The sequence below is a fragment of the Bombus impatiens genome, unplaced genomic scaffold, assembly GCF_000188095.3.
Source record: "Bombus impatiens unplaced genomic scaffold, BIMP_2.2 scf_2222, whole genome shotgun sequence".
NCBI classification, from domain to species: Eukaryota; Metazoa; Arthropoda; class Insecta; order Hymenoptera; family Apidae; genus Bombus; species Bombus impatiens.
In genome coordinates, this window is record NT_178641.1 from 1,737,831 (window position 1) to 1,880,945 (window position 143,115).

The window sequence follows — 143,115 nt, forward strand, 5'->3', positions numbered from 1 at the left end:
GATTCAAGGTATCGAGGCCTACGTGCGCAAATAATCTCTCTTTTCGTATTCGATGAGCATCGGATTAGATATCGAATTCTATGAAATGAACATTTTGTAATTGCACCTTATCGACTCAAGCACTTGTATGTATACATAATAGCATATAGATATATACAGCGAAACGTTTGAAGATCATTTTTCAGAACGTCGTTCAAACAATTCACGTTATTCTAAATAAACTTCGATATTGAAAGTTCTACTATATTTCAAAAGAAATAGCAATTAAGAAACGAGGTCAATAAATGCACACTGGTGGTATCGATTGTTTAGATATTCCACGCGACAATGGTTACAATGATTTTGCCACGTCGTCGCGTACGGTCAGTAGCACTCGCATAAACTCGAATCAATAGAAGCTATCTGTCTGTGGAATGGCTCGATAAATATCGTCAGGACCAAAAGTAATTGTGAAATATTCAAAACGTGATACGCAGCGGATCGTGTCTCGTGACAATTCCGTCGAGTCTAGCCAAATTGATTTATATTCGCGCATTTGTTGACGCGTTACCATCGATTATCGATCGAATGTTGCGTTCGCAGAGGAAATAAATTCTGACCAATTAAAAGTTAAAATTGACTCTGTCAAGCTGATCGACCGAATCGAAAAGAATCGAGTCGAAAAGATTTAGAAGCTTTAGAAGCGTTAATTAAATTTCTCTTTTACGATGTGAGTACAGAAATATCCTACTATGTGCTATCAAGCTGCTGCAAAGTTGCGTAACTTATTGCGTTATAACTTGATGCTAAGGAGCATTTTTTCTACTTGATTAGCGAGTTATACACGCGTACGGTGTGTATAGGATCGTACAAGTTTTGGTCGGCGCGAAGATTGATCGATGAGATTTATGGCACGCATATCGCTATTATCGAGGTAAGCAGAAGGTGAAAGTAAGGAAATGGAAAATACACGCTGTTCATCGAATTACTACCATGTACCATCCGAGTATCGATAACCAGATGGTAGAAAAGATGAAATCTGTCTGTCGAAAATGGCAATCGTTCGTGACAGATGTGATTATTTTCGAAGATTCGTTCGGAAACCAAACAACAAATGTCTGTAAAATGTGTTTCGTATTTTTTATACAATTGCGAAGGAAATTATCGAACGACTTGATAGATCGACCAAAGATTCGTCCGAGTGCGGAATGTAGCGGTGTTCGAGCTGTACTTACGATAGACCAGTGATCTGTGGCTTGCCAGGGAAGAAAAGTCGAGATCGACAACCACTGGATCTTGGAACGATGCACACGTGTGGTCAGTTTAATAAGAGACTGCATATCGCATTACGTAGCCGTATAGCGACGTGTCCTGGATACGCTTGATTGTCGTATTCTCTTCCAACCGAGTTCATGCAAAATTCAATGCGATATCCGAAACAGCGTAAAAATGGATTGCATTTCGTGCAGCGGGCGATCGAATCGAATGGACCACGAACAATCGTACGTTGCCACGGCTCTCCTTCCTGCTGGTCTATTAAACTTTGCGCAACCCACGTTTCGTGGTGTTTATCGAGGCCGAATCCAGCAGCGTTCCAAGCGTGGGCCTTAACCTGCCACAATTCGATCGTAATTTTACGAGAAAGCGGCCAAACAATTCGATAGAATTCGACAAAAGGACAGACTCCGAGAAGATCGACGTTTCGTCCTACGAATGCAGCGGTTGCTATTTGCAAAATTAATTCGAACGATTCTTTGCGTCTACTTTACACGCTTTCTTGATTAGAGTGCTCTTTCGTAGCTGGTACGAAACGTTTGCTATTTGTTTCCAAGTTAACGTCGTTGTATTATAGATTTTTCGTAATACCGCGATGAATATTCAAAGGGCGCATAGTGTTTCATGGAAAAATGTATTCGAAATGGTTGAACGAAAAATAATTGATATTCTATTTATATTCTATACCTACTTATACCTATTTATATTCTCGCCACTGTAGATCGCGACGATTCTACCTACCAAGTTGTCTACCTACTCCACTGATCGACCTACGACTGCGATAGATATTTACGTGTGACTGTTCCGCCTTAAGCCTGTCTGAATTTAACTAGAGTATTCAGGTTGCGCAAACATTTTTCCACTAATGACGGAGAGTAATGCGTTACCGGCAAATCTCTAAGCTCTCTAGAAATATAATAATATCAGGTCAGCCTGGAAATTCCGCTGCTTCTGAATAAAATTAAAGGATACGAACGTGCAGTTTGAAAGAAGTCATGCTCCATTAAAATAGATAGCTTGAAACTGTGGAATCTCGAAGAATGATCCAATACGTTCAAATTCCCATTTCTTATCGAGATCGTTATCGTTATGCTTTATTTGCTTATTGTTAGCTGTATTTTCGAATAAGACGCGAAGTCGTGTACGTTCTACGCAAGCACATACGTAGGTTCGAGCGCGGAAAACAGAATAAGAGTAAGAGTAATGTTTATCGTAGAACGTAGGGAAAAGAGAGGGGAAGAACGAGCAAAAGTACTGTTACTCGGACAAAGGCTACCCACGTTTATGGTCAGCTTGCTATAAAAGCGGCTGCTTCGCGCACACCCAGTTCTTCCTGCAGTTTATTGCTATTGGAAACGGTTCAAGAAATCTCGTTGCCGTGTAATGCGTTTACAGAATGACGCTTCATTTTTCCTTATCTCCTTACGTTCTCGCGCAACGCGACGTTTCTCGCGGAAACCGTTACCAAGATTCACGCAATGTACACATATCCTGACATTTTCTCATTCTGTCTATATACTTTCGATTTTAAGATTCCGCTGAATTTTATTGGCAAAACCCAGTAACACACTCCAACACCGTGTTTCGTTTATCTCGAATCGTTTAATCCTTTGATAGCACCGTAGGATAACACGAAGAGTTTAGAACGAACGATTTAAAAGCTAGTCGTTTCTTTATCATCACGATTTTATGTATCTTTGATATCAAATACAGAAGATATAATAATTTCTGCTTCCTATAGGAAATAAATATGTATCGGTAATTACGCTACGTGTGGCGAGATTTAACGCTTGAACAATCTGTTCGGATGGAAGACGAACGAAGCATCCTGTATAGAAGAAACTTTTTAACGATTTACTCCGTTCGTTGAAGAATAGTTGAGAGATTCGAGTTAGTCATGGTTCAGAGAATTCTAGCGGAACTTGTAGTATAATAGATTAACACGCTACAACGTGTGGACAATGCACGCGTGATCATGCTCTTCCGATTGCATTGTGGCAATCCCGTGGAATTATCGGAGATGCAAAGAGGCGAATCTGTAATTTATGAATTCGCCGATGAGGTCTGGGTCAATTGAAAATTGCGCTATTACTTCTACCTCCCTTTATCCTTGATCTCGTGTACCAATCGCGATCCATAAACGATACCTTTATTTTTGGCCACCATAGGTTCGAACAAGCAGAGATTCTCAGACTTGCACGAGATCGACCATAAAACTTTTTTCCCCGAGGTTCGTGTTCTCGCGTTGCTATACATAGGATAGGCCTGAAACTTTTTTCTCAAACCATCCCACCTTTGCTCGTCGTCCTCCTACTCCTTCATCTTCTCTACCTTGCCAAACTACATGGCGGCAGGCGAACAAAGAGAATCTTGAAAGAAGAATCTCGTGTTCGAGAAGGTAGAAGAGTCGGTCGATATCTTTTTCGCACGGGTGGTACCGTACCTTTCAACAGGCCGGGATAATCTCGTAAAACGATAATTCACTAAATAACGATACCGTCGGTTTATTAAAAATTGCCAATCTTTGAGATATCAGCAAAAACTAATTCTAAAAGTAAACTAGCCGTTACGTATTATGGGATGGGAGTGCCACGGTCGTATAATAAAATTAACGACAAGAATCTTGCAATCTACAAGAGTATAGCTGCATGCATACACAGTTTCTGATGCGAGCTAATTGAATTCGATCGAAGTAACGAAGCTACAGACGGACAAAACTCGACGCTAAAAACGTTAACCCAGATCGATGATCACGCGTCAATGCACTAGGCTGTACCTTACCTTGCTAACAGAAACACGACGAGGTCTTCGATGAACGACATACATACGTGTCCTTTCGACTACAAGCCGTGTCAAATAAAATGTTACACCCGCATATGGGACACGGATCTCGCGTTACATGTCGGCCACACCGCAAGGTCATCGATAGATAGGATCTAACGCAGAAATGTGGCTAATGACGAGGCAGTCCGACCACTCTAAAACTCTTTTCTTTTTTTTTCTTACGAGAGGAAGACAGTTATGATAATTTTAAATCATTTTTGTTGATTTTTTGCTACTATATTCGATTAAGGGGGATAAAGCGTTGTCGATGTTTCTGGCCACAAATCGCTAGATCCGGTATTTAATACGAATGTCTCGCATTCCTTTGCGCGTATCCAGCGAATCTTCTTCTACCCACCATAGACAGAATCAAAGGGACGAAACCGCGATACAACGGCAGCAACAACGGGCGGCCAATAAGTAACGATAGAGCATTAACTTGCCTCGACAGTGGCGGTGCACCATAATACACGTCGGGTGTATACAGCGCTTGAGCAACACCTACAAATAGAAGTCGTAGAACAAGCCAGGGCCCTGTTGCACGCTACTTTATGACTACCAGGACACAGAGTTCGCGGGCATTACTTTCGAACCATTAGCTTGCGCACACTAAGCTTTGCCCCGTCTATACTCGATACCAATTTGTATTCGTAGCTCGAGAAGGGAAATTATTTTCTCGTTTGCAAGAATATTCGGATAGCGTTCGATACTACGAGAGATCGTCGACTAACTGCCCGAAATTACAGGGAAATCGATCGATTCTGACAGAGGGTAAGTCGAATATCTTTGTTCAAGGTGGTGAAAAAATGTTTTTATTTATCGGGTATTTGCAACTAATTATATCGTTAGAGCAAGCTAACATATTTCATTCGCAAGCCTTCCGCTCGAAATTCCTCTGTTCACTGACGCATAACGCGCGCAGTGATTTGCATATTTGAAAGTGAACGAGTGATTTTCGCCCCAAGGGAACGTGACACAAAGATACAGACAACTTCGAAGCTGCATTACGTCAGTTCCTTCGAGGTATCCGAGACTTCTCGCAAAATGACGTGAACTTGTTCGTTTTAAAAACCTCGCCAGATTTCCTATCGTACGTTGAACATAAACCTGCATGCATAATACATCCGCTGAGAAGCATTAGAACACATGGTTTCATAGAACACGCGATAATTGATTCAAGGAAACCATTAATCGATCGATTTTACAGCGAAGACGTACAAGATAAGGATCCGAGAATTTGCAAAAATTATTTGCAAGGGTAATAAAAGACACACGGCTTCGGGATCCAACGAATCATTGGTTAAAGATGATCAGACCGATACTCTATTACGGCATCACCCTGGTGTTACACGGTATGAACTCGAGCCACGTGTCTACAGAATCTTACGTTACATCCCTAAATCCTGATACGAAGTATTTGCCGACTGGTCGCCGTTGTAATTTTACTCGGGACATCGCGTTTCATGTTTGTATAATGCAACGATCAAACGAGTAATCAATGGTAATGCGACGTTAGCTTCTAATACGCTGTGTACAAGTGGCGCGATAAACAAATAAGCGAATCTACGTTCTACCACGTGCCATCGATCCACAAAGTAAGCCATTGATAAATCAGCAGCTTCGATTAGCATAGCAATTATTTCGACGTTCCCGCGTGGCTAAAAAAATTGTTAGGAGAGAAGACAGGCAGCGCAGCATCGATCGAAGAGCGATTTATCGGGAAACACGATCCGTGGTAACGCGTTACCAGGGCGTATAGAAGCGCATCCTCGATTTTCAATTTTGCCAGCAGGCAAAGACTTAAGATACCACCAAATAAACCAGTCAACGTCTCGACAGCAGCGTATACCACCGACAACAGTGCATACCACCGCGTGGCGGGTACCTAACAAGCGCGAGTCTTCGAGCCAAGGTAACACGAGAGGGCCACCAGCGTCGCGAGAGTCTCCGGTTTCGAATTTGTCTAAAGTAATTAAAACCCTACACGAGGCTTTGCCGCACGTTATACCTGCAAATCGACGTTCTTCACGAGGGTGGTTGTTCTTTTCGCCAACACCACCCCGAGAGATTTTAAAACGACCATCGCGCGCTGCTCACCTTCTCCTAACCTGAGTTATAGAAAGGGCAACGTTATACACGTATCGTCCGTTTCGTAACGTTAGAACTTGGAAAAAGGAAGGATTAGGAAATTTATCGCTTTTCTGCGGAGGGAAGGAAAACGGCTGCCTTTTTCTCGTGTTCGTGGCGCGAGTACATCGATGCAGGGTAAACAGAAGAAATGAGAGAAGAAAATAAATGGCCACCTGTTTAGCAAGCTACCTTGGTCACCCAGCTGGGGATACGTGATGTCACGCGTTGCGTCTCACCGTTACCCCGAGAATTGTATGCAGAGGAGGAATTCGATTGTCTCCAAATTGAGGAGCACTTATCTCGGCACGTGACTCCGCGTCGACGAGAGACAAACGCTTCGTCTTTTTCTCCAGAGTGTTGTCCCTTCTTTGAACAATCGGCGGTATAATAAAACGTTTTTCAGGCTATCGATGTTGCCGCGAAGAATAGAGATGTTGCAGGTAGGACAGAGATACACGCGAGCACGGAATTTATACGTGTTGCGAGGAGATCGCGATACGATACAGTCCCTGGTCATCGGAACGTTCAATATCTTTTGCCCTTTTGATAAAGCTGCGGGTGTGATCGAGCGCTAATAGTACAGTATACGTACATACGCGTGCTATTTCATCGACTAATGCAAATTCCTAATTCATCGGCTCACGAATCGGATATCCTTTCTGAGAGAAGAGGCTATCAAGGTTCGTCAAACCCATAGTCGCGTCTCCACGTGGATGGCACGCCCTGAACCATGTCTGGCATAACACGAACCGGCGTTCTTGGAAGAAAAGACGAGGGACAAAAGCAAGCCGCGCCATAAATAATGCTACGAATCCACTGTTACGAGAGAGACGTTCGTTCGTTTGTTTTTGCGATCACGTACGCGTTTAATTGAATTTTGAACCGGATAGAGAACATTCTGTGCATTATGTAGCCATAATTTCCTACGGGGAAATAACTCGTACCCATGAAAAAGTGAAAAAAGTTAATGTCCGATGATAATGTTCTCAGTCATGGTCGTTTTAATTGAATAGCACGCGTATACCGATGAAAAGACAGAGTGGGATACGTTCGCGTGGGCGTGGATACCGCGATTATCGAAGACACCCTTGGTGGATGAAGACGTCAGGACTTGACGGGCTTACAATGGAGTATAAATTACCGATGTTAGGAAACGATGATGACGGTGGTAGCGCAAACTCTTATCGTAGACTGTAGACTGTACGCTCGTATGCGTTTAAAGGTATATGCACCGACGATAAACGTCACTGGAACCTAGGCTTTTATCAAGCATAGGTGAGGAGCGATTTAAGTACCGGAGGGATGTGCAACACGCTCATACACGGCTTCGAGGATCATCGCGACTTCCTGGAACGCCTACGAACCGTTCGACCTCCGAAGACGAGCCACGATCAAAGAGGTCATCGCGGTATCGAGTCTCGACCTTCGTGCCCGACCTTTCGATCCTTCGAGGACAATGAATTCACGGTTGTATCGTAAATCCTTGTCGATCCTCCAAAGTCTTGAAATAATCTCACCAACGAGGGGAAAATTTGACGTTTCATCGAGCCACGTACCCATCATCGAAAGTAATATATTTTTCGATAACCGAAAGACACGAATGTTCGAAGCGTACAATCTCGCGCGTGGTTTTGCAATAAATCGTAAACGACTCACCGTTTCACACGACATTGCTTAAAGCGTAGGCAGCTCTGGTGTGGCAATATGGCGCCGTGCCCGGCCGTCCTTCCGTCCCACCTGAACATATAAAATAGGCAATGCGGTTAATTAACGAGCATTACGTTAGGTGCCAATCTGCATAATTAGCGGCCTGCGCGCTCCACCGAGTGCATTTGTCATTTATATCGTATATTATCGTATCATAATGTTTACGTCGTGTTTTAAAGGAATGCCGTGCGTTGAATCCGTAAAGAATTATATTCCACCACTTGCACGCATTTATCCTATTTAAATCGGGCATTTCTAACGCGTAAATTTATAGTTTCGTGCTTTCGATCTTGTATACAAAGGCTATACCATTTCTCAAGATATATTTCTACGGCATGTTATCTTTTCGATCTGAAATGCTACCCGAGCGGAAGGAACGCATTGCTGTAATTGTTGTAGAAAGTGAATCACACGAATCACTCGAATCACGAGATTCTATGTAGAAAGAGAGCAAAGAAAAGACAGGAAAAGACACCGACCCCCTTAAGCGAGATTCCTACTGGTTACTACCTTACGTCTACCTGTTATTGCGGCTACAGAGCTGCATTCCAGCTGAATCTAAATGCCTCTGTCACGGCTCGCAATAACCGTAATGGCAGGAACACGATGTTCCTGCTTCTGGGTGAGCGTGTTCCGCGGCTGCGTCACTTTGGACACGCAAATGAGTACCTTTCCTCGTATCCCGCGTCCCAAAACTTTACCCTCCACGAATCACGTCTACCATCGTCTGAAATCGTGCAGGGTGGAATGCGGAACGGATGATTATTTTGCGCGTGAACTTTTCGCGTCTGGCCATTAACTTCTTCCGCGATAACGAGAAATATGTCTTAGAATTATCTACCGAAAAGAAACGACTTCCCGACATTGGCAAGCCGTGTCGTTGATATCGAGACGATCATAATGATAAATCAAGGCTCGACCGTTTCGAGATATCGATGATAAAAGTCGGAACCGAGCACGAACGCGACTCACGTTTATGCTTCGGCAAACCCGTAACGTAGTTTCGTTCGCTGATAATAAGAACGTTCCTCGAGTTAATCAGCCTCGTATAAGGTCCAGGTTATCCCGCATGGTGTGCACAATGCCTCGGACGAGTTCGCGCATCCGTCGTAAGTGGATCTCTACCCGATGGGTCTTACGTGACAACAACGTTTAGATGGTTGCCGCGCGATAAGCCGGAGAAAACTAGATCTTCGACTATAATAAAGGTGGTTTGAAATCGCAGGCCCATCAAGACGAATCTCGCCAGCAAACAAGAGTCGCAATAAAGAATCATCAATGAGAAAGCTGACGAACCACGTAAAATCTGATCGCCATATTGCGAAAATCTTTTTGCACTGTATCGAATAGAAATTAAATATTCTTTTACGAGAGTCTATAAGAAAAGAAAGAAAGAAAAAATATTCTTTGTCACGGAAGCCATTAGTCTTTGATACGTTCGATATGCCCTTTTGCTCGATCATCGAATGAATAGTGAATCGAAATTGAAATATTGCCGCGCCTAACGTGCATATCATCTAGAAGGTGGTAGGAATTAAGTTAAATTCGTAGAAACGCGATTAGCCAGAAATGCTAATCGGCTCGGTCTTGAGAGGAAGAACCGCGTGTTGCGCCATGCGAAAATTAGAAAGGCACATGCACTACCAATTACGATCGTGCCTCTGTTCTCGGTCGTGAGTTTTCTACATACATAACGCGACGTCTTGCTGTTTACTTCGTTGTGTAAGTTGTTCGCGTCCAACGATTCCTTAATTACGGCAATTATATTATCGAATCGAATAGAAAATCGGAGGTAGAACGATCACAAACGAGCTATATACGAATACAAAAGATAGGACACGTGTTATCAAGTTTTAATGGCAAAAGGAAGCTTCGAATCGTCCTTTATCCGGCGAATAATGCGGTTTCGGTATCGCGCGACACTATACGTTTCTCCTTTTTCTCTGTACGGACGAAGCAGACTGCATGTACTTTCTTCGGCCTCGATCCCCTTGCGGGAACCTCGCTTACGTATCGCTTTCGCAATCGTTATTAGACGTTGTTGCGCAAGCAAGAGCGCTCTGTCCTATATGAAATATCGCCCGCATTCAATCTCAGCCGCGGATACGTTGTAATTAGCGTGCAAGACACTGCGTGGAAGCAGAGCCTCTAACGTACCGTGAATACGCGATATCGCGGCTCGCAGGACACGAGTGTCTGCAAAAATCCAGATGCCATTTCAGATAGGTGCTAGGAGATTCGCCACGGCGTTACACCGCTGCAACTTTACGGCAAGCTCACGACATACCAATCTTCGCCTTGGTCTGCCTCCAGTTATTCATCCGTGGCTGGCTTTTACATCGTATTAACGCTCCTCCTATAATAAGTCATGCGGCTGCTTATCGGCGCAACGATAGAAACCAAAACAGTGTTAACGATTTTCCTATTCGAAGATTCACGGATCGACGCGTCGATAAATCTTTCGATACAAATGCGTAATACATTGCGAAAAGGTAATTGCAGCATGAAAAGGTATCGAGAAATGATCTAATCGTTCGCTAACAGCAGATGTGCTGACAGATGGTCGGACTAAGGCCGTTCTGAAACACGCGCGCTACTACTCGCCTCGGGTCGGTATAATCAAGAGACTATAAACTAACTCGGTTAAATCTCTCCCCTTTATTTTTCACGTCACGGTAAACTTATTACTCTACAAGGATGTCCCGTAATCTATACATCCTGTTCTTCGTTTAATACTAATACCTCCCAGTCGCACTTATACTCGTGTACGGTAGAACAGTATCGACTTCTTACCGATCGCTGTCAATGTTCGACCACGTCCAACTTCCGTTGTTTTCAAAGACCTATGTTTATCGAGTTGCAGGTCACGTCTCGTTACGTCAGTCCTTTAACTCGACGACGAAACGTAGCATTGCCGGATTCCATGGAAAAACCTAACCCAACTGTTGCTACGCCAAACGCGCGTGTGTTATCTTTAATCTTCCATGACCGAGCGACGTGTGCTTCATCGAGAGTCAACGCGTACGCGTTCAGTGCCAACTCAATTAACGCGATTGCGACAACGATAAATCGTTTAACTTCTTTCCTACCTCTCCCTCTTTCTGCCTTCCACAGGCGTGTGGTTCGAATTAAGAAAATTGCCGGTATAATAGGAGACACGAACAAAGGAACTCGAAAATCCCTTTACAACGTCGGTTCATTGGCTAGAATCCATTAGAAAGCAACTAAAGAGTTTCTCCTATTATGAAATCTATTCACATTCGTTTCATGAATTACACCGTGTCCGTAGCGTTCGGAACAATCCGATTAAGTAAGTACGACAATCTTACGAACAAAGAGACGCGAGCTTAAATATAGCTATTTAGCAGCCGGGCTAAGTTTATCTTTATTGAGGTTTACGCTGGTCCCCGTCGACCTCGTTACTCCACGAAGTAAATTACTCGTGTCTCTAACAAACATCATCGTTTATCGCCATTTTTTATAATCGCAGTCCTCGGACCGCTTTTATCGTTAACAATTACCTTGTTTATGAGCGGGAATAAAAAGACCATAATTATTAACGATTAGTTTGGTTTTATACCAAATCCTGCATAAGTGTGCTTCTTGTATTTAAATATATCTTTGTAATCTGCTTTCACTGAACGGGTCACGCTGTATCTGTGTTTGTAAGTAAGTTGCATGCGATTACGCGAAGAAATACATAAGATGATACGTACACGGCGGCAAATGACGATTACTCCAACAGGATCGCGTGCTCCAGTAAGCTAACACGTTGCATTAGAGCTACTGCCTGCTCGGCTATCAACGTGTTACATACTTTGCACAAATACGCGATCGAATCATTTAGCGTTATTTACCGACTGATCGCGCGTATTATACAAACCTGCGAACGGATAGCCACAAGTTAATTGAATTAAAAATGGCAGACGTCTTCGTAAGTAGACGTAGAACTCGATCGTGAAAGAACAAGATTTTACATCGCAAAGAGATTAAGCGGATCTTGGTCGGACCAGTGGATTCTTCAACCAGTGATATTCGTTTTTACGCCTTGTACTTTAATCACCAGATAGATACCTGTTTGGCAAACGTTGCTTCGTCTACTACCTATAATTATCGCAATCTACGTACTTGGTCATTTTTAAATTTCTTATAATTAAATTCGAATATAAGAATTACTTTTTACTTGCAGAAATGTTCGACGATAGGATCGAATATGTATAGTCCCTGTGTATAGTCTATTCTAAAAAGGATCGGAGAACATTACGAAAACTGATCTGGTGAATGACATCGGTATTTCGGAACATGAGATAAGAAATGCCATAAGATAGCGAATCTATTCCGTAGCCCGGTTGGGATTCAAAATCGTGATGGTGTTGACAAGACGTGTCCATCGAGATAAATCATTGGCTCGACTCGGTTGGTCACGAGCGGTGACATGTTTCGTACCCCCCTATCAGGACGAGTCTATTAAATCTGCAACAGGACGGAATGTCTGCCACGGTCATTACCATTCCGCCAAGTCGTAAGTTATCTTCGCTGACAGTGGGCGCGCATAGAAATGTCTTCGGCCGTGATACCTCCTGACTTCTTCTTCTTCTTCTTCTTCTTCTGGCTGTTCTCCTTGTTTTTCTTTTCCTTCCTTCCACTTCTCATTCTGTTCGAGGCCGTCTTTGGTCACACTGTCAGCCGCCGACATCCGTATCAGTCTTTACACTCCAGATAGCGCAATCTTTTTGCTGTATTATCTATCTTCTTGTAAAACTTCCAATAAGACCCGAAGAATTTTTTTCCTATGAAAACTGTTGCTTTTATACCGAAGATCGCCACTTGCCATTCAACGATCTTAACCGAGCCTATCAAAGGTTTAGATTCGTAGAGGTATTGGACGGTCCGCGCTGTAACTGATTCGTATAAAATTTGCATCACATTCCAGGCAACCCTTGCCAGTGCCAGTAATAGTGGTCGTGCATCGTAGGTAGATCTTTGAGGAGATCTCACCTCGGCACCTCCGCAAAACTTACGGACACGAACGTAAAGAAACGAAAAGAAAAGGAAGGGAAAGAACAGCGGAGGAGAGGAAGACATGGAAGAAGAAGAAGAAGAAGAAGAAGAAGAAGACGACGACTAACCAGAGCATGGAGAAGAAAAGAGAAAGAGAAGAAGAAGGAGGTAGAACAAGAGCCGCGGACCTTTTCGAGTCCTTCCAATTCTCTCGTGACCATAAAGGTTTTGTTGCAGCCGGATCGCCGTCGAGTCGAACGGTAAATCAAGATGGTTGCTTTACGTAATGGAGTTGCACCGGCCACATCTTAATTAGGAAAAATCTGGAAGCACATCCGTTTCCAGCTCGCCGATGTTAGGTGGAGTTAAGGCGCCCATTGCATTCTCATTAACCGTCTGCTTTTGAATACATTCTATACACCGCACAGCGAATCGCTCGTTACACTATTTATCTTGAGCCTCTGTTTCGTAGAAAACAGACTCGTGGTCGTAATAACACGACCACATGCGTGATACCTGTTGTGGAATCTATCAGCTACCTTTTCAACGCTATGAAAAATATGCTATTAAACGTTGTTCGTTCAACACTCTCCCTTGAAATATCATTATCGGGCTACGAATTTTTATGTAACTTCATATTTTTTTTACGAATACGTCTATAGAAATGGAATTTAAATACTGTCCTACTGATTTATTTCGTTTATTATTCCACTTTGCGTTTTATTTTATATAGTTTTACATGTTACGAATCGTAGATACTCTTTTTATACATTTGACTCTTTCGTAGATCCGTTCTCGAAAAATCTGTGCAAATGGGAGCCACGTAGAAAAGGATATCAAGTGTATATCTCACGACAAGTTTATCACGGTGAGATAAAACAGTAACTTCGTTCCGAGGTAAGGAAAAATTAATAAGTTCGCTAGCATCGATTCATGTACATTCGTACTTATATTCATACCTATAACCACGATGGAGATCGCGATCGTTCATTGTCGAAAATTTTCCGAATTCTTTGCAGGTTAGTCCGATAATCGTGGTCGCTGGTTTTCACCCTACGGGGATGCCAAGATGAACGTTGATCCAAATTTACGTGAGATATTCAATTACGACTATTAGCCAACTATTTGCGAAACATCGTGATGACTTCCGAGATAGGTGGCGAGGCCTCGTGTCTCCAGCGTCTTCATCAAGAAGTACGAAATACAACAATCCCTTTCTACTTAACCCTTATACCATTTACTGTATTTCCGTGTAGGCTTTTAATTGTTTAGAAACATTTCCAAACAAGATCATCGAATTGAATAACTTCGTCAACGAGTACATGCCGGAATCTGTTAGAAATAATAAATTCAACGAACCTGCGATCGATCGGGAAGTCAAGTGCCAATCTACGCTTTCCACCGCGAAAAATTGCGACCTAAGTAGCATCTCAGACTTCGGCGGTAATTATTAACTCTTAAAGGCTGTCACGGGTGAAAATTCATTTCGATCGAGAAATTAACCAGGTTTAACCAAATGGAATCGAATCTTTTATCGTTGTTCGCGATACTACGCGAAGAGTAAACAACATCGTCGTTTTCGGTGGTATTATTACACGATTGATAGTACTAAAACGAAATTCGCACGGGGTGAAATTTTACTCGTGATAGCCTTTAAGGGTTGATGAAAATACAAGTCACGTGTACGCGCGTAATGGACTTTTGCGCCGATTCCCGCAGTTTCCAGTTACTACTCTCTCTCGATGTGCGATCGCAATCGATCGCGACATGGAATCTGTAAAAGAAAATACTATCGATCGCGAGGTATAACAGGTTGTAACGTACGTCGAAGACCTGGACCGCTTGGACAACTTTTAGCATTTATAGTCAGCAGCTTGACGACATGTACAAAGAAAATCGTCGTTACTCCGTCACAGTACATCATGGACAACATAATTCCAACATTCTTTCAAAAGTAGGTACAAACGAGAAGTACTAGAAATTAAGCGGAAAGAGCAAACTAAAGGATACTTTTTTTTTTATAAAGGCGAGAGTTGAAAAACGCACAATGTGGACCGCCGAATTGGAATAGCTCTCTTTCGACTTACGTGACTACGGTAAAAAAAGACACCACGATTATTGGGAAACTTATCGATATCATGAGACCTGCTGTAGTAAAACTCATTAACGACACTACGACCGTAAGGATTCTCATAAATTCCTTGCACTTGCAATTACGCGTTTCCTTTTCTCTCTCTTTCTCTCTCTCTCTGTCTCTTCGATGAAACAAAATGTGTACAAATCTACTTCAGTTGAAACGCTGGCTACAAGCAATTGCTTTGACCGCTACATCGCCTCCGATCGAACTAACGAATGCAACTCGTAACACTGAAACCATCGACTGTTGGGCTTACGAGCTGTTCTTTCATCTCAAGTACCTTCAAGTGAATCGCGGACGACGGACCACCGACAAAGTAATCCTTACAGTTAATTGTAACTCTTGCCTACCTCTGCCGCGATATAGCGAAGAACGCGTTAATTTCGCTTTCGAATCAACGCGATCGTAACAACGATTTTCAATTGCACTTTCAACCTTGTTAATGAAACTCTCGCTGTTCCGTTAGGTAATGGCCGAGGCGGAGTCGAAACCTAACGATGTGATTCACGCTAACTTATGGCACCGATTAGTTCAGCTCCGCGATAATTACATTATTCTGTACGAGACTTTAAAGAACTACGATAAAATTCGCGATCTCGATTCGGAGAAACGGCAAGAATAACAACGTAATGGCCAGTTACAGCGAATGTCGAGCGGAAGAAACACAGATTCGGTTTAATGCATCCACTAATTCCCTTCGGATAAGCGATTTAGACATTTCGCTCTGTATAGTTTTCCAAAGAACATTAATGCAAACTGTACAGCAGGTTTAACTCGAATAGAAGGTCCGTCGGTCGAACCTCTCGCCCGTTTGTTTCGACACGATTCAGCTGACATGGCACGCTATTGTAGCTAACATTTAAACTTCGTGCCAAGGAAGGGAACGCAGGCGCAGGCTACGGAATTTTTACTTCGCCGAGATTGCACCACCCGACCTGCAGTCACCATTCGCTCCATCGACTTTTTTCCACCGAGTAATAGCGTAACCTACTTCACCAGATAAAACGTCAAACACTTTTTACGACCAAGTAATACTATCGAACGTTAATATCTAGGATCTAGCCCGGCTTATAGCGAGACCGATATCGGTGCAATTTCGATCGTACAAATTTTAATAGCGATGGATTTCGCAATAGAAACGTTTTTTTTTTTTTTTTTAGTCGTCGAACAAAGATTGTTTGCGAAACGTATAGGGATACAGAGGATCAGCGTTACGGTGTTTCCAGTGAAACGAGTTTACGAGGAACCAGCCATCGGACGCGATAGAATTATTAATCATTTACCGACAAACGCATGCTGCACGCGTCCATTTATGTTTTGGCGTTCTTCGATCGTTTCGTATTCAACTAACGTGAGCAACACTTGTCATACCATATAGGTTAATATCGTATTTAAAAATCCCTTTCTCGAATTACCATCTTATACATTTTTACGATGATAAATCGTCATATTATAACGGATGAAACGTAAATGGGGAAATAAAACGTGGCTAGTTGAGGGATATGCAGAATTCAAACACCGAGTCCATTCTTCTATTCCCACGATAAATGCAGCGGCAAATCTTTCTCTGGATAGAGGGAGTGTCAGTGCACATCATGGTAACTGGTATAGTCGTATACAGCTATAGAACGGTATCGCAAAAGAGATTGTGTTGCTTCTAGATATTGTTGAGACGGTATAAAATTCACAAGAAAAGGAATTATATCATAGTCTAACTGGAGCCGATAAAAGATGTTTTAAAACGTTTAAAAAACTACGTTTACCGTACGATATCTCGTAGAGAAACGTTCGGTGCGGATACTTTTGTTCGTCACTGTACTTTTCATCTTCGTGATCGGCTGGTGCTCCTATAATCTAACTACGAATCATTAGACGTGGTGTCATAAAGCAACGCTCATGGACGTTATTACGCCATTAATGTCGAAATGCTGACAGTACCTCACGGTATTAAATTCTTACGACCGTTAAGCAGTTATAAATCGAAATTATTTGTTATTCGTTAAGAAGAGGATGGAATCGGTAATTTGTAAGAACATTTCCTTTCGTTCTCTTTGCTTGCAAATAGAAAATGTCAGGAAGGGAATACATCTAAGAACGGTTTTCCCATTTAAGCCGATGTGTTAGATATCCGTCAGTACATCTAGGCAAAGGTAAGAGCGTTAAACGAGTACCGACCCCAACTAACCTATGATCTTGGTTGATAGTTGATCGGGAGTTAAGCTTCGCTCCATCCATAACAGCTTCGAACGAAATCCCTCGTGTGGCTCCATCGTGCGAACGAACGGTAGTCACGACTCTGATTACGTAGCGTGTAAAACACCAAGGAGCCGTACGAGAGGAAAAATAAGCGGACAGAAAGAGAAGGATCATCGAAGGAACGAGAAAACTAGATAAGAGATAAAACAAAATTTATATCCTACGAGATAAGCTATAATTAAATTCATTTCGATTTGGATTTTTACTTTATTATATTATCTATTAAATATACCTTATATCGGGTTTTTCTTGCAAACCTATAATTATTATATTCCTCGACGTTATAATTTTGTCTAGAAAAAGTTTCGAGGCGTTTGATATTAAAATGAGAACGTACATCGCGAATAGAATCGAAGCGCAAATTTGAAAGATCGGTCGAAGAGGAAGAGAAGCGTCGTTGAATCTAAGGAAAAGCACAAAGATCGTGGTCATGAGATCATAGAGAGACGGGACTACCGAGATCCAGAGGGACCGTTAGAGTTAACGATGAGTTCGCTTCCCTTCTCTCCCTCTTTGCGATCTTTCCGCTTCGCAATTCTACGAGTGGATATATCCGCGATACCGCGGTAGCTCGTGGAGGCGGTTAACAAGACGAACAATCTCTCTAGGAAGACGACAATCGCAACGGGAAAAGACGATTGCATAATTTACTCCGAATTTCGCCATGTTCGATAAAATCCAGTTCCGTACTTTAGGATGAAAAAAGTTTTTTCTATTTCCAACCTGTATACACTGGATTGCTATCGTTCGCAGAAGATCTCCGTGGAAAGGATTCCAACGATCGTTTCTCTCGTTACAACGCGAACTTCGAAGACCGATGCATTCCTTTTTAAGATTTACGGTACGAGATAGAAACAAGTACAAGATAAATCGGTTAAAAAAATTGTTCGTTTCTCGGTTGGACTTGAAACGAGCAAATTGTAAAGTCGAAGGTAAATCATATTCCCGCCGCGAATACGCGGAAGTACTGAGACGTCTCTCGCGTAGTTTGACTAATGTTATTATAGAAAAATGTTATTAATAAATTTTTTTCATTAACGTTTCTTTAAAAATATAGTCTGGTATTGAATTATCTAATATCAGTGATATAATACTTAAGAACACGATTGCACTTTATCGTTACGATATCAAATCGAACCGTTTATCAGACCTATATATATATATATATCAATTAAAACGCACGTATCGCTAAATACACTCAAGTCGTTGTATGCAACATATAATTTTGAACTGTACTATCGTTCTCAGAATGACAAGAATTGAGTGTCTCTGAATGCTGGAACGCTGCTTTAAATCAAGATTTGTGGCACGGTAGAAAGGAAAATGATTTTATAATAATCATCAAAGCTGTACGCTTTATCTGTTGTATCCGTTTTTTACCATCTGGTAAAACAGAATCGTGGGTGTGTTCCATGAGCATGCTACTCGGAAACAATGTGACATTATGGTAAATGACTGAGACCATTGTTGTCAAGGAACGTTTACTACGTATACGTATATTGTTCTATTCCATCCAATATAATCGAGTGTTTCCGAGAGTGGACCAAGTTTTACATTCGGGGCAATGGTAATCACGAACGAAAAAGACGAATCTCGACCAATGCCTATATTTTCTAAATTGATGATGAAAATCTGTCGACTTTTCTCCGAAGAACGGAATAATTTATAATCCAGGAAAACACGCGTGGATCTAGAATTTCAGTCGAGTATCTAACCACATTCGCGTGTCTTCGTTTACCGCGTTATACGCAAGAGCGGTCACCGAGAGATACGTATAGATTGTCCTCAACGCGCGCCAAACACCCTAACATCGATCCATGAAAATATAAATCAGAGCAGTGCATTCGTCGCTGAGGCTACGACGAGTTTTCTACTCTTACGTAATTCGTGTTTATTGCGTGATCGATTTTACGATCATAAACGATATTATCCGAGTTGATAGAATTTGTGAAATAAAACAAGTATAATTAGAGTAAATATAGATGAGATGACGCATTTCGGACATCGGTATTTCAAACGTAAAAGGGAAAAGCAACGGCTCCATTGCCTTTACACGAGGACCGTATATAAGATAAACGTGATAAATCCATCTTGTTGCAAGAACGAAGGAGAAGACAGCCTGTTACATTTAAAGACAACGAAAGTTCTTACCCTGGTTAAAAAACGAAAGTTCTGTATATTTCTTTGCTGCTCGCGATACCTGAGTTTATGGATATATCAGGTTCTTAACCTTTTTCCCAGCACCCGAGCGTAAAAAACATCTATAAAGTTAATGGTCGTTTAATGCTCGTTGTTAAATATACACGGATCACGGTACAGGAATTACGCTTAGTTACGAACGATTAGAAAGTTCATTGCAGAAAAATATTGCTCGTGTTACGATTAGATACTACCATTATTATTATTGTTGTTGATGATATTATTATTGTCATCATTATCATCATCATCATCATCGGTATTATTATAGCGGATCTCAGCAGCTATCAAAAAGTTGATGAAGGTATCCATGCGGTAAGCCGCAGAGTACCGTGAGCTCCGACTACTCATTAACAACGTATATCAGTATGTAGTCGTAATGTGACGTGATGCAACCTGAACTTATCGAAACGATGTGTCGTAATCCTAGTCTCATAAAATTTCTTCTGAAAGCCCCGGTTTTTTAAAAATCTCGATCGAAAATTGCTTGCTAGAAAGTAATTTTATCGCGCGGTAAATACTACAACATGACGATTTCGTTCATATTATTTCGATATTCGTTATGTTTTTCTATAGTTCGTTATCTAACGAATGATACGGTTGATGGTAATTATTGTTCTCCGTAAAGCAGCACCAGTATCAAGGCAAGAAACGCATCCCGTTACAAAGATCTCATTAACGTAGTTGGTCTATAGCCGCAGAAGTATTACGATTGAAAACTGGTCATGAAACGCGACACTTTCCACGTTACCAAAGATATTGTGTAACCATGGCTGTATATTTCGCTAAATGTTCATGGAGAATCGAATATCTCGTGATCACGCGGCGGCTTTAGTCCCTGGGCGAGATATGGTTCCTCGTAAGAAATTATAATTCGCGAATCAGCCGCGAATATTGATAAACCGATGTGTTTGACGGTTTCCACCCCGAGTAAATCCCGAAAACCCCGAAGCCAACGTCGCCTATCTACTGTTTATGGTCTGCCCTCGTCGCAATCTTTTGTCTACACGCTGTCAATGGCTTCAGTGCTTGAGAAAACTAAAAAGACCAGATGTAGAGTTTTCTTAGAAGTGGTGACCACTTCAACACTATATAACTAGTTTCTAAGTCCACGATTATCTAATAATTTCTCGTGATAAACTCGCTTAAATATGACGTCTCCAAACGAGAATATCAGCTCGCGTTAAGTGCAAGTTTACGAGATACAAAACGCCTCTTCTTACCGTGAAACTACCGGATTTCCAACTTAGCATACTCGCAGCATTGTTCATATTTACATTTAAATCTGCACAATTACGGTTGTCCATGCATCTTGGCCATTATACAAAGATATTGCCTAGACATTCTAAAATAAGCACGCGTGAATCCCTGCCGCGATATAGCGAAGAGCCGAGTGGAATATGCGATTATGCAAAATTGGTATTCGCGGTGGGGTTCCTTGTGTTGATCTTAAATTACGCGAGTTCTTGACGGAGGGACACCCATGACTATCATAATTTATAATTATTCTTGAATGTTTTTACCGTGCACGAAAAGATGAAAGATTTCAGGACAGAACGTTATAAACGACGAATCCTCGACGTCACAATACGCTTATTATTTCATTTTTAACATTCAGCTTGTTTACAACGTCGCATCGCTATTACAAATGCAACAGGCGTCTCGCAGCGGAATATTTTATACCTTGTTTGCTACCAACTCCGATAGTCGTGCAGAATTTTGAAGAAGAAAACGATGATTTAATCATTTTCCATTAAATTGTCCAATAAGTTCGCGTCGTTTATTCCTCTGCTAATTAAAAGTTTAATTTTCTCAACACTTAAGAAAAACGAACTAACGAAGAAACGGAGCATCTGACACTTGCGACTTTATCCTAAAATTTGAACCGAAGCGAAATATGTGAAAATAGAAGTATGCACGTATAACTGGATACAAGTGCCTCGAGTGGCAACGCGTAGTTCTCTTCTCAGCCCTCACGTATCGTCAAGTTCAAGGATGCCTCCGAGGTCTAGGTTCACTAAAGACAGCCGCGCTCTGCTGCATGAAAGAAAGAGATTCTTCTCTTTCAGTTCCACTCTCGTATCTAAGGATTCGAGCAGCGATGCCTCGAGCAGATACGCACATTGTTTTAAAAGTGCATGGTACATTGCCTCGCTATGTACGTATTAAACGATGAAACGTGTTTCGGTAAAGGCAAGGCCGCGGTAAGAATTCTTTTCCAAGATGTTTGCTAGAATTTTTCTAAAAGTCACGATTCCAAGTATTACGGTTAAAAACGGTGTAGAAATTTATTCGAAATGCCTCTGCATAGAATCAAATGTAAATTCGTTTGAAACCGAAGTTCAATATCGAAGAAAAAACAGACTTTTTAATTTCTAAAAGTTCGCAAAACAAGGAATTAAGTTCAAACGTTTGGTGTATCGAAAAATAATTGAGACATCTCGATACATTGCATTTAACTTTAAATTCCACGACTATGATTTCTATAGTGGTGGAAACATCGAAAGCATGCGTGTCAATCTAGGAGAAAAAGCCAATCTGGTTGCCACGGCATCGTAAACAAGCCACGCTTGGTGCGATTCCAACGCATGAACTATGCCTTTGCCCTTAAAAGCTCCTGGCAACAATGCTCTCGCCTTGGCCCAAGAAGCAGGATCTCTGCGGAGGATCGTAGAGGCGCCAATGGCGGTGATGTAGGTGGATCTGAATGCACCATAGAAAGAGGGAGGTAAATAGTGAAAGGAGAAAAGAGAGAAAACTAGTGGACGATCTGCGAGGTTAGGCGCAGTCGCGGTGCAAAGTCACTGCACTCCTATGCCCCGTTGCGCACCGCTGAGAGAGCTCCACGCGAGCAGCCGTATTGCCGCGAGAGTACAGCCGGTTTGCTGGCTCGAGGTATTTTTCATTGACAATGAGAGAAAATAGGATATACATACCCCGTCCGCTAATACCGACGGGGTAAAAAGTTCGCTCGAACTATTATTAGAACCGTACTTAAATAAGATTATGTGGATTGTAGGGACAGGTATGCACGCTGACGGCACACTATCTTCTGCCGCGCTATGCAACTCGGCAGATAACTCTGCGAGTAACGCCGTAACGAATCGACTTAATATCGCCTCGAAGCACACCAATAACTGCCCCGCGATCTATCGATTTCTCTTCGATACACAGTTTGACTTCGGTTTCGCTTTATCGAGAGACAGAACGGAGCGGAGCGGAGCGAGCGAACGAGCGAGCGATCGAGCGAATATACGAACGAAATGCATGATCCGGGATCGTATTCTCAAGCATCGAGCAGCATCCGTGCGCGTTAGCGCAAAGATTTCGTAGAATTTTCCCGATGTCGAGCAATGGTACGTTGGTCTGTGCCCTATCCTACATCGAAAAACCGTAAGCTCCTCACGATATTCCGCGCATCTAGCCTCAAGTGCTTCTTCGAACGCGGAAGCTTCTTGCGGGGGAGTGCACATGCAGAACCACGTCGTACAGCCGGTCGGCCGCTCAGCCGGCCTCCTCGGAAGGTCGTGCCATTCAGCGGCCGTTCACCCATCATCCCTTTCTTTTTCTGCTCTTCCCCTTCTTCTTTTTCCTCTACCTATCTCGGGCATAGCCAATACCCACTATTGTTACTATACATATCACCGGCGAAGCATATAGTCTATCAGGGTGGAAAACTGACCCTATACTTTCGACCAACCGGCACAAAAATTCTACCAGAACGTAACCTATCGATACCATGATTTTTCGTTGTAACCGCAACGAATGATACCGAGATTCGCAAGTACGTTAAAACCGATTGAAAATCGAAGAGATAGAAACGAAGGTAAGGTATGTAGGGTGACTGTCAGTTGATACGATTAGCGTCTTAACTCGCTGATACTTGGCATATCAGCAAATGGTCTCAGCTCGGACATTCACCTCCCGCCCATTTGTTCTGCTGTATCCTCTTATCTTCCTAATACATCCTCATAACCGGTCCTTAGAATACGTTGATCGTTCAAGCGAACGCCTTAGGTGACGAATTAGCGGCTATGAAAAATTACGATCGCGCTAATGAATTTGTATCACCTGCGTTAAACCGAAAATATTACCGCTTACTAACTGGTAATACGGTACTCCGCATTTACCAGCTTCTTTAACACATTGTTCGTAATGGAAAGGAAACCAGGAGGAAAACGCATATGAAGCGATTAACGAGAGAAAATGTATTGTATGGTGACACGGTCGGAGGGATTCAAAGGATTTTCTCACGCAACGTGACATTAAGACGGATTCTTTCTCGACTATTACACTTGGAGCGATTTCTCTTCTTAATCGCGATGTATGTCCTCCAATCTACGTCCTTGAGCAGAAGAACGGCCGATCGATACTACGCAATCCTCGATAACCTCTTTGATTAGAAGAATTCAACAAGAAAGAGCCAGACGGCGCCAGCCTTGCCGGAGAAAAAGCGATCGTGTGAGGCGTTCTAATGCTCGAATACCAACAAGCTTATGTATTTCTAGATGGTAGAATCGTTGAGTTCGTTCGATCGATGTTGACAGTTATACGAATACCTACGATCGCGTGGATCGTTGGATCGATTAAAACATTTTGTCGACGCAACTTGCATCGTAAAAATATCGAATCCCGATCGAAGAAATACACTAATACGCTGATACTGCTCCCATTTATTTCCCGGCGTCTAACTTTTATTCGCGGTTCCGCAATTAAATCGCGTATTATCGAGAATAAGCAAACGTGTGTGTGCGAATACTTTTGAACGATAGTATACGTCGAAAATGCAGTACGAAGCAGCGGTATGTGAATGGAATTTCTAAACGAACCCCGGATTTTAGTTGACCAACGGCCGTCGTTAAATATACCAGTTAGCGTAAGTTCGCTCTCATTAGGCGAGAAAAACTTTGTACGTGTATTTTTAAGATTTCAGAAGCCGTTAACATCGTTGTAATTAAAGCAATTATCGATAGACACCAAGTTTTTAGCGCATGATGGACACAAATTGCGGAGACGAGAATACTAGCAGATGGGTATTGCAACTATTATGTCGTGAGAAACTATGCGATTAATTTCCTGCTGCGCAAGTTGCTGGCGTTACCGACATACCTAAGTTACAGTAGCAAGAACCACGTAAAAGCGTACACATCCTCGATGATGTTCCGTCAGAGACGAATCAGAGAAACATCCGATTTTCAAACTTCCGCCAGTGGATAATCCATCTGATTAAAAAATGACAAATCGTAGTATTTACATTGCTGAAAATTACTATGTAATCTACTACGAGATTTTTATCGACGAGAAAGACAATCGTGCCTATCTTTAATTGTTTTCTTCTCCACTTGGTTTACCGCTTTATATGCGTCGATAGCACGTTGAAACTCATCGTTCCCATCAGAACGATTCTCATCGCTTACACCATCAAGGTCGACTGGTGGTGTTTATAGCAGAAAGATGGATAGTTACTCGAAGCTATTTAAGCAGTGCATTAGCTGCAATCGAGGTTTCATTAAAAGCATCGGATTATGCCTCGAATCAATGGATCGGCGTAATGGAATCGAAAAAAACGAATAGTGGAATAAGAGACGTACGATGAAAAAGGAGGACCATGTGTTAATAACGATATAAGAGGAACGAGTTTGCGTGGCAGTACGATTCGATGAAGATGGTGCGTAGGTATGGTAGCACACACAGGACCAAACAACGGCTCTTTAAATAGGTACGTTTAACCTCGAAACCATTGGAAAAATAATGCAATTTTCAAGCTTGAAAGTTATATATTATCGTTTGAATTAAATTCACTGGATAATAGCCGCATGCAATCTATAAGCTAATAAATCATTATGCTTTTTAGATCATCGAGCAACCAAACCTCCTGGATCACTGTGCTATGCTTGTGTTTTCTACCTTGTATTTATTATATTTTTGTTATGCTGTTCGCCGTAGTTATGGTTGAATCGCGCTGGAATGTAGGGAGTTTAAGACTTGCTTAGCGAAGATTTGCAATAGGTAACACCCGCGCGTTCTCCCTCTCTTGGTAACTTCGCAATAATCCCTTCTGCCAAAGAGTTGCCAGCTGCAGTCGTCCGTATCTTGTCTGCAGTCGCCGCGCACACTTGGGAACACCATGGCGTGTCGGGAATGCGGAAAGGACGAGTTTCTTCTACTTTTGTTGCACGTATCTACCTGGTAACCTGAGACACGGTGATGCGGTGGCTCTTCGAAAACCGCGTTCGCTTCTAGAATCTTTGAGACCAGGATTGTATTTGTCCTTATCAGATCCAAAGACTTCCTTGTTTAGGCAACGCTAGTTAAGTCGCTTATACACAACTACAACAAACGAGTAAATTCGAGACTCGCGAAACGAAACCAACGGACTTGTTATAATTAGAGCATCACCGTTATATCTATGCGCATATGCGATAATAACGTCGATAGAGTATAAGACGGAACAAGCATGTTCATATAGTAAACGTTCAAATTAGGTTGGTGCAAATGAAATGTCCTTTTATTAAATGAAACTTTAACCGTACTTTCTTAAACATTATACATATATTTCGAAAACTTTATACATATATTTGATCGAAGCCATTTTTACGATGATTCAATGCACTTTCTCGATGATTGTTTTTTTTTTTTTTGATAAAAACAAAGTAGTGTACGAAAGATAATATTTGATACTTTCGATCATCGCTTGTTAAGAAGACGTACGAGGCGAATTTATTTGATCACACGAATCGGTATGTTGCGGGCATACTTCGGAAGAAATATTTTCGTGTCCAAGAGCAAGAGTCTGCGAAGAGTTAAGGATGTCATTTTGTTTTCTCAATAATTTTTTAGTATCTTATTACCTCTCCAAGTTTAATAGCTTCCTTTAAACAAGGTATAGCTGCTTTAAGAAGCTCGCATTCGTAATCGCTCAAAGGTGGAATACCCAAATATCTCTGAATTCCATTAGGACCTAATTCCAAGGGAGCAGCGAAATATGTCAGTTGTGGTATCATGCATGATCTGACATATGCATATTCCACCACGTTTCTTTCGTGTCGTAAGGCTAAATAATTCAATAACGAAATGTGAATTTTTGATCCAATTATGAAAAATATTGCGTATTTGATGTACACTTCCGTCCGTAAAACAGGAAACACTTGCCAATTTTCATCATGAGATGAAAAATAACCATAACCGTGTGATAATGAATGGCTTTGAAAAACTTGGTAAATAAAAGCTTGTTTCCGATAATAATGAATAATTAATAATGGCAATAGTAATTACAACGCTCATTTATATCTATTGTTAGATAAACTAAGAATTCTGTAATTTACGGACGGTAGTGTAACAATACCTTTACAAAGAGACATGCAAAATCTTGCAGCCGCAAAAGACAGAGTTAAGAATGTTTTCTCTTTAACTTTGCTCGATGTCAGTAACTCTTCGTTGGGTATTCTTACAGCCTGTGTCAATCTGCTAGCCTCTATCTAATTAATTAATGGACTAATCGATTACTCGGTGATAATCAGAAAGGCACTGTAAAACGTTCAGTGAAATTTTTACAACCTGAGATAATTCGGTGGAAGGTTTTGCTTGAGAGAAAAGTGGAATACACGTTTTCGGGCAACCTCCGCCAATTACAGGTACTATCATACATTCTGGTTCAATACCCATAAATTTTGCGGCGAAGGTATTCGCTCTAAGACAATTATAATTAATTACACCGAAAAGACGATTGTACTCGTAAATTCCAGCCTTTTTGTACATTTCCATTGCCAGAGGTATTAAACTATTTATCGGATTCATTACGACTGCGACCATAGCCTAAAGTAAAAAAGGCCAAAGATATTCGCCATAGAAGTCGACATTGAAATTGATGCCTTGCAGGTCGGACCTTAAAAAGGTTTACAAAGCTAAATTTGGTCGGAAATAAAATAGACAAGGCACGAAAAGGAACACATCATCGACATCGCTATAAAGGAAATGGTATGTAGATGACCAAAGACAAATATCCTTGTCCTTGTCTGAAATCGTCACGAAGAATGTCGAAAACAACCTGCTTGTAATCGATGAAGCTGTGAGGGCGTTAAAAGCCGAGGTCAGCTACTACATATAAAAAAGACAGCGGCCAACCATCTAGAAAACATGGTGTTGTGCCATTATACGAATCCATAACGCATCTTTATTGTCTCAGTTATAAGCCTAAATACCCTATAAAACATCCATTTATTACCGAAATAAAATGCTACAAAATTTTACTGCAAAGTAAATGTGTTCTATACCAAAACAATTAATAACTTTTTCATTACTCTTTTATACCTGTATTAAGAAACATTTATTATACGTCGTTATGTGCTTCGTTTAAAAAAGAAAAGAAAAAGGTCTGTTTTGAAAGGTGTACGAAAATTTGTATGTGTGACTATATTTTTCGACGAGTAAAATATCTAAGAGATATTTATCTCTTTCATAATAAAAAGAACATAATCATTAATCGGCCTAGTTCGTTACCTGAGGTGAAAATTTAATAACGTTCGGCAGTAGATCTGATAGCCTATCTGCATTAGATTTCAAGACTTCGTGTTGGTTCTCTTTGATCCTGTCATCTGCTACGATCATTACTATTTTCGCTCCTTCGAGCGTGTGCTCGAGACTCGTTTCAGGACAATTACACGTACTAACCTTGCACCTCGTGTCGATATAATTCAAATCCAGCGCAAGACCATAAACGCATTTATTATCGAAAATTGCCAGTTCATCGATCAGAGGTGACTGTTTCAGAAACAGTGAAAGACTATTCCCTGTAGCGTGACAACGTAATCAGTATGTAAAATATACAGTAGAAAAAGGAAGGGAATGTAACCTAAATTACCAGTCTTGCTAGCAGCACCCAAAATAGCTACTTTCATAGATTTCGAAGAGAAGGCATCAATTTGTGTACTAGTAATTTGAAAAGCATTCTTTTTAGTCAGAGGATAAAAATATCTGCCGTGAGAAATACGCGATGTCAAATTTCGAAAAGTACGAATCGTTATAGGTGAAAACATTGTCGTTGAATTTTATAAAGGCCTACCGAACGAGATAAAGTTCTCATTTCCTTAAATGAAAGTTAGCTGACTTATGTTGACTAAAGTGGTCGTGGTGCCATCTTTTGTATTTGCTTTAACTATTATACGATGATACCGTAGGAAACTTTTCTTCCAATAATAATTCATGTTCATTTTACTTTCATATACATATGTATAGACCCTAGAATTTTTCCCACCATTTCTGCCTATTCATCTGTATTATTATTAGATCTTTCATTATAATAACACATGAGACATGGAATATAATAATCTTCAGGGAGACCGCAAGCGACAAAACGATCTCGTTCATCTGGAATACCATTTTCTGTCAAAGTTAAATCGATATTCAAATCCTTCCCTTCAAACTTCCACGTATAAGATTTTCCATTTTCGTTATAAATAAGAGCACGTTCTTGAATACGCCTAATGGAATCTTCCTCACAGACCTTTACGAAATTCTTTCATTAACACGTCGATTGTAAACACGTTTTATTACAATAAAATAAAGATCCGTTTCTTTGAACGATAAACATCTAGTATTCTACCATTATAATGACTTGTACTCCGACGAGGACATTTAAAATTCTACATGGACGTGCATTTTTGGTTAAGTATCCTTTTTTATATTTTTCATCGAGCCACCAAGGACATTTATCTAAGGGTCGCCAAGTACTGCAAGGTACTACGGAAGGTGTTACATCCGGAATCGGACCATGAGGACAATATGGTACCAATACTCCCGTAACAGGATGTATGTAATGTTTAATGTCATTTTTTTCGTGATCAAACCAATGACTTATATCTTTACCAGCATAAGCTAATATTGGTTTGATCTCCCTTTTATTCGCCCAAATTTTACAAAGATCAGTCAAATCATACACTACGTCATGATACGAAATCCAGCAATCAATTTCTGTATTATGAACAGCAATTTCTGTCGGTAGAAAATACTTGACTGCCTTGGATACGTCATCTGTAAAATCTTTACTAGTTCTGCAAATATCTTTTTCCTCCAACAAACAAGATTGGCTTACAAATGACATTTTACAAAATCTGCCATATCCTTTATTACGTTTCCTCCCTTTTACTGAAATTTGTCGTGGGTGATTTTCATTTGAATGTACTATATAATATAAATAAATAAATATGTATACATACATACATGTGCTTTAAAGCAACGTTAAGCAACTATGTCGAAACATTTTAAATCAAGAAAACATTCGCGCGATAAGATAATTTTTTTATTTTAACACGTCAAATATGACTGCTGCAGTTTTGAGATAGTCAAGAGTATTGAATTAACATTCAGTCATAAACATCATAGAGACAGATCACAATTAACCTTGTGATATATTTACAAGTATGCTTTATTATATAAATATATAAAAAACAATAAACACATATAATCCTTAAACATGCCCAAAAAATGCTGCTCAATAAATGTCAGAATTTACTATCTTTATGTTCATCCTATTCCACGAAAAAACTAGACGGATTATAGGCAAGCTTGATAATTAGAGAAACAGTTGTCGAAGAAAAAATATTAAATGGTAGAGTGTCAGCAGGTACGCAAAGTAGCAATCATCGTTCACCATATAAGATGATATTTTTTCAAAAATTGATCGACTAATGTAATAAGTATTGAATTTTGCTAGGAACTTTTAGATTATACTGTTGGTTTCCTACGTTACTTTCAAGCTGAAGGCAGTCACTGCATTGTGACTATTGCAGGCGATTGAATGGCTGCCTCGTCCAAAGAGTGCACATTCTGTTTTGCTGTAATTAATTTTACGTTAGTTGGTGATTTGGGCGTGAAATATTCTGTGCCTCGTATAATTTGGTAAGTCTTTTGATGCATTTTACTGGTCTCTAAAAAGATGATACATGTAGTAGATATGCTATTATAGTACTCTCGTTTCTAAGAAACGTGCTCATAAAATTTACGGCCGGTTATTTATTTTTTGTTGAACGTCATATTTAATGGTTCTTTTCAAAACATCATTTAGGCCATTCGTTAAATAATATAAAATATGCACGTATATATTTTCAAATAAATTTCCCATATGAATCAAATATCTATAATGTACAGTAGTTGTCAGAGCTTATACTGGGTTGTGACATACTATAATAGCATTTACATGCAGCGATATCTTTAGATATTATTTGTAACAGGGTTGTTTGTATATCTTTTCCATCTGTTAAAATGAGAAGCTTATAACATCAGTCTCATATAATAAAAAAACTTTACATTTGTAATTGTAGTGTGTAATCCAATTTTGCTCATCTGTTTTCAATAACATGAAAATGATACAGTAATTAATAAACAATGAACTTGAGGTAGTATGCACCTTAGAATTATTTCCTAATAAACTGCTGATCTAACTTCAAATGATAATATAAAAGATCATCTTTTTAAATTATTTGCTTTATTATTGACTACAATCATATAATTTTCCTCTGCCACAATATTTTTTTAATTTTAACAAATGGAAAAATTTTTCTTTATCCTGTTCTTTGTTACATTATAGCAGCTAAGTTTGAGTATACTTTCAGGAAAGCTAAAAATAGATTTATGTGTTATTTTATTATTTGTTTACTTATATTTGATTTTTCATTGAATTTGTCATATCCTTATAGGATTATTCAAATCACCGCAATAGCAATAGCAATAGCAATACAAGAAATTTTGAAATGGAAAAAAGCGCGGACGGATTATTGTTTCGCGCAGAGAGAAATAATGGAGCTAACGAAGCAACATTGGGCATGGCATGTGTCGATGAAAAAGTGGCCATTCTGGATGCAGGGGCACAATATGGTAAAGTGATAGATCGAAAAATTCGTGAATTAAATGTGCACAGTGAAATTCTGCCCCTGGATACATCTGCATTCACTCTCCAAGAAAAGGGTTATAAGTAAGATCACAAATCATCTGTTTTTATATTAGAAACCGGGTATTTATATATATACATATGTATATATGAACATACAAACACTAATTATATTTTGAATATAAATTTTTAGAGCTATCATAATTTCTGGAGGGCCAAGTTCAGTATATGCAGAAGATGCACCTAAATATGATGCAGACATCTTCAGAATAGGAATTCCAGTACTAGGTATTTGTTATGGAATGCAAATGATGAATAAAGAATTTGGCGGTACAGTAATAAGTAAAGAAGGCAGAGAAGATGGTCAGTTTCCCATTGAAATAGACTCCAAGTGCCTATTATTTAAGTAAGTGAGTCGAAACAAATGATTCATTCCGTGCTTTTACCTTTAAATGTAAGATATTTAAAAAATGAATAATTTGTCAGGGGCTTGGAGAAAGAGCAAATGGTACTGTTAACACATGGAGACAGTATAGATAGGGTGGCTGATAGCTTTCATATCACTGGGAGATCATCAAACTTTATAGCAGGAATAGCAAGTGATAAAATGAATTTGTATGGAGTACAATTTCATCCAGAAGTAGATCTTACACCTAATGGAAAAACAATGTTACACAATTTTTTGTTTGGTATTGCTGGCCTCACTGGTAATTATACGCTGCGCGGTCGGGAGGCACAGTGTATTCAGTATATCAAAGATACAGTTGGCAACAAAAAAGTTTTGGTAAGATACAGGTTTATATAATCAGCATTTAGGTAATTTTATTAGAAATTTACTAGAATTCGTATTCCTTGAAAAGATTCGTAAAATTGTTGAAAATATTTGAGAAACGTAGTATAATGTATGATAAAATGTGATTGTCAATTAAAATAGAAAAAAACAATCATAGTTATTAGTGAGTGGCGGTGTGGATTCTACGGTATGTGCAGCACTATTACATAAAGCTTTAAATAAGGAACAAGTCATAGCTTTGCATATCAATAATGGCTTTATGCGGAAAGGAGAGACACAATTTGTGGAACAAAGTTTAGCACAATTGGGAATTCGATTAAGAGTCGTCAATGCCGGTCGCTGCTTCATGCAAGGGACTACATCAGTACCCTTGGATAACGTTACTCCAGTAACCAATGCAAATACTATAAACAACAAAGGAATATGTGGAACAGCAACTAGCCCAAGAACTAGATTAACTAAAATGTTGTGTGCGACAACCAACCCAGAAGAGAAACGAAAAATCATAGGAGATGTTTTTGTGAGAGTAGCCAATGAAGCAATGGCAGAGATGGGTTTGAAGCCAGAAGAAGTGTTTCTTGGACAAGGCACTCTCAGGCCTGACCTTATAGAAAGTGCGAGTGCATTAGCTAGTGGTAAATTAATAGTCGTAAATGCTTTGTTCTTTCATATCTGTTAGAAGCAACAAATTTACATAAAATATAAACACTTCTATCAGGTAAAGCAGATGCGATAAAAACGCATCACAATGACAGTGAACTCGTTAGAGCACTAAGAGCACAAGGTCATATAGTAGAACCTTTAAAAGATTTTCATAAGGACGAAGTAAGACAATTAGGATGTGATCTTGGATTACCAGCATCATTAGTTGCTCGTCATCCGTATCCCGGTCCCGGACTTGCTGTACGCATTCTATGTGCAGATGAACCTTATATGGATAAGGATTTTTCAGAAACACAGGTATTTTCGTTTACAGTATCGATAAAATGAATAATAAATAACAGCTTCTCCATAAAAAACCCATAAAATAACAAATTAATAATTTGATCCAAGGTGATAGTTAAAATAATGGCCGAATACGAACAAATGCTGCAAAAGAAACACGGATTACTAAATCGTGTAGAAGGTGCGACTAGTGAATCTGAACGCCAATATTTACGACAGCTTTCAAGTTACCGACATATTTCTGCAACACTCTTGCCTATACGCAGTGTAGGAGTACAGGTATAATGTTCATCACTTACGAATAATCTGATTAATAAATCCACCTGACTGATTACAAGGATTAAAACATCTACTGTACAATGTAGGGAGATCGAAGAAGTTACAGCTATGTAGTAGGGTTATCTAGCGAAGAAAATTTGTCCGAGGGTATAGATTGGAAGGATCTATTGTTCCTCGCAAAACTAATTCCGCGAGTATGTCATAATGTAAATCGTGTGTGCTTCATTTTTGGTCCTCACCTACATCATTCTGTAACGGATATCACACCAACTCATCTTACATCGAATGTGATAGCTACGCTTCGACAAGCAGATCACGTAGCAAACTTAGTATTAGCTACTAATGGTTGTATGGGAGCAATCAGTCAAATGCCAGTAGTTTTAATTCCCATACATTTCGATCGCGACGCTGCTTCTCGAATACCCTCATGCCAACGTTCAGTTGTTCTTAGGCCATTCGTTACTAATGATTTTATGACTGGCACACCAGCTATTCCTGGGAAGGAATTGCCATTACATGTAAGTTTGATACATATGTGTGTATACATATTCGATATAATAGATATAAGCATAAGAAATCAATACTTCTTTTTTTCCATAGGTGGTGAAGAAATTGGTGACCGAAATATCTTCAATACCCGGTATCTCGCGTGTTTTATACGACTTAACATCTAAACCGCCAGGAACTACCGAATGGGAGTAGTAAACGCTCATCTCTAACTCACCCCTTTCTATTTTTTCACCTTCCCAGCGCGTAACAACTACAAAGTAAAAAATATATTTAAAAATATATATATATATATATTACAAAAATACGTACGAATTCGAAGTTTATGACTTCTTACCGATTTATATGAAACCTTTGAGCATAGTTCTTTCAGAAAAAAATATGTTCTCGATTGTAAATTAATATGTTACCTAAAGAATACTGATACTGTGTTCAATGAAATTGAAGGTAAGTATCATGTTTGCTTGTAAATAGGTTTCTTATTAACCTCATTGTAAAAATATTAATTTATTAAATTTCGAAAAATTTACATTACATCACTGTTACATTGCAAAAGGTTGCATTTGATTGGTGGTACCATGAGGTTACTGTTATATTCAATTTGCATATAATGTTGAACGTATTTTACTGTTTTCCTATATGTCCCATGCCAAATGCAATTTCCAGTTTTTGTCATACATCTAAAAATACGAACATAAATAAGTTAATGTATTATCTTTAATATCATTTTTATTTATCATAACTGAGTAAAATAATATCTATTCCCTGAATCCTCTGTGTTATATTACTCAATATCCACCTATTACAAGGGTGTGCGTATGAAATTTGCATAATAGATTACCTATGCATGGTTTTCAATAATACATGTAAATCTTCGATGCGCCTTTTCTCCGGGAGCATGCTAAGAAATGTCGCAAGCGATAAAAAGTCTACTTCATTCACGATTTTAGAATTAGTGATCCACGTTTGTATTTGTATTTTTACCTGCAACCGTGTATTTTATACTTGCATTAATTCTACAAGATTTATGTTTAAACGGGTAACATGATGACTAGCCGGATTATCAAGCATGCATACCGAGCACTCGGTCCTTCATAAGTGACTTGCTTTAAATACCATCTGATCGCTTTAACATTTTTTAATCTATCCGACAAAATGTATCAAAGAAAGAAAATAATCTATAATGATAAATAACAGCTACCTGTTTCAGAGGTAGATTAAGTAAACGATTTACGAGATCAATTAAAATATCTTGATGTTGGTCCGCGCTGTCATTATCTTCTGAGATAGTACGATTATGAGAAAGAATAGCCTCCGTATCATCCGTAGTAATTCGATCATTCACAGATGTTGTTTTTTCCACGGGAGGCATTATGAATTTTGCAATACCAGTGTTAGTTTTACTCTTCGATATCTGTTCAAGTTCATTTACGTCTTTCAATGCTTTGTTTAATGTTTGTCCGTTCTTTTTTTTATTTTTAGAATGTGTCGCTTTGCCATTTTTATTGCTATTTTTATTTTTGGAATTAGGTTCCCCTTTTTTAATCTGTTTCGTATTTTCGTTATTTTTTACCGATCCATTACTATTCATCCCATCCTTTCTTTTTTTCGAATTGTATTCTGCATTTTTAACAGTGCAATACATTCGAACATCGCGTCTTAGATCTTCCGATAATGCAGCTAAAAACTCTGGATCCACTTGTGAATAAGATATATTTTGCTCATCGCATTTAATTTCTGTAGAAGTTGCTGCTTTACCGGTTGAAGATTTACTATTTTTATTGGTATTCGCATTCGTTTGATTTTGATTTTTGTTAGCACTGTATTCATTAAGAATTTCATTTCGTATATCTTCAGGTAGTTCTATTAAAACAGACATGTCGATCTCTTGAATAGGTGGCATTTCCACCTTTGGCCTGGAAATGCCAGGTTTTGTTTCTTTAAAAAAATTCTCATGATGCATTTGCACACTTTTCTGTGGCTGTGTTTTGTTCGTATTTTGTACGCTAACAGTACCTACATCTTTATTATCATCTGATAATCCTTTACTTTTCGGAAGTTCGGAAAAGACTGATTCGTTGATACCGGATGGAACGTGCAATTTTTGCTCATTATTAACGTCGTTAGAATCTACTGCGACAACATCCGAATGTGTTAAGGGTTGAACTTCGTTGCCTTTATTTGTTTCAATAGTTCGTTGAACTGTGCTACTTGGTTTATTTTTAATGAAATTTAATAAAGTCGTACCACGGGATTTATTTTTTAATATTTCTAGTTTAGATATTTGTATACCGATGCCCCTTGCATCTTCAGGCACTTTTTGCATTTGATTCCAAAGTATAATAACTTCCCTAAAGTAAACACGAATAAATTATTCTATCGCTTTACGCAGAAATATTAAAACGATTTTTGACTTACTTTGTTATAATATCGACATCGCTAATGGGAGAGATAAGATTTTTTGATCTCGTTACGTAATCGCATAAACCATGTCCCATAAATTTTTCAGTTTCTTTAGGTGCTTCTTTTGCTCTAATTAAAAGTTTTAAGGTGATGCATCTACCTTTTGCGTTAATTTTATTTAATCGATTACATACTTCGCGACATAACTTTTTTAAAAAGTCTATTGCATCATCGTTGTTTTCAAACCTTATTCCATAATTTACCTCTGCCGAAACAGATTTTCTAACATGTTCTAGATTAAGCTTTGAATGATCTACACCGCGACACATATTATATAATATATCACCCGTTTTTTTGCCAAATTCTTTCTGTAACGTCGCCAATGAGATTGCTTGCAACTCTGCACATGTTCGTACATTAAGATTGTTTAATTTATGTGTTGTTGTCCACCCAACCCCTAATTGAAATAATTAAGATTATTAAACAAATTTAGAATATACATAACATTATCAATTAACTGAATTAACCCCCAAAATATCCTACCTGGCAAGTCTTGCACATTGAAAGTGCTAACACAATCACTAATATGTTCCTGTTGTATATAAAACTGACCATCTGGCTTTGCTTTTCTTGTTGCTAATCTTGCCAATAATTTATTACTTCCAAACCCTGTTGATACAGGACAGCCAGTTTTTTCTTTTATTTCCTGTCGAATTATAGTTGCAAATTCCATTGGTGTTAAAGAAGATTCTTCCAATATTTTTGTACAGTCTGCATACATTTCATCACAACTAACTGCTTCAATATCTAATGTGTATGATGCTACAATATCGTACAACATGTAGGAAACTTCTGTATAGCCTTCAAAATTATATGGTACTGGTTTTAAATTAGGACATATTTTTAATGCCTCTCCTAAGAACATGCCATTTTTTACACCAGCTTTCCTTGCTTCATAAGAGCAAGATGCTATTTCCGATAATGAACCGTGTTCTCCATCCTTATTGCCTTTTGCATGTGTTACTGCAATTGGTAAGCCTCTCAACTCTGGCCTATCTCTAAGACCAACTGAGACAAAGAAGCAATCCATATCTATGTGCATTATAATACAATCTTGACTATCTATCATCTTGTTTTCCTCTTGTAAATCATTTGGGACAATATTAAATTCTAATTGAGAACCAAATAACGATCTATTCAATCTAATATTTTTTAATCTAATAAGACCTGGAAATTCTCCATTATTTTTATCTCTCAGTTCATTAACATACTCTTTAAATGTTGCTCCCATTGTTGCAATGTGATGTAATCGTGAATTATTATAAAATTCTGATATGAATTCTGAATTTTTTGTTGAATGAGTATCTCTTGAACTCATTGGTAATACAGGATTGAAGGTATTTTCTTGTATAGAAGTATGTTTTATTGTTTCAGTTCTACTATTACCAATTTTTAAACTATTTACTTCGTTATTTCTTTGTACATTATGTGTTTGAAAAGTATCATTTGTTTTATTTCCTGTATTTTGTATTGCACACTTTAATTGTAGTTGTACATCTGTACAATGAGAATAAAGCAAATACTTTTGAAAATTTAAAATTCTACCAGCCTTTATACTATCCATAATCCATTCAGATTTACATATAGGAATTGGGTTTTGACTTTTCCTATATAACATTATTTTTGAATATGGCAAATTAGATGCAATAATATGAGTTGTTGCTTTTGGCCTCATATAGTGGTGATATGTGCCCCCATGTTGCATCATTAAATGACGAAGTTCGTCTGCAGTTGGATTAGTGTAACCATTTACAAAAATTGCTATTCCTTCAAATATATTAGATGTTTTAATTTCATTGTCTGCTTCATTGTGAAATTGTTCTTCTAATTTCGCTTGCTTTGCAGCCATGTATCCACCCTAAAATTATCCCATTATTCTATTCCTCATTTAATTTGTTTACTTTTATTAAAAAGCTCTAAGTGTCTTTTACATACCCAATCTTCAAATCCATCTTCCCCCCAAGCTTTGCTTTTCCTTTTTCTTGACATTATAACAAATTTTATATCATATAACACGAGTATGAAATTCTTTAAAATGAAACTATCATATAATTATCGTATTCCATATGTATATACATCGACTTTTTATATTTGATAAAAATATTCATTCCCATATAACCTTATGCAAATAAAATACCTTGTGGAACATTCTGAACATAATTTAAATACACGAACCAACCATTTAAATAGCATTGACAATATAATGTTATATAAAACAGAAATTATTCATATTAATTAGTTTTCGATTTTATACGTAACATTGCAAGCTTTGCGATAAATATAATACGTAACGATAAATCACTTCACGCTGTCTACATATTAACCACTTGTATTAAACGCTCGATTCAAACGATTCTTCTGGGAAGAGTTATTAGATAATTTATTTATCTTTCATTGAAGACCACATTAATATACACAAAAATAACTTTTCTCGTTTATTAAACAATTATATATACAATTTAAGTAGTATATATATACATGAAAAACTGATAGTAACTATATATTCGTTACTTAATATTTATACATCCCAATGTCTCATTCATAGTTTCAAATTTTATGAAATTGTTATATTTACTGTAAACAATTTATGATTTAGTAATATTAAGTTTTTATACATATGTGTAAATATAAAGTCATAAAATATACAGTTTTTTAATAAAAACAAATAAAAAAATAAAAATGATATAAAACGATACTTTATATGCGAAGAATGTTAGTAGAATGTATTGTTTTCATAAAGTAATAAGAAGATTTGTTTATCGATGTAAACACGTGTATGATTTGTTACGTATGTATGTACTATAACCTAATCTTTGACGAACTATAAGGTGAGGTTCGCATAAGTTATGAAGGTATCCAACATTTAAAATATAAAATTAATAATTATTGTGCGTGCATTACGTACGAGATACATGTATAATGTCTATCAAATATTAATACACAAACAAAAGCTATATTGAAAGAGTGAACATTCAGTCTAAGCATATAACTTGGAAAAGGTTAGATATAAAACGAAACATAGGCAAAAATGCTGCTTAGACATTTTGAAAATTCACTGCATGCTTGTGTATTAAAGTGTGTCAGATGTTCTGTAAAAATCACGCATTTGTTCTACAAAAACAAATGTCAAGACAGTATGTGGACCTAGACGGGCGTAATAAGGAAAGAAACCTTTCCACAATGAAAATATTCCTTCATTTCGGCACACCTGAATTATAACATCAACTGCACCTTTAAATTCTGGTCTACCATCCACAATTTTCATATTTTGAATCCTGCAAGTCATTAATAATGCAAAGTGTGAAAGCGTTTTCATTAACTGTTCCACTAATTTACATTTTTTGAAACTTTACCTTGTTTTAGCAATATCAACTGGCATAGAGGCAGCGGTAGTTACTAAACCTGATATCATAGAACTTACAAAATGTAATGTAATATTGTTTTCAAAATATCCTATCCAAATATATAAAAAAACATTATCCCAGTGTTAATCATTTGATTCTTACTTATTTACATGTTTACAAACCAGTGTTAAGTAACATTTCTTTAGATTGAGAATATGATGCCAATTGAGCTGCATTTACAACCATAGCCCTTCCCATTGTTGGAATAGTACCTCTCCACAATGCTAAAAAGCCTTCCTCTTTGACTATTCGAACTAATGCATTAAATGCATTTTTATAATTGCGTCTCTCAGCTAAAAATACATCATTGCTAAGAATTGGAAAACCTCTGTTCAATATTCAACTAACAATGAGCGTACCAATAGGTAGTCTACCATCGGCAGTCATTCTAATTAAGGCAACTTCAGCTGGAGTACCGACAAATGCTCCTACACAACCAGCAGTACAACCTATCAATACTTTCATTATAAAATTTGGTTGGCTGTCTTTTCTAAACAAATATCACAAGAAATATTAAATGACTGTATTTGGTACATGATACCTTCTTTTACATTGGCTATGTTCTCAATATACATGTACTCACGAAATTAATTGTGACAGCCATTCATATGTACCAAGTCTTGTAGTTGTATACGAAGCTTGACGCAATAAACCAGCAGATAAGCCTGCATATAAAGCTAAAGCACCCTCATTTTTTAAGATAGAAGATATTACATTTATCGTTGACGTCTTAGTACCACTTAGTTGCATTCGATTTTTTATTAAATCTAATGGTTGAACAACACATGTTGCAGCCATTCTAGAATAAAGTAATCAATTAAATTTAGCTTTCTAATCATTGATAGTAAAATGGCCATGAATCTATTCTTATATAGGAAGATATGAAAGCTAATACAGACTCTTATGTAAGTTGTAATATCTATTTTAAAATATCATCAGATACGAATATTTTGTGAAAATATATACAAATATGTTAAATTTTTTTTTGGTAGCTAAAATTAATACTTGAATCAAAGCAAGTGTTCAGACAATTGTCTTTTGCTTGAATTTCCTAGAATGTCTATGTACAATGTATATTGTGTTCTTAATCAAATGAATGAATTAAGATGATAAAAATAACAAACCCTGCTGTTCCCCCAAAAAGGAAGTTTATTGAAGTTGGCACTGTCTTTTGATTACTCATTTTAACAATATTGTATGACACTTATATTGACAATTAAAAGGTAATTTTTAAATTAGATGTTGCTTAAAATGTTGTAGACGCAAACGTGATATTTACAAAATTTTAAAAGCAGAAAAATAAGCACCAGCTCAATATAGACTTGTTGTGAGCACTTAAATGATCTAAATGGAAGATTATCAAATATCCCAGAAATTCCATCCTTCGCTTACCCTTTCCCATACCAACCCATACTGAGTTATCAATTTTTTGCATTTTAGCGACATCTTGTAGCACAAAGTTACTTGTGATATGTACCACACTTGATAAAGAATTTTGATAAACTCAACTATCACTGAATTAGAGCGATAATAACGACTGTGATAACGATGATGATAACATAACACCGATAATGCAGAATTATTTTACGTAAAAATTGTTAATTATTAGTTTAATAATGATAGTTTAATTTTATAAAATTTTATTGTTGAAATTGCACATTGAAAAAATTTTTGAATGTCGACTATCGATAATAACGCTCATCCATACATATATATGTACATACTTATATATGTATTAAGAGAGTGAGAGAGGGGAGACGGTTACTTCAGATGTAAAGAGATAATAAAATCATGAAAAGAAGATAATCTTAAAATTTATTAAGACGTGTATAAAAATGAATAATATAATTTAGATATTACGTAATTTTTAATTTGTTACATTTTATTATAAACGAACAAGAATATTCCATTGGTTCAAATTTAAATGAATTTAAATTAAATTTTTAGTATTTCTAATTTTGTCTCATTAATTATTATGAAGTGGTCTTTCTATATTTAAATTTATCATCAAACGAATCTATATATATACCCATACAGAATTTCTAGAAACACGATAGTTAATTCGTAATACTGTCTCACTCTCTTTATTTTGATGTAAAAGAAAGTAACAGAAAATAACAGTAATAGAAAATAACTCACCATTCGTGGAGAGCTTCTTATTGCAGGAAGTGACCATAAGAGACGTAAATCCTAAATAGAAGAAAAGATATTTGTCATAGAAGAAAAGATATAGTTTAATAAATTATTAATATTATATGTGAGAACTTGTCATTTGAAAGACGAGTGAAGAACGGAGAATGGAAATTGTATTTAAAAATAGAAGAGACAAAATTATGAAGCAGAAAAATTTGTTGGCATAGGCACGTCAAATTTCGAGAATTTTCGCATAATAGCAATGAAATTATATTTAAATATTTTTCAACATTACATTGAATATTTGAAAAAACTTACCACAATCATCTCGTTTCGATGTACTGCGTGTTTTCTTCACATTTTCGAACACTATGTACACTTTCAAATTCACAAAATTTTTAAACAATTTGTTAAGAAATTTACGGAGACGCAAAAGTCACGTACCGAGTTAGTAACTGAAAATGTGAGGTCATGTGAACACTACGTGTGACATTCAAAAAGTCGTGCAAAAATATGAAAATGTAGGGAACACTTCGATGGAAAAGATTATTCAAAATGAATTAGATATTTATAAATGTAAAAAATTAAATTAAAAATGTAAACTGTATTTTTCTCATTAGTTTTATGTTTATTCAATTTTATATAATTTTCATTTTAATAATTTATGAACTTTGTTGACTTAGATAGTAACCCGTCCTAAACTAACGTAAGTGTGCAGCTTCCTGCCGACGCGACGCGAACTTTATTAGAAAGATTTGTGAGTGTGATTGGAAAAAAGGGATGACAAGCTGCTGCAACAGGATCGACAAAAAGCACTTGAGAAAAGCTTCTTTTCGTGGACAAGTAAGTTGAATACAATCACGTAACATACATAATATGGTTATAAAACGGTGTAAAGTAGAAAATATTGATATATATATATATATCGATCAAAGAGTAGAATATACCATGATCCTTGTTGCAAGTGCGACGCCAATGATTCCTACTTTGTTTTGTAATATGTGGCTTTCTTGTTCAAACAACGAGTAATTTGATATTTGATATTTATACAAAATATACAGAGCTATACGTAATATTAATGTTTCTTTTTGAAATGTGATATTACAGCATAGTACTGAAGTTGAAAATTTTTAACATATGCATACTTCGGAGAATGTGTACATACATATATATTATGTATGTGTATGATTTACGATCGAAATCTTTATATGTACATGAATATCGATTATGTTTTTAAGAATCTTGTTCTATATGTAGCCATTTGATCTTTTTCGATACTTGATTCGTTATTTCAATGCACCCGGGAATCCTTTTGTATCGAAACATGTCTCGGTAACAATAAGTACATATAGTCGAGATTCGAGATCGTTCATTCATTCGATATGTAAATATGGCGTAAAATGGCTGCACTCATAAAAACGAATGGAAGCCATATTGAAAAATATTCCGTTACTCTAAATAACAAGATAATGTATCTTCTAGAAATATTAGAGTTTAGAATAGATTAACAGAGTATTTCGATATTTTAAATCCATATGTAAAAAATATAAAATAAGATTCAAAAGTAACATGTGATTACACGAAAGAAAATTTAGACCAAACACTTCTGTAATTATTTTTATTTCTTCTTTTTTTATAATGAGACGAGTGAACAAAGAACCAATTGTACGATACACACTGTACAGTAAGCAGATAACAATATTTACATACGTCTGAAAGATTTTAGCAGGTTGACTCTTCTTTTGTTAATTGTGTTTGCTGCTCAGTTTTTTGTTATACCGAAAAGAATAATATGCACATTAAATTAATAGTATTTTTCCTCTCGAAATAATTGATGAAGAGTTCGTACGTGTACGATAGAGACGTATTTTAGCCAAGTTATTTAAAAGAGACATTTTGAAGATTATTTATTAACATTAGTATTTTCAAGATCCCATCAATCGTAATGTAATTATAAATATATTCTATCATTTTCCAATTATATGCCTCTCTTTCTGTACAATATTTATATTTTGCGATTGATATAACATAACTCGATATTTAACGCCCCTGGAAAATTGCACTCGACAATTAGGTATAAAAACGATGTAAAATGTTTTGTTCGGACAGTATGTGTGTATATGTATTTTTTCACGATTCAATCTGAATGTGGCTTTCAAAGGTGTTTTGTAATTTGATATACCAAGTGTATACGGAAAATCATAGGCGTCAGTTACGTAGAAACCATATTCCTAGATCCTAGATTATCTTTGGTATGCAAGAATAGTGAGAACAATAAGTTTTTATTTTAAGGCCGTTGATTTAAAGTTTTCTAACTAGATTGGTTAAAAAGTGTACGATAAAAAATGTGATTAAATTTAGCTATATCTCTGATAATTTGATATCTCTTTCCTTCTATGTTTGGCATAAACTTATTAACCAATAATAAGTTCATACAGGGAAGTGATGATAGTATACATACGTCTGTATGTATACGTGTATCCGTACATGTATATATTAGATGCATAAATTTATGTTGTATCATATCAGACATAAACAACAACTTTCTTTTTCCTCTTCATTTTCAATCTAATAGTTAAATTAAAATTATTATACTGTACCGTGATTGCACGGTTCAGTACATTATCCTTAAATTTCGTCAACTTGGAGCACACTGAAATGTGCGTTAAGGAATAATCATATTTTGTGCTTACTGACATTTTCATACATGTTAAGATGACAAATGTTTCTTTCGTAGTTAGTTTCTCGAAGAGTGTAAAAAGTAGTAGAATACGTGAGAGTAGGTTAAATATTACAATATGTTTAGCTTGAATTATAAGGTGAGGAGCATAGAAATAGTATAACAAAATATATGAAATATTTATAAAACAGCTGCTTTCATTGACATTTGTGAAATTATGATATAATAAATACAAATATCGTACTTTACACGTTTTATCTCTATGACGTAATATATTCGAACGATTAGTTTAGAAAACATTGGTATTGCATCATTGTTTGTGCGCTCAAGGAATGAGAATGCAAGTAGGTTAAACGATTGATCATCTTATGTTTCAATTCTTATATTCGTTGAAATTAAATTGTAGGTACTGATTCGTGGGTGCCCGATATCATAAGTAGACGAATAATTTTTTGATGTTTCACAAATGACGATGAAAGATGAACGAATACAATTGTTGTGCATGGCCAAAGCCGTGCCTTATCACATATTTTTAATAGCGATATAATATTTACATTGAATTTGTTCAAGAAATACTTACAATTGGATACATCTCCCGCGTAATAATCTCGTATGATACATTAATTTTAAAATTAATCATTTGAATAACCTCCTTCATTAATGTACTTGTCTTACCTACCTTGAAATCAACATCTTTACTGCGATGATAAATACTACTTTACAATAACTACTGTCTAATTTGGACGTCAGCGGATACATCGAAATTTGTTGTGCATATTATTGCTACGCTAAAGTTTAAAACTTCGTTCTCCCCGATAGATCTTAAAGTCTTTTGAAGCGAAGACCTTGCGATATTGAACGTTGAACGTTCTGCTCACATATGTGAAAGTGAAAACACGAATGCTCTTAAGTAATACGTTTTGCTGATTTATTTACAGCAAAATTACTGCAAGAGAACATCTTTAAATAAACGACATAGTTTCTGCTAACTAGGTATAATCAATCACAGCGACACGTATGCGTCTGGAATGACAGAAGCAAAAATTTTCTAAAAAACAAAGTAGATTTCCAATATTTTATATCGTTATCCGAATTTTAAACATCCTCGATAATAATATAGGAATTAGTTAAAAAATACCTTTTCAAAATATCTTTTAGATCATGAAAAAATGTACCAACGATTCACTTCGCATACGATATATTTTTTAGATTAAAATTTATGATTGTACACGTATTCATTCCATTCTAGAGATTCGGATCAGACGATGAGATGTCGAGTCCCTAAATAAATGTAAATGTCTCTCGGATGAGCAAGGTTATAGATAGATATACTCGTACGTGTATTTATAGCTTATCAATGCTGGCGATCCTCTCATTTTTCTCTCTTTGGACATGTTTCGTGTCGTAAAAAATTCTTATATCATTGCTATACTATACAGAAATTTATTCAATTATCGTAGGATTGTTTTTGGGATGAAGACAATGTCGATCGTTCGTTGCTAACTATCGATTGAATTCAAGTATTCCAATTCGTAAAAAAATGACCAAACTGTTGATTCTAGATTTCATAGGAGTCGAAATACAGGTGATAAAAAATGAACGAATTTGAACACTTAAAATGAGTGGTTTTGCTTCTCGTTGCTCTATTTTAGTCATGAAATTTGTCTTTTGCTCTTGTCTCGTGTACAAACATTTTGCCTTCTTGGGTTACACGTTCTTCTAAGGCTTATAACCCTGATATGTTTCTGGAAACGTTCAGCTATCAAAAGGATCGAATTTCAACGATCGAGATTCAGGAAGTCGGCGCAAAGTGCTAAACGCTGGATACAAAGACGCGTTCTCGGCATCGCCGGCACTAAATCTGTGCGATAACTTGTTCTCGCGATCCCACGTAGAGTTTGTTGGTTTATATAAACGAGGAATGTGTCGATCTCCATGATTATTACCGTAAACGAAATCAGCGTTTCCTGAAACAATAACTTTCCTGTATATTACAACTTTTCAAAAGACTACAATCTAAAAATTCAACTCTACAGTTCTTGTCGCTCATTCGTTGCAATTGTATTCCTTCTAATCACAACGACGAAAAGTTCGATATTGTAAGAATACCGTAGAATTCATATTTTAAGCGTTTGCACATTTTTCGATAATAAGTGAAAAAAGAAATTAAATTCGTATGGTTACCTTGTGCGAGAGACGGTGATTGCGGCGGTGTCCCGACAATAGGCGACAAGGGCTCGTATGGCGGTGGCGGAGGAGAAGATGGCGATGGTGTAGGAGACGGTGGTTGTCTCGAAAGAGTATCCGGATCGAGTTCGAGGATCCTTAGAACTCGTTGAGGATTTGCTCGAATCCAGGACTCGAACAGATCCACAGGCCAGTCGGTTTGCGTGGATGCATCTGACATTCTTCTAGGTGGGTCCCAACATATAGCATCGGGCGGATGAGACGAACTTCTCGCCAAAACGCCACTCCCACGACTCGCAGGCGTTGGCAAATTTGGATTACTTTGAGGCGAACACGCTAATATTTGCAGAGCTTGAATGGCATTCCTCACCTATTTTTATACGAAACAATCGGGAACGTTAGGCCAGTTGAGAGTGGAACGAACGTTTACCGCAATATTTACCTCGTAACTCAACGTGGCAACGTCTTGGTGTAACGTAGAAAATTGTGTGTCGAGTCTCTCCACCGATCCTCGAATATGTTCCTCCATTGATTCTTGAGCGATTACCTGAGCCGCTCTCCCTCTTACTAGAACTCCTCTTCCGGTTCTTCTTGCTTCTCTATAGTCATCCCTATTATACGATGTAGGGTATTTGAAGAATTTCTTAAGAGTGAAAAAATATGGTGAAATCTCACCTGAACTTGGCATGTCTAGGACTCGTCGTATGTAAAGGCGATTTATTTGGTGGTGACAAAGGTGAAGTCTCCCCTTCGTCAGGCACATTTTCGTCGTCTTCGCTAATCGATGGTAACGTTAACGATGGTCCGTTCATATCTGACTCTTGCTAAAGGTAGATAATTAAGAAACATTCGTATGAATCTTTGTTTGTTTTTACTCTTATTATTTCATGCTGTCAATATGAATATCGGATTTCAGAACCTTCATGGAAACAGAGCTTATAAAACGGTAGTATACGTAATGTTTGTTTCAGTCGATAATTTGCGATTAATCTGTACATTTTGATATTTTACTGTTACAAGAAACGTATGGAAATGTGCAGATAGTTTTGAGCGGTATTTATTATACAAGTAGATTTATAGGTTGATTTTTCAGAAAGCTCTTCAATTACCGACACTCTGATATTAAATATTAATAGTTACCTCAGCTTCGTATCCCTCTCGTATATTGTAAGTGAGATCATGTTGTATATCATTTGCAAATTCATGCTGATACTCGGGATACAGTCGAAGTACCTCGACTAATCCATGCATATTTATACATTTCAAATCACAGTAAGTCAACGCTTTAACGTCACAACTTGATTTGACTACTACGTCCGCGGCTCCTCCGCCACCTGCTCCACCACCGTTACTGCCGTGTTGCAGATGAACGTTTATGTCACAACCTACTAGATCGCCTTTGCCTTTAAACGAAATCAAACACCGTGTGAGATTTCGGTCCTCGTTTTTCGAATATAATCAAAACTACGAACACTGTGATATCGTACCTAAAATCGCGACGACCATGTTGTTTTGCACAACTTCCATCGAGCCGTTGCATAAATAATATATGTACGAGAGTGCATCTCCTTTGTGAATTAAAAATTCGCCGGGGGCACAAAAATTATTTTTAATGCGAAGAGAAAGCAGTTTGAGACAACCCTGAGAAGCAGCTTCGAATATCGGTAAATTTAATATTTCGCGATGTAAATGCATCGAAACGTCACCCCGGAGTTCCTCGGGAAATTGTTTCAAGGTCTAAAAGCAGTAAGTCTCGCGTAATCGTGACTAATTGTGAATTACAATACGTTTGGCAATTTTGTATGATACAGCGTAATCGAAAGGCTCATAATAAAAATCTCTTGTCAGATTTTTCGATCTTTTAGATAACAGAGATCGAGATACACTGCATGGATATTACAACAGATCGTTAGAGTATTCTTTTGATTCCCTGGAAAAGAAGAAACGCGAACAAGAATCTTTTTCTTTATAAGCCTTTGAATCATAGCGTTTACGTGGTTTACCTCGTGTATATCGATACCGTGATTTAAAGACCACATTGTTTGGAAATAGTCTTGCATTCGCTGTTTCAGTTCTTCGGGGATCTGATGCAATACGAAAAAATCCTTGAGATCCCGCAGTTTTGTTTGGTATAGCGATCTTCTAGAGTAAATTCTTTGAATAATCGCTGTCACGTTACCAAACACGACGGCATGCATCAGAGCTGTAGCATACACGATATGTACAATGTGGAAACATTTTCTATCGTAAGTTTTCCATTCAATGTTTATTCCGTATTAATTAATATTATTTCCCCCTAATACACGTGTATGCAAATTCTTATATCGATTAAATACGCAACTAATAATACTTGGTTAATTAACTTGAATGATTAATTGATAATCCTTACGGAATAATATATAACATATTGATCAATGATGATTACTGACCACCAATGAGCATCGTGCAAATGGAGAAGAACTTTTCGGAGAATGTATTGGCCGACACATTTCCAAATCCTACCGATGTTAAACTACTGCATGTAAAGTACAACGCTGTGATGTAACTTTCCGCGTGCGTTACGTTCTCCACGGAGATTTTCAGCCTTTCTGCCAGTGTGTGAATCCAGCCTGTAAAATGCGTCCGATCAAAGTCGATTCGAATGTCAGTAGTTCATTCTCTATCAAATAGATCTATAATTGTCGCGTTGATATAATTGCCTTGTATGTTCTCTTTGAGTTTCTTAATCGGATATTATTCATTTACGCGAACGGATTAAACAGTAGTGTATTAAACAGTAGTATTACAAGAGTGTGCCTAGAGGCAAACGTCTGCAGTTAAGTTATGCGATACACTTTCCCGTAAGAGAAAAGTTTGTAGACCAATACGAATACAGTTTCAACTTTCTCCGGGCATCGGTTCCATCTAGAACGCAATGCTGTCCAAAACAAAATTCCTTGAATCGAATCATGCAAGATCAATCTGTATATCTAAATATGTAGACGCAATAATAATTAATTCTTAATTCTTGCGTAGGCAATTAAACTGTTCACGCACGATGAATATCCCATTACGATGTATCAGATATATTAGATAAGTATCGATGATTCGACTTTCGTACATTTCCAAAACTTCCTATTTCTTCTTCTTGGAATTCTATCAAATATTATTTTAAACGATTCGAGCGGTAAAATACTCGATGTTACAACGTTGCCCTGCTATGGAGGCATCTTTGGAAAATTCTGATCATTTCACAAAATTGCAATAAAATTTAATAGTGCATTAAAAAGATCAATAATGCAGTTATTAGAGAGTGTAATAAACGTGACCCGGGAAAGGAGCAATTGTTTTATAAAGCACTATCGTTCGCAGCGTTGATGGTTAAAGTTATAAAAAGTTACGTCTGCTAACGACGAATTGATTTTTTAACAAACCCCGCCTGCTAGCTTGGGTGAAATAGAATTCCACGCTAGAGTCGCTCGCTCGTGTTACTCGCACATTTCTGGTGCAGTAATGCGATAAACGGAACCTTATCTTATTTATGTAAAATATACAGATCCACGACGTACTAAAAACCGTATGAAAACGCGAAAAAGCTGTCATAAATGCCGAATACCGTATGTGTTTGTGCAAGAAGCACGTAAATAAATTTGAAATTTTAATATTTAAAGTTTTATGCGCGAATTTTTATTTGTTAGACGCGAATTGACGCAAAAAGGTGGAAAGAATAATTTCTAAAGCAATTTCGTAATATTCCTATTGATTTTCATGAGAATACGTATAAAATTGTTAAGGAAAATTTACAACTACCTTTTTGCGCGAATATTCTTTTGTCCATATAAATGTTAAAGAGGAAGGGATTATATCTCGACTCGTAGATATTCAAGCGTTTCATTGAACTTAACTTCAACTGTAAAAGTTTCGTGAATTTGCGTCTTATAAAAATGATATTATTATATGAAGATCGAACTTACCGAGATCCCAATCATCGTCGTTTCTCAACCTTTCTTTTTCCGCGATAACGAACCAAATGCAAGCCAACCAATGTGCCACCAAGATGAAAAAAAGCATTAACATCGTCAGAATGACGGCACTGTACTGCGAATATCTATCCATCTTTTGAAGTAACCGCGCGAGCCTTAATAATCTTGTCAGCTTTACTAAATGAATGTTACCATGTCCCGATTCCTATGATAAAAGATGCGCTATTAATAAACATGAAATACGTTAATCGAAGTATTTAGATGGATGATATTAGTTGTAATTCGTTTCGATACTAAATATGTACATACTAATTTATCGAAAAAATAGTATTGTAGCAAATCGATGTTGGATTTCCATATGTTAAATATCCGCTTTGATAATAACTGACGTTAATTACGTATTCTTGTACATACGTTATAGACTCACGACGACTAGATTGTACCATTCATGTCGAGATATGTCGTTCGATTCAAGCTGATATGTGGCCGTGTTCCGGAGAGAACGCGAAGCTTGGAATCGGTATGTCGTTCAATTTAATAATACGCGGACCTTCCCTAAATGAACTTCATTCATAACTCGTTTTCAAATGTACAAATAGCGTATCGTACACGTGTCTTCCTTACATTTCTCAACAGGACATCCAGAGATTTTGAGTTAGAAAGGAAACTTTATTATTCGCAATCGAGATACGGATTTTACAAGGCAATTTTAAATTAACTTGCAGCGTGCAACACGGGTATGTTAGTACGCGTAGTATAAAAGTTTCAGGGTCGAGCTATCTAAATAGTTTGAAATAGTTACGGATTACTCACCTCGCCGCTGTAAACGTCAGAAGCATAGAGAAAATCAAAAGGCAAAGCAGCGACAAGATCGACGAAAAACCAACCCTTTAAATAGTTTACGGCTATACTTTTGCTGTTGCTGACAACTTCACCTTTCCTGCTTACGTACGTTGTTCTAAAGTTTAGAATGATATCTGCGGAAAGATGTGTGATTTGAACTATTGTTTTCAATGTTTAACTATTACTTTCGTTTTCGATAATTCCAATTGAAGATCGGAGGAGGAAAATTCGATAAAAGGGTGAAAATTACGCGTTTAACTTTAAAATGAAATAGACAGACGATTGTGATAACACGAAATTGCTCGACAATGTACCGAATCTTAAAACTGTTGCTCTGTAAAAAATGTAAAACGTGACCTATCGTCTTTCTCTCTTGTACTTTTTAATTAATTCTAATCCTACAAAGTTTGATCATACCACAGAATAGAAATTTTAGCGAGTAGAAACATCGAACCTCTGTTTGTGTTTTGATCAAAGAGACAAAGTACTCTCGCGATCCCTTCCCTTCCCTTATTGAGTTTCTCGACGCGAAAATGCAGCGCGTTAAGGAACTTTATTTCCGCAGGATGAACTGCTTTTAATCTCGTTAGCAAACAGGATTTCTATCTCAACATTCGCTCATCATACTTATCTACGAATTGGCTAAACGAGCGCAAGTAATTTCATATCAAGTTATGCATACGAATACTAGATTTTCGAATACAGATAAATTGGATGAGAGGAACGATACGGTTCGACTGATAAAATCCTCCTTTCACAGGATGTTTTAACTTTCTCTACGTAAAATTCATCAGTATATTTTTCTAGATATAAATATGAAATACGAAAATTTTATTATAACGCGAACGTAACATAATACGGTTTTTTATTCGACTGGACGTTCTGAGAAAATCAGGTTGGACAAGTTTAAACTGCCCTATATTGTACTCACAAATAAAATTATGATTTCTATCCTCGAAGAGATACGATCTCGTCGAACACCAGTGAAGAGTTCTTACTTTGGACATCGTTATTCGATATTCGCTTTGAATATAAATCAATTCAGTGTTTGTAGAGCGAATGTCGCATTACTTGCGAAAACTGACTCAAGGGGAATTCGCTGCATCACGAAAATTGAAATAAAACCAATATTACTAGCGCGGTAACAGAACTTCTTGTTTTCTTTTGTATATTGGTCTTATATGAATAAATAAACAAATATATCGAGATTAAATTAAATTTCTCTGCATTCGCGCGAAGAAAATTGCACTGAATGGAGCTAGTAGTTGAAACCAACGATTGTAATACAGGTATAAAGCGGATTGGAAACAGGGAAGCGAGGAATCGTTGCTTTCGAACTTAACGAGCTTCTCGAATTACCGATTGGATGAGAAGAGTACCATTCGCGTTCCTTTTTGGCTGAATTACTTTAAAAGCATCGCCAATCGATATATCGAACTGTCTCTGATTAGTGATTTTAGGCTGATTACGATAAAGGTCTGTTCTCTCCTCGGTCCTTCAATATTTTAAATCAGTCCCGAATGAGACAAATAAGTTGAAGAAATGATACCCACCGGTTATAAAGAGCGCTTCTACGACAACGTCGCTAACCATCGTAGGCCTATCGATGTTAATGAAACTCGCATTAAAAGGGACGACGATCGCCACGTAAAACGTGGCAAGGAGTATTAACCAGTCCCAGCAAGACTTAAAGCCACCGTAATGGCTTAGGATGAACTGAGATTTTTTGATTCCCGTCGTTTTGTATTCTGGCAAAGGTGGTGCAGTGGAATGCAGAAGGTTCTATAATAATAGTACACGATACGTGAAAGCTTTCTGTGGCAGGTAAATATTCAGATATTTTTGTGAATCGCTAAATGTGAATGCAAATATAGATGTAAATGTTCCAAGGTAAATGAAATGGTTCAAGCTGTTCTTAGAAGTGATTAAAACTGGAATGGCAGCACTTACATTATTCAATTTAATTTTGTGCTTATTGTCCTGTTTGTAATGGCCTGATAATTGATAAAGGACGGCGCGACTCCTTCTTCTGCCATAATTAGCTGGAGGCGCTTCTGGATCGAGACCGCCATTTGCATCTGAAATATAATTGTACCATCGCCGTATATACTTTACCCTTTGTACAGTTTAAAACTGTACGCTGTATGCAATCAAGGAGCTCGACGAAGAATGTATATTTATATTTAATTATTTATATGTAAGCGATAACGTCGTATCGGTTAACACTTTTTTTCCTTTGATCTACGATAATTTTTTTTGTCGGGAAAAAATAGCGTACACCGTAAAAATATCTCCCATTTCTATGGGATACGTACATACGTAGCTTTTCTAGGTCAATTTTGTAAATGACTAACACGTGCAATGCCATTACGCGTAAATTCTACAAGAAAAGCAAACTATTGGAAGCTTCTGATTTGTGCTCTTTGGTGTCTTTGCTCTCATAATAATCGTTGCATTAGGTATTTACGTGCAGCGTGTAGCGTGATCGCGGTGTAAGAAGCACGAAACGTTAGATACGTTGAAAAAGTATGTACATTGGGAACGTTTAATCCATACCCGATGTATGGTCCGTGCTCGGATACTTTGGAATGCAATTCATCAGTCACGTCGATCGAAATGCATTCCAGAGAAAATCGTTTCGTCAGACTGGGTTCAGCAGCGAAGCTTGGGCTAGAACTCACCACTATCGTGCAACTCACACAGCTGAAGGTTCTTCGTGTGGGTGATATCCTTATGCGAAGCCAGAAACAGAACGACGTCGCCCTTTTCATTTTTGATCGGAACAATATCGAGCAGACAGTCGAATGGACTTCCTGCAATCAAAGTCGCATTCTAAATCTCGATTAAAACGTCGATCATCTGAAATTTATAAGCAAAAACGCTTTCCTTTCTGCTTTCTCTCTTTTCCTTTCTTTTTTAATTCTAGCTATGAATTTTTCATTTCTACTGTCAATGGTTCGAACGCAAAAAGCCAATAGTAAAACTCGTATCGGAAACATAGACAGGTGGTGTTGTACAAACACGATAGAACCGATTTGATCCAATCGATTATCTTGATTAAATGTATTCTGCTGCACCTGTGTTATTTTTGCATGCATTTACATCGTACTATTGTGACCAGTAACGTTAAATCGCACTTTTTCACCATTATTATAAATCATACGATTATTTCATGTAGCAACATTGATATTAAATCTCGGCGAATAAAATTCACGAGATAATATTTTTACATTTTATTAAAATATATTTACATGAATAATTTTATGAATCTTTTAGTGAATTTTTCATTAAATGAATTACAATCTATACGTTTGCTTATGTATTGTACCATCGTTGAAAAATCAAGTACAGTGCGAAGATTTTTACGATGAAAAATTTCAGTAATAACTTCGAAAAATAATTTCAATGTAATTAAATAATAAATTATTGGGGCGTTAAAACGAATCTATTCATGCGTAATACGTCATATTTAGTGAACCCTGGTTTTGCCAGGATATTCCACAAATTGGTTTCTAAGGGATCAATTTGAATTACCATTAATTAGGAGAATTATCTCCATTCTGTAACCAAATGTTAGATTGCTAAACGTTGGTAATCATTCAATTCCTTGCTTGGCAAATCCAATGTCTGTGATTGAAATGGATCGTTTTCTAACGCGGAAGAAAGAACGAATGAAGCTTACCGGTCTTTTTATAGAATACGACTTCCATCTTCAGCTCTGTTTTGCTCTCGAGGCTCTTGTCGATCATCGCTCTTTCCTCTTCTTTCGTTTCCGGGCCATAGAGAAACTTGCAAGCGCAACCCTTTTGCATGATTTGCGCTCGCGCGAATCCTGTCAGCTCGCAGAAACCGTCAGAGCAATAAACGATCGGGTAGAGCGACGGAACCTGTGCATTTCCCAGCACAAAGTTGCTGTCTGCGAACAAAGGCGAATATTCCATTAAAGCAAACAACTACAATAACGTTGTTTCTATTTAATCTTTTCGACTTAACTATCTATTTATTCTCGAGTTTTTATTATAAACTACATACGTCGTGCGTAAACAGTAGGTCAGCAAAGTATTCGTTTACGAACACATCATGTGTATCATAAGAAATATTTTATAAATTTTACTGCTACTGTTACAGCGAGATTCGAAGACGAAAATCGGGTAACGGTTGCTCGAAAAAAGAAAAAAGAAAATATTAGTTAAACGTAATGATTAGTCATAGATTAATCAGATTAACGTATAAATCTATGTGACTGTCGTAGTCGAACTTTGCGACGTTCGAGCCGAAACAATTTTAAATCGCAGTTCGTTCGCTACCCGTGGCGAAGTTGCACAAGACGCGTATAAATAGAGGTCTCTCCATGATCGTGAACATTATCTTTTTGAATACAAGGATTATCGGGTCGCAGCATTAAATCGAGCATTTGTTACTAATGGCGCACGGTATTAGTAAAAAAAAAAGTTTTAATCTCAGAATGCGCGAATCTGCAAAAGCTTTTATGCAAATAAAAGGTACAAGATATTTAGACCAAGAATATATTTCGCATAAAATGGTGACGAGTATGCGATACACAGCAGCACTTCTGGCAAAAATATGTTTGCAAGCAAACAATAATTTCAGTTATATTGTCAGAAAAACCTGTACTTATTTATATCGTATCCTCTATTGTATGTGTTCGTTGTTATTTCCCGTTAGCGAGAACATGGATCTTGCCAATTAACTTTCAATACATCGCGTCTATTTTTTCGATTACTCTTTATTTCGCAATTTCGTCATATTGAAAAAGAAAAATCGAAAAAGAAAAGAGAAGTCTGATTGAACTGTCGATTAGCTTTAAATAAGCACAAAGAAGTAAGTGATACGTGTGTTTACGTCGAATTTGTTGGTGGAAACAATTCGACGAAAGTTATAGTACTATATTACTACTGTAGTACTATATAGTACTATATTACTACCATAGTACTATAGCAGTACTATAGTAGTACTATATAGTACTATATTACTACTATAGTACTATAGTAGTACTACAGTAGTACTATATTACTACTATAGTACTATAGTAGTACTACAGTAGTACTATAGTAGTAATATAGTACTATATAGTACTATATTGCGTATGTTATACGAAACATTTAGAAATTTTACTTGCACTTTAACAAGGTGAAATTATCATAATCACATTGACAAAGTTTCAAACAAATACAAAGATGTATACAAAGGTTACAAAATATTTATTGTAGATATATTTCGTAGAGATCACGATACGTATATATGTTTGCAATAAATATCTCGTAATCTCTATATGGATTTTCAGATTGAGTTTAAATGTTATCGATATAATTACGACGAATTGATTACGATGCTAATGAAGTCTCAAAATGTTTCATATAGCACACATATTAGTACACGTGTAGATACGTAATCGTTCAAATATTTTCGCCACACTACGTTCTTCCGGAGTACAATTATTGAAATTGAGGAAAGTAAACAAGATTTCGATGATTACGTGAACGCAATGCACGTCTGCATCATATGGTGGTTCATTGGTTAATAGCTTTGTCAACGTCACTGACGTCACGCATAATTTCTTTCAGGGTAACGACGGTGCTATTTTTAATTTTACGCTCACCCCTGAAACACTTTCATCTTCCCACAGCCTTTTGTGAGACTTCAACTCCCGACGCTTCCTTGTTTCTTCAAAATAAAATCAATGACTGTCTGTTTATCAAAGGGGTTCGGTCCAATTTCATCTTCTTGTAATTATCATTAATTCCTCGACGAGTGTATTTAAGTTTGGATTTTTAATTAAAGTATACTGGTGAATTACTCGAGATAAATGCATGGACAGAAACTTTTTTTTTTTCGGTGAACGATCACGTCTAAACAATCTCGCGCAATTTTTTAACGGATCATGGTGATTGACGATTAAGCCACCCTTTATACAGCGTGGAAAATAGTGATTGTCACATGTTCGGTAGGGAGTTCAGTTACGAAGGGTTGTAAGATAAAAATATGATTTAGGGGTAAAGTTTAAATATTAATTTATTTTAATTTGCTTATCATCTTTTCTTATTCGCATCGTGTTCTTTATCTTTGATTTCGTTTGGATTTAATTCTGTTGCAGTCGAATTTTCATGTCTGAACGTCGTTCTCGTTTCACCGTATAAAAAGATTTCTAACGATTTAAGAGAATTTTCCATATAAAATTAAGATTAAATTCTCTTGAATTCGTCCGCAGCTTTTTATACCTAAGACATTTTTTAACCATAGAACTCATGATTAAAAACGCGCAAATAGATGCACTTTGTAGAATTCGTAATTACAAACTAATTTTGATTCGAGAAAATACATGTACGTTTGATCAAGATTCAAAATAGGATTAAAGAGCCAATGCTTCTTTGAAAACGTCAGGATTTCTACGCATTTGTCATGGGAATGATAAATTGTAATTATATCCGATATATATAGAAGTATCGTATAAAGCAAACGTTTCTACGATCGCAGACAGGATGAGAGGGATAATTAAGCGAGAGATACAGCGGGTTCGCAGTTCCTCTTTAATTACGGACGTTCTTCACAGACCTTATTACATGTGTCTTTCTCCTCGGCTATGTTTACTTATTCCTAATAAATATGTATGAAATCGTCTTTCGAGTTTGCAGTTCTGCTTTACGCAGGTACACAAACATGTACATACGTATACGGGTAATACGAAATCATCGTTCGAATTTCCAACTGTACTATTCACAGGTACACTAACACGTTCAAACTGTCGGCTACGAGAACGACAGGGTTTACGATCACATCGCATCAGTTGCTAAAAGCAGCGTAACACGCTACAGTTTCAGTCGGATCTTGACAAAGACTAATGGAGTCGATTGTCTTGCTTACGCTTAGGAACATATGGAGCATAGAATTAGTGCCAGAAAAATTTTCTATTCTTTGTTCTAAGGAATGAAAATTCGCACGTTGACGGATCGCTAGCAACAAGAGACACGGCTGTCTTTAAGGTTGCTTGATGACGATACAAGGACGCGTATGTAAATAGGAGTTTGTTGCAGTTTTCTAAATTCGTGCGAGGAAAAACTCGTAATCCTAGTAAATAAACCGAACGTCGTAAATAACGAAGGAGCACGGTAAAAATAGCAGTAGACCATGAAAAGTGCATTTTAAATAAATATAGATTTTATGATGGTAGCTATGCATGGGAGAAAATCTGCATCGAGAAAAACAAACAGGGAGAGAGGCTGTGCTTGCTTTTGTCGAATATGCGAGAGTCATATTCGACTATGCGAATATCTCGAATGTTTGTTTATCGCCAGTTTTCTCTGTATGTAGGTTCCAGAGATTATGAACCTGTATTTGGTGCATATTATGTATTTCTTACGCTTGGGTGTTAATTAAATGTAAAAAATAAGCACGTACTCAGGGGCAATTATACCGTTATGAAATAGGAAGCGCTGTTTTATCCCGAGTGGGATTTCAATTTTCCGTGTAATGGTCAGTTATCTTTAAATATGGTATTATCTTCAACTGATTAATTAGTAAGCACTGTAAAAAAACGAACGAGTTAAAATAATTAAAAAGAGTACATTATGTCAGAAGCTTCAGTCATCATTTTTCTTATTATTAGCTACGTTCGAATGGATTATTATGATAGCTCTTTTTACATTCTCGATATCGATAAAAATTTCATAATACCTCAAGTAGTTTATTAGAAAATACACCTGGTACCTATAGATTTACCGTAGGGTTACAGGCGTTGTTTTCAGAAACTTCCTAATGTGCTTTTTTTATATAAATAATTTTCCGGCCACTTTTGCACAATATACCAGCCTCCTTTCACAGGCATTAGAACATTTACGCGCAATTAGGAACCTGAATAATCGTTAGAAGATTCATAAAATCTTTAAAAATTGTTGCATCGTTTGAAACTTCCAGCTATAGAAAATCCACATATTTCTATCAACCTCGTTAATTATGTATAATTATCATTTGTTCTATAATCCTTGCAAACAGTTTTCGTTAAAATTTACTCTATGTTTTGAACCCGTTATCTACGTAAAACTAAAATTCCAGTCGTTTTCCACTTAATCTAGGTCGTTTATCGTGTTTCGTACGCGACCATTATGCGCCCTAATATCATTGAACGTGAATGCACAAATTTGAAGCGGTAAGAACGATATGATACGTTGCGTTTCAGGATAAATCGATAAAAAAACCATGATTTAAAACTCAATCAAATGGTCAGAGGATATTTTTCAAGCCGCAAGCGCATTCAGCGAGAAGGAAAGAGAGAGAGAGAGAGAAAGAGAACATGGAAATTTTCATGTTTTCATATTGAAAAGCGATAACTACATCGTAAGTTGTTAGTCATATTTCCCAGTAACCGCAGAATAATTAAATGGATACGACACACGTGTTACCGTAGCTATTGTGATTAATTCAGCTAAAGTTACGTCCAGCTATATGCTTTTAACATTTACGTTATTTAAAGACGATTTGGATATTTTGTACTTGTAGATATAATGCACGTTTTTAGATCTTAATTTTAACTCTCCTCGTTGTATATTTATAATCTATCCTGCCCTTATTATTAAGAGTGGTCTGCCATAATTATTCGTACGACTTTAAAATATAGCGCACATTGTTTGAATAATTAAAAATGCGCGAAATTCCTGACAAACAATTGGATGCGTCGACAATACCGATTCCTGTATAGTTTTTGCAGAGAAGTGGAATGAAGTAAAGGTGATGATGGTAGAAATGAAGAAAAGTATGAAAGATAGATATATTGTATTGTACATTCAATTTTATTGCAATCTACGTTTATGATGTATCTCATATCGACATATGAAAATGCCGTATTTTGAAGTCAACTAAATTGCATATTATTATTGACTTTTATATAAAAAAAGAACAGGTATTTTGAGGAAGGAACAAATTGAACACAATTGTTCGTTTGGGTAATTAATATTATAGTGAATCGATAGAAAGATTAATTTTTTTAGGAATTAATTTTCCTACAAAGATAAACAACACAATCCGACACTACACATCAAGGTGACGCCTCATGAGAGAAACGCACGAATTGATGACGCTGAATGTTAATTTTGCTGCAGACCTCATAAGTGGAGTGCAAATTGAAATATTTATAAATATCTATAATTAAAGGAATGGAATTATCTGTTAAATATTATAGAGGGTTTTGTATCTTGGATATTTTATATACTTTTACGTATATATTCAAAGGATCGCATCAAGAGCTAAAGCGTAACCTTTTAATTAACCTTTTAATAAAAATTCATTCGTAAAACAAACAGATTGAGTTCACAAAGGGATTAAGAAAACGTGATACTTTATTGTAAATTTAGGAACGTGTCGAACGTATCATGTTCGCGTGGTAATGAAAATTTCACATTTATGTTTAACTATGACGATATCGTGGCCATTGCGGATTAAATGGCATTATTCAAACATGTCGACCTTATGCTTTATATCACGTATCATGGACTCTGTCAAAGTATTTGCAAATAAAGGGGAAACTTGCGTTTCATACGTTTCTCCGAGTATCATCACTTTTTCATTTTTAGTCTTAATGGATTACAGCTCGTGTAACATTTTCGATGGGACTGTTTCTTCGTAATAAAACAGGTAAGACCGTAGCAGTTGAACGTTTAACGGATGAATCCAATACAATTCCGATACGACATTAATTGTAGAAAATACAAGAAAGTGGTTCAATCAAACTTGAAATTACGGTGCGGATCGGGCAAGGTAGAGAAAATCTAGCAGTAAATTATATCGACTCGTTTTCGATACAGTTAAGAGTTCCCCGTGGAAAAAGTAGTCGTTTATATCGAATTGGCGGTATGGAAGCAATGTCGATTTCCTTCTCCGAGGACGATACGGAAAAACTTCGAAGATGGTGGATACAATCGTACAACGTAATAAGTATCGAATTGGATTAAATAAAATAATTACGTCGTGGTAAATTATTTCACTTTTATATCCATAAAACTAACATTATTTTCACTTTAATCGAATAAACCCGCCGTGTATTATCGATATCGGCAGTTCGAATCATCGAAACACGATCAATTAATCCAACTTTGTATTTAAAGATTCAACATGAATTATTTTTTCTTCTCGAAGAGGAAAGGAGAGTTTTAATTTGTTTTTGAACGAGACCAGTTACATTTTGTAATCACGTAAAATTGCAAGTATTGTTACGGACGTAATATTCTTGAAAGGATTGTGACAAAGGTCGACCTCCATTGTAAGATGAGTCACATCTTCTCTGTATCTAAGAAAAATCTTCGTGTTACGTTTCGTTTTTTTTCATAGTGGGGGCTTCTGTTTCAGGATCATGTATATATATAGCATAGGGATCTTATAAATAATACAAGGAACTTTTTATCTGTTGTTCTCTATAGATGATCTATACTGGAAATTTGTCGAAAACATTTGCACGACTAGAAACGACATTTCATATTTATACTCTTCGTTCTTCGATGCGATTTAACGAGGAAGGCCGAGAGTCTCATTACCAGTGGAACTTTATCACCCATGATTGAGGTCGCTGACGATGATAACTTAGCAATTTCCACTAAGGTCGTAGTGTACCGCTCCCCTTAATCAGATTTCTACAAAATTTCGAATACGTGGAATTGTGAAGCAAATGGAATGGTTAGATTCTTGTTCCGTGCTTTAAATCGGTTCATTTCGCAAAAGTCTCTCCAGGGGTAGGCAACTTTCCCTCGGAATATGGAAACACAAAAGTCCAATATAGTCCAGAAACCAATTGCCCTTAGACGCAAAGAACTGGCCCACTTACGAGACGTATCTTTTCCAATACTTGCCTTTGTATAAGTATGTCCCGTGGAAACAGCAACTGGATGAGATTTCAAATATCATCTTCACTTTATAATTTAATAAAATTTCACTTACTTCGTCTTACTTCGAGTATAGACCGGTGAACATATAAGCATTTAGCTACTATATCGTAAAATGTTTTATTTTCGTTTCTTTTCTCTAGTATGAGATTTAAAAATACATTTCCTCTGCTTCGAAGAGAATAAATGTAGAACGGCTTTCGAATATTTATTTCCAGTGATAATTACGAATTAGGTTAGATAGAGTTTGAAATGGCGAAATTACTTATACAGTTAATTACCCTTTGTATTAAAAGTAACGACATTTAGTGGGATCGCTAAACTTAACTTTCATTAAAGTGAAACTTTCATTTTTAGATTGGTTTTAAGTTTTATAATGTAATATAGAAATTTTATAATATCGCTAGTCGTATATAATTACAGTGTTAATGAAATTTCAAAAAGTTTTGTATAACATACATAATATATTCAGAAAAGTTTTCCATCTTGAGCGTTCAAAGTACTTTTGCCAGACTTTTGTATGCTCGTTACTATATATCATTTAAAAACATTATTCTTTATTAACAAAGCTATGTAGTTAAAACAGAGAAAGAAAAGTAACAGTGAAATTTTCTTTGAAACACCATTTGAAATAAAGGGTGATTTCTATTCACTCGATGGTGTCTGCTATATTTTCTCTTACCCCACAAGTTAGGTCTCCCTTTGCTTTAGAATACCTTTCTCGGGCCGGAATATGAAGCGATTAAGCTTTCCTATCGAGTAGCTTAACCATATACCTTTTGAAAAAATTTGCCCACCGTCTTTTCATTTAAGACTATCCTGAAAGGATTTTCATTTATTGAACGATGAATGCGTTTTATGGAAGAAATGAAACGATAATTGACGATTTCCTCGTTGCTCATAAACCGTGGCACATCTGGAGAAACAATGTTCTGTAATTGCCTCTTAGTTGTCTCATTTTCTATGCAATATCGTTTTATTACCATAAACGGCGTAAACCATAAACGATTTATTCCTGTTCGAACCACTTATGCGGTTAGATATACTTTCATTGAGCAAAGACTATAACTTAAATCGATAAATGTATGTGTCTTTCTGGGAAACGCCCTGCGTCGTTACTTTTACTCGCAATGTTGAGTGTCACGATAAGATAAGTGTCATTGATATTGTACAATCATTAGGTATCGCCGCGCCGATCAATAACTGAATTTTTTTTTTATTTCTTAATGTCACCTTATAGATAGAAAGGAATATCGAAAAACGAAAAGGACATGTCATTGTTAGGTCTGAAAGCTTTACAAAATAAACGAAAATTTCATAACAATTCGACTATTTCATTTGAAAATATGCCGAGCATTTAAATGTACGTTTAGCATGGATCCATAGGCTTCTTTCATGAAAGTTCCTAAATTTCCCTCGCGGCAAGAATATCACGCAGTTAGCGTAACCTACAAGTTAAAGATGGACTACAATATTTACTCACACGTCGCTTGTAATTTATGTTAGGATACATTCACACTATATATATTTGCACGAGATTCTAGCTAGTTTTGTCTTCAGAAGTTGATTCGCCTTTAGACTTACGTATCCGTACGAATTCTCATTTACCCAATATTCCGTATCAATCCTAACTTTGAACACAGTTGCTAGACAAGTTACATGCTTATCCACTTGCGAAGCTTGTGAAATTTACCATAGCCCGACGCTACATTGCAATTAATTCTTAGTACGTAGAGGAATTACGCGCCCCTGTACAAGCTGCCAAATCGATAGCAATTGAGAGCTTTTGAGAGGCTCGTATCGTAACAAAAACATTAGCCCCGGAAATGTATTTGCCACGAGGTTTTCAATTGTTTGAATTTCGATAGAAATTTCGACAATTAATAAATTAATAAATAATATTATTACGCGTAAAAAGAAGCAGCAAGAAATTACAAAATAAAATTTTACCAAAATGTACATAACTTGTTACTTACATAACGTGTTAGGTGTTTAACATTTTTTTAACTCACAATTATATTTACTTTTCTTTTTTTTTTTAAGAATTCTTAAGCCTCTTAACTGTAAGAATGTTACTTCATTAGTAGCAGTAGTAGTATTTTTATTACAAACACCATATATATACGTATAATAGATACAAAAGTCTCTTGGAAACGCTTGTCATTTGACGCATTTATCTGTGAAGAACCTGACTATTAGTGGAATGTTTTGAGGTCATACTGTGATATGCAGTTTCGAATTCGATGAAAGTGTATGCAAGTTGTGTCGCTGTTATACGCGCGTATAAATGTCGTGACAGGTATGTATAGTGGTTTGAAATATTCGTATACCGGTCGAGAAGTAGCGTTCACATAGAATTTCGAAACTGTCAGAAATATTGAATGAAGTTACGTTTTTAATTCCTTCTTACTTTTGTACGCTCTTCTTGTTAACTTTTACATTCGTTTTTCATGCTTCTGTCGTAATTAGAGATCGTTGCTAAATAAGCAGTGTCACGTGTTTCTACTTTCTGTCTGGCGTTTACTCGATCGTTACTACTTCAGAGAAACGGGTTTCAACGTTGTGTAACGATACAGAAGAAGAGAAAGGTAATTTTCGTAAATACTAACCCTTAAGCTGCGTGTTACGAACCAAATCGTTAAAAAAAAGAGATATATATATGTATTTTTTTCCATACATTTTCCATTTCTTCCTTTTTCTAGGAATATTGCGCGGTTTTGATACCCTTACGATGCAAGAACAGTTATTAATTGAACTCTTTTTTCCTGATTAATTATCGTTGATGGGACTCACTTTGTACGAGTTGCGAAGATTAAGTAACAAGTATTTTTCATTATAATTCCATAGTTGAATAGTCGGAGCATCGAAACTAATAAAAATTTTCATAATGAATGCATTGGAAATTTGCTTGAGGGTCTGCGAGGGAGAAGCAAAAGCGACGCAGAGGTAATAGATGAATCACACGTCACTGGAAAAATTGCTGTTTGCAAGTTTCCAGCCGTCTCTTATAAAATTGTTTTCCTCCTTCGGTACAAGATGATCATCAATTTTTTCTCCCGAGGAATGATATTAAGCAAATGATTGATGATAATCACTAGGATAATAAATAGGCCATCCGTACAAAGAGGAGCTCTCTTTTGACCTCGCTTATTTTCCACTTATTCGCCACTCAGCACTTGCTGTTACTCGGTCGTTTTTGATGGGCTATTTTCTTCCTCAAAACAAAGCAGCTTTTTTCTATAACTTGTATGAAGCGTTTCTTCCAAAATGTAAAACATCCTTTCATTTCAAGCGAAAATACAAGAGCGCTTTTTCTACATCGAAGAAAGTGAAATTAATTTCCGTCATACTTCTTGTAAGAGGGAAATATCATATATCTCGGGTCAAGGAAATTTAGAAAAATTGCGCAACAATGTTACTTGTGTATTGTATGCAGGGATTTTCAGGGCAAAATTAAATTATTTACGATTTGAAAAACGAGAGTCAGCCAATGTTTTTGTACACTGAACTTCTTCGTTTTCTTCATGTTTACAATCGGTCGTATAAATATCCTTCAGATATACTGTAACATATTGTATCGTCGAACAAAAATTTTATATAGACTATTTGTCATCTGAGGTTCGAGAAATACTTTCTAGAATTACGGATTATATATTTATTAGAATAATTATTGATATATATATATAATTTACGAACGTATTTGTAGAAATATTGCAAAAGGATATTCTCGAGGCAGAGATAAGAAGGGTTTCTTTTTGATTAGAATTACAGCAAAACTACTGTCGAAGTGTTATAAAATTTGATTTGATATAATTTACAAAAATGAACAAAAGGAAATGGAAAACGAAAGAAACAGATAAGAAGTCGAATATTTTTTTCGTTCGAACGTCTAGTTGAATTTATCAGAATCAGATTGTAAGCAAGTATGTACGTAAGGGAGGGAACAACGTCGATTTTCACGGCGTCGATGTTAGATTAATATTCTATGCCCTGTCTGGGGTCGACGGACTCTGTAATAAAACTAGGGGATATTCATATTCCACGGCCAAGAGGGTTGTACATCTTTGCGAACTGAATGTTGGAACACCGTGTTGTCACGGAGTTCGCTATACTTGAACTTGCATGAAAGTTTCCCTATACATCGTCGCTGTTGAAAATTATTTTAAGTTTGAATAAAAAATAAAATGAAATAGCTATGTACTTCGTATCGGAGCATTTGCATATACAAAAGATCAAAGTTCAATTTTTTACAGAAAACCTTTTCAAAGGCTTCTACGGTTGGCTATTGGTGCATATACGAATATACACGGTCGTTAAACTGGATAGATTTGCTGGTTTTTGAATAGATACAACATATACATACGTTTATACGTAACGACAAATGAACGTACTCGATAACGCGATATTTTCCGTTGCCTCTTGTATAAGGTGAAATTTTTTCGCTGAAGTAGTTCTTTTGAATCGATAAAAAAAAGATGCAGATAGACGTGAAAAAATCTTTGCTAAAACGAATATTCCGATCGGTCCTCCATGAGTCTTGGTCAGCAAAGACAAACGAGTGTTTGAACAGTCGTCAACCATCCTTTACCCCAGTTGGCGATGCGCCAAACACGCTCGGAGAAAGAAAGAGAGTGCCAAAAATATCCTCGGATAGGTACTTCGAATGTCGTTAACGAGCAATTATTTCCCTTTTCTCCCGTTGAAATCAACGTGTTCACAATGGGAATGTCACGAACTTCCATCCAAACGCATTTTCTTTTTCACCGATCTCTCACCTGATTGAAATCCTTCGGATCAATCTGTAATATCTGTGAAAAATTTATTCTTTTAAATGTTCGGCATGCGCGCTCTCCATTAAAAATCTTTTATTTTTTATTTTTAATAAAACTTCGATACCTATTTCACGTTAAGTATGATCCTCGAATTACATGAATTTTCTAGTAAATTTAAGTTAAAATTAAAGTAAAAAAGTAATATTTTAATTAACTGCTTTCTTCGTTGCACCAAGTATCAAGTTAAATGGGCATGCCATTATAATTGAAAAGATTGTTAATTTATAATTTTTCCAAGTTGATATAATAACTGTCCTAAATCTGTAAAGTCAGACTTCATTTACGTAATACCACGATATTTTTTCGGACCAAGTCGAATGACAGATACTATTACGTCGTTAAGTGTTTCGGTCTTAACGATGCTATTATTTCTACTAATTATTTCACGAAGAAGCGAACACAGACTGTTTGCGTTTTCTGGCGAGAAATCGAGTTTGTAGAGAAACTGTAGTATTTGATGGAACACCAAGATCGAGCGTAATAGCATAATTCTAGGGTCGTCGTATCCTCTTGAAGCGACGAAGCATCGCACTATAACGACACGATCGCCTCGCAAGTGTGGTAAACAAGCAAGTGCCCGATGCTTGATCGGTACTCTAAGTTATTTGAACTAACGCAAACATAGTTTGGCGCGTGATCGAGCAGATCGAATTTATCTCGAAGATGGATTTTCATTACGGAAAACATGGAATGGGAAATATCCTGGTAATATTGTACAAATTGAAAAACTACCTACTTACACTACCTGCTTTTATTCCTTTTACCGTGGAGTTTTATACAAATTCTCACCACTGTGTGTCGTGTTAAGCGCAAAACGAGGTATATTCCCTTTTTCTGAATGTGAGTTTGTAGAATCATTTTATTCGAAAAAGCTGTATTAAACACACTGAAACGAACGGGTTAAAATTAAAAACGTAAGAAACTTTGTTTTTATGCTGAACGTTTCGTACTCGCAGCTGTTTTAAATATTACTTATTTTTTCTGTATATCATATGCATATTATACGGATCTAATTTTTATACCTATATTATATGTATCTACACTTTAAAATTTTCCACGAGTGTATGAACATCCACGGCTCCAACTTATGGTTCACAAGTGCCAGAATGAAAATGGAGTTTCCTGTTTTAATACGTTAAGTAGTTTTAATCGTCTTAGAGCTAGGGACTGTGTGTTACCGTAAAATTAATTCTTACGCAGATGCTAGTACAATATTACGCAAGTGTTGCGATGTATGGAAGAGTGGGGCACGTTTTAAGACTTGGAAATAACGGCTTATGCAAATACGTGTATGTAATATGTACACTATCTGGTCGAAAGTAAATGTCGCCGATTTAAACCCCTCAATTAAATCAAACTGCACCGCCGAGGATTAGTTAGATAGATAGAAATGCAATTTCGTCAGCATCTCGAAAGAGGGAAAAGATGCGATTCCATTACTTTCCTAGGACGTAACTTTCCTGTAATTCTCTTACGAAGATGATGACGACGATTCGTAGCTCCTTTCTCGTAATTAGTTTTCCTTGGCTCGTAGGCCCGAAGTTTCTATCAGTATATCGGCGGGCTTCTAATTTCGTATCCATTGCACGAATCTTTTCCCAAGAAATGCCTCTAGGGAGCCTAAGCGATTGATCTTAAATGCGAAACTCGTTCCAGAAGATTGCAGGATGCTATTGTTCAAATATGCGATCGTGCGTCAAATTCAGCGTACGCGGCTCTTTTCACCACGCTAATCGTCCACGTGTTTTTGAATAACAGCAACCGTAAACGCGTAGCTTTTAATCCTTATTGGTCTACCACTCTGTCGCAAGCGACTCGTAAGCACTCGTTTGTTTTATCGAAAGTCGGAAGTTAAAGAGAAGGGATCGCGTCAAGCCACTGACTACACGTTCAGTTTAGATTACTTTTCTCTTAGACCCAAGAACTTTATCTTTGTACGACAAAGGGAGAGGTCGAAGATAATCAAGTTGGTGTCTCAGGGGAAGCTACGGAATAGCCAATGTTACGAAAGATGATCTCGTTCGATTCCTTCTTTCTACTATTTTGCGAATTGCTGTCAAACTGTGCGCACTCTCACGTGACGGTTATCACGATGAAAGTTTACAAGGGCTCCAATACACCAGAGACAATTCGGTTTCGCGCGTCATTAACATTGCTAGGCATAATATCGATATACGAATTAACGACGACAACGTCAATAGGCGCGGCAAGTATGTGCCGAGAGACTCTTCTGTATTAATTTGCAGCTTGATCGAGCGTTTGGTAAATAGCGACACGTGCCGATAGTCTGAACTTATTAAACACCGTGTCGGAAAGCGGAAGCGATAAGACAAAGGCAAACACGTTGTAACCTATGAAACTTTATATAACCAGATATAGTTCGAGATTGTTTTAAATTTCAAATTCTTTCTTCAAACGAAACGTCTCGATGAAAGATAGATATGTGTATATATATACATGTCTGATCGAATGACAGTACACAGGTAATCGATCACGCGTTGCGTTCCTTTTCGCAAACCACCAGACCCGCTCAAGACTTTTTATATTGACAAATCGTTTCGTTCTAATCCAACGACGCGTAAACGAGGGTCGTCTTGGAGCGTTAGGATTGAGCCTAATCGAATGATACGATGTTACGTTCGTTCCTCTGCACCCCTAAAAAGCTTATGTGTATGTGCTTCTGTTACGTGGTTGGAATTCTATTATATAATATTTTCCTGCAGCTATGCTCGGGTCAATCCATCTTGTCCGAGACATATCTTCATACTTTTAATATAGATATTTTCTATATACACTACCATGCGTCGGTATTTGGACTACGTGATATCATAAACGTGGATCTAAGATATGTTTCGTATGAAACTTTATAATCAGATTTTTATCTTTTATTTTGCTTACAGAATTATATACAGTTAATTAATGCTCGTGATTCGTGACTTGTAAAATTCCGCTAATGATATTAATTCGATTGCGTGCGAGATACGGATGAATAAGTAAACTGCGTTAAGTTACATCTCTCTGAAATTTCATAATCTTTTTTGTGAAATGGCATAATCGCGTAACTTGTGATTTCTGAAATTTACTTTTCAATTAAACTCGTTACGTGTATCAAGAAGCAAACACGTCTATTAACACTGACAACTTGCATAACTCGTGTACGAGTGATTGAAGCTTTTCAATTCGTCTATTTTCTAAATAATTGAATAAGCTGATTTGATCAGATGATTTTGTTGAATATACTTACGGGTTCCATCGAAACGAGTGGCGATAGTATCTAAGAAAGTATTTTGTGGGGCGAGGAGGCCCTTCCTGACCGGCATTGGGGCCGCCCCGCCGCGCTGTCAGGCGCTCGAATCTGCAAAATAGGGAAGAGAATTTTGTTTCAGTCCAAGTCATGCGATATTCTTGCACCAATTATGCGCTCGACATGTATGCACACACTTATACATACGTAAAATGTAAATGCGCATATTCGGATATAAAGCTTGAGATCGTTTGTGCTTTATGCATAAGCGTGCCTAAAGCTTAGGAATATATGCATGAGGAAAAAAGGTCTGAGTCTTCGATAGGTAGGTCAGTGGTCCAATGAAAATAAAGGATTGCGTGTAGTGCGGTAGTTGCAGTGATAGATGATTGCGGTTTAAGCAAACTAGAATGAAGTTATTTTTAGACAAGAGTTTTAATTTAACACGTTCCGAAAGCGGCCACACAGCTTGTACAGAATATGTACTTCGATCTTTTTCTTATTCTATTTTTACACGTCGATCTTTGCGATTCTCTGTGGTTCTTTTCAGCGTGACTTTAATCTTTTCTTTCGTTTCAGATATATACGCGCAAATTATGTTTTTGAAAGCCGTGAAATAGTCGTATATTTTTTGACAGGAAATTCCACACACGTTCCTCGTTCGTGTAATTTTATGAGTAGACGCAGAAATGCATTTGCAGCAACAGGGATCTCGTTGAAAAGCGTGGAAGTCGGTGATATTCATAGCTTTTCATTATTGGACAGTTCTATTGTTACTCACGTTCTTCAATGGTATTTGTGATTTCTGGAATTAATCCAACTGAAGTTGTACTTTTCTTTCATTCGAATTATCCATGGATACGGGTCGTTAATTTATAATTATAGTAATGTAGTTTACGGGGAATCTCGTATTTACATTATCGCGATACCATGTCACCGTATCATAACATTGTATCTTAAACGCGCCTACCATCGAAACATATTCTACATACTGAGTTAAAATTTGGTTACATGTTCGATATAACTCTTCGATTATTTCTGAGAACGCTGGAAATAATGTTCATTCCATTCAACGAGGATAAATCAAAAGGAGAGGGGATGTCAATTTTTAATGGTGAATTATTTATTTGTAAATAAACAATAATGTGATTCGCGAATGAAGAATTAAAATGAAACACGATATATATATATATATATGAATTATATTAAAAACGCATAGCAAACCAATTAAGCATTAATGCTCGTTTCTGCGCTTTTTGTCATTATTCAGCGTGGAAACATTCATTTTGACTTGCTTGCCAGCAAGTGCAATTAACCTACGGCTTTGTATAAAATAACCCGTCCAAAGATTAACGTGCGATTTAATTTATTTGCTTCTTTTTGCGAGAAAATTAAAATAAAAGATGGAACGCTAGCATTTCATTTATTCGCAAAACAGGTGTGATTGATTTATAAAGCAAATCTATATATCCGTATAGCGATTCGGGCAATGTAACAGGTGTGAGAAGAGGATGCGGTATAGGATATATTCATTACGTGTTTATCCTCTTGTGCAAAATAGACTTATTTGCCAAACGACTCTGTTCAGTCGCTCACTTCATTACAAAAAAATTGAGCGTAATGTTTTAAAAGAATTGATTCGAAACATTCTAAAAAATATCTACTTTCTAAGGATTCTTTGTTCAAAGATCACCGTTTACATCGGTTACGACACGTATCTACCGATTGCTACCTAATAGATCGAACAACACTGCCATCGTTTCAACATTTTCAAGCTACTAGGTACAGTTTTACGAAGCTCATTTTAGTCTTTAGACACAAAACACGATCTTATAGAATTATGATAAAGGAATCTAGGGTAAGCAGTGATTCGTTTAAAATGACGTTTATGTATGCGGAAAAGATTGCATCTTGTTGTTCAATTTGCATGCAAATAGTCGAGTATTGAAATTAGCAAGTAGAATCAGTGACAGATACAGACCTTATCGAGAAAAAAGTTCTACCTCAGTGGCAGAACATATTAGGCATTGTATCGTAAACACTACACCTATTTTTGTATCCTCTGCTTTAGGTGTCCCACTAATGTGCACTGAACACGTTCCAGGAGAATCACGTATTCGTCCCGTTACGACTGATTCGAGGCTTTATCGCGACATTACAGAAGAAATCGGGAAACACGCGGAACGTTTGCTGGTACTCGCATAACTGACCGAGCCGAGGGGAGAAATTCTCTCTATCCTGATGGCCCGGGCTCCTGGCTGACTTGCGCTCCGCGCACCTAAGCGCAACATGTGGTAAACCGTTGAAGGTATACACCCATACACTTATTCCACTCTGTACATGCAAGCAGGTTCGTACGTGTACTCTGATAAGTACACTAATGCGAAACTGTGTAACCTGCACACGCACGCGCGTTGATCGTTTCCAAACGCGTGTGTACCACGAGCCATAAAACAGGGTCAAGATTTCAACCGAGGATCAAACATGTTGGTTGCACAGTCTTTGATGATTATCTCAGGCAGCATGATTGATGGCTCGTGTCCTGTTCGAGAAAACAATCGAACGATCGTCGATGTAAATACGAGCTTTTTGATCACGTTCGAAACCTCAAATACATCTTACTTAGTGGTATGATTTATCGGCTACGATGTATTGAATAAGAAATTAAGAAGCCTCGCGCGTTCTTTGAGCCATTTTAGGATCGTACTTTCCTATCGGTAGAATCGTCATTGCGCGATCTCTCGTTTCAATATTATGTTAAGGATTTTCTTAGAAGTCCTTTCTTTGGTGGAAACGAAAGTGAGGCGTAGAAACTCGAAGATCGTAACGGTTAAACGATAGAAATACGGCCTGGAATTTTTCTTCGTGATACGTTAAAAGATTAAAGGATCTCGTCGAGGTAAAATTAGATTAATTCTTGAATGTAACTTATGGAATGAAATTGCGGAAATCTAATATTTTATACCTAACTTCGACGCGAAACGCAATGTGTAAAAACATTTGACCTCTTCATATGCGAAGAAACTAATTAAACTGTTATTATGTTTTGTAGAGCAGACAGGATAAAAAAATAGTGTCATCGCGTAGTATTAGTTTCTTGAATAGAAGTAAACTTTTGTAAAAGATTATTGTAGGAATTAACCTAATACTGTTTTATAGAAAAAACGAATTATTGAAAAGAAAAAGATGCTCGAAAGATTCCCAACGACTTTGAAAACGTCCCGTTTATTTCAGCGAATTTTTCTTCTCGTTATGTGAACGTGCTTTGCTTAGAATTATCTTAAATAACTTAGAATGTCTCGTGTCTTCGTTTAGGATTTGCAAGGAAGCAAGATTTTTATTTTGTTAGCTTTCGTTTTAAGAAGACGCAACAAATCAACGCGCTGATAGCATTAAATATCATATACATAATATCCTAAACGTTATGAAAATGGTAATATCGTAGCATGTATGATACCCGCCTCTAGTGAGTAGGATATTCTATAGTCACATATGCATATTGCTCCTATAAAGGTATTCATTGTTCCTTTAAAGCCCATGTTAGATAGACTATATATGAATTTGCTTCTTATCACGATATCGTGAATTCTCCAACGATTTTCCGTCGACAGAGAAATTTAAATTTACTTCGATAGCGTCGGTACGAAGATTTTGTCGTTTATCGGCTAATCGCAACACGATGTACAATTCTAAATGCATAAATAGGAACAGAACTATCTATTCGCAATTATAGCGGACACTTAAAGAACACATAATTTTCAGGCTGAAACGTATAAACGAAAATAAATAATTTCAGTTAAATTATCAGAAGAACTTGTACTTATTATTGTACCTATTTATGCCGCCATTATATTATATATCCGTGTTTATTTAGATCAAAGTTATTTCTTTTCCAATCAACCTGTTTCCACGGAATATATGCGAGTAGAAAGTACCGTAATAAATGAAACGCGATCATAGATCGGGAACTCAGAAAATTACCATCGTTGTGATTTCATGCACCGTTTCATCGACTTTTCCCTCAACACGATATATGTATTTGTGGTGATTGTACGCATGAGTATATATTGAATGAAACGTTAACTTAGGTCAGTTTCGTAGTATTGTATAATATGGCCGCACCGAAGAGGGTCGATGACTGTATTTGCGTGTTAGTCCATCGTGAACAGAGCATGCAATCTGTAGGCGTCTCTGATATAGATCGTTGTAAAAAGAAAATCCCCTTCGACTGTTTAATTCTATAGTCTATGGGTTTAGCGAAACATGGACAGTAGAACCGGTATGTGACATAGCAGACCCGGCAGGAGTCAGGAGATTCAGACCAATGAAGAATCAATGGTGTCTTATTAGAGTATCGTCTTCGTATCATTTTCATTTTTATATTAATTTCCGTTACTTGTACGTATACATTTTGTCAAGCGTCTGTAATAAAATTTTCCCGTTCGTTTGTCATCTTTGCAAGTTAAATATTCTTTGCTCGAACGAAAAAGAGTTTCTTCAAACGTGATGTACGTAAAAGGCAAATCCGACATGTCGGCCTATTTTCAGGCACGAATTCAGCAGCGACGTCAATGCACTTGCGAGAGTAGCGCTTGGAGGTAACATATCAGCTTGCAATCAGTTGGTAATCCCCCATTTCATAGAAAAAATTTCAATACGTCAATTCCTTCGATATTTTCGCGAAAATCTATTTCGATCTCTTCTCGAATTTTTTTCTCAGCTTTCTTCTTAAGTGGATTTCACCTACTTTATAGAACCCCACTTCGTCTGCCACAATGGTGTTCGATACATTTTCTATAATAATCCAAGTAGGGTTCCCTTAGCCAGAAGGTCTCTATAAGGTGCGCGAGACTAAAATCTTTCACGAAGTGGAAAATATATTTATTTTTCTATCGTACACGCTACAACGGATACGAACGTGGAATTTCAAACACGAATTTACAATTGTTCACCATGTCGAAAGAAATATCAACTCATGATACAAGCGAATGAATGTTTTCTGCTTATATAAGATGGGAACGTAACGCCGAATAATGTGTAGCAAAAAACGCGATATTGATAGGCCGAAGAAAAAATAATCTATAAAAAAATGCCTGTGTAGCACGAAAATTGTCAGTGTCAGTGGGTTATCCGGGCAGCACGGCGTATAGACGGCGCGTGGTCACGAAGCAGGGTCCATATAATCGATACTCCACTACTTCGAATACCTGACTCCGTAGGGAGGGATGGAGAAAAGGAGACGGATTGAGATAAAAAAGAGGCAAGGAGGTTCTAAGGATACTTACCATTCTTTTTCCTCCCGGTTTACCGAAGGATCTTCCTTGCTTCCCCAAGGAATGTTCGAAACAACAAAAAGTCGTACGAACAATTTCACCATGAACGATGGTAAAATTAACGAGTCCATTTTCCGTCGTCTTACCTCCCGTTCTATTCAACCCTTACTTTTCTTTTACCTTTGAACGAGAAACTAACATATTCCTGCACCGTAGTTTTTTCGCAGCGAGAAAAGACTTGCGCGAAGAATTGTGCTCAGAATAAATGTATATTATATAAATGTATACGCTATAATAAAAGTACATGCTCAAAACGTTTATTTTAGTTTAAGCACGGAATGTATGGCAGCTTTCTGGATGCGCTTTTGGGTCGCAGGGAAGTTATTCCGAGGTTAGCCGACCTCTTGAAAGCTCAAAGGAGTTATTACATCTTTGTACAAACAACGCGATCGTTGCAGACAGAAATTTCCTATTACTTAAACGTCTGAGACATTAGAAATTTTTAATAAGTCTTTGAAGCCGATAGCTCCGATACTATTATATTGAATTCGATTGTGATTCTACCACCCACGCTGGGGGATTATGTTATAAATATCTATCAATAAGTTCTTTGGTTCCACGTGATCCTGGTGTGCGAATATCTGTACCGGTGAACGAGGTTGCTAAAATCTCCGCTGTGGCAAATAACTCGCTGACGTTTAACATCTGTAATTCTCTTTTAGATACCGGTCGGCCTGGTCTGTGTTTTCCAGTGGTGCCAGGTGCGATGGCCGGACGGTATAACGACGTAACGGCTGCCGCATTGCCGATGTCGTGTCTACAGTAACTACGGTACATGGGGTACGTGTACCCTCGTGTACCTACGCCAACCTCTGACTCTCTCTAGAGGTGGACGACTTATCGACCTGGTGCTAGTCAGGCCTACCACCTTTATCTCGTCAGCAGGTTCAATCACGAAATTTATTACACGATTTGATCGCGTGAGTTTTATCAAACTTAAATCAATTTGAAATCGAGCTGACCGAGGAAACGCGAAACAGAACGATCCTCCGCGATAATGGTTAATTTTTATTTCATTCGTTGCAGATCGTACCTACAATATTTTCGTAACCGAATCCTTTTAATTATATCATAACGTATGCTATCGATGCTAAGATGAAACGGAGAGAAGATAAAAAAATCTTGGAGATGTCGACAGATTTGCGATATGTGTTCTACTCTTTAGCTCTCATTCCCAAGAGAGGGTAGTACCTTCGTAGTGTTTGACGAGAGGCCCTTGTCCTTCTAGGTCGTCTCTTAGAGTGTTTGCGAATTAGGCCGCGACCCCGTCTCCGTCGTCGCGAACCACGATGGTTCTGTGGTAGTGGTCGCAGAGGGGGCTGTGCCGCGAAATTAGAACGTTGCATTCGTGAGGGTCGTCGCTGTCTCGCTGCCGTGGCGGGGCATCAATAGGAATAATACGAGGAACTATGCGATGTAGCTCGCACATAGGTAGACGCGAGTGTAACGACCTTACACCCCCGCAGGTAGCGGGATCGATGGGCTTCAACTGCGAGCAACCTCACATCCGCAGCTCCTACCGCGGGCCAACTTCCTCCACCGTGTTGGCTGTCCCACTTTTCTGTCGCATTTTACTACTACGATGTAACGTTGTTTCGCACCTTACGGCCACTGCTTGTCGACGATAAGCGAACTTGTACTGTTTCGAATAGAAACGGTTCTGCCGCGACAAACAATGCCTAGCAACGAGGCAAGGATTCTCAAACACAGAAAATCATCGGACGTTTCATTAAAATTTGAAAATTCACTGTTGGAAATAACTTGGTATATAAATAGGGTGAATAAAATCAACTAGTTATTTGTTTAAAATATATTGTAAACGTTTCTCATAATGATAGTACGGTCTGAGAATTTTGGAATCAAATTTCATAAAAACGATGAATTAAAGTCGATCGTATCGTGAAGTTTTATTCCCATTTCTCTGTTGAGTAGAATATGCTAGTATTGTGTTACGTGCATGCTGATATGGCAAACGCTTCACTAAGAAAGCAAGTGCATTATTTACTCCGACAATGGAGTTACATGTTGTAATCGTGACGTAGATTATATCGTGATTGTTGCAAAGGTGTACTCGTTACGTTCCATTCCATTTTATAAAATAGATTTCCTCCCAAAAAATTTTAAAAAACATGATCCTTCTACTTCTTCTATACGAAATAGTTAAAATTCAAAATAGATCGCGCGAGAAACATTCAAAAGATTCTTATTTTCACATTATATTTTATAAATATAGAAGATAAAATATTATATAGAGTAAGGTCGATGTTTTTGAACTATCGAACGAAAAAATTCTATCTAGGATTGTTTCTTTGAGAACCTTCTACATTAGTACGAATATACAATTTTACCAAATTATCACATAATTCTAAGTAGATTCCATATTTTTATCTAATTCCTCGAAGACGGTCAATAAACCATCTTAATTCGCTTTAAAAGCTTTCAAAGTTTTTAAATTCGCTTTAAAAAGATTATCACATACACATTACAAAACGCCTCCGTTGGTGAACTAACAAAATCTACATATCAAGGTCGAATATCAAGTCGTTCTTGAATTGTGCTTTAACCTCGTCCTTGGCAGTGTCATCCGAGTTGTTCGAACGAATTTCATTCATTTCTTCTTTGATACTCGTTACAGTCTCAGAGACTTCTGTATTTTTTTGATTTCCTTTGTACTTATCACGGTCCTCCGTTTCGGAAGCTTCGCTTTCGCTCATTTTACGTTCATAGGCACGCCTTTTATTTCGTAATTTACGTTGGTTCTTTTTACGTTGGCCAAGAATACTGGAATTCGATCTAAAAAATTAAACAAGTTGATCGATATGTATGATTATTAAAAAAGAAAGTATCGATACAATCGCCATTGTGATAGTACCTGAATAGTTGTCGCGATACTACGTCGTTGAATCGTACTGTCTTTTTTAAGCTGGAACAATCTAATTCAGAATTTAGATCCGGTATCGAATCGTAATGACAATCTATAGACGATGCAGCCGTTCCAATTTCATCGGCACTCGATTCGGATACTGAACGCGAAAGATTATGATTGCGTTGCGATCTTAATATACTTTTTGGGAATGTACCTGTTATATTATTACTTATCAACTCATCTCCGCTGCTCTCTGAAACAGATCTAGTCTTTGTTACAGTATGACAAAGATTTGGTCGTTCTTCCATCGATGTTGTACTGTGTCCTTCAGCTTCATCGTCCGTATCTAAATGGTTTGGGCTAATATTTATAACGAAGCTACTATCCTCTGTTTGTACCTCGATTCCTTGATTCGCCTCGTCATCGTTTTTAGTCTGTAAAGCACGAGTCGATGAGTACAAGATAATCTTTCGCTTTAATTTTTATAGATATTTAAAATACTTACCGTTAATTTTTCTAGTTGATTCTTGAAAGACGCAACGTTAGAAAAATGTTTCTGTTCCATGAACTCTTCGTCTATACCAACGTAGTACTGTTCTAAATTTTCCATATCTTTTAACATAATAGTAAATACAACATTGTTATCCCACGGTTCGACCGTGACCGAATCGGGATTTACAGAATTCTCGGTTATTTTTAAACATAACGAATAGTGCTGTGGAAAAAATCCTGTACCTACAGATGTTAGTAAAGCGTGTATCCCTAAATTATTTTGTAAAATTCTATAGCGAATAGAATCTGGATTGACATTTTTTAGATTCACAGTAATCGTTAATTGATTCTTACATAAATTACAAGTAAATGTTGGCAGTGAATACTTAATGCTAGGATCTAAAAATGTGCTTATATTTTTTTTGCTAGTCCGTAATGTCGTATCACTAGAATCTTCTACATTTTCGCTCTCATATTCCGTTTTTGTAGTTGCAAGCACTGTTTCACATTCTTCAACTAATTTTGGTGTACAGTTACTCTCGTGACTCTGACTAAAAGAATCTTCCATGGAATCTTCTAGTAGTAGCGGCACAGTATTACCAAAGTTACAAGGATCACTATTTACTCCACTGTCCTCTTTGGTATTAGATACCGATACCACTGGTTGTATAACTGGTAGCGTAACAACAAGCTTCTTGTGTTTCGCATCAAACTTAGCATTACCCCTGTCTGCATCCACGCGATAAGGTAGAGGAAGCTCCAATAAATATTTTGCAGGTTTTATGCTCTTTATGCTGAGATAACGTTCTTGTACATCTAGAGAAGCATCGGTGGCAGTTTTTAGTAGGGGTAGATCTATAGTGATGATTAATCGCTTAGGTACCGTAGCATTCATTTTTGCATTTCTGTTCGTGCTAAAATCTTCCAGCTCTACGTCGGATTGGTGTTTTATAGAAAATTTTGGTGTCGTAAATTTGTTATCCGTGTCTGTACTTTTATTTGCTTTCTTGTTATAATATTTGGTAGAAGGTGACCGCTTTGGCACTTTCTCCATACGCTTGGGTCTTGGTTGTCTGCTCTTGTCGTAACTGGCCATTAGCTTCTGATAGATTTCTGGTTCTATGTCCAATTCCTCTTCAGGCTGACTCTTGGATGGTTTTCTGATCACAGTTGGATGACATATCCCTTTGTATCTTATTTGTGGAAACTTTATATTTTTCCTATCCAATTTGACCTAACACGTTCAGTAAAAATCAAATGATAAGGACGAACAGATAAGTAACTTTGTATAATGATCTAAGAAAATAGTGGTACTTACATTAAAATTATTTTCGACACCGTCTATAGCCGTGCTGTTAACGATTTTGCGAAGTTCTGCGTGTTTCGTCGATAGGAAAATGGTATCAGGATGAAATATCACATCGAAGACTTTGCAACGTACATTTTTTTTGTCAAGGTCATCACGAGGTGGTGTTAACAAGTAAGGAATAGACCATTGTTGTCCATGATGACCTTGTTCGAAGGAAGGTTGACTGCTCGGCGGATCTGTAAGTTCGCTCGTGCAAATATTTAGAAAACATTTTTTGTCTCCGTTTATGCTGGTTTTTATGACGTAACTAGGCTGTGGGGCGACGAATGTAACGTCGACGCCCCGTTTCTTCTCTAACAACGTAATTTCTTTTTGATAGACCTCCATATTTTTCGGATCAGTCACCTCTTCCACGTATTCGATCAACATCTTGCGGAACTCCTCCTTTTTCAAGCACTCGGTCAAATTTTTCAGCTCTTCTTTGGTCACGTCTAAATCCTCCCAATTTTTCCTATGTATGTCGTAAGCGTCCATCTTTCAGCCCAATAGTGTTTACAAATAAAGTCGCAGTAGAATGATCGCGAACCGCTGTACCACGTGGACGGTTGCGCCACTACGCCGGCCGGTTGAATAGCGGTCAAACACGGAACTTCGAAACGTCTAATGGCGCTCGCGCCACTTTTTTCTAGTATTCTCTACTTTAGCGCTATGTATCTCTGTCCTTTTTATATTTACCGTTAAAACAAAACCTTTTTTCTGACCTCTGACAAGACACTTTACCTTTTTTCACTGGGAGAGGCAGTATCACGTTGGAATATCGTATGAATCTGTTTAATTTTAACGTTTCCAATTTTCAGTCGAACATCCTCTTTTGCTGCTTAAGCAAATGCCGGCGTATCGAACAAACATTAACGGCGTTACGAAGGTCGATAGAAGCATCGAATAGCAAAGAAGTAAAATCATCATTTAGCATGAAAGAGTTGCGCTGCCTTTCACCGTTTTTGCTATCCCACTTTATGAATATGTATGTCGATGGATGCACTACAAAATTTGTAACAGAAACGAAGGATCCAACCTAGTTGAACAGGAATAGACCTATATTCTAAATGTCGTATGGAAATGATTTGTTATTTCGCACTTCCCGAGAATTGAAAGGTACAAAAGTTTAATGCATATAAGAACCAAAAATGTATAATATAGCCAATGTAAAGTACTTTCTATAATACTTAGCGGATGAAACGAATTTTTATTTAGCTCGCAGTTCCTTCGTTATGCCCATAAGGATATCAAAATGCATAAATAAACACCTGTACTCTGGTCTATTCTGTTGATATCTCGAGTAGGTTAAACCTGTCAGATGTTTAGTTGGAAACAGCGGTTTATGCATGCAGTGAACGCGATAAATGCATCTGGAAAAGCTAAGTTTCGCTTTTCGTGAGATCCACTATTGGTGGGAGTTTAGGTGAAGATGTGGGGATCAAGCAGTACGAAGTCTCTGACCCACTGACATTCTCTTTAGTTACTTGGTAGAAACAAACGCTGATAATTCGTGACTCAGACTTTCGATGTTCGTGATCAGGATTATTAACAAAATAGTATCTGAAGAAGAAAGATAGCCGTCATCTTGAAGGATCACAACCAGTCGAGTCTCGTTTTGAGATGCGGCGAAATCGTGGCTTGCTAACTAGTGTTGCTGTTTGCTTGACAGTTTTCTTCATTGTTTTAAATTCGAAATCAACAGTGGAAACTGTAAACGATACAGGAAGTAGCATAGAAAAGCCTTACGCTGGAGAACAGGAAGTCCATAAAGGTCAGGTAAATTGTATCCAATTAAACGATTCAGACGAAGGCAAACTAGATATTTCAAAGTATGTATACGGTGAAATCTTTCATTTTCTATGAAATATTTTCGACTTTTCATACAATTTGATATGGTACTGTTTGAGAATTGTTTTTTTTCAATAGGATACTGGTCGCGTTTAGATTGTAGTGCAGTGAAAGTGCGTCTGTGAACGATGTAATTATTGGAAAGCGATCTTTCCCTTTTACGATTTACAAACGAGTTTATTGCGTATGATAGAGAATTGGAGAGTTTCCTGATTACGTATAATACTTTACACATTTTGTTGATTTTATTAATGGACTAGAGATTTTTATACGTTCACGGGAAAAGATGGAAAAATGCATAAAAATTAAGTAAAACAAATCATTGTCTAGCTTCTACTCTTTTAGCCGTCTTCATGTAAACTTGAATTTACATGTATAAATTCATCGCAATCTGCCAGTTTATTTATTAATTTAAACTATTAGCTTGTTGCAGCCGCTATGATACAACGATTACTAATATGATTTACTGTGCAGACGTATCGATACGTTACACCTTCTCTTGCTGAATTGGGTGCTCGTGGAAGTTTGCCTAAAATGAACCAGCATGTTTTAATGCTGACGCGTGTACCCGATGCTGGAGCTGAATTGTTAGTCTTGATCCTACAACGTCTGCAGGGTTACAATGCGTTTAAACATATACGATTACCACCTGGTGATCATGGGCTTCTATCAACTCTGCAAGAGGTATAATCTCGTACACGACGTTCATAAGATAGTTTTTGAATTACCGTTCTCGATATTAATGCTCGTCCAATAACGCGAAATAATGGTAGTACTATTTCAAATGGCAACTGCATAGATCGAATGCCGAACAATAACGTAAGAAATATGAATCAGCTGCTGATTCATTGGCCGCATAAATCTTGGGAAAATTTAATCATAGTACCATGTAGTGGTTGTTGCACTTTACGCTCATGTCAGAGTCGGTTTTCAGTGTTGCAATCGAAGTTGTGCCACTTTCATCTTTCCAATTAAAGTAGCCGTGTCGGAAATACCTATTTGGAGCAAGTCTAGCTAAAGCCAGATAGAGGTGGCGCGACTGCGCGAAATACGATAGGAAAGTTGATAAATGTTAAAAGATTCGATGTATTTTCAGTATGGTAAATAATCATCGTGACATTTTTAGTTTGCAGTTTTAGACTTAGATACAGGAGAAGCCGGTTGTTCAGCGTTTCTCAGTTTATAAATGACTTTGGTTAACTATTTTGTAGGAACTGTTAGTAGAAGAAATTACTAGTATCATTAGACAGGAAGCGATTCCTTTGAGTTTCGACGGAGATGTTAGATTTCTGAACTTCTCCAAGTTCGGAAGAGAGTCTCCGACGTTTATTTCCCTAGTGAGAAATCCTATGTGTGCGCATAATTTGCGGAGGTAAAAATCAAATTTCTTTTCGGTAGAATTTTTCGTTTTATTTGTATTTTGTTAATTGTTACTGGCATATTATGGATGTAAATAAGCTAATGTGCTTGGTGCACAACTATTAATTATACTTAAAGATGCATTTGTTACTTTTCAGATATCGTGAAAGGCGAAGTGACATGCTTCATAGAGCCATACCTACGTTCTGCGGTCAAGATCCTCGATGCGCGTGAGTATTTAATGTATTACATTTTTGTAGCACATGGTAACTTTTTTATTTCCCTGCATTGCGTATCAATCGTAGAAAGATAAATAACAAATGGGCGTTAGAACGAGCAAAGGCAAATATCGTTGAATGGTACCCTGTTGTCTGTATATTAAATTACATGGAACAATCCATAGATGTACTGGAGTACAAATTTCCATATTTCTTTCGAGGTGCTAAACGTAGTTACAGAAAGATTCGTAAGTAATTATAATTAAGTATAATTAGGCGGTAAGATTTCAGATTCAATCTAGTTTCGATTCGTTTCATTTAGAGCCGAGAAAAAGACATTTTTCTGATCCAACACTTACGCTAAGAGCTCGAGAAAGAGATATTTTATTTAAGCTTCTTCAGGATGAGATAGAATTTTATCAATGGTTAAAATATCGACTTTTGAACGAAACATTGATCGACATTGATTAAAGCCATGAAATTTACACGATGATAAGTGTTTAGTTTCAAAATATACCAAAGATATTAAATATTCCAATAATAATGATTTTATAGAGAAATAAATTTGATTAAAAATTTTTTTAGGAAGAAAGGTATGATCACGGATTTTTCCCTTTTGTATTTTTACTATGGTATAATGTATTGTTATTTTAATATGGTATAGATGCATTGTACTGTTTAAATTGTGCAGAGCGCAACAAAATACTTGATTTTTTTCAGGATTTTAGTTCCTGTAAAATTAGAATACTGCACAGGAACGATATGCATCTCATTTGCTTAGAATCGACTCCTCTTGCTTAGTGAAAATTCCTAGAAAATATAGGATATACAGAAGAAACTACTTTTCAATCTTCATAGTTTATAATTTATTAATTTTTACATTTTTATTATAAATTTATTGTAACGGTAGCAATAATTTATACGTTTTCCATGTCAGCGTTACACTTATGTTTCTATAATAGCTGTTTTCAACGTGTAAACTACGTTAAAGTATCCTCGTTGTCTTTCGATGCATTGGTAGAAATTTTCTCTCTGATAATACTCATAGGGTAGACAACAATCGAAACTTTTATTGAGCAGTGATCATCGATTGGGAATAATCACAGCACGTACAAAAATTGTGTCATGTGAGGTTCCAAATACGTAATTTTTGTTACTGTAATATACATTAATCTATAATAATTTGTTTAAACTTGATATTAATTACATTTATTAGCATATAATTGAAAGTATAAGAATCTAAGCCTTTTTTCCCCTTTAGGCATGATATAAAGAGGATATTTCGTTGATATTCAGTTCGTACGACGCAAAATCCGATAAAATACCTATATTATAGCTGGATTAGATAGTTATATTTATAATCGTAATATTTTAAATGTACAAAGCAAGCTTCAAACACGGTTTTACTATTCTCGAGGGAGAAGGTATTAGATAATTATCTTTTAAAGAAATATATTTAGAATAAATATGGAAATATACAAAGAAACATTAGAAAACGTACAATGATCGTTTTGTGGTTTACTGGTTGTTCCGAGTGGTAAAAAGCAGCGTATTATATCATCAAGCTCTTATCATCTATTTACATTTGTTGTTGTTTAAAAATGCAAGTTACCGTCATTATGATCTTGTATAAAATAAAAGAAAAAGCATTGAATTGACAAATTACGTTGATCGTATAAGCATAGGATATTTTATCTTTATAGCGTAATAGAACATATAAAAATATCTATTTGAGTACAATTCGAAATCTTGCTATAAAAACGTTACTATCGATACCAACTATGATATTATACGATCTTAAATTGAAGGAAAAATGAAATTAAGGAGTATCAGAAAGCGATTTTGATCGTTTCATGCGCAAATCGCGCGTGCAACAAAACATGGCGATCATGTTGATGTACAGATGAACGAGCAACAACATGAGTAAAACGTGCCATCACTTTTTCTTTGCATCTTTTAATCCAGCACCAGCGTTAAACTTGAAGAAAACGATGTCTCCGTCTTCGACGACGTAGTTTCGTCCTTGTTGCCTATATTTTCCGGCGGCCTATAGTAAAAAGAAAAAAAGAAGATTAATATAGCCACATTTACATAGAACAACTGGAAAATAAAAACAATGAAAAGCATTCGATTGGTGTTAAATATCACACAGTACGATACTCACCTTTACCGCTGCTTCCGATCCTTCGTTTTTAAAATCGTCGAATTTCATGACTTCAGCCATGATGAATCCCTTCTCGAAATCTGTGTGAATCTTGCCAGCAGCTTGAGGTGCTTTTGTACCTTTCTAAAGTAACGAAAGATTCACGGATAAGATCATGAAAAAACATTGAAAAGGATCACTTTGATTTACCTGGATCGTCCATGCTTTCACTTCATCGTGTCCCGCTGTAAAGAAGTACTGCAATTGCAACGCTTTGTATCCTTGAACGATAATCTTGTCAAGCGCGCTAAAAACGATTCGTAAGATGAAACAGCAAATTTTCAACTCGTATTAGAAAAAAGAAGACGAGGGGGGGGGGAGCAGAAAAAAATGAATTCTTGGTTCAAAGAAGGGGTGGCCAAAAAACAGGACTGTGGAATATGATTGTCTCGAACCGAATATCGTCTAATGACAGGGTACAAGAAGGGAAGCCATCCTGTTCCGTGAGCCCGACGAACTTCGAGACTTCAGAGAATACACATAAAGCTGAACGACTTAATACCGCAATTTTATCACTCTAACTCTGTCCGAGATCTACTTCGGCGCCTTGGTTATCTGCGGTCTCGAAATAAAATCGCGGTATCTAGAAATCTTTCGTTTGTCCCCTGTGATTACCAAGAGAACCTACCTTATGCGATCATTTCGAGGGATCGACAAAATTTGCCGAAGAATTTAGATTTCTAACCATCAATGCCAGATTATAGGTATCATTGGTAACGATTTTATATCTTCCACGCTAGCTATAATTATGCAATCCCCTTCGGTCCAAAATAATTGCAACATAAATTTATATAACGAACAAAGTTTTTCTTTATCCAACGCATTATAGTTCTGTACGTCGATTACTTTTATCGGTATAACATACAGTACGTTACAGTATAACAATGTTGAAAACGTACGCGAACTTGATCGAGTTTACCGTGCATAACACGGGTTGAGTTTGTTCGCGAATGACCCACTAGCCAACTGAACCGGTTGATCCTCATTCCACTCGTCTCCCTGGTTATACCGGTGTGCCCGGGAGGATAGGAGGGGTTTTTATGCAATTTTGCAAGAATTTGAATAGCCGTTCGTAAAAATATAATGCGCCACAGTAAAGATGCCGCAGTTTTTATTGGTCACCCTACATGAAAGTAGGGCTAGTCTAGACGCTTAAACCGAGCCCTCCATTGTTATTACCATTAGTAGATAACCTGGTGCATAGCTAAATATGGGAACCTGGCTTTCTTAGGTTTTAAAGCAGGGGAGGATTAGGTTTTACGAATTTTACGATTTTTACGTTCGTCCTTCTCCCTTCCTTTCACTCACTCTCTCTCTCTCTTTTTTTCTTTTCTTTTAAATTCACGCAACACACTGCTTATTTTGGCGGTCGTTTCATTTGCAAGTATAAAGATAGTTTGGCGTTCATTTAAAAGATACAGATAGAGCTATGTAACGAATTATAGACACCGTTACTCACCTCGTAACTTTGTTCTCTTCTTGATATTTCGCACGTTCTGCGTCATCCATATCGAAAAGTTTATTTTCGAAAGTTCCACTGAATGGGATTAAAATAGCTCCTGGATCGTTCTTATCAACCCATTCTTTGATTTTGATTAACCTGAAATTGACACGTGAGTATTAAGACATAAGAAAAATTCGTATGTTAATTAATATATTAATGATCGATTGTCGTTTGTTTAAAGCGTCAAATAACGATAATATACATATAGACCCCAGATAATAAACGATATATACATACCATTTATTCTTCTTACGTATGTAATCCTTTTCGGACAGATTAACTAAATAAATGACTGGCTTTGACGTGAGGAATAAATATTTATTGAGAGCCTCGATCTAAAAACACGACCGACCAGAATAACATTGGAATAGCATTAAAATTTTTCATTTGCAAAGCGATACGATTAACTTACGTCAGTAGCACTCCAGTCGGCAAACCTGATATGCCTCTTTTCATCCACCATTATACCTTTCACTTTCAATAACGTATCCTGCACAGAAAAGCACTCGATTATATCTGTAAGCGTTAGCTTTCTCCAACAGATTGTATTTTTTACCACTACCGTGCGAAAATACTGGATTCGAAAAAGATCAGTGTTCCGCTAACGATAATAGTCGGCCAGACGAATAAGTTCGTAAGTAAGTACGCTACCAAGTGGAATAATCCCGAGATCGAACTGTGATTAGAGGATTGTACACTAACGAAACGCCTCTCTATTACTTTGACCGAGAGAGAAGACGAGGAGGTAGCTTGAAACTCTCGAAAAGTTTTAGCAAATTGCAAAGTCTAGAACGAGGGGAGAGATCGGAAATTGCCGTGGGTCAATCCACGGAAAGAGGGTAATTCGATTGATTCGTTCTAGGAAGTAGTGTACCGACCGCGCTCTCTTAATTTCCTCGGTAATTTCGTTCAGGCTCTACGATATGCCTACATTTACAATGATTTCTTTCGTTTCTCAATCCGAACGTCAAAAGAGAACGAGTTTCTTTAAACGTCCTAATGTATTTCTTTCGATGTGCAGGGTTAACGACGTTAAAACGCATCAAATCTTCAAACATAAATTACTACTTACGTATTCAGGCTTTAGTTTCTTGTCGTTTCCTCGGACAACGAGCTTCTCCAGCTTCTCCAGATGACCATTTAAAAACTCGATATCTTTCAACCGTAATTCCTCGCTAATTATCTCGAGATCTCTCACGGGATTCACGTCTCCTTCCACGTGAGTAACGTCGTCGTCGTCGAACGCTCCTACGAATAAGATACGATATTAATCCGCTTAGTTTGGCAAATTTATTTTCTAGAATCGATGCAGTTCTATGAAAACTGTTAACGAAAGCTATAACGGTATAGTACTCTTACGTCTATAAGCTACTCGTGCGTGTTGCAAGATAAACTCGTGTCCATGATTGCATGTGCAATGCACGGAAGGAGCAAACACGATGATAAACTAATCTCTCGATCTCATCGGCAACGCTACCTTCCCTTTAACGTAATCGATTTTATCAGTTATTGTTCATCTGGGACAGCAACGTCGTCGCTTGCTCCTATATAAAGAGCTTCGTATCGAATCGAATGTTTATGCTGGACTTACGGCAAAGATGAAAAATCCCATCGCAAGCGTTGATGTGCGATAAGAAATTGTTTCCCAGGCCTTGTCCTTCCGCGGCACCTTTGACCAAGCCAGCGATGTCCACGACATTTAAGAAAGCTGGAACTTTGCTGAAACCGTAAATAAGGACGCGTCTCATCGCGATTCTCGATTCGTTCAAGAAGCAAAAGTCGCGAGCTCTGTTGCTCTTAAGAGTTCGAACTTCGGAGGGTGGTTTCAGCCTTCGAACCTGAGTCACCGCGGCTAAAAGATATACATATATATATATATATAGATATATCTACTATATTCGGCTGTTCCTCCTTCCTACAAAGTTTCATCCAAATCGAAGCCGGGAGCATTCGCGACTTTTTCTTGTAAGTACGAATAGAATACGACTGATGATGTATTTACACTGTAACATGCACGCGCCTAGAATTTAAAGGAGGGCGTCGCAGTGACAACGAGCTGTATTTAAATGCTAATGCAAGTAGCATCATTAAACAATTAGCCTTTGAAGAGAGGCGTTAGTAAAATGAGCAAGAAGGGGAGTGCCATGTTAGGTGGCTTTCATTAGGGATCGTTGAATCATCTGACACGTGACAGCCATTCGGACTTTGCAGTGTCGTTGGCCGTTGGCGACAGTGTTTCGGAGTTGGGTGCCAGGGTGACCAGGATGCAAGACACGCTCTTTGATCTAACACGGTAGCGAGTTTTAATCTCTTCAAATTAGTTGAATTCCGAGGAAAGCACGTGTCGCAAAGCAAACTCGATTCGTCTTTCACTCGATAATTTTTCGTTACTTCGCTATACTTTGAAGTTCATCGATTCTATGCCGCTCCCTCTCTCTCTCTCTCTCTCTCTCTTTCTCTTTTGCGCTCTGCCATGGTTAAGTTTAACTGTTTACCAGCGACAACAGCGTCGAAGAATATTTTACCGTGGACCGAACATACGCTTTGCTTTCCAATCTTCCTGCTGCTCTGTACATTCAATCTCGTCGTGTGAACGAGCCAGCGTGATAACGCGAGGCACGGTAAACACGGCTTTCATCGACAAGTTGATGCATACCACAGCACGTATAGCGGTTTCCATGTGTTTCGGTGGAACTTTCATCGCGTTTGATTAGTTTCGAGTGTCACGTGAAATTTTAATTAATCTTTTCTAGCCTCCCCCCGGAGGGCATACATTGATCTTTCTAACGCAAAATAATCCAGTCAATATCGCATATAAATCTAAGTTTTAGAAATATCTTACGAAATGTTATCTTAAATAATAGTATGCCACGAGCGAGTAAAAGAAAAACGTACGTGAAGTCGGCTGGTATTCAACGTGAGTTATACGTCGCGTAGACGAATTTTGTCGAATCTGCATTGCAGATCACGTACCGCTTTCTCTCCTCCCTATCCCTGCCTTGTGAAAATAAAAGCAAAGGAGTATGGAAATGTCAATGGTTATTCCAACTCGTTTCCCATTGCGAGAGCACATTTTCTGGTAGACTCGTCACTTTTGTTCGATAATACAATAACGCGTATCAGTTATTTGTCGTTACGATCGAACAATATTTTCACCGGTATGTAGTAGCTGGTTTGATACGTACCTAGCTGGCTTAAAATATTCGCACAGGTAATCGAATCTTGCGTCAGGAACGGGTACGCGACGTGCTGAAAGATAAAATCTAGTTAGACGACAAATACGGCCAATTTTTCTTAATAAATAACACGCGTCATATATTCACATGGGGAATAAAAAAATAATAGGATATTGGAAAAAGAAATTCTAGTCAGACAGTAGATTATGTATACGTTGTTTATTGTCTATTTACAAAGTGTTTATTACACTGAGATATAAAGTTTTATAATAACATTTAGACACGATTAAAGTACAAAATATCTAATTTATTCGTCGTCGGGATTCGATAAAATCTGTAATAGAAAATAATAGGACAAATTATCTATTCACAATGTGTTTGTTATTATTGTCGATTTTTTATCGTCGGGATCGGCTAAAATTTGTGTCGGTGATGTTCGACGAAACGTAATTGAAGTAGACTTAGGTACATATATGCGAGATAACATAGACGATTGTCGAGTGTATCTGTGAGTAGGATTAGCCCGATCTTTATATACAGGTGCATGTATGAAAGGGTTTATCCTTTTCTTCATCGTTCGGGTCGCTACTTTGATGATCATTTCACGACTGTACATTCTTCTGCTAATTGTTTTGTACAACTCAGTTTCTTTTAAGCCGCAACATGTGTTACGAGCCTTTAAGTATACACCGATGTAAACGGCGGCGGTAGCCGAAGGCGATAAACCTGGTAATTTCGGCCGATCTACGCTGATTTCGTTTACAGCTTTGATTATTAACTTGGAAACCGTTTGTTCCAAGAAACCAACATTTGGCAGAGATTTTACGTCGATCGTTGGCATCGTATATAAAAATTTCATTTGAACGTTCGCGTATTTATCGGGTTGCGCTAAAAATTTATCGCGACAATCTTCCGTACAGAACAGGTATAAATTGTCTTTGTACAAAACTGCTGTAACTATTTTTCCAGGTACAAGTTTTCGACTTGGTAATCCATCGAAGTACGTTACTAAGCAAAATCCTCTGACTTGCAAACGTTTGGCCCAACACGAATGTTCCAAGTCGATCGTTTCGGTTAAAATTCGCGGACGATCTTCCGGTGGATACGCATTGTTCGCCGGTGGAAGATATTTGTGCGGGTGTTGAATAAATTCATTGATATGTTGCGAACAAATCCAGTAGAAGTGTTCCCTAAACTGAATCGTGCCTCGATGATCCGGAGGTCCCGATGTCTTCATCGTGTTCTCGTAGTACAAGCAAAGAGGACAATAGGACTCGAACCGGCTTTGTCGTCTCCTAAATTCGTACGGCGAGACGCTCATATATTTCAAGCTGTGAATTTTATCGTAGTCACTTTCACGAAAGTAGGATCTGATGATCGTGTATCTGGAACATACGCGTCGATCAGCTTGGCTCCACACATACCACATACATTTAGTCGCGTCTAATTCTATTACGTTCTGGGTGAAACTTTTTAACCAAGTTCGAAAGTGTCCCTGATCGACTTCCCAAACGGCATAGCGATGAGATAAAAAGCTATTCGAGAAGGTAGGTGGTTTTATCGTTCGATCGTCGGATGCGCGAGACAAACGGTCGAGACAAAAAGCTAGATTCGCTTTCAGGTCGAGAGTGATCATTGGTTGAAGACCTAGAAACGTCAGTTGCTCGTATTCTTTGCGGTTTAAGGGAAAACCATCGAGCACGAAACCTTGAGAAATCACATTAGGATCGATGGAATACATTTCAACGGCACGGTTTACGCATTCCGTTGGAACCGTTCGACCTGCACGAAGAGAAGATTCCGTCAATTGCGCCCACTCTGTCCAAGGAAAATATTTGACGATGTAACGTAGAGCGGCTCCTCGCGTTATCACTTTTACGCCATATTTGTTGGCAAATCGTTGTGCAAGAGTCGTTTTCCCGGATTTCGGTGGGCCAATGATAGAGAGCCGGAATGGAATAATAGGTGCGCAAGAATCTCGTTCGAGATACTCGAACGGACTCTCTAAAAATGCGGTCTGCGCGTCTTTGCCGCCGAAGAAGTAGACGAATTGTCTGTGTATGACGGGATAAATCTCCTGCACAGATTCCAGTGGCAGGAACATTTGCAGAGGAACGTTATTTTGACGCAACTGCACAGGACACCAGCGTCCAAAGGAACTTAAAAGATAATAGCCGCAATCAAGCAGAGTGTCGGCTGTTTCAAGATCGATGGTATAGATCTTCTCCAGGATAGAAATATCTCGACGAACGTAGGGCTCGAGAATTCTCATAATTCGCAGTAAAACGTTTTTTACATCTGCTTCGGCATCCACTACGATATACGGTATCGATTCATTTTCTAGAAGGCTGCGAATAGCAGCTATCTTTTGAGAATCAGTTTCGTACTTGCTGAAAAATTCTTGCTCGATTCTTCGTCTCGCTGTTTCAAAATCTTCCCAGTCGGTGAATAGCACAGGCTCAGGATTCTCTCGATACCACGTTTCTTCTAACTCAAACCTTCTCACTTCCATTTCTTCCAAATCCGTGTCATCGCTCAGCATGTATTCCTCCATGAGTATGTCGTCTTCGTCCTTGTATTCGTGCTCCGCGTTATCTTCTTCTTCCCCGATATATCGTTGACCGATCATCTCATGCAGCATTCTTTTCACCCAAATATCTCGATCTCTTCGATAATCTTCAAGCTGTGTAGCGTATCGTAATTGTTCGATGCGTTTCTTCTCTTCCAAATTCTGTTCCCACGATGCGAGTAATTTCGGCATTACTCTGTCCGATACCGTCTCTCTACCGCAACGAAGTTCTATTATTATCTCGGGCACCGTGTACTCTCTTATAGCAGTTTCTACGTCTTGCGGACAGCTTGGAAACTGATCGAACACGGCACCGGGTTCGCTGTAAAGTCCTTTGAAAAATCGCGTTAAACATTCGTCGTGCATTCTTTCAGGAAGAAGCACACTGCCGTCTCTCCAATAACTTCGAATAAATGTCAGAATTGTATTAGAGTCGCTGTTGTATCTCTCGTCGCTCAGATCTGCTGGCAATTCTACCTCATCGGGAAGTTCGTTTGATAAAACAAGAACATCTCTGTGGGATAATGGTCGCATTCCACGGGATCCCATGTACGTAGTGAAACAATTAAAGTAATCTATATGAAGCAGACCGTATTCTCGAGATATCGCGTCTGACAACGTGCTTTTCCCACTTCCTGATGGACCAACGATACTCATACGAAGGGGTGGAATTAAAGATAAAGGCCTTTTCAATGGAAGACCTAATTTTTGCGGGCCACGTAAAAATTCCTCGAGAGCTGTGAGACTAGATAGATGATATATCTTATCCATAAAAATAGCGCTGAACTCTTCTTTGCCTCTCCAAAATATATTATATCTTAATAACGCCACTGGACAGTAGTAATTAGTGTCTCCAAAGCGACGATTATCTTCCTTAGAAGGTAATTCCGCCGTTTCTCTTTCACCTTCCTTTTCTTCTTCTTCTTCTTCCTCGATATTTTCCGTGTCATCGGTCATGCCGATATATTCTGCAAGATCTCTTTCTCTTTCCTTCTCCTCGTCAGTCATAACTCTTGCCTTATCCATATAACGATCCTTAATTCGATCCATAACGTATTTCGAGATATCGGTGATTTTACCAACATCGCAGGTAATAAGATTTCTGCAAGTATCCATCGCTCTTTCTCTTATCGCTTCCCAATCCGATTCAAACCTCTGAATGTGTCTAATATATTCGACCAGACCTTGCGCCTCTTCCTCGCCCTCTTCATCTCCAAGGTCTTCGAAGCTTTCCTCGAATTGCCCATCCTTTTCGATGCCACGAATTTTGCGCCATTTTGATATCAAATAATCGTAAGGATCATCGTCGAACAAAAGAATCGCATCCTCGAAGATAATCTCCGAATCTTCCACGATTGTTTTCCAAGAATCGATATTGGGATACATACCATCTACGATGTAACCTCCGTCTCTCCATATTTCAATATCGATTTCTTCTCTCGGCACGCTCTGTATAGCTTCCACAATCGCATGATCCGACGAATAAATATACGAGTTAACGTTCGCCGAATATTTTCCAATTTCCTTCGCGTTTATTATCGTACCTCTTAACACTCGTGCCAATTCGTCGCAGAGATCAGATTTGCCAGAATAGTCAGGTCCAAATACTACGATTTTACAAGTCGGTCGCGGAGACAAAGGAGAAATAAAAGTTCTTGGATTTTCGATAAATAAATCAGCAGCCTCGTTCGACGAAAGAAAGAAGACTTTGTTCATAAATCGAACGGTGTGTTTCGCTAATCCTTCCACGGTCCTTCCCTTTGTTAATTCGACGGGACAAAGAAAATTCCAGGACGACAGTCTCCAAGGGAATAGAGGCGAAACGGTTTCTCTGTTTCTCAGATCTTGAAACGCTTCTTCGTTCGACTTATCTTCGAATTCGTCGCCAGTTACGGGTATCATTGGCGATTCACCCTCGAATTCTAACGCAGCGTGATTCGCGAATCTTCGCGGAAGAATTACACGCGGCACTGGCAATGTGCGTAGCCGTGAGATAAAAATTTGAAACATTAGCGATACAGGTGTACGACCATCCACGCGAATTATGTTCTGTGGGTTGTATAGCAAGATCCATTTCTCGATCGTAGGCAGTGCCACGCGTTTGTACATTGCACATTGCGATTCCACGTTGGATCTTTCGTCAGAAGGTCGTTTCAGTAAGTATTTCCCCTGGTTCTCGTCTAAAACTCGTTCTTCCTTCGTCAACTCTTGATACAATTCAAAGGAAACGTTCATGTTATTCTGCATTTTGTTATGAGAAAATAACATCTCAATATGTCTGCTCATACCAGCGAAACTCGTGTCTACGGTGCGACCAGTTGTCGGATCTATACGAAAATGTGCACGCTTTATCGTCGCATCCGCGTCAGGACACATTACGTAAACGATTATCGATGGTTTTATGGGCCACGTTGCGAAAATATCTTCGATCTGACTTGAAATAAAATCTTCGTAACGTGGATTTTCCAGTACGACACATGCTTGATTCTCTACCTTTTGATCGCGAGAAGTCGAAATATCTTTGCTATTATCCGACACATCGTGATGTTTGATCGCTTCTTCGTTCGCTGTATCGCAGGTTCTAGGAACCGACGTGTTAAAAATCTTCATAAAGTTCTCGTCATTTTCTGGATCCAGCTTCTCGGTGGAAATATTTGGGTAAGAAGAATAATCGAGTGTCTCGTTTGGAATTAACGGCAATCCTTCTACAACGTACCCTTTGTGAAACACGTCCCTTTTATTAAGACGACTCGCTATCAAATTCATGATAATTTCTGGACCTAAACATTCACCTGTTTTCAACACGTCTGCCATGAATTTACCTTTTTCGCTGTTTTGCTGGATCTCCTGTTGCATAAGCGATAACGGAGAAATCAACACGCAATTCCAAGAGTCCGCGATCATAGTCGCAAGTTTCGTAGTGTTCAAGTCAGGTTTGCCCAGAACGACGAAACAAGTTGGTTCGCTTGCCAGATATTTGTTTCTCGCTTCGGTTTCGTCATAGGGATCGCGAATCTCGTGAGGTTCCTGAGAGGGTTCAAAGTGTGCTCGGACGTTTCCATACTCTCTCGACTCGCATTTGGCGGGAAATCTAGTAAATGGATTTGTATCTTCGTGGAAGACGTAATAAGAGTTAGCTTTTGGATACACACATTGATGAGCTTCGGGCCAGGAAGGAGAATACTTCTGGCGAGGATATCCTTTGATGAATCGGAAGAAACTCTTTTTTATAATAAACGATGCATCTGCGTAAAACTTCTCGTGCTCGTCTTCGTGCTCTTCTTTTATCTTGGGACGCGATGTTTTATCACACATCGTTGGATATATCTCATTTTTAGGTTACTATATAAATCTTTTACACAGAGTTGCAAACAAACGACATGCGATTTAATATCAGGTTAAATATTTGCAGTGGCAGACGCGAAGTACGATTAACGTTATTAGGTCGGAGCATCTAAAAAATGTTGCTTTGTATAGTAAAAATTGAATGAAATTTCAATTCGATTATATCATGTGCTGTAGAAAATATTTTCTATGACGTACAACACGATATCGCTATTATGATTATTAGACTGCGAATGTATATGCAAACATAGATGAAATTTAAAGGTAAAGTTAATATAATATAGAAGTATACAGAAAGTTTCCAAAGCGAAGTGCTCGTCGTAACTTTTAGTAAGCGAAACGAGTCTCCAGCCAAGTTCCATTTCTTTACTTTCTTTTTGTTCTTTACTCGCAGAAATACAAATTTGCACAGAAGTCCGCAGTCTATAATAAACATGCGTAAGAAAAAAATATGAATACTTATTTTCATTGGGATCGATGGTGCAGAAGGGAAAGTTCTCAGCAGCAGCCTGGCTTTTCGTGAGAACGTTGAAGAAGGTTGATTTTCCTACGTTAGGTATGCCTACTATACCAACTTTCAAATTGGTACCTACGCGGCCAATAAGCGGCTTCCTTTCAGGTTCTTCGATTTTCTTTGGCGCCATTCTATGACAGAAATATAAATCTATCGTCATTGCACACATTCATATGAAACCGTATCGCGATTTCAAGAATCCAACACTGATTAGAATCAAATCTTGTAACACGTTTGTCGAAGGTTCGGTTCGATTCGAGAAGTTCCATTCATTTCCACAGCGACACTATTCGCTTCGCAATGGCCAGGTTTACCGATTCGTCTTTGTCTACGTACTAAAGCAGCATGCAAAAATGACCGCGTCTGCATATTTATAGGGAGAGAGGGGGAGGGGTGATATATCAGTTTGCATGGACAGAAATGAAAATGATCCAACATGGGCCACGCCCTTGTTCCTCCAACCCTCGGAATCTTTAACAGTCCACCATGTTTCACCTACCTATGCACGCAGTGCCCCCCGGCCTCTTGATACTTCGAACAGAATCAAGGCACGGCGGACAGAGCGGAGTAGAATGAAGCGAGAGAGCAGAGTCGAGAGAGTCGGCTTCTCAAACATCGGGTCGCTTTCGAGCGCTCGGGGTGACTAATTATATTAATGCGGACGGCACATCAAGCGATTGCTGTATTTACCGCAAGATTGCCCCCCTTCTTTCTTTTCATCCTTCGCTCGCTGTACAACGGGGCCCGCGCCATATCAAAAGGATGAAACAGGTACGAGACGCCTACGGGAGGCGAAGGGAGAGACCCGGGGAAGGCCAAGGGAAGCAAAGGGAGGCGAACGAAAGTGCGGAGAAGCGAATTCGACGAGAAAGAAGAAGGGACGAGGTGGATTCTCCCGAGCAAAGATGCGAGGGAGGAGGAATACGTCGGGTAAGGGGACCGACGATTACTGGGCACCAAAGCCGCGAATCACCGGCATCACGCCGGGAATCTGCAACCGCGCCTTAGGCCGCCAATCCGCCACCGACTTTGCGATTCCTCTTCCTCTGTCTCGTCTTTCGGATCCCTCTCTCTACCCTTCGTTTCTCGTTCCTTTTCACACGATCAGCCATCCCGACTGGCTTTCCTCTTCCTCTCCGTCTATCCCCGAAACTATCTACTCTCTCGAACAGTTTAACTCGAAACCGCGCCACCTCCAACCGTTCTTCATCACGGTACCCACGAAATTTGCAGATTACGATAATGGAAGAGAAGAAAGGACCCGCCCGCGATGCTACTCAACAGCCGCTCTGGCGCCGTGGTATCACCGTCGCCTCTGCTTTTACGACATTGTCTCGCCATCGTTGCCTCCGCTTTATCGATCGCTTCTTCTACCTCCTCTACCTTTACCTCGATAGAAATATAACAATACTTTATTAAAGGCGATAGTTTCTCGAGTTAAAACGAATCGAATAAAACGTACGTGATATAAATTTCGAAATTTGAAATTCGAAAGAGGCGCCAATATTTAGTACCGAATCGGCTGGATTGGGGGTGCTTCGAGCTTTAGGTGTATTGTACAGTGCTGCCACGTAGCACTAGATTCTCGAACCAAATGCAAGATGCACACCAGATCTTAACCTTACTTTAGAAGGAGAGCGAGTTATTTATAGATTGCTAGCTTTAACAATTTCCAGTTATTTGTTTTTTAACATTCTTACAGTATGCTCGAGTCGTTCGTTCGTACGTAAGAGCCATGTGTATGTTTCTATCAGCACAACAAACGTTGCATCATTTTTGCATGCACGTACGTTACCTGCTTGTGTGGAAATTATATGAAAATCTACGAGAATAACGCTGTTCTCACCCGCTACGGAGATGATTAGATAATTAAGTATCGATTAAATACCTCGAGTATTTTTCGTATTGTTCCTAGGTAAATATTACTGCACAACGCGTGGCAAAGATAGGAACACAGCACTGCACTGACGTCGACGTCTCACGTTCGACCGGCCTTTAGTAGCGAAACAGATATCTATATTACCAGCCGAGAGTTTTGTCGATTGGATAAACGAAGATTAAATAAAGGAAAAAAGAACAACGAAGCTACAAATTAAAACAAAAAATGAGTAATCAAATACGTTTTGAATTATATCTCGAACAATAGTATCGTATTCTTTTCGTTTGTTTTTTTTCCATTATTATATACTATTATCCGCTGTTTTGATATTTAATTACTTCTTGCTTTTTCTGAAACGATTTCTTCGTTCGTCTCGATGATCTGATCCTGAAGTATCTATTCGCAAACAAGTTCATTATGATTCTAGGAATAGCTTCGTGGAATGAAACGCTACCTTTAATCCGTGGGAGAAAAAGGGGCCATCAGAGAGGGTTGATTGCAATGCTTTCGTGGAAACCATAAACACGCACGCTCCTCCCCAAACAAATGTGCAAAACCACTTCAACGTTAAAAAATACTCGCGATTGAAATCGTAGCGTAAAACTGTGATTTCGTTCAAGCGGAATAAAAACGCCTTTTGAACCTTATCGTTGATGCAACTAACACTGCAAATGCCATATGGTTTGTTCTTCGCTTTCACGAGTTCAATAATTTTCTAACGTTGACTTAGTTGTGATTCGTTACGTAACGCAACATCCATGCAACGAGGAGTGTTGTGCTCCGAAATACGACCGCGATTATCGGAGTCTAATTGGACGGTGTGCGTATGTGATGGGAACGCACGCCGTTGATCACCGGAGGGCCGTAATTCGAAGGATAATATTAAGATTGCCTCGGAATAGAGAAAAAAGGATAACCGAGTCGCGTTCGCGTGTATGCGTGCCTTTATGTCTGGCGCCGTGAGACTGGATCAGGGAAGGATGCGACGATCGTTGACACCGACGTTGTATTTCAACGAGAAATTGGTTTCCTACCTTAGGCAGGAAAATGGTCGTTACACGAGAAGAGTTTTCCTCGTGCTGTTCTCTTAATTTCCAAAATTGCTTAATTTCGCTTTAATTGCAAGAACGCATAACGTTCACCGTGGAAGCCGAACGTATTATGTAATTTGCATAACTTCGTGAGATTTCAATTACGTCACAGACATATTTCTTGCGAGCACGATATTGCGTTAACCGATGTTTCATTTGGCGAACAGATTTCTAACATTGTGTCGACCTTGTGCCGTATGATTATTTCAATTATTTTATTACGAACCGTATCAATCTCGGCCCATATAATGCATATAATCAGGAGGCTATTATTCCACGAGCGCACGGCTGGCGGAAAGGACCTTTCTCCTACCTCTGTTCGGCCCCGTAGTCCGTACCATCTCAACTCGCTCGTTTTCGTGATATTGTAATTTGAAGACCGCAAACTCGCTGACGTCACTGGTGCACTGGAGCATCTTGCCAGCGTAGCGCACGATCGAAACTCTTCTTCCTTCTGCCCTTTCTTATTGCTTCGACAATTTCGATGAAAAGCATATTAAAGCGCGGCGAATTATAGGAATTTCGGCAGATTAGATATGCGCCGAATTGAAGGATTGCGTTACTAATTCCGGCGAAAACGCCGACGCGCTGCTCGTTGCTCGAAGATTTATTTGACCACGATGCACCACCGGGTTGCAACGAAAGAATAATCTTGTTAGTTGTGACGTAGTTGCGTAAGAAATTTCTATCCGAATCGTGTTCGCGTTAAACCATGTTCTGAAAGACGCGAATACGAAGAAAGCGAATCGTAACTTGTTCGAACCGCGATACCTGGCCATTGAATCAGAAGCATTCGGAACATTCAATATTTATTAGGTTTTTAGTTAATCGAGAGGTACGAGCAAATGTAAATGGCAAAGTTACGAAGCAAACGGCAAAGAAATGCAATAAAATCGATACTATGGTAAATAATAAGTAACTTGCTCGTTCGAAGCAGCGTTCAAGTTAGCAGTCTCTCGAAGAAAGCGTCTTTCCAAGCGGAAAGATCGAAGAAAGAAAGGGCATTTAATATCTGTTCAAATAGTACACACCTTACGGGCTGTCAATTACTTAAAAACGATTGCACATCGTAACATTCGAGCAGTGAGTCGTTTGGTCGCGGTGTTCTCGAATATACCGGGTGTTTTTATTACTAGAAAAAATAGAAGACGGACCGTAAATGGAGCACCGAATAACAGGGTGCGAGAAATAAGAACAGAGTTTGCATTGGTAGATAATAAATGTAGAAAACGATCGTTTAATGAGAAACATGCAGGACTCGTCTTTACGAGGAAATAACATCGAAACTATCGAGCGTGGGCCAATTAGACGGCGCATAAAATTTTTGTTTCGTATCCCGCTATAATACGCGCACTGCAATCATCGTTAAAGATGACTTAATCGACGTCTACGTTAATTGATATGCTTACTTAACATTCGAAACTAGAAAAGTAGGTGCATGAAACTATCAATTAGCTTTAAATTCGACGTTCGTATTCTCGAGTTTCTCGTCTCTTTCGTATCGCTATTGGAAACGAGGTAGAGAGAAAAGACATTTATAAGATGATTTATGGCAAGAAGCGAGTTACTGTCGACAGGTATGATAATCTCTATGATATAGGAAGGTCGTAAAATCGGTCAAATGTCAAACTTTACACGTGCATGGTATTTGAACAAGTAAATTGATACGTAATTGGTGCGAAACTTTAATTGTTAGATCTACCGAATGCATTGACGCTTTCTGAACCATGATAATTACAGACATAAAATTATTAAAGCGTAACGATAAGCAACTGGAAAATTATCCCATTTTGTTTTACGCGCCACGTATTATATGTATAAAATGGTAATTTTACTTTCAACTTGATTTAGGTTGGATGGAAAGCCTTTGGTGTACCTATCATTGTACACATGATCGCACATGATGCTTCAAGAATCATGCGTATAAGTGCATTCAATAACTCGATATTAACCAGCGACTCGGTCCACTTAACGCGAATAAAATTGAAAAAAATGTTGCTGGAAGATAACGATGTTGTAATAACTTGCCAGCAAGTCGGATAAACGCTAGAAACGGTTCATTGGCTGCATTACGAGCTCATAAAATACGATGCTGCTTCCACGTTGCATCCGCTGTTTCATGTTTTTACGAGGCAAATTGAAGATTATAGAATGACCGCTCTCGCTTTTCTCAGCTGTTGCTGCATCGTTTAGGAGCATTATAACTCGCCGTTTCCTTTCTTCCTTTGCATAACCATATTCGGCATATGACTGGCCGTAGGAAAAGGAAAATTACGCAGGAAGATACGCAGCGATTAGAAAGAATTTGTTAGGTAACGAGTCGTCGGAGATTGTCTAACAAATGTTAGAATCGTGGAAATACTGCGCCTTCGACTACTTCTTTGTTAAGAAGTAACGTTATCTTCTAATTTAGGATACGTTGTTGTGCTTTTATGCTTTCGGGGAGGAAGGAAACGCGAAATAAAATCGAAAAACGGCACGTTAATGTGGAAATCATCGGATTTTTATCCTACAGAACTTTCAAATTATACACACGTTCAGGATGAAACAGATTATAAACACTGTATCGAGATAGACTAGAAGAACATCCCTAATCACTAATTGCATAGGGGCGTAAAGAAGCCTTGATAATTCTTCGAGCATGTAGCCACGCAATTAAGGTGTAACGTTTCGGAGTTCTGGTCGTAAACAACACGGGCAAAGTAGCGGAACCTCCGAGGCTCGGTTCCGCCCGTCAATTGTTACCAATTGTTACCAATCAGAGTAATACGTGTCATTATAGCGAGAAGGTTAGCAGCAATACGCACAACCATCATTCTGTCATGTACCTACGGAACAGATTGCCCCGATAACAATGTTAATTTGGATAATTATCAACGGGTAATCACGTTGTTCGCATTCTACGCGCGTGAACTCCAACACAACGAATACGTTTTACAATTTCGTTAATTATTTTTCGTCGATGCTTTGCTCGTCGAAGTATCACGAACGATCGCCATATCGCGTTAATAGTTAACGCGGTAAGCGAGTGTGATACGTTGCTTTGTCCCATCAGCAACGTAGATATAATAATATCCTACAGCTCTGGGATTAATCGATAAGGTGTTAATAATATCTCAAGGCTGTTGATGCTATTAATTAGAACAAACTATAAAAATATTATCTCGCGTTATTATAACGCGCGCAAGTCGTATACACCTGTTATTATATCTGGACGCGCGCAATGATTAAAATTAATTAGTGAGACACAGAGAGAATTCGTTTCTTAACGCGCTTTTAACTGTCGCTGTTCAACGGACAATTTGTTGAAAATTAATTAACACAAGGCATACGATGGCGCAACAGTGAGTTTTACAGCGCAGAAATCCGGTGTTTCAGTCTGCGAACGTGTTCTCCGCCTATCGTTGCTCCGAGATTTTCTATGCCTGCAGATTTGTTGCAAATTCGCGCAAACGATGTCCGCGATTCTTTCAAGATAATCGACATTTTCCAACATTTGTTTTACGCTCTGTCAGCTAACTTATTACAAAGCGATATACGTGCACACAGTAAAAAAGAAATAAAAAGAAGAAACAGAAATTTCTATAGTTACGAAATTCAATATTAATGCAGACAAATCAATTTCGAATAGTAACATTTACAAGTAACGTTATTCGTGTAATTTAATTTGAATCAAAAAATGAAAGAACGCAGCAGAAAGTAGAGGATCGATAAAGAAAAGAAACGATTTTACCCAAGTGACGACTCGTGCTGACGAGTTAGACAGGTTAAAAGAAAGCGACATATTTGACGCTACGTAACATCTTCGACATTGGTAGGCATGGTGCGCGTTCGCGATGGTACAGTTTTGTTGCTTGTGCATCGTTGCGCGAGTATTACGCGAGAATGAAGATGAGGCATCGGTCTTTGATTTTGCATAGCTGGAACGATCCGGTCTGATTGGAGCACGGGCTGAGCAGTTTTAACCAGTGAACAGCAGCGGATCAAAAACGATTCGAAAGTCGCGATGTATCGCGCTCCTTGTACAGCTATAAGAAGAAGTAGTAGTAGTAGAAGAAGAAGAAGAAGAAGAAGAAGAAAAGCAACGCGTTCGTGCATCGCGTGGCAGAAACTGAACCAACCAGTGGCCACGCCTCCTTAGACAGCCGCCAGCCAACAATTAAGATTTGATCGGCAAAAATGGTTGAGGCAAAATGGCGCTGGCCACTGAATACGTAATGCTCATGGACGAGACTGGCCGACCTGCTGGCGGAACCGACACAACACGTGCTTCCTTGCATCCGGACTGCAGTCAGACTCGCGTTTATGATTAGAGGGTAACTCTGTAACTTACAACGACTATCGTGCCTCGGTACAACCTCTTCTGCGAGGGAAACATTGTTACAAAATTTACGCTGCTTATCGTGTTCGACTACGATCCCATGGTTAGCGCCGATAGCCTCGAAGGTTCCGAATTTTTTGCCATTGCTTATCGTTTGCATACGACTATCGCAAAGAGGAAAGGATAATGGGGTAAAAATAGTTTTACGGGACAAAGCGTAAAGTTCGCGAGAACCGTGTGCCCCTAAATGCAGGCAACCGCTAAGGCATGCGTGCGTGTAAGTACGTGTAGGAATCGGTTGGAGAAAAAGTCGTACGGCAAAAGTGGATTGTACGAGATTGGCAAATTGCAATACACGGGAACTAGGAAACGACGTAGAACCTTAGTAAAATATTCACGAGAAGATAGACTCGGAAAGATACAATGATACAGAAATTGCGGCGTTCTCCGTTAACGTGACACGGCAGCAAACGCGTAGCGCGTGTTGCGACGCCAGGAGTACATCGTTACGTCGAGTCATAAATCATATTGATAGCAACGTACAACGTTTTCATCGTTCACACACATTGCGCGCGGTGAATGTGTTGGTGATTAATGTACTTTGATAGATGCGCGTACGAATATCCATCGGTATATAACTCTACCTGTCGATTGGCAAGATTGGATCTGCCTTCCGTTCGGTCAGCCTTTCTTTTTATTTTTTGCCGGCTTGTACGAGTCCATCGTACACCACCGACATTCCTTTTTCCCCTTTGGACGAAAGAAGAGTCTCGAGACCGGATTAAAATTGCAGGAGCGATTTCGCGAACTCACGATATCGGCGAAAATGCAGCAGAGGCTCTAATCATGGCGGATACACGCCGCGGTAGCTGCTACCACGTTTTACCCCTTAACTCAAGACTCTCATTACACTAATGTCCCGCCAATCACGGACCCTCCGCCGTCTGCACCCCCCTCCAAACCCTACACTTTTTCTCAATCGCTCGAATCAGAATCATGCAAACTGTTGCAAAAATCGAATAACGTCAGCTCTGGTTGGAACACGCAGCGAACGGCCGGCATCCGCGACTTATCCGTCGACTTTCGCACCCGTGGAAACGTCGCGTAGCGAAGAAACCTTGGACGAAAGGTGTCTTTGTTTGACCGCGTTCGCCTGTTTCGTGCGCGAAACACCGGGACAAAACGATAGGTCGTTGCGTTAATGAGTCCGTTACGTATTAATTTCACGATTTTACGATTCCGCATTGGCCAAATGAACGGGCGTCTCGCATAGAACGCGGTCTTTTGCACCGTTCAAACGTTACAACGGCCCATCGGAGTCTTTAACAGGGTACTTCGCGAAATAGCCGAAGAAACGCTCTTTAGCATACCGGCAGGGCCAACCGTTAAGCCGGTCGTTAAGTTTATGGGGGAGCGCGAGATGCGAGAGGTTGGCAATTAGATGCCTTCTGTGAACACTGTGATCTTCGCCACGCGAAAGAAAACGACCGTGTGCAAAGCTCCCGAGTCTTTTTAGAAGATGCATACTTTGCCCGGTCAGACAAGGAAATTGAAATACGAAAATCGCTTTGCTCGTGCTCTCGCGAGCACCGTGTTCTACCGATCGCGAGTTTCTTTTTCTTCCGATTTCACGTTGGTATACGAGCGGCCGAAAGGAAACCATAAACGCGCGGATAGAGGAGAGGATTCCATCGTCGGAGGATTTTTACACGTGTTCGTATCAACCGCTCGCCGTGGATTTCCTTCGGTAAAGTGGAATAAACGGAAAACATCGAGCGTAATCGATGTAATCGCGGATAGGCTCGTTTACGACTTAGTCGCGGTTGAAACGTTGCTTTCCATCTCGGACGTGGACATGAATTTTTCATGCGGCCGCCCTTTACTTACTTTTTACATACCTACGTGTCACCTGTCCGTGTAATCTTGAAAATGACCGGGATTTGCCGGTCGATCTCGGCGCGTATAAAAACGGAAAAATGTTACGCCGGCTTTCGGCGAGACGGTCGACCGGTAGGTCGGCTGTCTTGATAAAATAATTGCTCGCGTCGTTGCAACGATCTTGCGCAATGATTACGCGAATCGGGAAAAACAAAGAAGAGAAAACGGAGAAAGAAAGAGGCGAGGACGGTTTCTATCGGCGCGGTGAAAATGGCGCTGGAAGAGACGACCAAAGGCAATACGGCGACTATGGAAGGGCCCGAGAGCAGCCAACCACTTATCATTAGCCGCATCTTCTACCGAGCAGTCAGGGTAATTGTTTCCTCCGGTTTATAGTTTTATTCCGACTCACCGGCGCGATGATATCTCTCCTCGTTTTATATTCCTCCAGGCTATATCAAACCATCATGGCCGTCTACTTTTCTGCGTCCCTTTCTGCCTTTCCTTCCCTCCACCTCGCTCGCAATTTTGCTCTTCTTCTCTGTGTAAACGGATGCTTCTTTCCCTCCATGCGATCGCGTTTAACCTCATCCTCCGCTCTACGCTCTACAGTGTATATACTTTTGACAATCTTTCCTCCGCTAATTACAGAACAAAAGGAATTCTGGCGCGTTGCGTGCCATGGAACGAATCGTCTCGTTCGTGTCGATATCGAGGGATCGGCCAGGCAACGATGCACCGTGTGCGTAACATGAACGATTAAGCGATACGTGCATCGAGTCGCTCGAATTTGCAACATAACCAGCATGTAGCCATACTATGTAGCTTGGCAACTCGGTGCTAGGGACATGGGACCATTTTCTCCAGAGGAAGAAAGAAAAAGGGAATCTCTTTAATAGCGCGCCATCTTCGAAAAAGGGGTTGGCTCGGTTCTGATGGTAGCATTAACCTCGCCTAGTCGCGCGATATGGAAATATCCAAGCCACGTATAATAACATGGCATCGAGCGGTTCTTTCGGTAAACGGCGACGAAGAACTGGACGCAAAGTATTTTCGTGGAAACCGAGCGATCGGGTGGTGGCTGCGGCGTACTCGTTTTGCTTGGAAATTAAGAGTCTCGCGTACGAGGGCGGCGCTGGAAACAGGGCCTATCGTTTAAGCCGGATCTCCATGCGAGATTACTGCCCCCGGGGGTGGCAGCCACGGCGTCGGTGGAGGTGGTAGTGCTGGTACCGATATTGGTAGTTGTAGTAGTTTACTCGAAAGGCGGACCCTTAGGGTTCCCCACCCATTCATGATCTACCACACTGCTGGATAGAGAAGACTCACTGGAAAACTCTAACATCGTCAATGATCGTACCATTTCTTCTTCGATGTTTCGTCGATGTATCTATACAGTTCTTGCAGGTGAAAATATTCCAACATCTGTACGTATCTTTTATACGTAGTACGAAGCGTTCGGAAATTTCATTAGAATAACACTGTAACGAAATGGAATATCCTAGTCGCATCGTAGTTTTATCGGTAAAGTTTGAAACAAATTCGAAATCGCACGTAGAAGCTACGAAGCTATATTGGGAAGAGATCGCGAAAGCATTTAAACGATTAATAAGTTTCAATATTTTTCTTCAATGTTATACTTTAAGGTGGCTATTTGTACCGTGTACTATCTAACAAATATTTGCAGTAAATCGTTTGTGTCTTCCACGTTCTATTTTCAGATCAGCTCCAAGTTTGACCCATATAATCTGTATGAAATGGAACGAATGAAATTCTATGAAAAGAAACATCGGGTCAAACTTGCTAGACTTTCAGTGACGTATAATCCGACGTCGATAATTTTTAACGCTTCGTAAGTTGTCACCGTAGCAAGAAAAAGTAAAAGGAATTATTCGAATTGAAATAACAGAGTAGAAAAATATCGGGTTATGAAAATGGCAGTTTTTAAGTATACACGATGTAACTTTGTATATGTTAGAGAGAGAATAATCCTATATATCTTCAAGGTTGTCCTCGATGACAGGTATCGGTGGCTTCGGAGCTAAGGTGATCCTATTTGTGAAATTTTAGCCAGTCTGTGTTTGGAATTCGAAGGTGTCGCGTCGACCGTGTATTTCGTTTGCATAGAAGACGAGGGAGTGCTAAGGGAGCACGCGTTCGCGTGAATACACTGTTATTCGAAAACGAATAACGCGTGCTACCCCCTGTATCCCTAGGGGTGTGTCGGGGGCGTGATAGTTGCAGCTGCACACTCATGCTTTGCACGCGTCTTCCATACCGGACCCGTATAACGCCCAGAGAAGTGTGAACGAGAAATATTTATTAATTTGCGTAATGAGTAGAATTTTATATGGATACGACGTAGTTTGTGCGGAAATTCGAGGTTTCTCTTTGGTTCGTGGCAAAGAGAGACTGTTCACCCGATTTTACTAACTGTATTCGTGGTACGATCGATTCTCGCGTGCTGTTACTTTGATGGATCTATTGGGTTGGCAACTAAATGATTGCGGATTTTGTCATTACCACCTAATGACAAAATCCGCAATCACTTAGTTGCCAACCCGATACATTAACCGTGTGCGAATGTTACTGAAACGAACGAATTAATACCAGCGATCAAAGCTAACGATCGAAAGCGTTAATTGCAGCTTTCTCCTAAATTTCTTACAGACAACGATCATTTTCTTATGCAGTAGCATTTAAAGATAAATTTCGTCGAGTCGCAGGTCTGTGTTCGCGTTTATTTTATATTACCGTACGAATCGTATCAAAGAGTGTAACTCGTTGATCGAACAAGGAAATAAATAAATAATCTACGATAGCTCTGACGAAGGATAAGATCGTTTCGGATATTTCTATTCGCGATTTTCTAACTAAATTACGTTCTATGGAGAAGCAAGCAAGTGTCCGCGTACTTTTGAGCGATAGTGTACGATCATCGATGATGGCGCAGTGACACGTACGTACAAATTGACAAACAGAGGTTAAGGTTCGAAGCGTGCACGCCCTAAAAATACAATGTATCGAGACTCGTGCGATGGGCATGACCGTCGACTCCCACTAGAACCGATGGTCCTGTTGCCAAATAATAAGCGCTTCCATCCGACAGCGAGCGTCGAAAGAAGAATGACGAATGCCGACCAGCAGCAACCCCATTAGGTAAAGAATCAGCTATTAACGTGCGTCGGAGGGAGGAGCGGGTTTTTAGGGTGCCGGTAAAAGGGTCTCGAGTGACAGGAAGAACGAAACGAGAAAGTGTGTTCTCCGTTTTCAGGAGACTTCCGGCTCCTTTGAGGAAATTTAGCCGTCTTTGAGCTTTGCGCTCCTTTCATGGAACTTTGTCAAGCTCCTTTGCTTCCACGAATTGTCGTAAAATTTGGCAACGATAATTGTACTCTCAAATTGTAATCAAATATCTGGTATGTTAATCGCTATTCAAAAAGAAAAGAAAAAGAGAAAAGAAAACGTTTCAAATTATACGGTATATTACAATTGTTTTTATCATAATTATAATGAATAGAGAAAATGCGATGTAAACGTCGTAGGCTCGCTACCCGCAAATCGGAAGGGAAAAATGACAGTTGTCGATCATGATTATTACACTGTGATCATTTATTCTTTACTGTGGAACGTTTATTCGTTATTATTCACTGATTTGTGGGGAATTTAAACATGCAAAAGCGTACTTGAAGTATACCAAATGTTCAACTAAAGTAATATTTAAATGGCGAAAGAAATCTCCATTTAGGTTACACTGGTTCAGTTTTATTCATAAAAGTATAAATTTGCATAAATATCCGCAATCTACTAATTACAATCCAATGAACGGATTTAACCTGAAATCTTTCGAATCTCTAAGAACTGTTACTAACCTGTTTTTCTCGTTGAAACTGATTAATGATACCTCGAAGATTAATTAATTCTCATGCCCCTGCAGACTGCTTAAATCACAATCTGTCTTTCACATCGCTATAATTCTTAGTATTTTATCTCTGATCCTGTTAATCGTCTATACGTATAACGTTGGGAATTCATTTACCAACTCTTTCAATATTTTGAAAAGCCTACAGCGCGGTTCGTGATTATTCGAACAGTACACCTTTCATATATCTTACTTTCCTTCTATCAAACAAAAAGTTAAATAAGAATTTTAAGATATACGATTCTTTGCTGGAACAACGAAAGCTGTTTCGATCGTATTATCGACGTCTCGAGTTCAAATTATTCAAGTTTCCCTCGACCATTGCGATTTATGTTATTTTTATCCTAGTGAAAGTTTATTGCTATTTATTAAATAACCGAGAATAACGATAGTTCGTAAAACAGTAGTTGGTCTTTCGCTTCTGTTTCAATACATCCGATCAAATTTCCTACAAATCTGTTGCCGACCGTGTACGTTTCGATGCCGAATAATCGTTCTTCTACCGGTACGAATTCTAATGCGGCATCGGGCACGTAATGACTGCAATCATCGGCAACGATACAATGGTATCTGATCGAATCACGAAATAAGCATGTTGTTTTCTAAAGCGTGTATGTGTGTACCATTCGGTATCCTTCGGCAGCTGATGTCCCGAAAAAGCCACGTGTATCTCTGATAATCGTAGAAAGTAATTGGCACTTGGTAACTTTCCATCCTTCGATAGAAACTTCGTGCGTATCTTTAAATCACAACTGCAAGAAACAGAGGTAAAAATTACCGTGAAATCTGTCGTCCGATTTAGTCATTTAGGTAGAGAATTCGATGTCCACCTTTGCTTCTCGTAAAACGATATATATTTTCCACGGTATACAAATTTTGATACGCCCACGGACGCTTCCTGTCCGATACGTTTTACAGTTTTATTATGTTTCTCGGACCAGGTACGATTGTGTCGCGATCCTGTTAGGACTTTTTCTGATCTAGGAAACCGACTAGGAAAATCGATACAATAAGAACGGGACCCGTCGCTTGTCACGGAAATGCAGCATCACAAAGAAAACCAGACTAGTAAATATATTCGCTAGCTGCGATTCCAGAGTACTGTTACATTTCCTTTGAATTTCTCGAGACGCCGATTTCCAAAGCTACGAAGTATTTCTTTGGTATTCGCGTCATCTCGTAATTCGTTAAATTCAATTACGAGAAATATATCTATCTATATAGGTTTGTCGAGATTAGCCGAGTTTGACGACTTTTTCACCAGATTCTACGTTTCATTTTCGTAGTGGCAAGCTTTTCGTAGTCGCTAAATACGACACGAGAGCGTGTCAAAGACGATATTTAACAAACTCGCACCCAATCGGTATATAAATGTTACAACGACGTGCAAATATTTCTTGCAGTCGACGCAGATCGTTTGGAAATACGCGATACAACGAGTTCGATTATTCCGTGCAAAGTTACAGACCGACTTTCGAGATATCTAATCTTAGCTGACTTGGATAAACCTGCTTCACCCTTATTTTCCGGTATAGCGAGTCCAGTTCGATAACGTCGATTTTACCAACAAACGTACGTAAATGAACATCCTTTCTGAATAATAAGACCGTCGTTTCGTGGCATTCATTGTTTCCTTGCGCCGTGACGCAATCGTGCCTATAATTAACCACACAGGAAGGATGTATAATACACATAATAGATCTCTGTCGCTCATTTACGGGAACATCGTCTATCATACTCTTATTACGTTAGACCGCCCACGAACACGGACAGTCGTGCATTTCGCGTATTTCGCCTACTTCGATGTTAGGTGTTTCGCGTATATCGAACCAAAATCGCGAGTACTATGCCCATGCTGGTTTTACGTATCAGCATCGAACGTTATCTCGCGCTGCGTGCAAAATCTCATAAAATCGTAGACATCCTTTCTGGTATGCGCGTGCAACGGGTACATTAATGCCCATCTCGTTAGGTTTCTTGCGGGGTGGCAATTATTACACGTAGGACGAGCGTTCGCCTATCGTCCAGTTTTTCCGCGGACGCGATTTTGCACGGCGGAACGTTGGCGAAACTGCGCGATGCCCGCGTATCCTGCCTCATTTGCGTCTTTAATCGCTCGCTACCAACGTAATTACCATTATTTGTCGAACAAAAATAGAGTTCCACGGAGCGTAATGAGGATTTTGTATCGAGGTTACCGTGTACGCGTGCAGGAGCCTCGTTATCTGCCTCATCGTCCAGATGAACCCTGCCTTCTCATAAGATATGCGCGGCAAGGGTGGAAAGAACTCGAGCGTTTTCTTGCCGCGTCACGTTGTAAAATGTGTTTAAATCTTGCTACGAAAGCGGTCTATCGCGGGCTATCATTAGAATCGCCGGTATATGCTATCCACGTCTTACGCGGATAATTATACCGAGCGACGATAGAAATGGCAAACAAAACGGGCTGTTGTAAATTTTCGTTGCGCGTTACAACGCAGCGAATAGGGCTCGGAGTTTAATTAAAATCTCGCTTACAGGAAAGATGGTGATCGCGGAATGCGAATAATATTCCGCGCTCGCGTGATTAAACGTCGTCGCCGCGGTATCTATCAAAAGAACCGAATCATCTCTTTTTATCGCTGTTGTCTCTATTAGCGAAGATTACAAACTTTTCTTGCACGCGGCATGTTTTAAACGAACTCGTATTTGCTTGATAAATAATTCTCGCTGTATGATACTCTTATTAAGCGAAATCTACGAATCACGAAACGTTCGAGGAACAAACACAGACAGGTAGCATGGATTATGTTGTTTCAACGATTCCTAGTATACCACAGCTCGTTATAGGAGGGTTATAACGCGCATTACCGAGCAGAGAGGGGTTCGTCGGTTTTATCTTTGCCTATCTGCGAAGAGCGGTAACGAAGGTCGAGCCATTCGACTCGTAATGACGAGGCCAAGATCGTAAATTACGGCGGCGAGTGGAACGGAGATCGGCGAAGAAAAAGAGCGAAGCTTCGACTGTCGATGAAAGAGAAGTTGGAACCGTTGCTGGCACTAGCGATCGCGTCGTTGCTGCATAGAGCGACCGCCGCTAGGTATTATACGCTGGAAACGCAGTTTGTCTTATCGTCCGTCATCTAGCAATGGCGAGAGGAGCGTTGCTTTACGACTAATGGACTTGCACCGGTAAATCACCGAGCACAATACGCGCCAGCCTGCGTACAATTTACGAGGGTCCACCAAACAGCATCGATTCTCTCGTCCTATAAAAGATCGGGACGTGGAAGTTGAAAGTGGTGGCGGCCGCGCGTACTCCAAAGGGAAACGTGGTAGAACGCGGAACGTGAAACTCGAGGATGTTTCAAACTTCTACTCTCGGTCAACGGGATCCACGAGTCTTTAGAAACGGCGCGACGTTGAATACGATGCTGTAAATCACGGTCCGCGTAAATAGCCACGCGAGGAACGATGGTTTCTTAACACCTCGTCAACGACGAACAACCTGGACAACGGCAGGGATTATGGTTGCGCTAACTTTACGATACGACGGTTCGCGTTTTATAGAATACGCCTTTATTAAGCGAAAGATGGTGGAAAGGCAAATAAAAGGACGCAGAAATACGTGCAATTACATATGCGTAGAGGGGACCGTGAATTTTACAAGAGTTTCGATAAAGTTACGCGTACGAGGCTTATAATTTCGCCAGAACGTTTGTCCGGAATAATAATACCAATCACCGGTCCGAGATTTCATTTGCTAAGTTCAAAAGTTTCAATTACTGTACGGTGAACGTCCATCAATTTACGGTTGCAGCATTACCGCGTTCGGACGATCCCGGATGCAACGGGAGATGCTTCTCGATCCAGGCGCGATCTCATCTTAAAAAGCACTTTCGATACTTCAGAGCGAAAAGCACTTAGGGAACGCCTCGGGTACAGTATAATGGTAATAATAACGTTATCGAGGTTTTGTTCAAGGAGACGATAAATGTTTAGCGACGGATGGTTACGGCCACGTAAACAAGGTTCCGGGGGCGTGAGTAAATCTATAAAGGACCAAGGCATTTCTCTTGCACACCGATTCATCTTCCGCGCTTCTTTTATCTACGTTACACGATAATCTCCAGGCAAAGCCGGATTCTTACTATTTTCTTCGCTTTCTCGTCGTCACCGAAAGAAAATTTTAGATTTTCAGAGAAGTGCCGTTTCGAGTCTCCAGCAGATGGTATATAATCGTCGGAAATCAGTGGCATCGAACAGAAAGTATTTTGTACAAGTGGCTAACGATCCTCTTTCGGTTTAGAACATGAATGGTACTTGGCCAGCAAAGTGGCTAATTAACTCACGTATTTCGAAATCGATCGGATGATGGAAACGTTGGTCGGCCAAAGTTCCCACTAGTCACTTTTCGTTCTCGATGCCATTGTGTTCCCTGACAGCTTCTATTTCTTTTTACGGATTAACGAGACGAACGTAAATGGTAAAAGGTGACGGTTCGAATCGAATTAACTGTCTTTTGATCCTCCTCTGTCAGCCACTCCACGTTCTCTTCCTTTGTTTTCCACGTTCGTAAGGACGAAGCTCACAGGGAACGTAGCCAGGCGATTAAAAGAATTTCAATTTCAGAAAGCGACTAGTTCGCGCGTACATCTTGAACTAAGCGACTCTTGATTTTGCCTGCGGTGGCTTTTGTCCATTAGACGGATAAGATCTCTCTCGCTGGTTGATTGGACCTTTACTCTCTCGACCCCAATTTGTATCTACACCCATCATCGCAAGTACCTTTGCCAAGCCGGCTTTGTCGGACTACGAAACTTAACTCGTTGATAAGATCGCGAAAATGTCGCACCTCTCTAATCACAAACCATCTCACCAGTCGGAGAAAACGAAGGTTCGTTCCAGAGGAGGAAATTTTAACGGGCGAGATGAATGCCTTTTGCGAATTATCAGTCTTCTCGGGAAATGTTTAAAGGCTTGGAATTCGATTGTTCGGACCATTCTACCGGCCCTTAAGGTACCTGAATTCGTTCCCTTCGTTAAGATGATCGATGAACACCTTCCCGTTTGTTTATCCTTCTTTCCGTTTCGTTCGCCACAGTCAAACGCGAGGTTATCCCATTTAAAATCGCCGCTTTCCCTCGATCGAGAACGAATTAGTAACGCCGTCCGGATTTCCACTCGTTTCGAATCGTTTCGATCGGTATGCGTCGCCTAATAGCGACATTTACGGTCTTCTAAAAAAACAATCTTTTTTTTCCGTCGTACGATATATTAACTAGCGCACGAAGTAAATTTTGAAACTCAGTTTGGAAACTTGATGAAGGGTTAGCGAGGAGAATCGAGTAATGAGTTGGAGGAGCCCTGGCGCCACTGGCTTCGTCATAGTTTTATTTCTTCCAGCTCACTTTTTGTCGCCGTCGCTTCCTGAAAGCCGATTGGCCGATTTTTCTAATTACGTCGACGTTCCGCGTGTACGAAAGGTGACTATGCAGCGAACTAATTCTTCGACAGCGTGACAAGATCGCGGAAAATTCAGAACGAACGAAAATTCAAATTCGATGATAATCGTGGGACTTTTTGAAAAATGGGCTTCCGTAAGACGAGACGGACGATCGAGTAAATCGCAGTGCAAGTTTTGATACCAGTTTCTTAGTACTAACTATGCTTATGTTTGTTCTCGTGTATCTCGTAAAATTGTCCTTCTTACATTCGCGAAATACAGTTTCGCAACGGTCCAACGAAACGAGTCGTGCTACGCTGTGAGAAGATTCGAACTCTTTAGTCATCGTCGTGCAATAGGAAAAAATGAAAGTACATCGAGAAGCTTGTCCACCACAGCAACGGACGTTTCTCGTTCGTCGTTCATCGGCGAGCAAATTCTATTAAAACATGCGAAAACCCTATTGGAAGTTCATCGTAGGACGGATATTGACGGATCGAAGGGTCCGACTTTGAGGTGTCCTGTCGTGCTTCGTATTACTATTGGATTATGCAGCCAAAATCGAGGTTCTAGATACGAGCCGCGGCGAGAAGACGAGGGTCTGACTGCCGTTTCATTGTGTCGGCTTCTGCCCTTTGCTTCTCTCGATAAAGGATAGCATTAGTAATGGGTTTTAATTACTTTATAATGAGGCCATGATTTGGCTTTCTGACTGGCGCCGAGATTGGAGGTACAGAAAAACAGAGGCTGTGCCGCGGCTCGCGATTTACTGGCAGCTTGATGGCTTCATACTTGATTTCCTAAAGAACAAAGACGCTGGACCTTGAATGAACCACTTTTTCGGTGAAAAATAAAACGATACGTCCCTGTCGCGTTGCTCTTTTTTCCCCCTCGACATTTTGTTACACGAGCTTCGCGAAACTTTCGACCGTTGGTACTTGGCGATATCCTTTGACCGGCGACGTGGCACGACTGTTCTTAATTGAAAGAACGTGACACGGTTGGGGATGATACGGGTATGAAAAGGAAATATCCACGTCGATGAGACACGCGTTGTTCGCGGCTGTAGCGCCTATTAACAATTCTGAGCAGCTCATTTAGATACCTGTGTGCTCAGCATCCTCTCCCTTGAAGAGAGACAAGCGAAGAGAACGAGAAGAGTGACTAATGCGTCTGTGGCTACCTGAAAAAGCGACCATGCGGCGAACCATCAAAGGATTCGTTGGCGCCGCCTGCGTTCACCGAAGAACCACGTCGACGTCTTACACGATGACTTACATCGGACTTTACACGTTGTTATTCCTTTGTTTCGCACGGAAAATTCCCTCCGACGGAGATAAGTCGGCGAATGCCAAGAAGGTACAGAGTGTGAAAGAATTGTCGCGTATCGAAGGGACGATCTCTTCTACGACAAATTGATCGCTTACAGATAGAATTCTTCGTGTTTACCACTGTTAGGTTATTTTCACTCTTGGCTTGCCTTCTCACACTTGACTTATCTTCGATCTCAATTAATCGTTTTTTCTCAGACTATTAGCGCTCGGGAACAACGATCGTTAGTTTCTTTCAGTTCCTAGCGGAATTCGCGGAATGATGAATTATATACAAGATACTTTTTGTAGCCTTACGTTTAATTTACGATTAATTTATTGCCCCGAGGCAGACTGAATCGCGATAAATTTCACACGTAAATCGAATGCAAATTACAAATAAATTACACCCCTATTCATCGTTTGACTGGCATGCAACTTCTGTGAAACAATTTCCCTCTGGCTTCGCATCGCTCCCTGTTCCTCTCTTTCTCCGTTTCGCTTGTCCCGTCTATACGCCACCTCTCTCTTCCCTCGCTCGTCAGAGTCTCGCGTATCAATCAACTAATTGCTCTATGAGCCAATTATATCGTTATTTAATTAATTACAAACGCGCAATTGCCGCTACGCCACCGCCGACGCTGGCTCGACGCCCTTTGCTTTCTGCTCCATGCCAACTAATTACAACCCGTTCCTCGATTTCTGAATTGCCGTTACCGTTACTCTGTCTTTCTATCAGTTATCTTGCGCGCGTTCGTGATTCGCAGTTACCGTAGAGAATCATCACAGCCCTCCCTTGCAAACTAGAATTCACTTGCTACCGGCCGCAGAAAATGGGAATCGAAAATGGGACGACTCGGTGCTTCAATTATCTCAACTCTGTTTAACAACCCTGCTTGTATTATTCTCGATTCTGTTCGCGTGCCAGGCTCGATACGCATAAATTCACTTGCGGCGCCATTTTCACCGTTATGTATCATATCATTGCGTTTACTTGGAAATCAAGGATAATTATCGAGGAAAGGCGAAGGGGATAGAAAAAAAGACTCGTTACGAGTTTATATTCGACGTGGATTTTTCAAGATGCCACGTACATATGTAGAATTCTTCCGTGTTGATAATTGGTTGATAGAGGGGAAAGAAAGAAAAAGAAAAAGAAAAAACCTTTTTCTAGTTGAACATCTGTACTAGCAATCGATACTACTTATTGTCAGTCTGTTATTACTCACGGGCCAAGGCTTACGAATCGTATACACAAGGAAGTGGCAGATCCCCACGTTGAGGAGTTGTAAACGTAAGCGTATCATTATCGCCGTGAAGGTACGCTCAGACCACATCGGTTTTCCCATTATCAGCCCTTTCAAAGTGTATCGATCTTACCAAACTTGTCAACCGGTGCAGTCACCGTTCTTGTCTCTACGGAAAATTAAAATTACAGCGATACGTACCACGATTCATCGACCGAATCTACTACACAAATTAAACATTACTCTCGTTTTTTGCTCGTTTTTGCGAATACTATACGCTTCTGAAATTTGATCTCAGTTTCTCGAAACACTCCGCCTCGCTTTCTTCGTCACAGGAATCCAGCTACTTTCGGTTCGCCGGTTATTCGCGACTAACGCAAAAATACACTCTGCGCCGTTCGTCCACCACCATGATCCACGTCGTTGTCCTATTTGCGTTTATATAGAAACTTTTAACAAAAACCGTAGCTTTCTATGATCACGGAAGCCGTATTCTTGCCTGGTTTTTCTTTTAGAATCGCAAAATGATAACGAGCCCGCGTGGCGTATCGTCGTGAAAATCATAGTCGGAATAAAAGAGGGGAAAAAAGAACGAAGGACCACAGGGAAGATATTCCTTCGACCGATGCCTATAGACTTTATGCCCTGTCGTAAACCTGCGCTCTTTCTCCTGCTGTAGAAGGCGGTGTCTTCTGCCACCTTCGACTATAAAAGGTAACCGATCCTGTTCCCTGTGGCTAATGAGACGTGTGTGTGTTTATACGATTTGCGATTCGACTACCGGATCCTGCTGGTCCCTGTCCCATCGTTAATTGGAATTTATTAAATACCACTTGATACAAATTCATTCTAAAAAAAAAGAAAAAAGAAGGCCGCATCAAAGAAGCGGTCGATTCGTCCCTCGTGATGCGACCTCTACCGTCTAACGAATTACGATTAACATCGCGGTCAGTTATTAAAATCGTAGCGTTCATCTCGATGGAAAATAATATTTACGACGGTAACGGAGAATCTATAGAACCGAGATGGAATGGGCTCTCAACGAGTGAAAAGGAAGAACTCGCTGGTCTGGAATTAAAGCGTACCACCCAGTGACGCCCTGGACCACCTAGGGGTCGACAGGGGCGTTGGTACGAGGCGTCCTTGATACGCCCCTGCGCGTGCTGTAAGAACTTCCCTGGAGCCGGTAGCTCTACACGCGTCATTCACTCGTGGATAAAGATTGCACCCGTCGCTCTACGAAGCGCATGTACCAGCCAAAATCGGAATTATGCTCGTAGGGGCGAGGGCGTGCCCCTGGACTGCCCTTCGACATTCAACGCAGATCGAACGAGGAAAAACTTCGTTCTGCTCTCTTTATTTATAACGTAGCAAGCCGGACTTAGGATTTCAGACATTTAGCTTCGACGTCTTAAAATTCTATCCTGATCTTGGTACGGGATGATCAAGTTTGTTGCGTGTTATAAGATATCAGTTTCTGTAGCATGGTAACGAAAAGGAACGAGGACACATCGCGTGTCCTATTTAACATCGTTTCGTTTTTCAAGATTCTTCGAAACGTTCGAAGTTTCCTCGCTTTTTATCTTTTAAGTAGATTTATGTTGTACAGACTATCAGGAAGTAACGACCAAGTATTTCGACATTAATCTTATCAGGTCCGGTGAGACGACCGGTTTCAAAATTTAATTTACAGTCGTATATTCATCGTTATTCCTTTTGTTCGTCGAACTTTATGTAAATTCTTATGTTGCTTTATATAATTTTATATCACCGATTCTGGTAAGATTCGCGTTAAATTGCACGCTGAAAAGGATTAAACTTTAGCTTCCTTGGACATCAGAATGGTAGATGGGACGTTCCAACGAGTCGATGCTTCCGTGTGCTTTCAACCTTATTTCGCACACCGACTAGGATCTATCGAACTTACTGTTCGTTGATCGATCGTTTCGAGCAACGCATTGATCGTTGGTCCAGACTATAACGAACCGTTTTACTTGAGGTTTTGAAAACCGTGCTTTTGCGACCAACTGTTGCCTCCCAGATGACGATGCTCGTCTTCCACAGAAAATATAACGAAGTGACCGTATCTCCAACATCTGGAGGACCGCTCCTTTGCGGTCTGTCGTCGTGACACGGGAAATCGAGGCACCATGTGTTAACACGTGTTTAACACGACACCTTTCGTTCTTCGATTCAAATCTCAACGCGAGTACCGTCGTCCAATCTTATATTTGCGCTTGAGATAAAAGTCCGATTATTCCTGGGATCGCGATAGCTTCCTGAGGAATTTTAGTTCGCCGACAAAAGCAACGGAAAAGAAGTCGTAATAAGGGTAGAGTAGGCGGAGTTTCATCCAGCGAGGATACCGCGAAGGATTTTCCTTTGTTCTACCGACATCCGTTTGGTCGAAACGTGGTCCGAAAAGGAACCCCGTCTCGAAATGCAATATTTCTTCCATTCGTTAAGCGCCGTAACGAATCGTTTAATCTCTGTCTGGCCCTCGCACGATGCATAGAAAACAAATATCGAAAGAGGGAACGGCTGCCGATCGTTGGAGCCGCGGGTATAGTCGATCGACTATCGTACTTCGATTAATAAAGAAGGCCGAGCGAGAATGTCTCAAAAGGATTTGACACGCGTTCAATGAGAAACGGTCACCCAACGTACCGCGTGTCCTCGTAATCGGATCCGAGTACTTTTATATCTTCTATCGACGGACCATTCAGGCGCCAGTTCAGCTGTTTCCGGTGGGCGTTCACGTGAAAACGGGTTCGCGATTCTTTCGGTACCGGCCGAAATGCAACGCGCGCAACCCTCCGCTGCGTAGTTGCAGACGTCCCATGGTAAAAGAAAAGAAATGAAAAAAAAAAGAAAAAAGAGTGGAAAGAAATAAAGAAGAGGCACAAAGAGAAAGGGAAAAGAGCGCGCGAGAGGAAAACGCTTGTAGCGGGTCCGCAAAGCAGCAAAGGGTGGCCGCGTACAGTTCTTGCGCATATCTCAGGGGCGTAACCGGTGACCTCCTGCCGATGGGGCACGCCGGGTACTTCAGGGTGCCCCTACATCGAATTATCGTCCCAGGAGGTGCCGCACCGAACTGTCCCTCCTCTTTCACTCGTTTCGCTTCTCTCTTCCCTTAACGGTGGACGCCGCGATGATTGCTGGTGTCTCGAGTTTCCTCTCAGCACGTGCGACCGCCTGCCTACGTCCCACCGTGAGACTCGCCAACTTATTGTCTTCGTTGTTTGCTCGGTTTACTAGCGCCCCGTTCACACCTTGCTACGTCGACCGACGCGTCTCGTTCCTGCATTCCCGTCTATACTATTCCCCTATATACGATCCTATGTACGCGGCGAAGCTTCGAGTCGTTAGCGGATCAGGTACGCGAGAACCTGACTCGGTGAGTGCGTATATACATTGGCGTTGGTGGAAATCGGGACTCCTTCTAGTCGCATGGAATGTAATAATCGGATCAGAAGTACGTACCTGCGATAACGATCCGGAATATGTGGTAGAAATTAAGAAGAAGAAAAATAACGAATCAAAGTTAGTATATCGAAAGAAGCTTGTCCACACGCGTTAATCCACAGTGTCGACAAATAGAATTCAATTCGTGTAGGTAGCTAAATGGGCCGAGAAGGAAGATTAACGAATTAATAGATTAGAAAGCTTACAGTGTATAACTTTGTTTCGCAACAACCTAACCAAACCATATTATGGAACGAAATCGCGTGTCGGTATCAGCGAGTGGAAATCGCGAACCATAAAATCACAGATCCGGAACAATAACGTCTGTGCACGACAGAAGTCGATAAAGATTCTCCATGAGTCGAATCCTGCCGATTCTAGAAATTCATGATGCAACGCTCGAGACACGACAGATTCGCCTCGGCTGTGTTAACGATCGGCGACGAAAATAATCTTTTCGCGTTGGATTTCGCATCCACGTGCCGAAACTGCAATTGCGCGCAGTTTGAGGGCCGCGATTAATCTGGAGATTAAAGCGAGAAACTTTGACGGATGTAATTGACGCGGAGAAAGGCCGAGGGCCCCGCACAGCCAGAGAAGGTAAATAAGAATGGTAATTATTGTAATCTGCGCGCAGTGGGAGGACAGCTGGGAGGTCCTGCTATTCTCCTCGCTTCAGCCGTATCTAATATCGGCCGCTACCGCGAAATTATCTTCTCAGGAGGTCCATTCTTCTAATTTGTATTATTATTTAAGTCGTCTATAATTGAGATTACGTCGTGAACGTGGAAGACACCGTTGTCACGCCTCGCGTCTGTTAAATACGTTTTACGTCTCGAAAACGATTCCACGCGTTTACGCCATATCCAGCGACGTATAATTATCTTGATTGTTCGAAATGAAAACGAGTTACACGCGACGAGTAAGAAGCCGCGATTCGATCGCGGCCGGCCTTTCGATTATCATCGAAATTGTTTGTACGCGAGTACCGTGCCACTCGGTGGATAACTTACAGAGGGGACAAGCATTTTTCGATAGCTCGTTTTCACGTGAATTCCCTCTGCCATTATTTGTCGTATTTACCGCGTATGATTGTATGTTTTCCAAGATATCTCGAAATGATTGCACATCGGCTATACATTCTCTACCTTGCCATTTTCCTATTACGTACAGTAACGTTGCGACGATGCGCTATATCATCGTAAACGCTATACGTCGAATACGATCCCTGTCGAATAACGATGAATTTCTACCGACGTATTTACATATTGTTCCTCGAGAAAATTCGCTGTCGTTTCTTTCCTACGCGTATAACCCTCGCCGTTACCGATAACGCGTTCGCGTTTCCCCCAACATATCTCAAATATCAGTGAGAATCTTGTTCGTTACTTTCCTCCTCTCTTTGTCGAAGGCTGAAGCTAAAATTTATTTACTCGGCGAGCAATCCGCCAATATGGTGGCGAGAACGGACGATAATTAGCGTTACGAAATTAATAAAACTGGCGGTGCAATCGCGTGTCACGATTCATCGTGAATGCGATTCGACACGAGTAAGAGGTGCGCGCGTCTCAGGTGAGCTATCAGGTTGTTCAGGTATCGTCCTGCCCCGTGAACACCATTGGTTGAGAAAAGACCACGCCTGCTCACCTGCAACTAACGCGTTTCATAGTGGGGGCAAGACTTACCAGGCACTGACGTCACAAAAGTCACGCTACTCCTGCCAGGTAAACGTTGTCGGAGACACTGTCTCGTCTTGTGACATTTTTCTGTCATGCATCGATAGATCGCGTCGATCGTTGCTACGTATATTAAGAGACAAAGTAGCTGCACGATGTTACCGCAACGTGTAAACCAGCGTACGTAACTTAGCGACGTGGAGTGAAATCGATACCAGTTTCACGACTTTTCCCGAAAGAAAATTGATTGGTTCGTCGATGGAGAAAGAAGGACGGTGCGTAGCTGGAGAATTAAAGGGAATGGCTGTTGATTCAGCGAAGGTTTCGTGGCGCGGAGGAACGCGTGGAACCCTAACGTGTATGAAAATTCATGAGCGCCTGAAGTCAAAGGCAGTTGATATCCATATTCAGAAAATGGCGTCGTTAACATTAAATGGGTACCATTATGCGCGGCTACCAATACACGCTCGGATCAACAGTCGCGTGCATGTGCAACAAGCCGGTTACGACTCCCAGGGGTGCCGGTGCGGCGTAGAAACGAACGTTCGTAGCTCGGAACGTGCACGTAGATACGTCGGCGTCTCTGAGGCGCACCACGTCTCTCCACGACATTGCTGTTTGGCATGCGACGATAGAAGTCGCTTCGACCGCGCTATCATTTCGAGCCGTTCCATTCGAAAAGGGTGTGACTCGGGGTGTAATTTAAAAAAAGAAAACGAGAACCGATTACTTTGAGATTACCGCACAATACAACGCCATTAGCTCGCCTATCCTTTCACGGTGCGTGTACTAGACCAGCATACGGTAATTATTTGCCATCGCCACCGTGGTTTCGCCTAATATCGAGCGCGGAGGCGAGATCCCGGCTTTAGCTGTGTATTAGCGATCGTTTTCCCAATAGCCGCCGCCTACCTTCCACCTCGTGCTGCTCGATTTCCGATCCGTGTTGCGGCGTTTTCACCGCTGATTACACATTCCGCCGATCAAAGAGAACTTGGCTGTCTTTAAAAAGGGAAAAAGCAACCAACGCCAACGATCGATTCTTTATGCGCAAAGTCCTTTAGAATTCTCTAGCTTCCTCTGGAAACTCGTGAAAATCGTGCACGAGTCAAAGGTGTGTTCCAACGAAGAAGAACTCGCTTCCAGTCAATATTGACGTATGCAGAACAGGGATAACGGAGATATTGGATGTTTCCGGCGGATTCGAGAAACGGGACGAATCTCTTCGCCCCTTGCGTCGCTCTTTTACCCCCTGTTTCGCTAGATTTGCCTTTATAGTCAGAGCGCCATTGTGGCATGTTCGGTGGAGCAAATGCACATCGGCTGCTCTTGGATGGGACTGTCGCGTTCATACGTAAGCTTCGATACTTGGTCGCTCGTGTATACGTGCACACCGCGCCAATTCGTCTGTGTGCAACGGGTGGTACGCATACACCCTGTAGTGCGTGTATTTACATATCAAAGTGACGGTCTCTCGCACCCTACTGCCACCCTGCGCCAATCCGTTAAGCCATAGCGCGTTTAGAGAATCGTTTCAGACTCTCGCGATTCTCCTCGTTGTTACTTGGGACGCGTTTCCGTAGCAGAGGTTCGCGTCTTTGCGGTTAAAATTCCAAAGGTGTAATCCGACAGGCATGCGACTTTCATAAGTAATCGAATGGCCGCAGTATTAATTGATAGACCGAGGATGATCGTGCACTTATGGGGTAATTAAAGCTGCAATAATGTATCGCGATAACGTATAGAACGTAATTAATATCTAGGCAAAAATATATAAAATATCTAATTATGCTTTCAATGAGAAAAAAATATGAATTTATAATATAAATCACGATACTCGTTATAATATTCAGTAGATGAAAGAATTTCTATTTAGATCTCATTTCTTTGGACCTATTTATAAAAGTCTTCGGGCTATTAATTAAGTAGCAGATTAAGAGAGTTTGGGGTAGCCAGGACTTATGGCGGTGAATTATTAACGGATCAGACTGGAAATTTTCAATAGGAAGTTATCGGTGCTCGATCATTCGATGATCAACAGAGTATACCGCGTATACCGCGCGTAGTAGTCAATAACATCCATCACCGTCTCGCAAATTTGTCAACGCCGAGAGGCGACCGGGCGATTAGCTTGGGGGTGCCCGGATTCATAGGCTCCCCATAGGCCTGCTCTTCCCAGGTTCCCACGTTGGAAGGGTGCAGCATCACGATAAACACCCCGTCTCCTTTAATTCACGATCAAATCCTCCTGGTAAAAGCGACGTCGTTTATTCCGCTAAATCCATGGAAATTCACCGCCAGAATTTATCGCGAGGCTGCGTACGAAACGTTTCTTCAAAGTTCGAATTTGTCAGAGTAGTCGATAAGCTTTGTCCTTTGTCGATTAAAAAGTCTCGTCCTTTACGATAACACGCGATAATAATCTTTCAACGCGTACATTATCTTGAAGGAATCTTTAACAGCTTTGCTTCGACAGCGTTTCCTAGATTCGATGATTTTCCAAAATCTGAAATGGTAAATAGTTAGTTATGGAATATGTTAGTTTCACCAACGTGACGTAATAATTCATTTAGCCTGGACGTATTAAAAAATTTCCCGACCGAAATCCGAATAAAAGGAACAGGCTCGTAGCACAGCGGCTACGAGTTTCTCCGATTACAGCTTATTAGAGCTCCTCCGATGTAGGTTTTTCCGTTTTGTAGATTCTACGCAATAGAAATAAGAGCGGTGTCGAATTGCATCGGGCTAATCTTGCGAGGCCGGCGTTCGATTTCCCAACAAAAAATCGCCTGGTCTGACTGCCAAGCTCGACGAAGCTAAATTAGCCTTATTAGAGGGGGAAGGCAATGCCTAAAAACGTTTCTCGCTTTGATTCGCCGGTCGTTAGATCATCCTACTAAAACATTTCGCTAAAATATTTTACTAGGAGAAGATTGCACGATAATGAGAGGAAAGGACGAGGCGCTGCCTTCGAACGTATCGCATTAACGTAATAACGTTGCATCGTTAGCGTCAAGTTTAGTAGATTAAGCGCGTAGATTCAGTCTCCTCGAAATCAGTCGCTGTAGTTGCGCGCGTGATTAAAGATAATTAAAGTTTTATGATGGAAGCGGCTACCTCTATCGCGAGATAGAAGCAAAAGTTAAGAAGAGAAGAAGGGAACTGCGAATAACTGCGAGAAGGAGTCGTTGCCTAGGAATCGAGTTTTTTCCTTCGTATCGAGAGCGGTGCTGATGTTTTCAGTGCGGTTAATCCGAATCGTAAACGGTAATTTGCGGAAGCAGGTGGCTCGTTTGAAACATAGAGGCGAAATGTGTTCTTTGCCGTATGGTTGAAAGGAATCCATCGTTCAGCTCAAGTACGGACAACGTGAAAATCGCTAGGTACTTTACGAAGTCCGGTAAACGTTACTCTTGTACGATCGAGGGATAGAGTTGTTATCGAAACAGCGAACCAGAAACTTGTCTTCAGCTCATTTCCGAGCGCGGCTAAATTCGTCCGCGTGGCCTGCATAGGTTTACCGTATCGTTAAGACCCTCGCGGTAAAAGTAGAATAACTGGATACCGAATTCCGTTAGCGACTTGTATTTTCGTAACTGTATGCACGTATGTTCGGTATTTAAACGACGAATGTCTCGGTATCGTTGACGCAGGAAACCAGTTTGTGAGAAACGATCGATATAATTCTCGGCTGATCGAACGAACGATAGCTTCCGTCTACGAGACTTTTACGCGCATCGGTCGGCTAGCTGGATGCAGTGGCTCCGGATCACGGATGATCTCGGCGACCTGCTGCTTCGGGGTCAAGGTAGGCCTTCGCCAATGGGTTCCCGCCGATCGAATACAGAAAATCAGCGGAACGACTTAATAAGACACGATTGCGGGACGATTGCTTCACCCTGCCGCTGTGTGACGATTTGCATACACGATTATAGACCGCGGAAGGCTGAACGAAGGAGAGGAAAAAAGGTCGAATTCCTTGGGAGAGGCAGGTCGAGGCGAAATGCCAAAAATGTAGCTATATCCGCCTGCATAGGCACTGCGCTTTACTCGAGTGCCACTATACCATTACATTCTCCGCAAACATCTGCTCGGTAACTTGGTTACTTTCTCACCGAGATGTGCGCGAGTTACGCACAGTTTCGTGTCAACGATGCGCATCGATGTACTCGTAGGTATCAAGACACTTCCTGACATTTCCTATCAATTAAATACTTTCCTTTTTTTAGATATCTTATCGTCGCTTAGCGCTTCACACGTATCGTACCTGTGTGCTTCGCAGCAAAAATTGCTGTGATCTTTTCCAACAAGTGTAACGAGTGTTTTAACGCTTACAACGTTCGTTAACGTAATGCGTAACGATTAAAACGCATATTAGTCTCGTACGAAACTTGGTTACCGATCAGAATTTTGCATTCGTGTAAGATGACAATCGAAAATCTACATATCGTTTGTAGAAATTATGTATAGAAGAATAACGAGTTAATTACGTATTGATTTTGCAATTTCTTGCCCAAATCATATCGGAACATTTCGAGTCAATCGATAATAGCTATCGACGGTCGCGTAGGCGAAGATCGGTCGTCGAATCGATCGTGTTCACGCGTCCAGGAAAGATATTATCGTGCGAGAGTGAAAATAGAGAAGAGGTTGATTTCCACGATTATTCTCGGAGACACCTTTTATATAAACATCACGATCGGTAGCAGAGTCGTTGTTCGAAGGACCGGCGAACGTTGCCGGCGCGGCGTTCCAACGGATACGCGCATCACATGAATTAGAGTGCGCGTATGGTCTTTTATTAGATTCGCCACCGGGGTAATAACAGCTCGATAATTTCGTTGCGAAAGGACGTAATGACGATGCCGGAGATGGAGGGGAAGCAGCGTGCTCGGAAAAAGAACGGATCGCATTTGATCGCGCTTTTGCGACAACACGCGACGCCGGCGTGACTTTGAACGTAACTTTTCCAGCCACGGTATTCGATCGTTGTCGTGAAAAAGCGAGTAAGCGTTCGCGAGTCAGACCTCCGTTCAACGGAGAAGCGGCGAAGGTAGGTTTTAACGACCGTCGAGGAGGCATCGTTAACGTTCCTTAATTGCGAAATAATTGCGGAACCTAGCCTAAAGGAGACCGATAAAGCGGTTTCCAGACGAGACGGCCGCTCGATTTGACGAAATTCATGTAAAACGCGGGAAGAAGAACGATCGCCGAGCGATGACGATCGTTCGTTGGAGGAACGCGAGCCTCGGCAACGAACTACCGTAACGAGCGAACTCGTTCTCGAATTGCTCGCGAAGTCGAGGGTGAATCGAAGCGGTTCAGGTCGATAATCAATTATGTTGGTGAAACGTATACGGCGATTACGCTGTGCACCGCTGCTGAGCAAATTTCAATTACGGTGCACAGCGTACTTGCGCGCGGTTCTTTCGTTCCCGGGGGAATTATCGGGCCGCGTCGACCGATTTTCTACGAGCAACCGCACACCATCCACTCGTTCGATAAGATCGTGATAAAGCGAAATCTCTTCTCGCGGAACGGAGGAAAAAAAGGATCGGACCGCCGCCGCCGCGTTTTATGCAATTCTACACCGGAGGGAGAAAAAAAAAAAGAAAAAAAAAGGAAGAGGAGCGTTCTCCGAAACTGTTGCGTGATAGAAAATGATTACTCATAGTTGTGCAACGAGCGGCTAATCTATGCAAAACAGGAAAACGAATCATTACCGAGATCCTCGGTTTATCGCGCATCAAACCGCATCCGGTTTCAGTCAGAGGAGACGATATTCCATGGATATATCGGCTGACTTGGATCGCGAGATAGACGTTTCGGTGCATGGAAGACGGGCGTAGCGTGGGTGGAAAGATCAGATTCTGTCACCCGAGGTGGCTCACGAGCAAGGCGGCAACATCAAAGGCCGCGGCAACGATTCGTGCGAGTCCATCATAAGCTTTCGCGAGCCTTCGGTCTCTCGGCGCGGATCGAGACGTGACGCGAGCCAAGCGATTTATTTGCCATTGCCGCTCCTCATTTCATGCGACGTGCCGCACACTCGATGCGATTCTTCGTTCTCGGTCTCCTGGGATACTTGGCAAGGACGGCAACATTGTTTTATTGCTGAACGAACGATTTACTTCTATACTTTCGCCAATCGATCGAATTGCAAACGATTCTGTAAATTTTTCCGTAAAAATATATAGATATAGAGAAAGGCGGCCTTACATGGTAAAAGGAAATACGACGAATCGTTCGTGGCGCCCGATTGAGACGTAAGACGGACTTTCTCTGAAAGGCAGTCCAGGTTGAGGTTCTCGGAGGTTGCCTGCCAATTCATCCGAAGCAGTTGTACTCTTGCAGGCTTCTCCGCCTATCCACGCGACTCTCGAAGGCACCCACGAACACGAGCGAAGCCTGTAATTCGCGTGATGAGGCCGCTCGATCGCGACACTCGAGGACAAAAATGTCTGCGCGAATCAAGGTTGAAGGCTTGGCAAACGACCGTGTCCTCCAAGAAGAAGCAACGTTGATAGCTTCTCTTCCCTTCGACCCCTGTAAGCACAATTTTCTTTCCCTCTCGTTTCTCTTTTTCTTTTTAAAAACCGCATTTACAACTTGCCAGTCCGAGACTTTAACGCGAAATGGCAAACGATTCTTCGGGAAAAATTGGAATTTTCAATTATTCGTCGTCTTATCGTTTCCCTCGCCCTTCGCTTTTTACGCCATGGGACCCTACAATATCTTCGGGGATGATCTCGCGTGCAGATGCGGCTTTCGAGCGGTGCTGCCATCTCTCAGCTCCGCGTTCGAACCGTAGCTGCGAGATTCGAGTAATCGGAGAGCCGGAGAAAAGAAATTGGCTGCCCTGGTCGTCGTGGGTGCAATTGCTTTGGGAATGTTAATCGTCGAGAATCCTCGAGTCAGCCGGTGGTCCGCGAGATCGACTTTACGTTTTCAATTTTCGAGCGTACGAAGTGCGCAAAAACACTCGTTACATTGTCATTCTTTTCGCGAATGTTCGCCGACGACCTCCTCCGTTTCTTTCTTTTTTCTTCTATCTACTATAGAATATAATGTCTACCTTCAAGCGATGTTAGAACAATGCCATGAAAAATGAAAAAAACGTAGCAGTTTTCCTTTCTATCGTCTTTGCAATCTCGTTGCGTATCATTACGTATCTTAAAATCATCCATTGCGTGCATGTTTGTCGATGATTTCTTCCGTTTAGTAAGAAATATAATGTCTACTTCCAAGCGATATTAGAAGAAGTAGCACGGAAGATAAAAAAGCGTAGCGTGAGCAATGCCAACGTTTTTACAGGGTTCTTGCGTATCATTACGCATCTCGAAGTTATCCTTTTCGCCAATGTCCGCTCCGATTTCTTCCTTCTCTTATTTCTCCTGTCCACTACGAACACCATATTTCGATATTGGAAAACAGTAGCGAAGAAGATGAAAAGATATAGCGCGAGCAACAGCCATCATCCTTGCAACCTTGTTGCGAATCATTGCGTATCTTCGAGTTATCCTTTTCGCCAATGTTCGCTCCGATTTCTTCCTCCTCTTATTTCTACTGTCCACTACGAACACCATATTTCGATATTAGAAAACAATAGCGTAGAAGATGAAAAGATATAGCGCGAGCAACGGCCATCATCCTTGCAACCTCGTTGCGAATCATTGTGCATCTTCGAGTTATCCTTTTCGCCAATGTTCGCTCCGATTTCTTCCTTCTCTCATTTCTCCTGTCCATTACGAACACCATATTTCGATATTGGAACAGTAACGTGGAAGATGAAAAAATATAGCGCGAGCAACAACCATCATCCTTGCAACCTCGTTGCGTATCATTGCGTATCTTCGAGTTATCCTTTTGGCGAATGTTCGCTGCTGATTTTCCCCGTTTCCCGCTTCTCGTGTCCACTACGAACACCATGTTTCAAGCGATATTGGAACAGTAACGTGGAGATGAAAAAATGTAGCGAGAGCAATGCCCATCGTTTTCACAACCTTGTTGCGTATCGGTCGAACGCGTTAACGAGGATCGTTTCATCGGCGATTAACCCTCACCCTGACTGACCCCTGGGCCAGTATTTGCGGGCCTCTTTCGGAAATTGGTTCGTCGTTCTTGCCAATTTCCGTAGATTGCTGTCCGTCCCCCTCTTCGCTCTCGATCTTGCTTCGCTTTCTTTTCTTCGTCGATTCGCTGTGGCCGTCGTTCGCTACAAATTGTGTAAATTTGCCGGCTAACTATTTATCTTTATGACCGAACGACGAACCCGATCTTTCTCCCCTCGGAACGCGTTCAACGTTTCCGCGGATCGCTGGACTTCTTCGTGGTCTTAACCGTCGTTACGCCGTCTTTTCTTTTCAATGAACGTCAGTTTCGTTTCCAGGAAACGAATTCTCGCGTCGTTGTCGATTCGCTATTAACGTTTCGTCGTGATAATTCAAACGGAAGGCATAGGAAAATTCTTTGCGCAGATTCGTGAAACTTACATTCTGTCTGACACGATTTCCCTAATATTTTTAGACGTTTTTTTTTTGCTGTTACCATAATGGAGAAGCGAATCGTACGATGCAAACGTTCTTTATTTTCCAATATTTTTGCAATTTCGCAAAACGTGCTACAGCTTACCAATCGCGATTAACTTTTATCTAAATATTCGTAAAAACAGAACGAACATATATATTTCACGATCTGATAATTTCGAAACATTTGGGGTTCTGTATCGTCAATGTGCCGCGTAACAACGTCTCAAGCGAATTTTCACCAAACACGCGTGTCCTTTCGAACAGACTTCCATTTATCCTAAGTTTTATCGTCTCCTGGTTACAGCTTCCTTCCGTTTTAAGTATCATTCGTGGATGGAAATCGACGTGCATGTGTCGTCGGCACGTGGCCGATTTGTCAGAAACTTTCAACCATATCCGTACTGTTCGACAATAGAGTGAAAGGAGAGCCACGTACGGAACAGGGAGAAGGGCAAGGGATGAATCGGTGATTCGTAGGTCGCGCGACACCCTACTCACGACCCCTGCGGACGTATTAGCCTTATGGTGAAAAGGTATGCGGCGTGGTCGGGCCTGGAGCAAACAGGAAATAGTTCTGAGCTTGGTAAGATCAGGGTTGATCCAGAATGTCCAGTTTATCGTCAGCCATTTTCTGGAGCGTCCACCTCGAGTACCCGGTTGCCACGGCCTTGGGCACTAGTGGCCACTTAGCCGCTCCCTAATGATGGAAACGAGTTGCCGAGGGTCGGCCGAGTACGAGGGATTCGACCCTCCCGACTTCGGCAATCGTTACGTTTATCCTGACCAAAGGATACTTTCTACCGAATGGAAAGGGGTGAGGTAGGCGGTCGTAAAAACGGACTCAAGTAGAAGGTTTGCGCAAGAGATCGTAACGAACGCTTCTCTAGTTGTAGCGACCTTTGAATCGACCTACTTGCACTGGTCAGAGAAGCGTTTGCTGGATTTGATCGTTTATCGAGCAACGACTATTCTATTGGTTTGCAATCGTGTTTGTTACGAGACGAGCTAATAAACAGGAAATACAATGGCTACGAAAACCATCGACACACACTGTTGATCGTCGATCAAGCTTAAGATTGGAATTATTTTTCCTATCGGGTTCTACATTTCATTTTCGCCATATCAAATATTTGTAGTCGTACGAGAGGGATTATTACCAAATGATACGAACTTTGATTCGTGTTGATCTAATTAATCGGCACGCGAATGGTGTAATAAATAGAACTCGATACTTTTGCAGTCGTAGGACAGAGCTGACAGGTATGAAACGTTTCAGGTTGAAAGGAGTATACGCGGAGGTGAATACGCAGGGTTGTTTGGTAATGTTAGTACAACGTTTCGTGAACCTACGGTGTATATCGACGTATCTGCAACGATATTCATATCGTTTCTCTCGTACATGCCTCGAAAATACGCCTACATTGGAAGGAAGGAAACACATGGTGATAAACAGGCATTCTGTTTAGTTACACAGAGAACTCGAGCGAGACCCGAGGGGTCCTCGAGTATCGGAACGAATGATATTTATCGTGCGGGCAAATCTGAAGTCTGGTCGAATCCCAAGGGTGGTCCACGCGCGTCTGTGCCTCTCGATAAATAATATCCACAGAGTGGTCATAAAGTGAAAATAGTACGGACGTTTATCCGTGAGGAAAACCGCAGGGAAAATGTAAACGGCTCGCAACGATCCATGATTTTTTTACGACCGTGAAAAACACTTCTTTTTCCCGGGCAAAGTCGATATCTTCGAATGGGAAAGGTTGCCCAATTTTTATTTACGACCACGAAGAATCTCGCGTCTTCTTAGCGGAGATAATTTTCAGAGGATGATTGTCGGAGACCGCAATGCGTCAAAAAACGCGGCTTAATCCCTTTGGTTTCCTATGAATCGGATCCCCGGCGGTTCGTTCTGAATGAACCGAAGGTGAGCTATTAGCGTCCTGCTTGGTCAGATGAATGAACGGTCGCTCTTTTTCGATCCTTGCGAGTCGCACAGGTTGCGTCCCGCTGAGAAACCCGTAGTCCCAATTCTTACGGGTCGCTATACGTATCGCCACCTATCGACATTCGATACTAATTGCCCTTCTCCGCCTTTTATCCATCCAATCTTTTCAGGGTTACGTTTGCGTAACCTATTTTACCTTCGGATATATAAAAATAGCTTTGATAGCTAATTGCACGGATCGTGATTATTATATGGCAGATTACGGTAGAAACGTACGCGTGGCGAGTCTGCTCGAACGAGTATTAGTTATAGTAGTATCAGCGAAGCAAGAAGTCGTGATTACACGAAGGGGCTGAACCTAAGTGGGCTATTAAACTATCTGTAATGAACGTGTCACGTACGAGTTCCATATCGTACGGATAAGCGTCACGTTGATTCATGAATAGTCTGATTTTGATGCGTCCATCTGAAATTGAAGCGCGTAATATGCTGTTCAAATTTGTATACTGTAAATTCTTGAGACTTTGATCTACGCCGCTACGATCGCTGAACCAACGATTGCTCAATCCGTATAGAATTCGTGGACGTAGAAATATTGTATCATCGGGACGTAATTATCAATAAAAACATGAAAACGTCAACGACGCAACAATATCGTATACAATGGTGTTTGTATGTATAGCGTAGAGTCAGACAAATGTGGTAATCGTCCAGTTTCCAGTAGAGAATTCCCGAACGAAAGCACCGTGCGTGTAGAGATAAAAATCGTCGATGGAATGGCTGGTTTTTGTAGGTTGTCCGTGCATCCTTGGGCGATTCCTCTGTCGCCAGTGTGCAATTTAATGATCATTTCGCAGATGAGGGAGCCGATAAAGCACACCGGCGCACGGCGAGCGAGTCGAAATCGCAGCTCGCGAGATGCATGCTCCGACGTTATTTGTTACGTGCATAACGTACTATATACGGGATTGCGTGTAAAGAAGCATATATTCCCGGATGATTTATCGTCTTTTGGATGAAGAAGTCAGACGACAGGACGCGGGGGAAAGAAAGAACAGGAAAAAATACTGGCTGAAGCGAGAGAGCGGTAGCGTGGCGCAACGGACGAACAGCACGGAACGTGCACGGCTTTATACTGCACAGTCACTTTGAAAGAATCGCGGTACGCGTTTATCTTTACTCCGCCCCAGCCGTTAATTGCATTCTGTCCTCGCCAAAACAGATATTCGTTCGTTGAACAGATCCTGCCTGGGAAAGAACGCTTCTTTAAATCACACAGCGATCCTATCGTCCCTCGAAAGAAGAATATCCTCGTTTACTTTCGATAAACGTTCCGAGGTGTTGTCAAGCTCGGTTCGCGCGCTTTGTCGCCAACACGACGACGAAGGGAAACGCGATGGTTCTGTCGTTAATAAGCTCGGCAGTTCGCACTTCCAGAAACAATTATTCGGGATGGCTGTTCGCGCATTCCGCGCTGCTCCCGATGTATATATATCGGACGAAGTGCGGATATGCCATAAATACTCGGGCGAAGCAGTATATCTCTTTCGCGTTGGTCCACGCCCAGAGCACATGCTGTCGGAGACACCTACGGCCCCCCTCTTCTCCTCCAGGAATCTTCTTAAGCTTCTTCTTGGGCCTCGACGAGGCCGTAAACCCCGTTCTCGGATCGCCAGAAATCCATCGCTACCATCGCGTTTGCCTGCGAACCTTGTCCGACGAATTCTCCACGGTGTCGAGCTGTTTGACACCTGACCTCGACGCCGTGTGTTTCTTTCTGCACGACGTCCAACCCCCTTCGACCGAGCCGATTCTCAAAAGCCAACGCGTATCGCCATCGGAACGTTCGGATCAGAATTAGATTCTCCTAACTGGAGACACGGTCTTTCTTTGTTGGAAAATTTTGCGGATTACGCTGTTTTTCGAAGATCGCCGTGTGTTTTTGACAATAGCGTAGCGAGTAATTCGTCATCGGTCTTTTCAGCGTCGAATTCCTTAAAGGATCGTAAAGCGCAGATGGACCAGAAAGAAGGACGCGCTTCCTCCTGACGGTCTGCCGACCGACTCATAAAATAAGCCTAGCGTAGACAGAAATCCGTTGGTTGGGTCTGGCCGAGGCGTTACGGAGGGCCAACTTTATCGCCCGGTGAACTCGTAACTCTTACGAGCAGTTCTTCACACCAGCGACACCGTACCGAGCCTCTACCCATTTCGAGACATTTTTACGTGATTTCGGAGACGCCCGATCGGTTATTTTCGGCAACGGTGCGAGCCACGCAAGCTTCCAGATCGTCCGAGGCTTCTCACGTGCTTGAACACACGATTATACGCCAATAGGGAATGCGTTCGGTATGTTGGCCACGATTTGACGAACGACTCTGCCGAAATACCGCGATGCAACGTAGTAGAAGCGTCGATCGATTTTTCTCTCGATTTCTTCTTTCTTCTTTTCTCTCGATTCTTCCTTGCTGCTATTCACTGTATACAGCGTGCTAGATTACCGCAACAGCATGAGAAGGACACGGTGTAGCCGCGTGAAAAGGGGCTGCATTGTTCGGCTACTCGAAAGATTTCTCGACTCGTCAATGGCCAACCATGTCGTGTCCTCTTTCCTACGAGGACGCGAACGAAAGGTACACCGTTTGCAGGTTTTCCAGCCCGAACTATCGTAGGGATACCATTTGTCATCATAGCGCATTATGGTCGCGCCTCTACGCCACGAAAATACCGCGGTCAGGAATTTCTATCCTCTCTGTGTGTTCGAAAGGGAGAGCGATCCGCGTCGAACTTTGTTGCTCGGCATTTCGCACCGATTCAGTTTGATTTATGCATTCCGGTCCGGGCTGGAGAAACCAACCAGCAGTCCGACAATACACCGAGCCGAAAAAGAAACCACGGAAATGTCATCCTCTATTTTGGGGTGCGGCGTTTTGGTACCCCCGTTTGGTGGCGGCAATAAAAGACGAAGTTAGACGCTCGGGGGCATCCTCGCGGCTCTCCGCTCGAGCATCTGCCAATATTTGTCATCTATTATCGGCGTCGCCTTGTAAACAGCGCTTTACGATCCGCTTGTTAAATGCCGCGTAGCACGTGCAACGGACCAAGCGATCGTCTTACAATCGATGATCGTTCGCCAGTTTCCTTCAATCCTGAACAAAACGACGCCGATTAATTGCACGTAAAGACGATTCGTCCCCTTCGTGTACCGTCTTCGTACGTTCGTATCGATACATTTCGCTCAACGAATAACACACACACATCCTCGCAAATTACACGTCTACCTGTGTGTTCCAGGTATTATATTTCATCTTTACTACCGCGAGATCATTTACGTTTAACGATCGCTTAATGAAATACATCTTTGGATTATAGCTGTAGCCGAGGACCATCTGTCCGTGGTCGTTAGTACAACGCGACCAGACTAATCTTTTCGACTTTTTACGATCGTTCTACGTCGATTATTAAATCCGTGGGGCGGTCGACTGGCTCCGTCGCGCGAACACGCCAGGACGATACGCGCAATTCGCAAGCGGAAGGAGGATTCCGAGTCGCAAAGGCCTATCTGCGGTTGCATGCGTGTATAACTCTCTTTCCATCGACCGGTCGTGCTATTATTCCTTCAGGCATATGTGTGACAGCTATTCAAAGGAAACGCTTCCGAAGACATTGGACGCCGAACGCGTTTCCCCATCTGTTGCCATTGCGTCGCCTGCGCTGCCCTCCGAGAATTACAGTTACCTTATTGTTGCCTGACGGCGAACAAAAACCTTCTCGCAAGATACACGAACGAAGAGGAAGTCAGAGGAGTGCGATTCTCCGACTGAACTGGTCGTATACGCGTACACAATCGATACGTAGCGAAGACACGCGATATCAACGACATCCTCGCGAAATTTCGCTTTATTAGGGTACGAGTATACCTCGAGATATCGCGCATGTTGGTCGTGTAATCGACACTATTCGAGTAGGGAATTTCGAATGTTGCGAAGAAGGAACAGCTCGTCGAACGATCGTTTTCGCGAACAATATGCAAACAAGTTGCGAACACGTAACGAATTGTTCGTAAACAGCGGAGCGGAAACGCCATAAGGTATCTTTTGTCATCCGCTTCCGACGTTCCTTCGATTCGATTTCTAAAACTACATCTTTGCTCGTGTTCGCGTACAGTTCGCAGAGACTTTGACCGTCCGCGAGTTGCTGAGAAAATAGTAGAGTGATCGTAAAATGTACGCAAACATATTACGTACACTGTACGCAAACGCTATTTGCAAGCGTGTGTACTAATGAGTACCCATGTTGAAAAACAAGAGAGACGTAAAAAGGATATGCAATAAGCAGGCCGACAAACACGAGCAACGTTTCCTTATTTAAGCGTACGATTTACGACGCGGCCGATATCCTCCTAGTCGCGTTATTTATGCACAAGTGGAACGAGATGTGCCGGGTGCCACCCTGACCCACCTGGGGGCGGAATCGCCTCCGCCCTAGCCGCCCCCGGGCGTATTCGGGTCGTGCGAACGCTGCACGGTACCGCAGGATATCGTTCGACTCGTTTAGCAACAAGACGCGACGATATATCGCAATCCCATCCCCTTTCGAACTTCCCTCTCGTTTCCACGGAACGCCGAATCACCGAAAACCGTATTACGCGTAACGTGCTGCGTAGATACGAAAGGCTAGACATCGGCGACTGGTTCGAGGCGCCATTACTTTTCCTCGATCTCCGCGTATTCGGCGTTATATATCCCGAACAATGCCTACGGGCGCGTAATGACCAGCCCGTATTGTGTCTCCTCGCGTAGCTCTCGCACGATCCCGTATGTCATAGGCGCGAGTCGTCGAATGTACGAGCACGCTCACGGGGAAATCGTGTCTAGAGAATCGTGTCTCGTGAATGCATTCTAGCTACACGTACGGTATGAATGCACGCGTGCACTCGTGTACGTGATATGTGTATGCGTACCTTTATGGGTACATCGACGGAGACCTCTTACATGGCCATAGTTCAGAGGCGTGGTAGGTTCACTCCCAGGTGCGTCTCGTCCCGGGACGTACAATGCCACGTAGGAAACGACACCATCGGACACGCCCCGATCTACGTGCCCTAATATTCACTCGTGTCGTACCCCGTGTCGCACAGGGGTCGTCAGGCAGATGCACTGATACGTACACGGCTATAGATATTAAAAACGAGCGAATAAATAATCGAAACTGGGTCGACTACGATCTGTTAAATAAAGCTTAAAGGAGAAAGGGATGGTTACGTTTCTGGGATACGATCGCAATTATCGGAGGGGGTACGTGTTTCTCGTGCAGTTTATGCATCGCGAGATTGCCAGACCTCGAGGAAACAGATGCGACGAACGTTGCGGTTTCGCGGCAGACGACGCTGCAGATGCGGCGAGTCGCGAATCGCGCGACCATTCAGGCCACCCGACCGACAGGCCGTACAACCGGTCGATAAGAGTAGAAAAGGTTAGTAAAAGGATATGGAAAAAAGTACGAAGAACCGCGGCACCAGCGAAAGTTGACCAATTGATACACATATGCGCGACCGCAGAGCATGCGAGATCTGCTGCTGCATCCTGTATTTAGTCGCATGTGACCCAGTTGCGCTGGTTCGCTCCAGAATTCGAGAAGCAGAAAAGAAGTTGGATAACCGCCGATCTGCCTACCGTTTCAATGCTGCCGTGCCGTTCCGCGCCAGTTTCACCTCATTTCCCTTGCGAATTTCTTTCATCTCTTAGATTCGAGCGATCCGTTCGACCGATGCATTGTCCTCGGTGGTTCCAACGAAAGAACGCATTTAATGCAAAATAGGACCGCCGACAATAGCATTATAATTGCGCGGTTCTTTGTCGTTCAGGCACAACAGATTTCTTCGTGCCCGCCTCTCTTCTGTTCGCGGGCTTCGAGAACTTTGCACATTCGCGAAAGTTTTTGACCTCGTTTAACCACGGCTCGACCAAAACGAACGAAAAGTTCCACGGCTATTGTCGGCTAGAACCACTCCGACGACTTTCCCGTCGCGAACAATCCGGACGAATCGTCGCGAACTTTTCCACGATGCACAAAGCCCAGGAATTAAAGTTCTTCCTTGAATTCGACGTCGTTCCTCTGCGCCTTGAGTTCCATCGTCTCGACGTAGCACGTACATATACGGTACGCGCCCATAACTCAAATATCCGGAAAAATGATAGGAAAAGGCGTTGCGGACGAAAGTTGTGTGGCGTAGTCGAGTCGACGTTACAATTTTCGGACGGATTAAATTCGAAGTATCTTTTCGTATCGTTCGTATTTGCCCAAAAATTTGAGCGTCTCCAGTCAAACGTGACATACATTCTGGTTATAAGTATTTTGACCGAGGATATCCAGACATCGGATATTTATCGGAAAGTCCAAACAAATGTTATTCTTCGTCCGATATTTCACGTTATATATGGCCATTTTTGCCCTTCGCGTTTCTCATTCAATTTCTTTCGAGTAGAAATATTCGTGAAATTACGTAATTGCTGCGACATACGTCTAACTATGTCGTGGAAGAACTGCGTTTATACGACGAATTACATTAGAAGCGGACGTTATCACGAGATAATTGCGTGGCGTTTAAACGACAATTAAAAGGCTCGTAGGAAAAACAGTGTTTTTCTAGAACAAGCAAAAGATCTTTAAACATCTGTTCGGTACTTTTCAATTCTTCTACGCGAAACGATTCGATTGCTGCGAATGTATCTAATAACTACGTACGTCGCAACAGGATCGTGGCTGATTGCGTTACGAATTTATGAATCTGATATGCGTCACGCTCATAGAAAATTCCACGTTTAAACCGTCGGACGAGCCCCAAGTCGGTTTGCAAACTTAGTTTCGCAGTTCCGGCGTACACGGTCGAGTCATGAACGTGGACGTGGACGAATGACAGGCTTTCCGTTGAATCCGTTTGGCCGTATATCCGCGAGAGAGCGAGAGAGGAGCTAGGCACCGCGGTCAGCTCGAAAACGAGGAAGTGACGTCGGGCGAATCGATGATTATAATTAGTGGCCGATATACCGGAACAGGAACGGACTGATTACGGTAATCAGTGGCACGCAGTCGCACGCGGAATGATTCACAGTGGCATAAGGACGCGCCTCGAGCGAGAAAGCGAGAGGTCGGCTTGACTAGATGGGAAAGGGAGGAAACGAGAAAACGATGGAAACGCGATGGAAGGAAAGAGGAAAGACCGAAAGACCTGCAAAGGGAAGAGGAGGCTGGTCTCCTCGCCACGCATGCGCGTGCACAACTCTTTCCGTGAGCGACTATTATTATATACCGTATATAGTGGCGAACAAAAGGGTCCCCATATGGCGACTCGCGGACTAATGTATGTCATTAGACGCATTACTCTATGATAATTAAACGTCTATATGCGCGGCATTGTTACGCTCGTACTTTGCGCCGCATTACCGGAATGACACGTTGCGCTGCAGTGCTTCGGATGTCGTGAACGATTCGCTTGCCCGCTTCCACGCGCGTTTTCATTTCAACCTCCTAGGACCGACACAGGCACCGGTAGGAACCCACCGCGGGAAAATACGAAACAGCTCGTTTTCCCGATTAAAACCGAGAGCAGGAAACGTTTCTCGCGTCGTCCACCAACTGCTATACGGTCTCTGACAACGATGCTGCAAAATGAACGATCTGAATCGATCCGATCTTTTTCTTCCTCGAACTGCATCTTCTCGTTTGCGATATTTACGCTGCTGACCAGAACTAGGAGCGATGGAAATTCGTTCGTGTTAAGTTTTAATCGAATTTTAAGAATAAAATAAACGACGCGTAACGATAATTTCCGATCGTACGCGTACAAATGTATAGAAGTTTGCAATCTGTTCGTAGAAAATCCGTCTTCTTAACGATGTCGTTCGATGGCACAATCGTGGCATCCGAAACCTTAAGAACGATTTACACGACGAGATAGGATGGATTCAGGGTTGTGCTCGTTTCGTGCATCCAGCCGCACGATATTTCACGCGCATTGTCGAACAAAGCATAGAACGAATCTGGGTAAAGTCGTTATCGACTTCCAACAAACGTAGAAAGACGTCGTTCTCGGTAGGTTTGTAACGCGACCACCATTCAGGATGCGACCGCATCTTTGTGACCACACAAGTATTCTCGAAAGTCGACCCGGTGGGTCTAGAAATAAAAGAGGCCAATAGAAAGACCCAAACAAATTCGTTGCGTGAATACTCTCGAGCTTAGCGACGAACCTCTTCGGCAAGTGTCCTCGCCTAAAAGTTTCCTCTTCTGGTATATGCACCTTCGTTGAAAAGTACATACTAAGCGAACATACTTAAGTATAATACCAAGTAAGTACATACTTGGCTTTTTACAAGAAGTCACAAGCAGACTGCGGATATTATGCGTTTACGAGAAATTTGAAAGTGCAGAAATGCAAAGTGCAAAGTCCAAGTAATTTGCAAGACGGTATGGAACATCCGGAGTATAGTATCTTCTATAATATTTAGTACCCAGTAGCTGGGTAAAACAATTTTAATTTCCATAATTATATTGTCTACGTAAAAATTCTCAACCAAACGATGAATATCCGAAACACAAAATTATTACAAAAGATTATGGGTGGCGTTTCCATAGGAAAACGGTGAAATAAAAATTACACGTTAGAGTACGTATACGTTCCTCTGATTCGAACAGAGCGTATATTTGTTAGAAAAAAAGCGATTTCTGCCCTCGCGTTTTATCCATATTTTCGTTTAGCGTAACGAACTACAAAGGACAGTTGGATTGCCTTAAGAGAGACCGATCGAAAGCAAACACATGTCCTCGTATATTACTGGTGTCTGTACACGCCCCTTGTTCATAGAACGATCGTAGGAAAATCATTGGGATTTGTCGCGAAGCCAGAGGGGTGCGAAAGCGATCGTTTTTGGCCGCCGATTATTATTTTCCTATTCACACGCGGGGCGTACCGTTCGACTAGCCATGCTTTTCCATTGCGAAATGAGAGAGCCGCGTCTCTCGAACGATTACGTGGGATAGAAGCAAAGGCGGATATTGTAGAACGCGAGACGTAAAAGTTGCCTGTGCGACCACCCTTGCCCGCC

At 40.0% G+C, this 143,115-nt stretch overlaps 10 protein-coding genes and 1 long non-coding RNA gene across 18 annotated transcripts; 4 read left to right on the top strand and 7 right to left on the bottom strand.

Moving 5' to 3' along the window:
* Positions 1-13,930: 13,930 nt before the first annotated feature.
* Positions 13,931-17,478, top strand: LOC100746040. Its single transcript, XM_033324328.1, has 6 exons — positions 13,931-14,109; positions 14,172-14,358; positions 14,635-14,869; positions 14,942-15,095; positions 15,207-15,368; positions 15,519-17,478. The coding sequence occupies exons 1-6, from the start codon at positions 14,056-14,058 to the stop codon at positions 15,672-15,674; spliced, it is 948 nt and encodes a 315-aa protein (XP_033180219.1). The 5' UTR covers positions 13,931-14,055; the 3' UTR covers positions 15,675-17,478.
* An 8,723-nt stretch (positions 17,479-26,201) lies between these two features.
* Positions 26,202-28,663, bottom strand: LOC100745762 (probable malate dehydrogenase, mitochondrial). Its single transcript, XM_024371947.2, has 6 exons — positions 28,365-28,663; positions 28,004-28,293; positions 27,062-27,319; positions 26,850-26,982; positions 26,356-26,558; positions 26,202-26,297 (listed from the first exon to the last, which is right to left on the bottom strand). The coding sequence occupies exons 1-6, from the start codon at positions 28,537-28,539 to the stop codon at positions 26,202-26,204; spliced, it is 1,155 nt and encodes a 384-aa protein (XP_024227715.1). The 5' UTR covers positions 28,540-28,663.
* A 38-nt stretch (positions 28,664-28,701) lies between these two features.
* LOC100745879 (cytochrome b5 domain-containing protein 1) lies at positions 28,702-29,603 on the bottom strand. Its single transcript, XM_012393039.2, has 2 exons — positions 29,106-29,603; positions 28,702-29,018 (listed from the first exon to the last, which is right to left on the bottom strand). The coding sequence occupies exons 1-2, from the start codon at positions 29,601-29,603 to the stop codon at positions 28,767-28,769; spliced, it is 750 nt and encodes a 249-aa protein (XP_012248462.1). The 3' UTR covers positions 28,702-28,766.
* A 1,648-nt stretch (positions 29,604-31,251) lies between these two features.
* Positions 31,252-34,233, top strand: LOC100746162 (GMP synthase [glutamine-hydrolyzing]). The gene is made up of 8 exons (XM_024371868.2): positions 31,252-31,472; positions 31,582-31,794; positions 31,875-32,172; positions 32,339-32,816; positions 32,900-33,141; positions 33,235-33,405; positions 33,492-33,923; positions 34,006-34,233. Exons 1-8 carry the CDS (start codon positions 31,252-31,254, stop codon positions 34,105-34,107), a joined length of 2,157 nt encoding a protein of 718 aa, XP_024227636.1. The 3' UTR covers positions 34,108-34,233.
* A 166-nt stretch (positions 34,234-34,399) lies between these two features.
* LOC100746282 (DNA repair protein REV1) lies at positions 34,400-38,814 on the bottom strand. 2 transcript variants are annotated; one of them, XM_003494356.4, is made up of 6 exons: positions 38,311-38,814; positions 36,859-38,233; positions 36,331-36,772; positions 35,114-36,263; positions 34,754-34,896; positions 34,400-34,592 (listed from the first exon to the last, which is right to left on the bottom strand). In XM_003494356.4, exons 1-6 carry the CDS (start codon positions 38,362-38,364, stop codon positions 34,439-34,441), a joined length of 3,318 nt encoding a protein of 1,105 aa, XP_003494404.1. In that variant the 5' UTR covers positions 38,365-38,814; the 3' UTR covers positions 34,400-34,438. The 2 variants fall into 2 exon arrangements, with proteins under 2 accessions (XP_003494404.1, XP_024227635.1); XM_024371867.2 differs by lacking the exon at positions 34,754-34,896.
* A 423-nt stretch (positions 38,815-39,237) lies between these two features.
* On the bottom strand, positions 39,238-41,218 carry LOC100745997 (mitochondrial 2-oxoglutarate/malate carrier protein). The gene is made up of 6 exons (XM_003494438.3): positions 40,904-41,218; positions 40,363-40,578; positions 40,139-40,269; positions 39,902-40,072; positions 39,729-39,828; positions 39,238-39,650 (listed from the first exon to the last, which is right to left on the bottom strand). The coding sequence occupies exons 1-6, from the start codon at positions 40,960-40,962 to the stop codon at positions 39,446-39,448; spliced, it is 882 nt and encodes a 293-aa protein (XP_003494486.1). The 5' UTR covers positions 40,963-41,218; the 3' UTR covers positions 39,238-39,445.
* A 2,298-nt stretch (positions 41,219-43,516) lies between these two features.
* On the bottom strand, positions 43,517-72,666 carry LOC100746519 (potassium voltage-gated channel subfamily H member 8). Of its 4 annotated transcripts, none has more exons than XM_024371997.2 (16): positions 72,528-72,666; positions 70,547-70,657; positions 55,267-55,500; positions 54,266-54,397; positions 53,535-53,662; positions 53,138-53,366; positions 51,555-51,718; positions 50,733-50,946; positions 49,209-49,388; positions 48,783-48,982; positions 48,267-48,516; positions 47,920-48,182; positions 47,455-47,603; positions 47,222-47,378; positions 46,777-47,149; positions 43,517-46,559 (listed from the first exon to the last, which is right to left on the bottom strand). In XM_024371997.2, the coding sequence occupies exons 2-16, from the start codon at positions 70,620-70,622 to the stop codon at positions 46,348-46,350; spliced, it is 2,961 nt and encodes a 986-aa protein (XP_024227765.1). In that variant the 5' UTR covers positions 70,623-70,657; positions 72,528-72,666; the 3' UTR covers positions 43,517-46,347. The 4 variants fall into 4 exon arrangements, with proteins under 4 accessions (XP_024227765.1, XP_003494406.1, XP_024227766.1 ...); XM_003494358.4 differs by having other exon boundaries at positions 47,222-47,390; XM_024371998.2 differs by having other exon boundaries at positions 46,348-46,559; positions 47,222-47,390; positions 54,284-54,397.
* Positions 71,553-77,982, top strand: LOC117152462. The gene is made up of 4 exons (XR_004462849.1): positions 71,553-71,660; positions 72,651-72,854; positions 76,542-76,659; positions 77,108-77,982. It is a non-coding gene; the product is annotated as an uncharacterized LOC117152462 (long non-coding RNA).
* On the bottom strand, positions 77,762-81,122 carry LOC100746637 (protein kintoun). 3 transcript variants are annotated; one of them, XM_003494359.4, is made up of 5 exons: positions 80,556-81,122; positions 79,251-80,471; positions 78,975-79,179; positions 78,752-78,902; positions 77,762-78,672 (listed from the first exon to the last, which is right to left on the bottom strand). In XM_003494359.4, exons 1-5 carry the CDS (start codon positions 81,078-81,080, stop codon positions 78,396-78,398), a joined length of 2,379 nt encoding a protein of 792 aa, XP_003494407.1. In that variant the 5' UTR covers positions 81,081-81,122; the 3' UTR covers positions 77,762-78,395. The 3 variants fall into 3 exon arrangements, with proteins under 3 accessions (XP_003494407.1, XP_012248656.1, XP_012248654.1); XM_012393233.3 differs by having other exon boundaries at positions 78,960-79,179; XM_012393231.3 differs by having other exon boundaries at positions 78,752-79,179.
* A 745-nt stretch (positions 81,123-81,867) lies between these two features.
* On the top strand, positions 81,868-85,468 carry LOC100746118 (uronyl 2-sulfotransferase-like). The gene is made up of 7 exons (XM_003494439.4): positions 81,868-82,361; positions 82,908-83,117; positions 83,645-83,805; positions 83,951-84,022; positions 84,098-84,258; positions 84,333-84,603; positions 84,731-85,468. The coding sequence occupies exons 1-6, from the start codon at positions 82,206-82,208 to the stop codon at positions 84,479-84,481; spliced, it is 909 nt and encodes a 302-aa protein (XP_003494487.1). The 5' UTR covers positions 81,868-82,205; the 3' UTR covers positions 84,482-84,603; positions 84,731-85,468.
* On the bottom strand, positions 85,446-99,345 carry LOC100746757 (obg-like ATPase 1). 2 transcript variants are annotated; one of them, XM_003494360.3, is made up of 11 exons: positions 99,210-99,345; positions 97,271-97,452; positions 90,903-90,963; positions 89,309-89,436; positions 88,790-88,965; positions 88,130-88,207; positions 87,955-88,052; positions 87,673-87,813; positions 86,364-86,460; positions 86,175-86,297; positions 85,446-86,057 (listed from the first exon to the last, which is right to left on the bottom strand). In XM_003494360.3, exons 2-11 carry the CDS (start codon positions 97,449-97,451, stop codon positions 85,947-85,949), a joined length of 1,194 nt encoding a protein of 397 aa, XP_003494408.1. In that variant the 5' UTR covers position 97,452; positions 99,210-99,345; the 3' UTR covers positions 85,446-85,946. The 2 variants fall into 2 exon arrangements, with proteins under 2 accessions (XP_003494408.1, XP_024227764.2); XM_024371996.2 differs by lacking the exons at positions 97,271-97,452; positions 99,210-99,345 and adding an exon at positions 91,673-92,419 and having other exon boundaries at positions 90,903-90,980.
* Positions 99,346-143,115: the final 43,770 nt, after the last annotated feature.

What these genes read in the sequence shown, in the direction of transcription:
- LOC100746040 (XM_033324328.1), top strand. Translation starts at nt 14,056, where the DNA reads ATGACTTCCGAGATAGGTGGCGAGGCCTCGTGTCTCCAGCGTCTTCAT. An exon ending in ATTCCAACATTCTTTCAAAA is followed by an intron (nt 14,870 to 14,941) that starts GTAGGTACAAAC and finishes TTTTTTATAAAG; the next exon opens with GCGAGAGTTGAAAAACGCAC. An exon ending in TCATTAACGACACTACGACC is followed by an intron (nt 15,096 to 15,206) that starts GTAAGGATTCTC and finishes AATCTACTTCAG; the next exon opens with TTGAAACGCTGGCTACAAGC.
- LOC100745762 (XM_024371947.2), bottom strand. Translation starts at nt 28,539, where the DNA reads ATGTTTTCACCTATAACGATTCGTACTTTTCGAAATTTGACATCGCGT. An exon ending in TTATTAAATTTTCACCTCAG is followed by an intron (nt 27,320 to 28,003) that starts GTAACGAACTAG and finishes TTTTTACTTTAG; the next exon opens with GCTATGGTCGCAGTCGTAAT. An exon ending in AAGCTATTAAACTTGGAGAG is followed by an intron (nt 26,298 to 26,355) that starts GTAATAAGATAC and finishes AACTCTTCGCAG; the next exon opens with ACTCTTGCTCTTGGACACGA.
- LOC100745879 (XM_012393039.2), bottom strand. Translation starts at nt 29,603, where the DNA reads ATGTCATTTGTAAGCCAATCTTGTTTGTTGGAGGAAAAAGATATTTGC. An exon ending in GAGTACAAGTCATTATAATG is followed by an intron (nt 29,019 to 29,105) that starts GTAGAATACTAG and finishes TGTTAATGAAAG; the next exon opens with AATTTCGTAAAGGTCTGTGA.
- LOC100746162 (XM_024371868.2), top strand. Translation starts at nt 31,252, where the DNA reads ATGGAAAAAAGCGCGGACGGATTATTGTTTCGCGCAGAGAGAAATAAT. An exon ending in CTCCAAGAAAAGGGTTATAA is followed by an intron (nt 31,473 to 31,581) that starts GTAAGATCACAA and finishes ATAAATTTTTAG; the next exon opens with AGCTATCATAATTTCTGGAG. An exon ending in GGAAGGAATTGCCATTACAT is followed by an intron (nt 33,924 to 34,005) that starts GTAAGTTTGATA and finishes TTTTTTCCATAG; the next exon opens with GTGGTGAAGAAATTGGTGAC.
- LOC100746282 (XM_003494356.4), bottom strand. Translation starts at nt 38,364, where the DNA reads ATGTCAAGAAAAAGGAAAAGCAAAGCTTGGGGGGAAGATGGATTTGAA. An exon ending in GATGTCGATATTATAACAAA is followed by an intron (nt 36,264 to 36,330) that starts GTAAGTCAAAAA and finishes TGTTTACTTTAG; the next exon opens with GGAAGTTATTATACTTTGGA. An exon ending in TTATTGAAAACCATGCATAG is followed by an intron (nt 34,593 to 34,753) that starts GTAATCTATTAT and finishes TCGTATTTTTAG; the next exon opens with ATGTATGACAAAAACTGGAA.
- LOC100745997 (XM_003494438.3), bottom strand. Translation starts at nt 40,962, where the DNA reads ATGAGTAATCAAAAGACAGTGCCAACTTCAATAAACTTCCTTTTTGGG. An exon ending in AGAAATGTTACTTAACACTG is followed by an intron (nt 39,829 to 39,901) that starts GTTTGTAAACAT and finishes ATATTTGGATAG; the next exon opens with GATATTTTGAAAACAATATT. An exon ending in GTTGATATTGCTAAAACAAG is followed by an intron (nt 39,651 to 39,728) that starts GTAAAGTTTCAA and finishes AATGACTTGCAG; the next exon opens with GATTCAAAATATGAAAATTG.
- LOC100746519 (XM_003494358.4), bottom strand. Translation starts at nt 70,622, where the DNA reads ATGCCGGTCAGGAAGGGCCTCCTCGCCCCACAAAATACTTTCTTAGAT. An exon ending in CACTCGTTTCGATGGAACCC is followed by an intron (nt 55,501 to 70,546) that starts GTAAGTATATTC and finishes CTTTGTTCGCAG; the next exon opens with ACAGCAACTTTGTGCTGGGA. An exon ending in GAGAGGGATACGAAGCTGAG is followed by an intron (nt 47,604 to 47,919) that starts GTAACTATTAAT and finishes ATCTACCTTTAG; the next exon opens with CAAGAGTCAGATATGAACGG.
- LOC100746637 (XM_012393231.3), bottom strand. Translation starts at nt 81,080, where the DNA reads ATGGACGCTTACGACATACATAGGAAAAATTGGGAGGATTTAGACGTG. An exon ending in ATCAACTAGAAAAATTAACG is followed by an intron (nt 79,180 to 79,250) that starts GTAAGTATTTTA and finishes CGTGCTTTACAG; the next exon opens with ACTAAAAACGATGACGAGGC. An exon ending in GTATCGCGACAACTATTCAG is followed by an intron (nt 78,673 to 78,751) that starts GTACTATCACAA and finishes TTAATTTTTTAG; the next exon opens with ATCGAATTCCAGTATTCTTG.
- LOC100746118 (XM_003494439.4), top strand. Translation starts at nt 82,206, where the DNA reads ATGCGGCGAAATCGTGGCTTGCTAACTAGTGTTGCTGTTTGCTTGACA. An exon ending in TTCTATCAACTCTGCAAGAG is followed by an intron (nt 83,118 to 83,644) that starts GTATAATCTCGT and finishes ACTATTTTGTAG; the next exon opens with GAACTGTTAGTAGAAGAAAT. An exon ending in ACGTAGTTACAGAAAGATTC is followed by an intron (nt 84,259 to 84,332) that starts GTAAGTAATTAT and finishes CGTTTCATTTAG; the next exon opens with AGCCGAGAAAAAGACATTTT.
- LOC100746757 (XM_024371996.2), bottom strand. Translation starts at nt 92,322, where the DNA reads ATGTGGTATGTGTGGAGCCAAGCTGATCGACGCGTATGTTCCAGATAC. An exon ending in TTGGAACAAACGGTTTCCAA is followed by an intron (nt 90,981 to 91,672) that starts GTTAATAATCAA and finishes TCGTCTAACTAG; the next exon opens with ATTTTATCTTTCAGCACGTC. An exon ending in AGAAACTAAAGCCTGAATAC is followed by an intron (nt 88,208 to 88,789) that starts GTAAGTAGTAAT and finishes TTTTCTGTGCAG; the next exon opens with GATACGTTATTGAAAGTGAA.